Raw genomic sequence first — 130904 nt, 5'->3', positions numbered from 1 at the left:
GTATATTCACCTTCAGTGCCCTTTGCCAGGTGCCTATGTTGGTGGCTTACACAGAACAGTGAAAACTCCTTCCATCCTCTCCTAATCCAGCTGGCCCCGTAAAATCACCCTTCTAAAATGCACAGGTGCTGATCTGGCATGGTGGCTCACGCTTGTAATCCTAGCACTTTGGGAGGCCGAAGCAGGAGGATCATTTGAGCCCAGGAGTTGGAGACCAGCCTGGACAACATAGCAAGAGCCTGTCTCATTATAAAAATAAAAATAAGTGCACAGGTGTTCATAGGCTTTCAATGCATTCCACTGGCCTCAGGATGATGTTTTCCAGCTGGAAACTTTAGGTCTGAACCCTACCTATCTTCCTAAACTGGCCTCCTGCCACTGTCTTCTAGTCTGGCTGTGCCAAATCACAGCTAGTTCTGCAGGCCACTGTCTTTTATCCTTTCTGCCTTTGCACACGTTCCTACTGCCTGGAGAGCTGCCCTTTTTGCTGGACAAATAAGAATCCTTTGAAGCCCAGTTCAAATGACATCTCTGTGGTTGAGGCTTCCCTGATGACCCTGCCCATAAATTGGGGAATTCACCAGTTCTTTTTGCACAGGCCTCTGTTTCATAGCTATGATGTAGGTAGACTGATCTCTTCCAGGGCAGGGGTCCCAACCCCACCTCTGTTTTATTCCGTGTTTCAGAGCCCTGCATGGGGCTAGGCAAAGCAGGCTCGGTACATATTTGTTGAATAAATGAATGAATTCCTCATTTGACAGATAAGGAAACTGAGGCCTAATCCAATGTTGTGCTGAATCCCTATTTTTATTTTTATTTATTATTTTATTTATCTATTTTTGAGACGGAGTTTTGCTCTTGTTGCCAAGGCTGGAGTGCAATGATGCTATCTTGGCTCACTGCAACCTCTGCCTCCTGGGTTCAAGCGATTCTCCTGCCTCAGCCACCTGAGTAGCTGGACAGGCATGTACCACCACGCCCGGCTAATTTTGTATTTTTAGTAGAGATAGGGTTTCTCCATGTTGGTCAGGCTGGTGTCCAACTCCCGACCTCAGGTGATCCGCCCGCCTCAGCACTTTGGAAGGCTGAGGTGGGCGGATCACCTGAGGTCGGGAGTTGGAAGTACTGGGATTACAAGCATGAGTCTCCATGCCTGGCCAAAGTACGCTACCGCTGAATCCCTATTAACCTCAATAGGGAAGGCATCAGGTTCAAGAAACCAAAGAAGAGACCCAGAGCCAGCAAATGAGACATGAGTTTGTTTGTTTGTTTGAGATGGAGTCTCACTTTGTCGCCCAGGCTGGAGCGCAGTGGCATGATCCCGGCTCACTGCAACCTCTGCCGCCCGGGTTCAAGCGATTCTCCTGCCTCAGCCTCCCGAGTAGCTGGGATTACAGGCGCCTGACACTACGCCTGGCTAATTTTTGTAGTTTTTTAGTAGAGACGGGGTTTCACCATTTTGGTCAGGCTGGGGTTGAACTCCTGACCTCGTGATCCACCCACCTTGGCCTCCCAAATTGCTAGGATTACAGGCGTGAGCCACTGCGCCTGGCTTGTTTGTTTTTTGAGACAGGGTCTCACTTTGTCGCTCAGGCTGGAGTGCAGTGGTGGGATCACAGCTCATTGTACCCTCAACTTCCTGTTGGGCTCAAGGGATCACCCCACCTCAGCCTCCTGAGTAGCTGGGACCACAGGCATGCACCATCACACCTGGCTAATTTTTGTATTTTTTGTAGAGCCGGGGTTTCACCATGTTGCCCAGGCTGGTGTCGAACTCCTGAGCTCAAGCTATTCACCAGCCTCGGCCTTCCAAAGTGTTGAGATTACAGGCATGAGCCACTGTGCCTAGCCAACATAGGGTTTTATTAGGGGCGTAGAGGAGAGAGTCTAATGGTGGCGGGCTGGACCACATATCCTCCTTACATACACTCCAGTGGTGGTGTGCTGGATAGGAAAACTGCAGGTGGTTGCAGACAGCATGCAGTTTATACAGCATTTTCACTTAACACCTTCCCCTTAATGACCTCTCTCTGGTAGCCTTCATTTAACCCAAAACTTAGGACCTCAATCCCTGGTATAGTCTGTATTCCACAGGACTGGCTGGGGGCTCAGGTGTTCCTCATAGACAAGGAACCAGTCTTCGGGTTGGCCTTGCCCAGATTCCTTAGCTCGAACACACATGCAGGTGCATCTGCCATACAAGGTCATTCTAAGGGTATGCTTAAGTTATTGCTATTAGGTGCATTTACCCTACACCTAGTGAGCTATCTGTATGCTGGCAAGGCAGTTCAGGTCTACTGATGCTCTTTTCTTTCTTGACTGGAAAGGGAATTCTTGAGGGAGAATAGTTTGCCCAGGACCCTTAGTGGCACTTTTCTTTTGAACCTTCATTACAATTTTAAATTGTCTTATTTGGTCTGTGACAGTGGCCATCTTGTTCTCTATATTCCTGCAGCCTGGTGCAGGACCCGGCACAGAGCAGGCCTCCAGTAAGAATTTCTTCTTGCTCAGGATTCCAAAGCTCCTTTTCCGATAAGGGGATTATTGATCCCTGAGTCTAATGCCGTGAAAAACCAACCTGGAGTCAGATAGACTTGAGCTCTGTCCTTCACTAATTATGTGACTTTGTCAAGTTATTAACCTCTTGGCTGGAAGTTTAGTTTTCTATGTAAAAACGGGGCAATAGGCTGGGCGCGGTGGCTCACACCTGTAATCCCAGCACTTTGGGAGGCTGAGACGGGTGGATCACGAGGTCAGGAGATCAAGACCATCCTGAATAACACAGTGAAACCCTGTCTCTACTAAAAATACCAAAAATTAGCCGGGCCTGGTGGCGGGTGCCTGTAGTCCCAGATAGTTGGGAGGCTGAGGCAGGAGAATGGCATGAACCCGGGAGGCAGAGCTTGCAGTGAGCCGAGATAGTGCCACTGTGCGCCACTGCACTCCAGCCTGGGCGATAGAGCCAGACTCCGTATCGGAAAAAAAAAAGGGCGGGGGGCAATATGGGTAGGTTATAATCCTTTGTCTGCATCCTGAAATTTTTTTTTTTTTTTTTTTTTGAGATGGAGTTTTGCTTTTCTCACCCAGGCTGGAGTGCAATGGTGCAATCTTGGCTTACTGCAACCTCCATCTCCCAGGTTCAAGCAATTCTCTTGCCTCAGCCTCCCAAGTAGCTGCGATTACAGGCGCCCACCACCACCCCTGGCTAATTTTTGTATTTTTAGTAGAGACGGGGTTTCACCATGTTGGCCAGGCTGGTCTCGAACTCCTGATCTCAGGTGAACCACCCACCTTGGCCTCCCAAAGTGCTGGGATTACAGGCATGAGCCACCACGCCTGGTCTTGTTTTTTTTTTTTTTTTTTTTTTGAGACAGAATCCTGATTGGTCACCCAGGCTGGAGCACAATGGCACGATCTCGGCTCACTGCAACCTCTGCCTCCCGGATTCAAGCAATTCTCCTCCCTCGGCCTCCGGGGTAGCTGGGACTACAGGCGTGCACAACAACTGCTAATTTTTGTATTTTTAGGAGAAACGGGGTTTCACTGTGTTGGCCAGGCTGGTCTCAAGTTCCTGACCTCCAGTGATCCACCCTCCTCAGCCTCCCATAAGTGATGGGATTACAGGTGTGAGCCACCGTGCCTGGCCTGTATCCTGAAATTTTAAAAACCTTCTTAAATTATTTGGCAGCAAAAAGTAAACTGATGCATTTTTTGAGCAGCAAAGTCAGCCTTGAACTGATGTGAGTCTATTTATATTTGTCCCACTCCATGTGAATATTCATGTTTCCTTACGGAATATTGTTTTTCTTTAAAAAGTGCTGTATTACATAATATACAGTATGTGCACCATATTACCTTTCTAAAAATCAAAAAATGCTCAATTTTGAAACATATGTGGCCCCCAGGATTTCTAATAATGGATTGAAGATCTATCACTTATGTCCTTCGGGAATGGTGTGAGGATTGAGATAATTTTTTTTTTTTTGAGCTGGATTGCACTGGCGCAATCTCAGCTCACTGCAAACTCCGTCTCCCGGGTTCAAACGATTCTCCCGCCTCAGCCTCCCAAGTAGCTGGGATTACAGACGCACACCATCGTGCCCCGCTAATTTTTGTATTTTTAATAGAGACGGGGTTTCGCCATGTTGCCCAGGCTGGTTTCGAACTCCTGACCTCAGGTGATCCGCCCGCCTCGGTCTCCCAAAGTGTTGGGATTACAGGCGTGAGCCACCGCGCCTGGCCGAGAGAATGCTTTTCAAACGACGGTGGGAGCAAAGGCCAGGCCCAGAATTAAAGAAGATGACAGGGTGGGACAGAGGAAGCAGGTGATATGAGAGCGTGTGCTCTGGCGCAGCCATGAGGCTGAAGTAGACGGTTAGGGGAGCGTCTTTGGTGGCCGCTGAAGTTGATGCTTAATTCCGAGGAAACAACGAGGCGGCCATGGAAAGTAACGAGATACTTGATTCTTAGAAAGATTTGTAGGGGGCCAGGCGCGGTGGCTCACACCTGTAATCCCAGCACTTTGGGAGGCCGAGGCGGGCGGATCACGAGATCAGGAGTTCAAGACCAGCCTGGCCAACATGGTGAAACACCGTCTCCACTAAAAATACAAAAAAAAAAAAAAAAAAAATTAGCCAGGCATGGTGGCGCATTCCTGTAATCCCAGCTACTCGGGAGGCTGAGGCAGGAGAACTGCTTGAACTGGGAACCGGTAGGCGGAGCTTGCAGTGAGCTGAGATCGCGCCACTGCGACAGAGCGAGACTCCGTCTCAAAAAAGAGATTTGTAAGGGACCAGCCTGGAAGCAGGGAATCGGTCAGGATCCGAGTCACCCTGGAGCCTAGGCAGAGATCAGCGAAAGCCCTCGCTGATGCATAGGTCTGGAAGGCGTGGGGCTCCGGGAGGCTGAGCAGCTGGACTCGGCATGACCAGAGGTCGTGAGGCCGTTCCGCAGGCTTGGGACGCTCCTGACCCTCAGAATCAAGCGCGGGCCACTGCATTAGCATGGGAGAAATGGCAGAGATAGGGCTTGAGGGAGGGATGCCCGAGATTAAAGGTATTAAAGGTAAATTGGTGTCGCCGCAAAACCAGCGTGGGAGCCAGGAAACGAGAGTTTCAGTCTTTCTTCGCTAATTCCAGAGATAGCTGCATATCACAGGAGGAGAAGCGACGCAGCCATTTTTCTTCGTTATTATCAAATTTGGCTGCTGCCGGACGCCGTAGATTTGTGGCTCACCCACCCTTAGCCCACCTCTCCGCGGCTTTTCACTAAGTTTGAACCCGACCCCTCGCCGTAGAGTGTGTAATTTCTGTCTCCGAAGCTGACGTCAACTTCTGAACGAAAGCTAGGAGCGGAAGAGCGTGCGTGGAAATGGCGCTCGGTACGTGCCCCCGACCTGTCGTCTGCCGCGGGGGCGCGCTCGCACGCCGGAAGGGGCGGGGCCAGATTTGGCTTTATATAGCGGACCCGTAAGGCCGACCGGCCTCTACCGGCGGGATTTGATGGCGTGATGGTATGTGTTGTAATGGCGGCCGTTTCATTGTCACCGGCGTCGGCACGGCTGAATCCGCGACGCATCGCCGCCATCCCGTCTTGGCCGGCGCCGGGGGTTTGCTTTAGGGGCACGGGCGACCCAGCGGGGACTTCAGTCTGGCCTATTTTCTGGAAAGTCGAGAGGCTTGTGAAGAGCGCTTGGAGGACTGGCTTTGGGCCTGCAGGTCGGCCAGAGAGAGGCCGTAAGGGTGGGAGCAGGCTTGGAGGCCCGGCGTTTTTAAAGCCATGAGTCATTTCTAAGTTTCGACCTCACCAATTCTATCATTAGTTGGGATTAGGGCCCATAACCTGCTTGTCTGGGTAGAAGGACCTTGGGTGGAGGTTCTCGGCGCCGTTCTCATTGGGAGGTAAAGAAGCTTGGGGGAGGGGAGTGTTGTGGAGTCCTCCTGAATATCTGGGGCCGCTGGTGCACTCCGAAGGCCTCTGGAGCTCGCAGAAACCACAGATGATGAACTTATTGACGGGCGGACAGAAACTGTGTGCTGATTGTCACGTTCTGATTTGGCTCTGCGGAGTTCTTTGGCCTGTGTGTATCAGTGTAATTAGTGTCCGGGCACCGGAGGCAGCCTATAGCTTAACATTGCTAGCTGCTACCCAGCGTTTGTCCCGGGAGTCCCTTTCTTTAGCGGTCAAAACCTTGCTAATTGGCATATAAAGCTGCCTGTTAAGCAGTTTTTAGTGCCACTACTTAGTGTATTTTTGTGTGGTTAGATAAAAAAAATGGGTCGTTTTCTTACAGGTTGAGAGGATTTGAAATAAGATTCAGCTTAAATTTTGTCGAATACAAAAGCATTCTTGACACGTGCGAGCCTGGAAGAGATAATGACCTTTTTATTCGGCTTGCTGGGTGTCTGGTCAGGATTCTTCAGTATTGCTGAGATTTGGAACTTAAGCAGCTGGGAACTAGAGAAGGGGGCACTGCTTTGGTTTGGGTGCTGACGGTGATTTTTTTCCCACCTAGTCTCACAGAAAGTTCTCCGCTCCCAGACATGGGTCCCTCGGCTTCCTGCCTCGGAAGCGCAGCAGCAGGCATCGTGGGAAGGTGAAGAGCTTCCCTAAGGATGACCCGTCCAAGCCGGTCCACCTCACAGCCTTCCTGGGATACAAGGCTGGCATGACTCACATCGTGCGGGAAGTCGACAGGCCGGGATCCAGTATGTACAGACATCCTAAAAGTTGGGGGAATAGGAGTGGAGGGGGAGGGAAATTGTAGAGATGGAGTCAAGCTGTTAGCAGAGGGCAGACTTTTTTTTTTAAGCAGGAGTTACACGTTGTCAGAACTGCTGCGACAGCAGAATGGGAATGCTTAACTTGAAAACTAATATTCCAAGGCTACAGATGGTCAGCACTGTTTGCTTTAGGTGCGGTGTGGGGTATTGATTTCAGAGCATAGTAAATTTGCCAGGAACCTTAGCAAAGAGAAGTTAACACTAGTGTGGGGGGTTGGAGCTGCTGAGGCTGGCATAAGAACTGCCTCATTCATGTTTTTTTCACCTGAAAGCTTGAATAATGGCCACTTACCTGTGTGTGTTCTACTTAGAGATGTCTAACAGCACTGGTTGCTGAGCCATGGAGACATTAATGTTAGGCAGTTGATACTGACTAATCTCTGAGCTCAGAGCTATTGTTAGGGCACTGAATTTTCCAGATAAATAGCAATCTTGTCTGCCTCCAGAGGTTTCTGTAGAAGAGAATTGAAGCTGGACAGGTATTTGGCTGTCTAGGGTCCTGATATTTTTTGTTTGAATAACATAAATGTGCTTTGAATGAGAGATAGGCAGTAAGGACAGCCCTGTGAGTCCGTACTGCAGGTGTGGGGCCCAGTTGCCCTTCCGGCCTAAATGGGCACTTTGCATTTTCCTAGAAAACATTACACCCCTTGCTTGGGCTCCTGCCAAGTCTGACTACTGCTTTTTTTTTGCAGAGGTGAACAAGAAGGAGGTGGTGGAGGCTGTGACCATTGTAGAGACACCACCCATGGTGGTTGTGGGCATTGTGGGCTACGTGGAAACCCCTCGAGGCCTCCGGACCTTCAAGACTGTCTTTGCTGAGCACATCAGTGATGAATGCAAGAGGCGTTTCTATAAGAATTGGTAAGGGAGGAGGCCATGCAGTCCCTAGCTTGGGAGCTTGGGAGCTGGAGAGCAGGGAGCAGCGTGTGCATGGTTTCTCAGCTCTGTAGCAGGCAGGGAGCTGCTGTCTTGGGTTTAGTTTGCCTCTCGAACAGAAAAATACCTGGGATCAGACTTGGCCAGCCATCTGGTTTCAGCCGGAAGCTAACACCCTCATTCTGAGTCCAGGCTAGTGGGTGGTGGCTGAGGACCCAGTTGGTTGAGGAGTCCAACTAGAAACCAGGAGAGGTAGCAGAATAATTAAACCCCTATAGGGGTGGCAAGGGCCTCTGGCCCTGGGTGGAATGTCCCATTTCCTTCATCACTGAGTGGGCTTCCCCAGGGCAGAAAGGTTTGTCCCGGAGCAAGAATTTTGTTTGAATGCGTGTAACTTAAATTAACCTTGTGGACCTCTGCTCAGCTCCGCTCGGCTCTGCCCGATGAGCTCCATCCAGGCTCCGCTTGCTGGTGGAAAAGGCTCCTTAGAAGCCGGCAATGAGCTCCATCCCCACGCGGTGCCAGTGTGCCTTCCGCTCACCCCTCGGAGGGGTGATGAAGGCCTGCACCTGGTCCCCTCCCCAACTCTGCTCTGCTCCTGAAGGCATAAATCTAAGAAGAAGGCCTTTACCAAGTACTGCAAGAAATGGCAGGATGAGGATGGCAAGAAGCAGCTGGAGAAGGACTTCAGCAGCATGAAGAAGTACTGCCAAGTCATCCGTGTCATTGCCCACACCCAGGTGAGCCCAGTGCCCCGGGGTGGCTTGGCCTGCCACTTAGTAGAAGTGACCTATGTGATCATGGGGGTCCCGTGCCCGCACGCTTATGGGTAGGCTTCTCCCTTGCCAGCAGAGGGCACTGTGTCCTTACTGGCCCTTAGCAAGGGAACCATTCCCCTTTAAAATTCAACTGGTGACTCACCAGTAACACTGAAATGCCTGCCTGAAAGTCGGTTGTGAGGTACTGGCTGCTCTCCTGGAAACCTAGTTGATGAGCTGAGCAGGCTTTTTATTGACTTGGTTAGAGTGGGTGCCTCTTGCTGTCCTGTTACTGGTTATCCTGGCTGATCTCAAGTGCTGAGTGCAACCCCATGTGGTGAGGGCCACCACGGATGAGAGTGCATGTCCACCGTTGAAATTTTGTCAGGACATTGCCAGGCTGTCCTTGAGTGAAAGCTTTATGCTTAAATGCATTTTTTTTTTTTTAGAGACAGAATTTCGTTCTTGTTGCCCAGGCTAGAGTGCAATAGCCCTATCTCAGCTCACTGCAACCTCCACTTTCTAGGTTCAAGCTATTCTCCTGCCTCAGCCTCCTGAGTAGCTGGGATTACAGGCATGCGCCACCACGCCCTACTAATTTTGTATTTTTAGTAGAGACGGGGTTTCTCCATGTTGGTCAGGCTGGTTTTGAACTCCTGACCTCAGGTGATCCACCTGCCTCGGCCTCCCAAAGTGCTGGGATTACAGGTGTGAGCCACCGCTCCCGGTGATGCATTTTCTTACTTAGAGCTTGTGCTCTCTCAAAAGCAGGCTTGTCACTAGGGCAAGTGTAGGTGGCTGAGGTAAAACCACTGCAGTACCCCAAAAGGAACTGACCCAAAGGACAGCCACAGGAACATTGGGCTGGTAGGGGCTGGGATCTGGTTGTTTGCCTGTGGTGTGGGTCTTGTCCGCTCATCCTGACAGTAACTCAGGCACCAGTATCCAAAGTTAAGTTGTTGCTGTTGGCAAAAATGAAAGTTCCTTCCTCTTGGTGAGGTTCAGTGACTTGTTCAGAGTTACTGGCTTTTTGCCGTGTGCTTGACATCAATCAGGCCGCATGGAGCTGCAGTTCCTCTGCTGTGGGAGGAGCGCTGGCAGCTGGAGCTGAGCTGTGTCTACCTTCTCCTAGATGCGCCTGCTTCCTCTGCGCCAGAAGAAGGCCCACCTGATGGAGATCCAGGTGAACGGAGGCACTGTGGCCGAGAAGCTGGACTGGGCCCGCGAGAGGCTTGAGCAGCAGGTACCTGTGAACCAAGTGTTTGGGCAGGATGAGATGATCGACGTCATCGGGGTGACCAAGGGCAAAGGCTACAAAGGTGAGCTTTGCGGTGGCTTGAGTTGCTGTGCAAACCTGGGGGAGAAGTGGTTTCAGGCCCAGCTGTTCGTTGATGAGGCTCAGAGTGAGCGCTGGGTACAGCGCCCGAATCGGACAGTGTAGAACCATTCTCTACTGCCTTCCTTCTGAGAACAGCCTTGTGGTCAGAAGTGGCTGGGATAGCGGAGGGCCAGGGGACAACTTCTTAACACGTTCCTGGACCCTTTGCTCTTTGTAGCCTACTGATAACTGCAAAGGGGAGCTTGGAATTATGTTAGTCAGTCCCTGTGAATGGGGGAGCTTAAACTAATGGATGCCTTAAAAAGCACCCATTCAGAATTGAGTTCAGGGTGACACCCCCAGAGCCTATCCAGCTTGACAGGGGAGACCTGTGGGTAATGCACATGAAATAATCTTATCACTCCCTCAGATGACCCAGCCATGGTTGGTAATTGCTGAGTAGCAGGAAGGGGTCAGTGGGAGGTGCTGGGCGCTGAGGTGAAGTAATGTGTATCCATTCCAGGGGTCACCAGTCGTTGGCACACCAAGAAGCTGCCCCGCAAGACCCACCGAGGCCTGCGCAAGGTGGCCTGTATTGGGGCATGGCATCCTGCTCGTGTAGCCTTCTCTGTGGCACGCGCTGGGCAGAAAGGCTACCATCACCGCACTGAGATCAACAAGAAGGTGAGGTTCTGAGAGTGGCTCCCTGGGGGTGGGAAGAGGCCCCCGTGATGGGGAGTGGGGTTTCTGTGCCTGTCAGTGCTGCTTCACTGACTGTAGCTTATGCATCACGTGGACATCAGTGGCTTGCTTCTCATGGTCAGTTCTGGCCCATCTTGATGATTTGTAAGGTGCCATCCTGTAGAGTGGCTGTGGTGGGGCTGACTGGTGTGGCTGGGGATACTAGTCTTATTGGTCCCTGATGCCACCACCAGGGGGGTGACAGGCCTGTGTTGTACAGCAGGATCTTTAGTTTTAGCCCAGCCGCCTTACAGAAAGGAACCTGGAGGGCCAGCCAGCTTTTTGCTCTGACCTTGGGATACGCTGTGACTGGGACTGAGGCCTCAGCTGCCTTCTAGCGTGCTTTGCAGGTCAGCACACTGGCATGTCTGGGTTATTTGTCCCTAATGCCCCAGCCTTACACCCTTCTTGTTCATTCAGATTTATAAGATTGGCCAGGGCTACCTTATCAAGGACGGCAAGCTGATCAAGAACAATGCCTCCACTGACTATGACCTATCTGACAAGAGCATCAACCCTCTGGTAAGTAATGGGTGTTCTGCTCTGTGAGGCCATCCCAGGCCTCGTGCTTTTGGGGATAGGCTGCTTCCTAGGGGCTGCTAGCAGGATCGTTAACTGAAGCCAACACAACACCTAGCTGTGTCCCTTGTAAGTGGCATGTTGTCATCTGAGTCCACTCGTCGGGGTTGGCTGGTGAGAAGTGGGGTCTCAGGCTCAGCTGTTCAGTGATGAGGCCTGGAATGTGCGCTGGGCACAGCGCCCGAGACAGACTGCGGAACCGTTCCTTGTTGCCTTCCTTCTGAGAACAGCCCTGTGGTCAGGGAGGGCCTGAACCTGGAGGGGTCATCTGCACGACAATCCCCTCCTGGGCCTGTGCTGATCCGATGCTCGTTTTCCAGGGTGGCTTTGTCCACTATGGTGAAGTGACCAATGACTTTGTCATGCTGAAAGGCTGTGTGGTGGGAACCAAGAAGCGGGTGCTCACCCTCCGCAAGGTGAGGCAGGTCCTGACTTGTCATGGGGGGGCTCTTGTAGAGGGAGGATCCAAGGCCACAGACGCTGGTGGCCCTGTGGTGGGAGAGGAAAGGAAGGAGAGGGTGTTGGCAGTCCTTTCACACTGGCTTTGAAGTCCTGAGATGAGGAAATTCCCAGTCTGGCCTTGCTGGGCTGTTTGCTGCTTTGAGTGTGTCCTCATCTGCCGGATGGTGGGGGAGGCTGAATTGATCGTGTGGCTTCCCAGATGCAGGGGCGCTGTGAACAGTGCTGAGGAAAGCCTGGCTCCTCGTAATCCTAAATCCCTTCCCCTCTTGGCCCATAGTCCTTGCTGGTGCAGACGAAGCGGCGGGCTCTGGAGAAGATTGACCTTAAGTTCATTGACACCACCTCCAAGTTTGGCCATGGCCGCTTCCAGACCATGGAGGAGAAGAAAGCATTCATGGTGAGCACCTCTGCCTGCCCCCCTCGCTGGGTGTGGTGGCTTGGGCAGCCGCCTGCCTTTGGCTCCAGCCGGGGTAGGGGTGGTCTTGATGCCTTAGGCCTCTCTTGTGGCTGTGGAGACTGGCCCAGAGTCTTGGTCTCCTCTAGAGTGGGCATCTGCTGTCACCTGTCATCTTCTACCTCTGACCACTGCCTCTCTCCCCACAGGGACCACTGAAGAAAGACCGAATTGCAAAGGAAGAAGGAGCTTAATGCCAGGAACAGATTTTGCAGTTGGTGGGGTCTCAATAAAAGTTATTTTCCACTGACATCTTGCCTCTTTCTTCAGGAGAGAGGCTGGGACTGGGGAGGCAGATGGGGGCCCTTGAGGTGCCTTGTGCTCCCCAAGGCCACTGCCCTCCTTTCTGTAGCTTCGCTGGGTTTGCCTTCTGGCCTCCCACTCTGTCCCCCACCCTCAGTCCCTGGAGGGAGGTAAAAGCTGGGCCTGGTTCTGCAGCTGAGCTGTAGAAATCCAGCCTGGAGCAGTGGGCATTGTGCAAATGTTTGTCACCAGGGTGAGGCAGCTGGGTCTCTGCTGTTTGCACAGCTTGGGTGATGCCAGTGCTGTGGAGACGAGAAGGAGACAGGGAGGCCTGGATGTTCCCTGGCGCGTTTGATGCTGGTGTGCAGGCAGACCGTGGGTTTGTTACTTGTTTAAAAAGTTCATTTGGTTTTAAATTAATCCAGGGAAGGGTGGCTTCCAGTTAAGGCTTGTTCAGGTTCTTTTGTAATCTGCACCCCAAGTCTGGTACTGGGAGAACATGAACACAGGCACAGAGGTTAAGGGACTTCCCCGGCTCGGCAGCTGGAAGCCTAGTTGGAACATGTGGCAGAGGGCTGTGTCCCCTCTGGGCTGGGGTCTACCTTCTGGGACTTGGCTGGTGCAGTCCCTGTTCCCACTGGAGATGGCCCCTGTACCCCAGCCCCCTCGGGCATGGGACTTATGTGCTTTCTTGACTTGCACGTTGAGTGCCTGCTGCCCTCAGTCCCTGGAGCCCAGGATGCTGGGGTGCAGCTGCTGCTGTAAGCTGAAGGAAGCCCCCAGGCTCTGGACTGACCCCTGTGACCTGGCCTGGAGCCCGGTGATCTCGGTGAAGCCCAGCACAGACCCTGGTGCTTGGACCCACTTGCTGACTCCCCGTCTTTGCTCAAGCTGCACCTAGGCTCTACCAGGACGGGGTGTGGAATGCAGGTCCCCTGATGCTGTCGAAGCTGCTCCCTCAGACTCAAGGTGCTGTGGCTGTGAGCAGGCGCTGTGCTGTACTCCATCCCTCGCTGAGTTACTTGTGGATAGAGTCCCCAGCTGCGCCAGCTGACTGTCCACCCAGCAGTGTCTGGCAGGCCTGCTAGTCACCGGGACCCTAACTGTGTGTCTGAGTCTCTGTTTATTCGGATGGATTGGCAATAGCTGGGATCTGAGGATCAGCGTGCAGGGTGCACCTGTGGGCTCGGGGCGTGTGTGGGACTGCGGGAGAACAGTTGTGGAGATGCCCAAGTTGTCACTGTCTCCCTGTGGACCTGAGGGTGCAGGGTGAAGCACTAAAATATCTTGAAGTCGGTCGGGCGCGGTGGCTCACGCCTGTAATCCAGCACTTTGGGAGGCTGAGGTGGGCGGATCACGAGGTCAGGAGATTGAGACCACGGTGAAACACCGTCTCTACTGAAAATACAAAAAAATTAGCCTGGCGTGGTGGCAGGCGCCTGTAGTCCCAGCTACTTGGGAGGCTGAGGCAGGAGAATGGCGTGAATCCAGGAGGCGGAGCTTGCAGTGAGCCGAGATGGCGCCACTGCACTCCAGCCTGGATGACAGAGCGAGACTCCGTCTCAAAAAAAAAAAGTCATCCAGGTGCAGAGCGGATAAGTGCCATGTAGGTCCTGAGGCAGGGGCAGGTCAGAGTTGAGTTGTGTGCAGCGGGAACCTTCCCCACGTGTGTCTGTCCACCCTGCAAGTCTCCAGCTCCTTCTGAGCTTGGCTTGGGGCAGTTGGTCTCAAGGCAGAACCCTCCTTCCTGCAGCCCCTCCCATCTTTGGCTCTGCAGCCTGGGCCTAGGTGACTGGAGCTGCACTTCAGGTTGGAGCCACCAGGGGGTGAGTGCGGCACGTGCCCTGCAAGAGGGCCCTGCTAGGGGTTTTGGATTGGGCAGGGTTCCTTTCTGCATCAGGGTCTTCGGATGCCCCGCAGTCATGGGAGTCAAGTGCACAGCTGGAATGGGTCATGACCTATTGTCCCAAGGCCACCAGGCACCTTAGTGGCAGGGCCAGGTGTGAGACCTGGTTGCCTGGTCTCCTGGGTGCTGCCTCTTGTCAGTCTCCATGGTTAGATCTCGTCCTGGTGGGGATGCTGACTGGGCAGGGGTCCCAGCCTGTCCCCTCCCTTCCCCATCCCTTAGGCTGGGCCTGGAGCCCCGCTGCCTACCAGCCCAGAAAGGAAAGGGTTTGCTGGTCTGAGATGTCCTGGCCGAGCCTGGCTGCTTGTCCAGGGCTCTGTACCGAGTTCTGGGTATGGCCAGGATGACAGGACGCAAAGAACAAAGGCCCCTAGGGGTAGTCTGTCTGTCTTCCCCCAGGCTCAGGACACACACATAGGCACCCAGTACCACAGACACACCTGCAGGCTGCAAGTGGAGGCTGGCATCACACCCGTACCTATCCACATGTGCCCAAGTGCACAGAAAGCCTTTCTCACGGGCAGCCTGGCTTGACTGGGGGCTGAGCCTTTGCTGTTGACAGCCCCTCAGCCCTTCCTTGCCTGCCGTGTGTGGTGGCTCACGTCTGTAATCTCAGCACTTTGGGAGACTGATACGGGAGGATGGCTTGAGCCCAGGAGTTTGAGACAACCTAGTGAGACCTGTCTCTACAAAAGATTTAAAAGTTAGCTGGGTATGGTGGCGCGTGCCTATAGTCCCAGCTACTTGGGAGGCTGAGGTGGGAGGATCCGCTTGAGCCTGGGAGGTCAAGGCTGCAGTGAGCCATGCATGATTGCACCACTGCACTCCAGGCTGGGTGACAGAGCAAGATCCTGTCAAGAAAAAAGGCAGTTTAGAAGTGAAGACGGCTGTGAGGAAATAAAACAGGTCACTGGGATGGAGTCATGTGGGTGGGGTCGGGGAGGCCTCTCTGAGATTTGAAAGGTATCAAGGGTCCTGCCTGTGGAGCCCTGTGCTGGAACACTCACTCCCGCCAGGGAATGGTGAGTGCGAAGGCCCTGGGGTGGGACAAGGCTCCTGGGCTCCGGTATGAGCTCCTGAGGGAGGGGCTTCATGATATGGGCTCATTCCCAGCTGGATCTCCTGTCTCCCTAGCATGGAGAAGGTTTGTTGGGGGTCTCTGCATCTCTGGGCCTCGTCTGTATTGTGCGTGTGCCCCGCTGTCCCGAGCGGAGGCCTGTGGTGGGTGGGGCGGCTGCCGTGCCTGTGCATGTCACCAAGGGTACATCTCCAAGTGCCTGCTGGCATGCGCTTCCTGTCACGCTTTTCTCTCACCAGAACCCCTAGACAGGCCTCGCCGGAATCCTGCGGTGACAGAACAAGAAGTCCCATTCCATTCCTCCTGAAAAAAAGAAAAAATACCTGCTGGGAATTTCTGAGCAAGTGGGAACAGGGAGGTGGTGGCGGGAGCTGCCTTTGCCTTAAAAGGTGTGACGGAGCCAGGGACTTCGCTCAGCTCACCTGGGGATGGCCACGGGGTGTAGAGGGGTGAGTGGCTGGCCGCCACCTTGTGGGCTCACCCCAAATTGCTCTCTGCCTAGATCTTCGTTGACAGCCTTGCTGGCAGGGGCTGTGCTGCTCTGTCTCTGTCCCCCCACCCAGATGTAGCCCCATGCAGCTGGCAGCTCACCTTCCTCCCCTTGGTTCTCAACCTCGTAGCTGATAATGCAGCTACTTGCTGCAACTTCTGGGGGTCCCTCTGCCCTGCCTCCTGGGCAGTTCCCAGGAGCCCAAAGTCCCTTTCCCTTTCAGGAGCAGTCTCAGGAGCCCGGGCCAGGCCACCGACAGGAGACTGCCTGATGCAAACCTCACGGGAGGCAGGAAATTACAGTAGCCCCTACCCTCCGACACCCCCCGTGGATTCCTGAAACCGCGGATAGTACGGAACCCTCTGTGGATTAGGCTTTTTCTCTCTGATCACCAAGAGGGCTACAAAGTGACTCACGGGCGGGAACGCCTGCAGCGCGGAGACGCTGGACAGAGGAATGAGTCACGATCATCGCTGCATGATTTCATCACCCTGCTCAGAATGGCATGCAATGTCAAATTATGAATTATTTCTGAAATTTTCTCTTTAATATTTTCAGGCTGTGGCTGACTGCTGGAAACTGCAACTAAGGAAAGTGAAACCACAGATAATGGGGGCGCTGCGGTAACTCCACGGGCCTGAGAGTGAGGGAGGAAGGGAGCATCCAGGAACCATCCAGAGCCCAACCTCACCAGCCGCTCACCCACAATCAGCAGCACTCACAGGTCAAGGCAGTGCGCGGGACAGCAGGCGGCAATCATTGTGAGCATCTTGCTCTGTATTAGGCACTGAGCATTTCACACAGAGAAAAAGTCATCAGGCTCACTCCTTGAGGCAGGTTCTGTTATGATCACATTTTACAGTAAGAAACTGGGGCTTGTGGATGAATAACTTGCCCAGGGATGCTGTATGATTGGTGGGGTTGGGACGTGAGCCCAGGCATCTCTTCACCCTCACTCTAGGCTACCAGGGGTCGGTAAAGCCAATGAATGCTGCCTCAAGGGTGAAGGAGAGGGCTCATTTGTTGAGCACCTACGGTGTGCCAAGGTTTGTACTCAACTCTTTTCAGAGTTACCTTATTTTTATTTTTTGAGACAGGGTCTCACTGTGTCGCCTAGGGCTGGAGTGCGGTGGTGCGATCACGGCTCACTGCAGCCTTGACCTCCCAGGCTCGAGCAATCCTCCCACCTCAGCCTCCCGAGTAGCTGGGACTATAGGCACCCGCCACCACGCCCGGCTAATTTTTTTTTATTTTTTAGTAGAGACAGGGTTTCATCGTGTTAGCCAGGATGGTCTCGATCTCCTGACCTCGTGATCCACCTGTCTCGGCCTCCCAAAGTGCTGGGATTACAGGCATGAGCCACCGCGCCCGGCCTAATATTTGTATTTTTTGTAGAGAGTGGGTCTTGTCATGTTGCCCAGGCTGGTCTCGAACTCCTAGGCTTAAACAATCCTCCCCCCTCAGCCTCAGAAAGTGCTGGGATTAAAAGCGTTCAGCTACCTCGCCCAGCCCAGAGTTACCTTATTTATTTATTTACTTATTTTTGAGACAGAGTCTCACTCTGTTATCCAGGATGGAGTGCAGTGGCGCGATCTCAGCTCACTGCAACCTCCACCTCCCGAGTTCAAGCGATTCTTGTGCCTCAGCCTCCTGAGTAGCTGGGATTATAGGCACGCCACCACGCCTGGCTGATTTTTGTATTTTTAGTAGAGATGGGGTTTCACCATGTTGGCCAGGCTGGTCTTGAACTCCTGACCTCAGGTGATCCACCTGCCTCGGCCTCCCAAAGTGCTGGGATTACAGGTGTGAGCCACTGAGCCCCGGCATCACTTCTGTTTTCACAGGGAGGAAATTGAGGCTCAGCAAGGTTAAGTCACAGTCTCCGAGGTCAGACTCTTGGAGTGGCGAGGCGGGGATATAAAATCCAGGCTCCAGACACGAGCGCACAACCATCACACCACGCTGTCCTGGTGCAGGAGGGCTGCGAAAGCTCTGGGTGAGGACTGGAGGGACACTGTTTCCCAGCAGCCACTGCGACCCCCAATGCTCCTTGGCCCCCTACCCTCTCCCAGGCTCCTACAGTGGGCCCCTGCTTCTTTACGGATGAGGTCTCCTGGAGCCCGGTACCACAGCCAGCCCCACCCTTGCTGGGCCCTGAGCCTGCACAGCTGGTCTTCAGGTCACTGGGCTTCATGTGACTATGGAGAAGTGACCCCTCCCCACCCGGTCCCCACCAGAGTCCTGCTTAGCCCGGCAGAGGAAAACGGCTGTGAGGGAAGGCACTAAAGATAGCTGCCTCGCCAACTTCCCCATCCTACTGGCCGCTGTCTCCTCCCCAGTGGGCTTCTCCAGCAGACCTCCACCCCAGGCCATCCTTGAGCCTGGTCAGCCAGCCCGGGGCATAAGCAGGGACCCAGGCGATGGTCACCACCATGGCCGCTGTTACTGAAGACTCACGGGCCCCAGGCACTGGGCCAGGCAGGACTGTGTGCCTTACTGCACAGAAACCCCTCAACAGGGGGCAGCAAGGAGCTGCCTGTCACCCCCACTTGATAGATGGGGATCCAAGCACAGAGGAGGACCAGCTGGTGTGAAAGCCCCAGCTCATCCTCATGCCAGCAGCTGGGAACACACCTGGACATTGACACGCCACGCCATCTTCCCCCATGGCCCAGGGCCTATGGACACACTGGCTTGGCAACACCAGAGCCTATGATGAAGACACCATGTCATCCCCCATCCATCTGTGACACCATCTCCACCCGCAGCAGGAATATTTACATCAGGGAAACAGGCAGACACTAGAGATCAGGGCCATTCCTCCAGGGAGCTGCTTGTTAGACATTTACCAGCACAGCACTGACCCCAACCTTCTGTTCTGCTGGTGACACCAATGGCTGAACCCAGCTGGAAGTGGCAAGGGAGTTTAGTTGATATAGTCCCCAGAAGTCAGCATCCTGGGGCACAGAGAAGTGGGTGAAAGGGCGGCTTGAGGATCTGGAGTGACAGACACAAGATCCAGCCCAATGCCCAGTGCTTCCCTCTTGCTTCCTGGGAACCACTATTCCCAGCGTTTCTCATATACATTTAATCAGAGGCAGGACCTCCCGCCTCAGCAGCTTCCCTGGCTCCACATTGCACATTCATTTACAGCTGACCTGTGAACAATGTGGGGATCGAGGCAGTAACCCCCCATGCAGTAAAAAATCCAGGTGTAACTTTTGACTCCCCTAAAACTTAACTACTGGCCGGGCTCGGTGGCTCATGCCTATAATCCCAGCACTTTGAGAGGCCGAGGTGGGTGGATCACGAGGTCAGGAGATTGAGACCATCCTGGCTAACACAGTAAAACCCTGTCTATACTAAAAAAATACAAAAAAATTAGTTGGGTGTGGTGGTGCGTGCCTGTAGTCCCAGCTACTTGGGAGGCTGAGGCAGGAGAATGGCCTGAACCCAGGAGGTGGAGCTTGCAGTGAGCCGAGATCACGCCACTGCACTCCAGCCTGGGCGATGGAGCGAGACTCTGTCTCAAAAAAAAAAAAAAAATTTTAACACTCAGTAACTTTTTTTTTTTTTGAGACGGAGTCTCGCTCCGTCGCCCAGGGTGGAGTGTAGTGGCACCATCTCGGCTCACTGCAACCTCTGCCTCCTGGGTTCAAGAGATCCTCCTTCCTCAGCCTCCCGAGTAGCTGGGACTACAGGTGCCTGCCACCACACCCGGCTAATTTTGTATTTTTAGTAGAGACAGGGTTTCACCATGTTGGCCAGACTGGTCTCAAACTCCTGACCTCAAGTGATCCGCCCGCCTCAGCCTCCCAAAGTGCTGGGATTACAGGCATGCGACGCTGCACCCGGCCTTAACTACCAATAACTTACTGTTGACTGTGAAAACAGTTGATTAACACATATTTTGTGTGTTACGTGTATTATATACTATAGTCTTATAATAAAGTAAGGTAGAGAAAAGAAAATGTTATTAAGATAATCTGGCTGGGCATAGTGGCTCATGCCTGTAATCTCAGCACTTTGGGAGGCCAAGGCAGGCGGACCGTCTGAGGTCAGGAGTTCGAGACCAGCCTGGCCAACATGGTGAAACCCCGTCTCTACTAAAAATATAAAAATTAGCTGGGCATGGTGGCGCGCGCCTGTTATCCCAGCTACTCAGGAGGCTGAGGCATGAGAATCGCTTGAACCCAAGAGGTGGAGGTTGCAGTGAGCCGAGATCGCGCCATTGCACTCCAGCCTGGGGGACAAGAGTGAGACTCCATCTCAAAAAAAAAAAAAAAAAAAGAAGTGGAAACTCCAAGTCCAAATCCGTGTTGTTCGAGGGTCAGCTGTATTTTTTTTTTCTTGATCCAGGTTTTTGCTCTGTCGCCCAGGCTGGAGTGCAGTGGTGTAATCTCGGCTCACTGCAACCTCTGCCTCCCAGGTTCAAGAGATTCTCCTGCCTTACCCTCCCGAGTAGTTGGGATTACAGGCACAGACCACCACGCCCAGCTAATTTTAGTATTTTTAGTAGAGTTGGTGTTTCACCATGTTGGCCAGGCTGGTCTCAAACTCCTGACCTCAGGTGATCCACCCACCTTGGCCTCCCAAAGTGCTCAGATGGCAGGAGTGAGCCACTGCGCCCAGCCTTGAGGGTCAATTGTATTCATATGTCACCGTTACCAACCTTTATTAGGCACCAACAGGCATTCAAGGCTCTTCACTAGGCGGCTGCAGCCTGCCAGCTCATCCCAGGCTGCTGTGCCTCAGCCGTGCGAGACCACCAGAGTCGCCCTTCCACCTGTGCCTCGGTGTCCCTGTCTACAATCCTGGTGTGGTGCGTGGAAAAGAGCTGCCTGGGCTGGCAATTGGCAGCTCAAGGGCCAGCCCAGCTCGCAGTTATGCTTTGTTTGGTCCTCAGAGTTGCAAAAGAAAATTAAAGGGTACTGACCTTTGCTTTCACGCAGAACTCACATTTCCAGCTTCTTTAGGCAATAGGGTGATCTGGCGGCAACAGGCTGGAGCTGCAAAGCTGCTGCCCTCCCACCATGGCCCTCCCCAGCCTCTGTCTCAGGGTTACCTCTGCAGGCCTGGCAGCCAGCAGGGTCCAGCACACAGTAGGTGCTCAGTGAAGAACTGGGAGGTGGAAGAGACTGGGACAGAGGGACGAATGAAGCGCCTACCAGCCGCTCCTATGAAACCCCTGTTTGGGTGAGCTTGTTTTACACGAGGCCTTGAATTCAGGAGTTGGCAGACTTTGACCTTTTTTTATTTTTTATTTTTGAGACGGAGTCTTATTCTGTTGCCCAGGCTGGAGTGCAGTGATGCCATCCTGGCTCATCACAGCCTCGACCTTCTGGCACAAGTGATCCTCCTGCCCCAGCCTCCCAAGTAGCTGGGACTACAGGTGCATGCCACCACGCCTGGCAAATTTGTTTTTTTAGACGGAGTCTTGCTCTGTTGCCCAGGCTGGAGTGCAGTGGTGCAATCTCAGCTCACTGCAACCTCTGCCTCCTGGGTTCAAGCATTTCTTCTGCCTCAGCTTCTTGAGTAGCTGGGACTACAGGCGTGTGCCACCACGCCCAGCTAATTTTTGTATTTTTAGTAGAGACGGGTTTGACTATATTGGCCAGGCTGGTCTCCAACTCCTGACCTCGTGATCAGCCCGCCTCAGCCTCCCAAAGTTCTGAGATTACAGGCGTGAGCCACTGTGCCCAGCTCTATGCCTGGCTAATTTAAAAAAAATTATTTTGTAGAGACAGGGCCTCACTATGTCACCCAGGCTGGTTTTGAACTCCTGGGCTCAAGCAATTCTCCAGCCTCGGCCTTCCAAAGTGCTGGGATTACGGACGGACGCCACCACAACTGGCCACTACACTTTGATCTTTAAAAACCTGATCAATAGCATGAGCCTGGAAACCATCCAAAAGTCCACTGGCCCTGAGGCCATCATGCACAGCGTTGTCTCCTCGGCCTGGGAGCGTCACGTGGCAGTGCAGGTGGAGCTGGAGTCACAGACGCCCCTCACGGAGGGACCTCTCAGTGCAGAGCAAAAAGGGCAAGTTGCAGAGAAATTCCCATGTTGCAGAGAGATAGCTGTTCCCTTCTTTCGGCATGTGTGAAGGATTTTATAATTTATTAAAAACATGCAAATGGGGCCAGGCGCAGCGGCTCACGTCTGTAATCCCAGCACTTTGGGAGACTGAGGCAGGTGGATCACCTGAGGTCAGGAGTTTGAGACCAGCCTGGCCCACATGGCGAAACCCCGTTTCTACTAAAAATACAAAAATTAGCGGGGCCTGGTGGTGGGTGCCTGTAATCCCAGCTACTCAGGAGGCTGAGGCAGGAGAATCGCTTGAACCCGGGAGGTGGAGGTTGCAGTGAGCTGAGATCGCATTACTGCACTCCAGTCTGGGCGACAGAGTGATACTGTGTTTCAAAATAATAATAATAATAATACAATAAATAAATAAATAAATAAATAAATAATGAATGGCAAACCCAGTCTGCATTGGCTGCATGGCATAGTGGACAGTGACCGGGATGGGCACTGGGGTGGCCTCCTGTGCCAGCTCTCCTGAGAACTCATGGTGCAGGCTTGGTGAGGCCTGTCTGGGCCTCAGTTTCCTTGTCTGTGGCATGGGGGCTCAGGCTGAGGGAGGGCAGGGTTGCACAATTTCTCAGAGCCCTTTCAGCTGTGAGGCTGGGACTCCAAAGCTCAAAGGAAGTACAGAGTGAAAAGACTGACAGAGAGATGCTGTGGGCTCTAGCAATCAGGGAAGGCTTCCTGAAAGAGGGGGCTTGAGCTGAGCTGTGAAGGCTGAGCAATGCCCTGCCAGGGTTAACCTGAACAGGAAGGGTGGGCATTCATGATGCCAAGGAATTGATTGATGCAGGACAAGAAAGGGCTGGCCAAATTAGGGCTTAGCCTTGGAGGGTTCTTGGCTTCTCCCAGGAAAGAATTCAAGGGCGAGCAGATGGTGTTAAACAGCACCTTTCACTGAAGTGACAGTGTACAGTAGCAGCAGAGGTCTCGCTCTTCCTGGAGCAGGGGTACCCCATAGGCAGTGGGCCCAGACCAGCAGCTCAGAAGCAGGGTTGCCCTCATATTTATACCTACTTTAATTATATGCAAATGAAGGGGCGGGTTATGCAGAAATTTACAGGACAAGGGGGCAACTTCTGGGTTGTTAGGTCAATGCTATAGAAGAGGTTGGCAATTTCAGGGAGTTGCCATGGCAATGGTAAACTGATATGGCACACTGGTGGGCGTGTCTTAGGGGGAGGTGCTTCACCGACCTGTTTTAGCTAGTCCTCAATTTGGTCCAGTGTCTGAGCTGTGCCTCTGGAGTCAAGTCCGACCTCCTACCTCGGAATGAGTTTGTGAGAGAGACTTCAGGCACGCAGGCAGTGAGTTAGGGAGATATTTGCGGGTGGGCTGTGGGAGGCCTTCCCTGAGATCTTCCATTGGACCTCATCCCAGGGTACTCACTTCTCCATCCTGGATGGGTGGGTGGGCGTGGGAAGTGGATCTCATGGCTCGTTGTGCCCCATGAGCCAGGCATTGCACCTGCTCTTGTCGTGCATGGTCCATTTGCTCCTCACACCTGAGGAAGGGGGCGGCAGGCACAAAGGTCACCCCCGTTTCACAGGAGAAGAAACTGGGCTCCACAGCCAGGCTCCTCTGGGCTCGTCTACCTGGGGAGGTAGAGGAGAGGAAGCCCCTTGGGGAAGCAGGAGGCCAATGCTCAGAGCTCCTGTGTGGCCATTCTTCCTGCCCAGAATGCCATTCCCTCTTGTCTGTGGTGGGAACCCCAACTTGCCCTTCCGGGCTTGGCTCCAATGTCACCTCCTCCTGGAAGCCTTCCCTGACCCCCACCTGCATCGGGGTTGCCTGATGTTTGCTCTTTTGCACTCTCTGCTTCTCCCTCCCCACTTTGTGCTCCACGTCCATCTTCCCAGCCAAGCGGGGACCTCCTTGGGTCCCGGGTTGTGTCTGTCTTGCCTTTTTTGTACCCTCTGCACCCAGCACAGTGCTGAGCACATCGTAGGAGTTCAATGAACGTTTGTTGAAAGACCCATTGCCTGAAGGCACGCACGCATAAACTAAGAATGAATGAGGTGACTTGCCCAGGGTCACCCAGATGGTCAGGGCTGCATGGCCCTGGTGGAACAGCAGCACCCAATCCCCTCTGGCCTCCTGCCTGGTTTCCTGCTTCTGTTCTATTTTTTTTTTTTTTTGAGATGGTGTCTCCCTCTGTTGCCCAGGCTGGAGTGCAGTGGCACAATCTTGGCTCACTGCAACCTCAGTCTCCCGGGTTCGAGTGATTCTCCTGCCTCAGCCTCTGGAGTAGCTGCGATTACAGGCTCCTGCCACCACACTTGGCTAATTTTTTGTTGTTGTTGTATTTTTAGTAGAGATGGCATTTCACCATGTTGGCCAGGCTGGTCTCGAACTACTGACCTCAAATGATCCACCTGCCTCAGCCTTCCAAAGTGCTGGGATTACAGGCGTGAGCCACCGTGCCCAGCCCCACTTCTGTTCTTGATGCTCACATCTATCCTTTACCCGGCGGCCAGAGTCAAACAAACCCCTGTCAGATTGCACCCTGCCTCTGCTGCACACCCTCCATAGCTCTGCTGGATGCAGAGTGAGAGCTCAGGCCACCACAGTGCCCAGGACCCGCTCCTCCCAGGCCTCATGGCCACACAGGTCTCCTCTCTGTTCCTGCAATGCAGCAGGCTGGCCACCGCCTCGGGCGCCTTTGCACTGGCTCTCCCCGATTCTTGGAATGCTCGTCCCTGGAAATTTGCAGAGGCCACTTTCTCAGCTGCAACCTTGCTGCCCCAGGGCTCCTGACCCCGCACCCCACTCTGCCTCCTCTGTTCCAGGCACTGTCGCCTGCCACCGGCAGCAGGATGCACTTCTGTGTCATGGTCACTGCGTGTCTCCCCGAGTCCCACTAGGGCAGGGCCCTTTATTTGGGTCTCTGTTCTCCAGGCTTCCAGAGAAGGGAGGGCGGGGGAGATGTGGTCTGGAGCGCGTGAGAGACCGGGGAGAACTCCAAGGTGCAGCAACTTCCTCAAAGCAAATTTAGGAAAAGCTGAAGTGAAAAAGGCTCGGGCAGCTGCGTGCTTCCTGCAGCCGGTCCGGAGCCCAGGGCATGTGTCTGGGTCTGTGTGTGACTTGTGTGTCTGCATGTCTGTCTGTGTGAGTGTATATTGTGGGGTGGGGGGCAGTGGATTCTGGAACCAGGGACCTCTCAGAGCCTCAGGGGGCAGAGCTAGGTGGTCTCTGGCCCAGGGGCTCCAGACAGGGGTTCTGGTTCCGCAGAGCTGTGGGGCTGGGTGCTTCTGTCCTTTTCCCCTGGGGCAGAGTGACCTAAGAGGACAGGATGCGTGTAAACTCTGGAGCGGACTTTCAGGGTTCCATTCCCAGCTGCACCACTTCCTGCGTGACCTTGAGGAAGTGATTTAACCACACTGTGCCTCAGTCTCATCATCTGAGAAATGGACATGCTGAGGCTCCTGCCGCCATGCTTGGCTAATTTTAATTAACAGGCCACCTCCTGTTGTTGCCAGGATTTGATGAATGAAGGCGTGTGAGCGGCTGAGACCCACATTTGGCCGTCAGCTCACATTCACCACGGGCGTCAGTCTAAGATCCAGTGTGAGCGAGACCCAGGCCAGCCTCAGGGAGGGGGCGCCAGGCAGAGGGAGAGGCCGCCAGTGCTGTGCAGTGGTGTGAGGGCTGGGGAGGCAAGCTGGGGAGGCAAGCTGGGGAGGGGTCCCACCCCAGGCAGGGAGCCCGGAGGAAGGCGGTCTCAGGGGAGGCTGAACAGGCCAGGAAAGAGGAAGAAGAGAAAGTGGCCACAGGGACAGGGCAGCAAGGGTCAAGCCTGCAGGGGGAGAGATGGATGGGTGAGGGCTGCGAGAAACTCGGGGATACCCATGCCCAGTGGGACCAAGGGATGGGGCTGGAGTGCAGCCACATGTTCCACCTCCCCCAAGTGCCAGGCTGCATTGGACTTTGTCCTGGAGCCGTGCAGAGCCATGGGAGGTTTTTGAGCAGGGGCTCGGAGGCCTCAGCTCATGGTTTCCATCTGGTTCCAGGCTGATGGGGAGGCACCATCACAGCCCAGGTCAGGAAGGTGAGACACTCATACCAAACACTTAGAAAACAGGGCCAGAGGCCGGGCGCGGTGGCTCACGCCTGTAAACCCAGCACTTTGGGAGGCCGAGGCGGATGGATCACCTGAGGTCAGGAGTTCGAGACCAGCCTGGCCAACATGGTGAAACCCTGTGTCTACTAAAAATACAAAGAATTAGCCCGGCGTGGTGGCGGGTGCCTGTAATCCCAGCTACTCAGGAGGCTGAGGCAGAAGAATCGCTTGAACCCAGGAGGCGGAGGTTGCAGTGAGCCAAGATTACGCCATTGCACTCCAGCCTGGGCAATAAGAGCGAAACTCCATCTCAAAAAAAAAAAAAAAGCCAGAGCACCCGACTCGGTGGCTGAAAAAGTCTTAAGGGGCAAAGGGGCCTGTGAAGGTTTCCTGGCGGAGGCCCTGGAAGTGAGCCTCAGTGGAGCCAATAAGAGACCTCCTCAGCCTGCTGAGTGACTTCAGGCAAACCACTGCCCTCTCTGGTCTCAGCTCCCACCTGCCCTGGCAGGGACTCACCTGGCCCCACCCCTGTGTCTCTCTTGGGCTCTGACATTCCACGATCACAGATGGGCAAGAATGGAATCCGCCAGAGGCAGATTCAGATTCTTGATTTAGACGGAGAATCTGCCTCGGTCTCCCCCCTGCACTGTGTTGGGGGTCAGGCAGGGAGGACAATCGCGTTTGATTGTCAAAGACCTTGCAAGCCTCAGGGGCCAGCTGCCAAGGAGTGTTTTCCATTCCTGGGAGGGTGGGCCCTTCCTGCCAGGAGAAAATTCCAAACTCCCGCCAGGAAGGAGAGAGCTCCTGCCACCCCCGGTGACCACACACCCGCCGCCCAAACCCTGTGGCATCAACTGCGTTTTTTCTCTTCGTTTCCCCTCTCTTGGCCAAGGTGGAGGGAGCCTCCCTGGGCCTGGAGGAGAGGCCCTCAGCGCCTCCAGTTTGCTCAGAGGTGCCCTCTCTCTTCCCCTGTCCCTTCCTGCCTTCTCTGTTCCAGGCGCAGGCTCACAAGGTACAGGCCTTGTGAATGGCCCCCAACCAAAGCGCCTTGCTCTGCTCCTGGGTGTCTGTTAGTCTGGGTGGTGTGAAGAACATGGGGCTTCTATCCTCTGGGACAATGGGATTGTTACTTGAGAATTAAGAGCCCTCGCTCCTGAAATTAGAAGTCCTAGTTTCCATGGTCTGATCTTCGTTTGTAAGATACGCATTCCTGAAATTATTTAGTTCTACGAATTCTTGGGACTAGAATGGAAAATATCCCAGTAGTCGATGGTCCCGGAATTTTCTGGTTGTAAGAATGTGTTGTTCTAGGATTCTCTAGTTCAAAGGCACTGTGGTTCTGGAAGTCTGGATCCAGCTGTCCAGAGTTCAGATACCACACTGTGGGCCGAGGGCGCCGTAAGAGCTGGTGGGGCCCAGGGAGGAGCTGGGAAAGGGGTGGTGGCCGGGTGGCAGTGTGGCACAGGGCAGGCCAGGTGTGCCGGTGTGGGTGTTGGCGGCAGCTCCAGCGCTGACAGCTGGGGAGGGACTGCTGCCTGAGCCCATCGCACCTGGCCCTGACCCAGGAAGGGGAGGGGGCAGGGACAGGAAGAGGACTCAGAAGAGGCCTGGCTGAGAGCCTCCCGGGAGCTCTGCCCTCCCCTGCCCTCCCCTGCCCTCCCCTGAGACTCCTCTCCTGTTGCCCCACTGAACTCCCAGTGGCAGAACGTGCTGGGGCTGCCTTGGGCAAGTGGGGCGTCCAGGCCCTGCAGCCAGGGGCAGGGCCTCCTCCTGGTCTGACTGAGAGCTGGGGTAGCCCAGGACTCCCCACAGCCAGTCTGGGGCTCTTTCCATGGGTCTCCTGTTAATCGGCCCTCAGACGCCCCCGCTTCATCCCTGAATGTTTGGTCTCTGGTCACAGCCAACCCTCTCCCCATGCACTACTGGCCGCTTCAGGTCTTTGGCCTGGGAGGAGTCAGGAGCTCAGAGTTTGCTGTCAGGAGGCCTCAGTCTTCCCATCTGGGTGCTGGGAGTGGTGGGCCATCAGGCCGGCCCTCCCGCCCTGTCTCCACGCTGACTTCTTCCCTTGTCCTGCGGTAGGCTTCCCGTGCCCTCCTGGCTCCTGCGAGGAGGGGCTCCCTGCCCTTCCCCAGCCCTGCCTGGCGGGCTCCCAGCGGGCCCGTGGGAGCTGGAATTTGGAGCAGTCCCTGGCGTGTGTGCGCTGCCTCCCGCCTGCCTGCCGGGGCACCTCCTCTGACTCGGGGCCAGGAATTCCTCCCGCCTGTTCCCCACCAGCCCCAAGGGAAGGGGTTGCTGTGGGAAGGACCAAGCACATGCTGGAAGTCTGGACTGAGGGAGAGTTGGGGAGGGAGCCCCGGCCTGGGGCTGGCAGAACAGGCTGGGGTGGGCTGGGGGAGAACGGGGGATGGGTTCTGACCATGCCCCCAACACTTCTTTTCCTTGCATGGGCACAGATGATAGATAACAAGTTTAGAGTCCTGTGCCCTCCTATGGACTCATTCGCTCAAGTATTTACTGAGCATCTACTATATGCCAGGCACTGCCCTAGGTGCTGGAGAGACATCATGAGTGGGACAGAGAGAAGTCCTGCCCACACCACACAGGGCTTCCAGTCTAGCGTGAGGACAGACACAATCTGGAAGATTAGCGCAGAGAGGTTTGTGCAAAGACACAAATCCAGTGGGTGCTGGGTCAGCGAGTGGCTGGGCTGCTTCTACAGGGAGATGGGGGGTTGGGGAGATCTGGAGGGTCTCTTGGAGGAGCTGTCTTAGCGGAGGCTTGCGTAATGAGAGGCCAAGGAGAAGGGGAGAGGCTGGAACTGGCCTGGAGGAAGACAGATCAGCCAGGACCCCCTGTAGCTGCGGGATGGGAGAGGGCAGGACTTTGAAGCCAGGCGCAGCATCTTTGTTTTATTGTTTTGTGTCATTTATTCTTTTTTTTTTTTGAGGCGGAGTCTCGCTCTGTCGCCCAGGCTGGAGGGCAGTGGCGTGATCTCGGCTCACTGCAAGCTCTGCCTCCCAGGTTCACGCCATTCTCCTGCCTCAGCCTCCTGAGTAGCTGGGACTACAGGCACACGCCACCACGCCCGGCTAATTTTTTGTATTTTTAGTAGAGATGGGGTTTCACCATGTTAGCCAGGATGGTCTCGAACGCCTGACCTCAGGTGATCTGCCTGTCTTGGGCTCCCAAAGTGCTAGGATTACAGGCGTGAGCCACCACGCCCTTCCAGTTAATGTTTAACAACTGGCTCTCTGGGCAGGGTGGGGGCTGGCTTAGATCCCTAACTTGCCACATTTGCCAATTTCTGTGGTGTAAACATACCCACCACGGGTAAGTTCAAGTTAGAAACCTGAAGTCCCTGCATTGGGGTTGGGGAGAGGGGCACGTCTCCCAGCACAGATCCACAGATGTAAATAACCTCAAAAACATAGATACGTAGGAGAATGTGGTCAAGTAATTGGGGGGTGATGAGTTTTGAATGTTTATTGAAATTGTAAGTTTTTTTTTGTTGTTGTTCTTTTGTTTTTTTTGAGACAGAGTCTTGCCCTGTCACCCAGGCTGGAATGCAGTGGTGCGATATCAGCTCACTGCAACCTCTGCCTTCCAGGTTCAAGTGATTCTCCTGCCTCAGCCTCCTGAGTTGCTGTGATTACAAGTGTGCGCCACCACGCCTGGCTAGTTTTTTCTTTTTTCTTTTTTTTTTTTGTATTTTTAGTAGAGACTGGGTTCCACCATGTTGGCCAGGCTGGTCTTGAACTCCTGACCTCAAGTGATCCACCTGCCTCGGCCTCCCAAAGTGCTGGGATTACAGGCGTGAGCCACCATGCCTGGCCCTGAACTGTAAGTTTAAATACTTTGACGTCTAATTATGGCTGTGTTTTGAAGCCAGTTTGCAAAATTCCTGAAAATGCAGCAGTTGCTGAGGCGCCAGCTCCTGGGCCTGGTGAGGAGATAGGACTGTGGGAGGAGCGTGTTGGGGAGGAAGATGAGTTCTGAGTTGTGCTCCCTCCCCCTCCACCAGCCTGACTCCCTGAGGGCATGGACCATCCTCACAGCCTCAGGGGCCCCTTCTGAACACAGCCCCTGCCTTCTTCCACTTTCCCATCTCTTCCACCACCCCAGCCCAGCAGTGCGGGAGCAGAGTGGCCCTTGGCTGGGCGAGACAGAACTTGGAGGGTAGACAGAACACTGTTGGGAGGGAGGAGGCCTGGGCCCCTCTCCTGCATCCGCCCCTCACTTGCCGTGTAATCCTGGGATAGTCATGACCTGCCTCAGGCCTCAGTTCCTCTACCTGTAAAATGAGGCACTTGGACAGGAGGTGATGGGCTGCCTTCCCCACCCTGATGGCCTCTCGCTCTGGTTTCCAAGGCGTGTGAGGCCCAGCCATCTTCTAGAGGCCATTGGCCGCTGATGGGGGTTGGCCCCGAACTACCCACTTGGCCCCCGCCTCAGCTTGCCTGGTCCTCCAGCTGTATGCCCTGCGCATTCTGGCTTGCTAATGATGTCACTGCTGGGGAGACAGTGACTTCAGGTGGGGGTTACCCTGCCCCAGGCTCCTGTGACTCAGCGCCAGGCCTGCTTCCTCCGGGGAGCCTTCATGGGTTGCTCTTCTATTCTGAACACCTCCCAGCTCACCCAGACCCTCACGATAGGCTATGTCCTGATTTGGGTGTGAGCCCAGCCTCCCCATGCCAACCTGGCACACCCAGAAGGCAGTGCAGGGGTGTCCAGTGCGGAGCGAGGAGTCCTGGCCCAAACCTACCAGCCGAGTGACTTTGGGCCAGTCATTCTCCCTTGCTAAGCCTCAACTCTGCTTCTGAAATAGGGGTCTGTTTCCAAACCAGTCCTTCAAGCACCTCACAGCGGATAGGGGGGCAGAAGGCCTGACCTGTAGCATGTGGCTCTCAATTTTGCAGCAGCAAGAAACGATTCCATCAGTGGCACGGCCAGCTCAATAGTACTCAAATTCCACGGCTTGAAATGCTGTCGATGAGCTGACGTTGCCTGACTTTCACCTCCAACCCCAGTCCTGGGCCCAGCTGGTCCGCCACACCTCCCAGAACTCTGGATCCCCGCAGCTGTCACCAGCCCCACTGTCTACCTGCTGCTTAAGGTAAAAGCCCACTGGTCACCCTGGCTACAGGCAGCAGCAGGGGCGGAGCTCATGCCGAGTGCAGAAAGCCCACGCCTGCAAAAAATCACACGCTGGTCTCACTGACAGGAAGGTCCAGACCGGGTGGGCTCCTGGTGACGGGAGAGTGGTTACCCTTGGGGGCAGGGGTGGGTACTGACCAGAAGGAGAGCCAGGGCAGCTTCTCGGGGCTGGAAATATTCTCTGTCTTGATCTTGGAGCCGGTTTTACTGGTATGTTGAGTTGAAATAATCTTATCATCAGTCTTGATTCTTCCCTCATCTACTTCATACAGCAAAACAGATAAAAATCCCAGCTCTCATACACCTTCCATTCTAGTGGGGGTGATGGGAGGGCAGACATTAAACATGAAAAGCAAGTAAATAAGTGGGAAACCAGATCATGGGAAGAGCCAGAATAAGGGTGCAGGGTCAGGGGGAGATGCGTACTGCATGCGGGGGTGGGCGTGGAGTTGCTATTTTTATAGGGTGGTCTTGTTTGAACAGGGCCCTGAAGGAAGCGAGGGAGAAGCCCTGAGGCTCCCTGGGGAAGGGTGTCAGCAGTGGGAGGGAACAGCGCCTGCAAAACCTCTTAGCCGGGAAGTTCAGTAGAGTGACTCTCTACTGATGGGCATGGAAGTGGGTTAGAACCAGCCCCATGAGCGCTAAGGAGAGATGGAAACCAGGGGTAGGGAGTGGGAAGGAAGGGGGGCTTGATATTTTAGACTCAGCGGCTCCCTGTTTTTTTTTTTTTTTTTTTTTTTTTGAGATGGAGTCTCGCTCTGTCGCCAGGCTGGAGTGCAGTGGCGCGATCTCGGCTCACTGCAACCTCCTCCTCCACGGTTCAAGCAATTCTTCTGCCTCAGCCTCCCGAGTAGCTGGGACTATAGGCGCACGCCACCATGCTGGGCTAATTTTTATATTTGTAGTAGAGATGAGGTTTCACCATATTGGCCAGGCTGGTCTTGAACTCCTGACCTCGTGATCCACCCGCCTCAGCCTCCCAAAGTGTTGGGATTAAATGCGTGAGCCACCGAGCCCGCCGACCCCCTGGTTTTATCACCTGGGGAGTGCATATTATCTGACCCATCTGCCTGAAGTCAGGCTGTCCTGACTCCTCACCCTGTATCTCACCTGTATCCTAGCCCGGTGCCTCGTCTAGGGCTTGGATCCACATGCTGGGTGAATGAGCAAACAAAGGCCTACCCGGCTTCAGCAAACCAGCCCGCCTTTGTGGAGCAGGGCCCTTCCCCTCAAGGCTTTGTTTGGACACCACTTTCTCCCCTGGACACTCCCACAGTCCCTCCCACCCCAGCAGGCTCTGCCCTGTACTGTTCCCTGCAGGAGGTGGAAAGCGCGTGGGCCGGGCTGGATCTCGGCTCACTGGCTTCCTCGCTGGGTGGCCTTGGCAAACTCCTCCCCGCCCTGAGTCAGCTTCCTGGTCCTGTGTGATATTGGGGAAATTCACACCCAGCAGGGCTGCTGGGCCCCGTGAGGGAGGCAGGGTTGTAGGGGCCGGCACAGGGCCTGGCCCACAGCAGGTGCTCAGGAGGCAGGGTCTAAGCTGTTGAGCCAGGGTGCCCCGCAGCCCAGGGGTGTAGGGTTGGGAGGAGGAAGGGTTCTTAGGGAAGAGTAATTCACTGGGGGTCCAGGGATTTGGATTTGGATTTGGCCTGTGTGACTTGGGGCAAGTCACTTCCCTCCTCTAATCCTTCCTTGGTTCCAAGAAAAATGGCAGGTGCCCTTCAGGGCTGGGGACCAGGAGAGGGGTGCTTGGGCTTGTGGAGCCCCACCCGGGAAAGGGAGGCGTGGGGATGTGGCAGAGGCCGGGGGCGGCGGCAGCTCAAAGTGTCTGGGCAGACAATGGGCACTGTGTGCGGGGAGCGGGCGGGGCGGTGCGGGTGGCAGAGTGGCTCCCCGGCAGGAATGTGCCCGGGAATGTGCCCGTCTGGGAATGCACACGGCTCCCCTGTGGTGGGCTCCCTCGGCTGGCAGCCTGCCCACCCCGCCACACGGCAGCTCAGAGCCTGGAATGGCCCAGGGAGGCGCTGGCTGACCGAGCCTTCCTGGGTCCCCACCCCCTGCAAGCCTGAGCAACCTCTGTGGGGCCTTGGAAGAGTGATGGGGGCAGGCGTCGGTTCCCTGTGCCACCAACCGTCGGGGCCTCGTCTGTGTAAGGGGTCTCTGATCGCCCTGTAGGGTTTTCCTTGGATTAAAACATCTCTTGCTGCCCAATTCACCTCCTTCACTCTCCCTCTTTCTCTCCTCGTGGAATGGGGTCTTGGGCTGTCTTGCGCACCACTGTGTCCCCAGGGCCCAGGACGAAGCTTGGCCGTGGCTGTGCTCAGTAAGAGGTGGCTGTGAAGCCATTTTCATCAGGCCCCTCCCCGCGGGCTGTGCCCTGAACTGGGCTCTCTGGGCAGTGGGGTTGGCCAGGGGGAGGCGCTGCAGACAGGGGGGCCATGGGGAGAAGTGGGGTGACCCCTGCTCCCTCCTCATCCCAGCCGGCCCCTACAGCTGTAGCTCCTGTCTCTCAGCCCTCTTTCTGCCTCCAGCTCTCACTGGCTGTCAGAGCCCTCGGCTCCGGGTTGGAAATAGCTCCTGCCATTAGCACAGCTTGGATCTAGTCCCCTCAGCCAGGTCTCTAAGATCTTTTCCTTGCATACCCCTTGTCTGTTTCCTGCTGGGACACTGATTTTGTCCTCCCAGCCACCAGGCCAGGCAGCTGTCACCAGCTCCTTTGACAGATGAGAAAACTGAGGCCCAGAGAGGGGGCGTGAAGGGGTCCAGAGAGGGGGCGTGAAGGGGTCCAAGCCTCAAGGCTGGGGAAGGTCAGATTTGAGCCTGTGTCCCTGTTCCTCCAGTGTCTGGGGCCTTGGGTCCTGGGCAACACCATTTGTCGCCTTTCTGATGAGCACAGTGATGAAGCTTTGGCTGCTCAGGTGGGTGCCCCGCAGATCATACAAATGATCACAGTGTTCCCTGACTCCCTCTCCAGCCAAGCCCTGGGCCCTGCGCCAACACTGTGTTCGAGGTGTCTCCTTCACTCTTCTCCGTGGTGGGGCCACGAGGAAGGCGCTGGGCGGGCCTGGGGCCTGCTCCTCTGAGGCCTGCAGTTGGGGCCGACGGCATTGAGCCAAGGGCTGGGAGCCTCTGAGGTCATGCTCCATCCACACCGGCGGCTGCCTCTGTCCTGCAGCCAGGGGAGCAGACAGCTGGGGAACTCCCAGGCCGGTGAGACCAGAGGCCAGGACAGCCTCAGGAGGTGGCCCCGGCCGCTGGATGACTTCACGGGTCTTTCCCGCCCTGAGTCACAGGGGCTCACTGACCCCTTGGGCACCTTTGGAGGGAGGGGCGATGGCCGGCTCAGCTGGGTGGGCTGGTGGGAGGTGGGGCTGGGCTCTGTTACCTAACAGTGGAGGAGCAGCTGGGGAAAGGAGCAGGGTCATGGCTCCCTGCCCGTGGTGTTGCCTCTGAGGTGCTGTGTGAGGGCAGGCATCTTCGCCCCTCTCTGGGCCTCGGGACCATATCACCCCTTCTGGGGGTATTGGTTCATCTTGAATCCCTCCCCCTTCCAGCTCAGGCCTGCTGGAATGGGCTGCCCCAGAGCGAAGGGAGGAATAGTCTCTGTCTCCTCCCCACCCGCACTCCACACAGGTGTGAATCAGCCCAGGTGAGGAAGCTGACTCACCTTCCCCACCTGGCCCTGGAGAAAGGGACCCTTTCCCTTGCCTGGGGGTTAGAATGAACTTGACTATTATTCTCAGAGGAGAGTGGCTCTGACACGAGGGGGCACAACGCGAAGACTTGGGGTGTCGAGTCTCTGGGAGGAAGTCCTGAGCACCTACTGTGCGCTGAGCTCGTGGACAGTGTGGACGTCCTCTCTTCCCATCTGCAACCACCTGCTGTGAGTGCCCTCCTCTGAAACGAGGTTCAGAGTGGGCAGTGACTCGCCTAAGGCCACACAGCCCAGCCAGTGCCTGTGGAGGGAAGCCCAACTGCGGCTGGTTCTTGCTCCTGGAACTTTCTGGCCCCATCTTATACGCCTCAAGCCCCTCACTGTGAGCTCAGAACCCCCCTCCTTGGGGACCAGGAGAGGCTGGGGATGGTGGGCAGACAGGAAGGAAGGGGTGGGGGTGCAGAGCCAGCCTCCATACCCCCTAACTCATATCACAGAGTCCAGGGGTCGACAGGGACAGGGAAAGCTCCCCTTCCGTGCCCCTATCATGAGTTAAGCCATTCTCCCACCGTCCTGCTGTTAATCTTTAAACGGCCCAATGATTAATTAATTACCCAAGACCCACAGGGACTCGGTTGAGTGCCCCTGGTATCTGCGACCAGGGCACCCTCTCTGCAGTACCCCGGTCTCCCAGCCCCTGATGAGAGCAAGGAGAAACACAGACGAGGCCCGCCAAACTCACAGACACAGGCAAGGATGCGACTGTCACCGGTCCAGCAAACCCTGCTCTGTCCTGGGCCCTGGGCCACAGCACAGCCTGCAGGAGACAGGCAAGGCACGGTCAGGAAAGAAGACAGAACCCCAGAGGCCAGGCGGGGCTAGGAGGGCTCCTCCCAGCCCCAGTGGACCCTGCCGCGGCACACTGGGGGGTCTGGTGTCTCTGTGTCCTTGGGGCACTGGCGGGGGGATCTGAGCCCAGTGTCTGCTGACTGGTTCTGACCCCCTCTGCCCCTCTGCCAGTCTGAGTCTCAGTTTCCCTCATCTGTGCACAGGGCTGGTCATTTCCCGCTCTCCTCTCAGGGTGAGCTGGGGAGAATGAAGAGCCACTCTGGCAGAGGCACTGGGGCTGCCCTAACAGGTGTGGAGGAGGCTGGGGAGGTTCTTGCTGAGCAGCAGTGGGACAGGCCACATGGTTCCTAATTCAGGAGGTGACCCTGGCCAAGCCCTTTCTTCTCTGTCAGCCTCGGTTTCCCTATTGATAAAAAAAGGGGTTGGAGACCCAGTGTGGTGGCTCATGCCTGTAATCCCAGCACTTTGAGAGGCCGAGGTAGGTGGATCACTTGAGGTCAGGAGTTTGAGACCAGCCTGGCCAACATGGTGAAACCCCGTCTCTACTAAAAGTACAAAAATTAGCCGGGCGTCGTGGCGGGCGCCTGTAATCCCAGCTACTCAGGAGGCTGAGGCAGGAGGATCACTTGATTCCAGGAGGCAGAGGTTGCAGTGAGACGAGATTGTGCCACTGCATTCCAGCCTGGACAACAGAGCAAGCCTCTGTCTCAAAAACAAAACAAAACCCCAAAATGAGGGGTTGGGATCTGTGACTGCCCAGGACCCTTGAGGAGCCTGTCATGGGCAAGTGGGCCGCTGGTACCAGGCAGAGCTCCCAGTCCACTGTCCCCCACTCCCTAGCCCTGCCATGCTCCAAGGTGCCCAGCTCCTACCCGGAGCAAGTGCTGGGCTGGGAACGTCGGCCATCACCTCGCCATTGACTCAGGGAGGCTCACCATCTGGAGGCCTGAGGATGCCACAGCAACTTCCAGCCTGGTCAGCAGGGCAGGTATCAGAGGCGTCCACCCTGCCATGCTGACGATTTCCACCTCATTGCCGAGGGGCCCCCTGGGCCTCCCAGAAAACTGGAGTCATTGACCCTGGGAGGCAGAGGATCTTTGAAGACAACTTGTCTTCTGGGATTTTAGAACTTTTTGAAAGTTAAAATGAGGTCAGACACAGTGACTCATGCCTGTAATCCCAGCACTTTGGGAGGCTGAGGTGGGAGGATCGCTTGAGGCCAGGAGTTCCAGACTAGAATGGGCAACATAGTGAGACCCTGTCTCTAAAATAATTTTAAAAATTAGCCAAGCGTGGTGGTGCATACCTGAAATCCTAGCTACTTGGGAGGCTGAAGAGGGAGGATCGCTTGAGCCCAGGAGTTTGAGACCAGCCTGGGCAACAGAGTGAGACTCCATCACTACAAAAAATAAATTAAAGAAAATTAGCCGAGTGTGGTGGCGAATGTCTATAGTTTCAGCTACTCAGCAGGGCTGCGGTGGGAGGATCATTTGAACCCAGGAGGCCAAGGCTGCAGTGAGCCATGACTGTGCCACTGCACTCCAGCCTGGGTAACAGACACCCTGTCTCAAAAAAAAAAAAAAAAAAAATTAACCCATTTATGCCTTAAGTTGCAATTTTTAAAACTTTTGCAATCAGACCTTGGCAATGACCTTGAGAAGGAGGACAGAAATAATTCCCAATAATGGAACACTAGGCATAAATGAAATGATACACAAATAATACACAGGTCCAGAAACACACCCTCCTTGCAGCAGGACCAAATGATGGAGAAGACACATTGGCCTTCCACATTGTTGTGGGTTGAAAAGGATCTCCCCAAAATTCATGTCTATTCTGCACCTCAGAACGTGACCTTATTTGGAATAAGGATTTTTGCAGATGTAATTAGAGTATGGATCTCAGAATGAGGTCACCCTGGGTTGGGGTGGATCCTAAATCCAGTTAGAGTGTTCTTACAAGAGAAAGGGATGGGAGATTTGCAAACAGAGACTCAGGAGAGGAAAGGGCCCTGTGAAGTCAGAGGCAGGGATTGAACAGTGCGGTCACAGGCCAAGGAACCCGGGAGTCCCCAGAAGCTGAAAGATTGCCCCCTGGAGCTGTGGAGGCAGCATGGCCCTGTAGACACCTTGATTTTGGACTTCTAGCCTCCAGAGCTATGAGAATAAATGCCTGTTATTTCCACCACCAAGTGTATGGTAATTTATTACAGGAAACCAGTAGACACCTGCCCCACGGCCCTGCTCCGTCTGCAGCTCCTCCCTCCAGGGTTCCTCTCTGCTCTCCACACATGACTGTGGCATGCTGAATGCAGAAGTTTTGTTTTGAAATGTGGTGTTTTGAATGCAGAAGTTTTGTCTGTTGAATGCAGAAGTTTCATAGGCACATACCAGACGCGGTGTTCCGTAAACGTTCCATAAATTGCTCTGGCCATTGGTGCAGATGGGGGCAGCTCCCAGTTTTCCTTGGTTACACAAGAAGCCACTGTGAACACTTTTGCCTTGTCTCTTCTGCACATGCTTGATGACTTCTGGAGGCTGGAAGATTCCTTAGAAGGAGAATTGCTGGGTCAAAGGGTAAGCCCGTTTGCAATTTGACTGATGCTGTCAAATAGAGTCAAAACAGAAACTCAGAATCTTAAGAAGGAGAGAAGGTTTGGTGCAGTGGCTCATGCCTGTAATCCTTGCACTTCGGGAGGCCAAGGTGCAAGGATCGCTTGAGCCCAGGAGTTTAAGGCCAGTCTGGGCAACACAGGGAGACCTCGTCTCTATAAAAAATACAAAAGTTAGCCAGGTGTGGTGGCGCATGCCTGTAGTCCCAGCTACTTGGGAGGCCGAGGTGGGAAGATCACTTGAGCTCAGGAGTTCACAGCTGCAGTGAGCCATGGTTGCACCACTGCTATTCAGCCTTGGTGACACAGTGAGACCCTATCTCAAAATAAATAAATAAATAAGAAAAAGAGAAGCAGGGAAACAGACTTTTGGATTTTACAGCATGGGACACTTCCAACCCCAGAATTATAAAACTTCAGGAGAGGGGACCTCAGGAGAACATCTATTCTGGGGTCTCACTTCAGGACCCAGGAGTGACATCTTCCAAGCCCTGTCTGGGTTTCTGTTTCCCTGGAATGGGCTTGGAGAAAGCAGAGGAGATAGGACCCAGGAGCCTGGAACTCTGGGGCTCCAAGGGAGCTCTGGCAGGGGGTGAGTGAAATGCCTTCCCCACCTGGGCACCCAGCTCTTCTACCCAGAGGCTGCCCCTTTCCAGCCGAGGTGCCAGGCCAGCTGGGCCTCTGTAGCTGCACACAGTGGCCCCTCTGTGCTTGGCACACACACACAAAAATGTGAACAGAGCCTGTAATCCCAGCACTTTGGGAGGCCGAGGCAGGTGGATCCCTTGAGACCAGGAGTTCAAGACCAGCCTGGAGAACATGGTTAAACTCCGTCTCTACAAAAAATACGTGAAAAAAGAAATTAGCTGGGTGTGGTGGTGCATGTCTATGGTTCCAGCTACTGGGGAGGCTGAGGTAGGAGGATTGCTTGAGCTGGGGTGGTTGAGGCTGCCATGAGCCAAGATTGTGCCTCTGCCCTCCAGCTTGGGTGACAGAGTGAGACCATCTCAAAAAAAAAGAAAGAAGAAAGAAAGAAGAAGAAAGAAAGAGAGAGAGAGAAAAAAAGAAAGAAAGAAAGAAAAAAGGAAAGAAAAGGAAAAGAAAAGAAAAAAGCCAGGTACGGCAGCTCACGCCTGTAATTACAGCATTTTGGGAGGCCGAGGTGGGCAGATCACAAGGTCAGGAGTTCAAGACCAGCCTGGCCAACATAGTGAAATCCCATCTCTACTAAAAATACAAAAAAAAAAAAAAAAAAAAAAATTAGCCGGGTTTGGTGGTGGACACCTGTAATCCCAGCTACTGGGGAGGCTAAGGCAGGAGAATCACTTGAACCTGGAAGGCAGAGGTTGCAATGAGCCGAGATAGTGCCACTGCACTCCAGCTCGGACAACAGTGTGAGACTGTCTCAAAAAAAAAAAAAAAAAAAAAAAGAAAGAAAGAAAAAAATGTAAAGGAAATGAGCAGGGGTGGGTGGGGTGGTCTATGGTCTGCACTAGGCTGACTTGTGGCCCTGGCTGGAGTTCTGAGGTCTGGAACAGGGCAGGAGGCTCTGCATTAGATACTGGTCGCCTGCCTTGGAGTCCCCTCCATTCTTATTCTGGTGGTTTTAGAACATGCTCTTCCCCCAATTATTTGACACTCCTCTTCTTGAAAGATGGGAGTCTATGTCCTTTTTCCTTGAATCTGGGCTCCGTGGATGCTTGATCAATATGTTGCCAGTGAGGCTGTGTCAGTTTCTGGACCCAGGCCATAAAAAACTGCAACTTCTACTTCCCACCTCTTGGGACTCAGCCACCATGCTGTGAGGAAGCTCAACAGCCCCATGGAAAGGCCGGTGTGGGAAGGAACAGAGGACCCTCTACCCCTGCCAGCTGTCAGCCCCAGTAGAGCCAATGGGACCTCCAGCTCCCACTCAAGTTGCCCCAGCTGATGCCTCATAGAGCAGTGCTGTGCCTTCTTGCGGCATCTGGCTTGACTTGCAGATCTGTGAGAGAAACAAATGATTGCTCTTGTTTTAAGCCACTAAATTTTGGGATCATTTGCAGCATAGCAATGGATAACTGGAACACCCTCCATGACCAACAAAGTCGCCACCAGTGCCTGCAGGCTGGGTTAAGAACACGGGCTTTGGGATCAGACTCACCAGCCATATGTCAAGGCCCGTCTTTGCCTCAAGGGCTTCATCTGCACATGGTGACCGTAGTAGGACTCGCCTCATAAGGTTGTCATGAGGATGAAATGAGATGACACACATGGAGTCTGGTGCCGAGGAAGTGTGTGGTAAATAGGAGCGTGACAAGGGTTTACCGCCATGGTTGTTATTTCCCTAAGCAGAGAAAATTACTCAGTCTAGGCTGGGTTCATTCAAACAGGCATGTCCTTCCCTGCTTGCTCCTTCGAAGACCCCCTCCTCCAGGAAGCCTTCCCTGACCACCCTACACTGGGCCGCCACTCCTCTGTGCACCTCCAGCCCTCTGTGCTACACCTGAAAGAACAAGAGTCCCATTGTGCTCGTTGCCTGTTTACAGCTGCCAGAATGGGACATCCCTGAGGGCATCATTAGCAGAGCCAGCAAGGAATGGAATTCTCTAAAGCTGGCACTCGATGTGTGCACACATAGGCCGGGACCCGGGGCTGCTTATGTTGCTGAGTGACGCTCAGCCAGCTGGTGTCCCCGAAGTGTACACCTGGGTGGGCCTTATATGCAGGCCTCTGTGTATGTTGGCGTGCCTGTGGGAGGTGGGTGTGCACATGTTTGTACACATGTGAATAGCAGTTGGTGTGTCTGCGTAAAGGCAGGTGGAGTGAGCGTGTCTCTGTACACAGATGTAGGCACATGCTCATGTGCACACCACTGCACATTCACGCTCATGTGTATGCTCGTGCAGTTGTAGGAGTGTTCTTGTGCATGGGTGTGTCCACATGTGTGTGCCTTCATACTGGTGCGTGCCCTGTGTGCCAGGCTGGGCTGTATGGTAGGAATGTAGGGTACCAGCTGCTACATCTGGGGCCCACTCGGGAACTAAGAATAGCCCATGCCCAGCCCTGTCCCGCCGGGCAGGGGGCCGCGGGCAAGCTCCACGGGGGCACCCCAGCCAGGCTGTTGGCCTCATCCCTTCTTGGGCCGACGCGCTGCCTGCCCTGCCCTGCCCTGCCCTGCCTGGGGCTCCCATGAGCTCATGCACACCCTGCCCAACCAGGTCAGGGAGGGGGTTGGGAGGTCCAGAGTCGTGCCTGCTAGGCCGAGGCCCTGCCCACGTTCCAGCGGCTGGACACCAGCAAGGCCTGATAAGGTCAAGTGTGGAGTAGGGTCCGCCCCCTCCCTCCGGCCAGGGACAGCCGGGCGGACATGAGTCAGCACAGGGGGCATCAGGCAGCCCGGGCCTGACCACTGGCTGGTGATGGGGCAGGCCTGGGGGTGGGACCGCCTCCCTGGACAGGCCAGGGGCTGGCCAGGAGGAATCACCTGCCGGGTCGGCCAAGCCCTGACCTCATTCTCCACCTTGAGGAACCCCACCTCCACTTCCGCCCAGAAAGCCCCTCTGGAGTCCCCTGGCTGGCTTCCTGCCCTGGCCTGGTCATTGCTGGGCCTCAGGAGGGCTGATGGCCACCCCTGCAGAAGGGCATTTCCAGGCTTAGCTACACGGCCCCAAGGGTTCCATATGCCCCTTCCTCGGGAAGTCCTCCCTGCTTCCCCAGGCTGGATGGAGTGGGGGTGGGGCTCTGAGATCCCAGCTCCCTCTTGGAGCCCCTCTCTCTACAAAGTCAAAGCCTGTTTACTCGTGTCCAGACCTGAGCTTCTTAAGGGCCAGGAAGTGTGTCATTTCCATCTCTGTTTACATCTTGCTCCCTCGCTGGGTCCCCAGCACAGCCCAGGAGGGGTCATTGTTGTCTTCCTTTACAGGGGAGGACTCTGAGGCCTGGCATGGATGGTGACTGGCTCACAGTCCCCAGCCAAGGGGTGGCCAGTGTGGAGGCTGTTCCCGGATGTCCTGCTTTCCCCATCACTGTGCCACTGTGATCCTTCCTCCTGGAGCCCCTGACCTCAGAGGCTCTGATGACCCAGCCCAAGCACCCATGACTGATTTTTCATTCTGTGAGCCTGGTGCGTGTGCAGCTTGGGCTGGGCCTTCCCTGGAGCTCAGCTCCACAGGGCAAGCCAGGCAGGGCCTGACACGCTGATCACAGCTGAGCGTCAGGGTGGAGTCTCCCGCTGTGTCCTTTGCCCCCCTGCAGGGCCCTGCCAAGAGGAGAGGAGAGGGCACCAGCTTGGCATAGGGAGAGCGCGTTGTGAGGGAGGGACCATCAGATGCTCCATTTAACAGATGAGGACACTGAGGCTCAGAGAGGGGATGTGATGTCCCCGAGGTCCCACAGTGAGGAACGGCCTAGGCAGGTCTTAGGAAACACCCCCTCGTGCTCATGGACACGCTCGTGGCACTGTGTGTCATAGTGAAAGAGGAAAAATGGCCCTGGACGCCTGCCAGTACTCTGTGAGCACCCTCCGCACAAAGGGACACGCAAGAGGGGGCTGGATCCGTGCTGACCAGGTGGGGCTCCATACCAATGAAGAAGCACACTTTCCAACACTTCAACACGGTCGGGCACGGGGGCTCACACCTGTCATCCCAGCACTTTGGGAGGATGAGGCAGGCGGATCATCTAAGGTCAGGAGTTTGAGATCAGCCTGGCTAACATAGTGAAAGCCTGTCTCTACTAAAAATACAACAAGTAGCCAGGTGTGGTGGTGCACACCTGTAGTCCCAGCTACTTGGGAGGCTGAGGCAGGAGAATCGCTTGAACCTAGGAGGTGGAGGTTGCAGTAAGCCGAGATCACGCCATCGCACTCCAACCTGGGTGACAAGAGCAAAATTCCATCTCAAAAAAAAAAAAAAGTAGCCAGGCGTGATGGTGCACGCCTGTGGTCCCAGCACTCAGGAAGCTGGGGTGGAAGGATCGCTTGAGCCTGGGAGGTCAAGGCTGCAATGAGCCGTGATTGTGTCACTGCACTCCAGCCTGGGTGACAGAGTGAGACTCAGTTCAAAACAAAACAAATGTACATTCAGAGGAAAGTGTTTTTGAGCCCACACTGTAACTGCGTTAGTTTCCTATCAGTTTCCTATTGCTGCTGTGAGGAATGACCACAAATGTAGCGGTTTAAAATAACAGGGATGTGAGCTCTTACAGCTCTGGAGGTCGGAAGTCTGAAGTGGGTCTTGTGGGCTAAAGTCAAGGTGCGGGCAGGGCCTGTGCCTTCATGGGCCCTCCTTTGGCTTTGCAGCTCCTAGAGGCCGCTCGCATTCCTTGGCCTGCAGTTCCTTCCTCCCCTCAAAGCCAGCAGCACAGCGTCTTCCACTCCCTCTGACCCTGACACTTGCTCTTCCGCCTCCCTCTTGCACATCCAGGGATTCTTGTGATTGTGCTGGGCCCACCCAAATCATCCAGGATGATCTCCTTATTTTATGTTCAAGGTGCTGGGAACACAACACAGTGGGTAACACAACAGACACAGTCCTTGTCTCGTGGGAGACAGACAGTAATTCACATGTAGCCCTGTGACACGTCTGGAAGGGTAGATGCTGGGGAGCAAAGTGAAGCAGAGGAGGGGGATGGAGAGCAGTGGGGAGCCTCATCTGCATAGTATGACTCCTTTCCAATGAGAATGGATTTGCCATATTTGCATATTTCTTTTTCTTTTTTTTTTTTTTTGATATCGCTTTGTCACCCGGGCTGGAGTGCAGTGGTGTGATCTCTGCTCACTGTCTCCTAGGTTCAAGAGATTCTCTTGCCTCAACCTCCTGAGTAGCTGGGATTACAGGCCTGCGCCACCACGCCCAGCTAATTTTCTGTATTTTTATTTTTTATTTATGTATTTATTTTAATTTTTTTTTTCCAAGACGGAATCTTGCTCTGTCACCCAGGCTGAAGTGCAGTGGCACGATCTCGGCTCACTGCAACCTCTGCCTCCCAAGTTCAAGCAATTCTCCTGCCTCAGCCTCCCAAGTAGCTGGGATTACAGGCACCTGCCACCACGCCCAGCTAATTTTTTGTAATTTTAGTAGAGATGGGGTTTCACCATGTTGGCCAGGCTGGTCTCAAACTCCTGACTTCAGGTGATCTGCCCATCTCGGCCTCCCAAAGTGCTGGGATTCAGGTGCGAGCCACCACGCCTGGCCCTATTGGCATATTTCTTCTATAACCCAAAGCAGGTCTAGGTGACTCTGAATAACAGCACAGTTTATCTTCCTGCCCATTGGCTGCGTGACTTTAACCTAATGGTCTAATCTCTCTGGTCTCTTCACAGGAGGAGTCAATGGGGTGCCAAACTCTTCCTGGCGATGCTGTGAGATGCCCAAGGGGACACCTTGTGTTCTCTGGGTATCCTGCCTGCGAATCTTACCTTGGGCAGGAAGTACCGAGGGACTCCCAGGCACAGGCTCCATGGGGCGGGCGGGGGTGTATGTGTAGCCCCCAGCTGCACCGGAGGTTCAGGGGTGGAAATGACTCTGGATGGAGCCCAGATGGTCTTTGGACCTGGGATGGGACCATTCCCAGAAGGAATCCAGCTGCTCCAAGCCCAGCTGGGTAGGCAGGAGTGTGGTGGTGCCATTGGGGCCAGAACCGCCCCACTAGCTCACCAGAGGGAACTGGAGAATGAGCCTGGGGCCTGGGGCCTGGGTTGGGCTGTGACAGATCCCAGGCTGTGGATCCTCAGCTGAGAAACGGGAGGGCCTGGGGAGGAGCAGGGGTGGGCCTAGGACCTGACCCCCAAGCTCCAAACAGGCTTCCATAACTTCTGGTTGTGTGACTCAGTTTCCTCATGTGTAGACAGGGATTGTAACTTTTTCCCATTCTGGGGTGGTTGTGAGGACCAAGTGTACTTGTGCACACAGGGGTGGGTGGGGATTTGCAGGGTGGTTGGCACACGGGGGGTCCCATCCAGGCTTAATTCCCCTCCCCAATTCTCTCCAGCTCCCAGGGAGTTGGCTCTGGGCCCCAGAGACACCTGGAAATGCCCCTTCCTGTCCCAGGCTCAGAATGAATTGAGGGAACAATGAAAAACAAACAAAACAACCATTTACTTGCTGAAGAGCGAATATGTTCACATGTCCAAATCATCAAAATACTCAAAGGATATGCAGTGAGAGAGAAGTCCTCCTCCCACCCCGTTCCCCCACCGTTTCTTGAGTATTTGAGTATATTTTCCCAGAGATGCCCTAGGCGGGTACGCGGGGAGATGCATTTGTATTCTCTTCTCCGCCTTAAACACACCCTGTGAATGGCGGAGTTTTTTCTTGGAGAATGGCAGGCATCAGCACAGAAACAGCTTCCTTGAGCTGCGGTGTATGGGTGGGTGTTCCATTGTTATTTGACGAGGCTGTAAAGGGAAGGTTGTTTTTTTTTCAAAGCAAAGGAATAGCTTCATGGAAGCGTCCTTCCTGGAATCTGGAATTCGGAGACGGGCTTGAGTCTGAGCTGGGCTACTTGCCTCTCGGGGACTGCACGTGTTGCTTCCCCTGAGCCTCAGTGTTCTCATCTGCAAGATGCTGCTTGTGGCTGGGCACGGTGGCCTATGCCTGTAATTTCAGCACTTTGAGCTGTCGATGCACGAGGATCGCTTGAGGGCAGGAGTTCAAGACCAGCCTGGGGCCAGGCGCAGTGGCTCACGCCTGTAATCCTAGCACTTTAGGAGACTGAGGCAGGAGGATCACCTGAGGTCAGGAGTTCGGGAGCAGCCTTGGCAACATGGTAAAACCTTGTCTCTACTAAAAACACAAAAATTAGCTGGCATGGTGGCACGTGCCTGTAATCCCAGCTACTCGGAAGGCTGAGGCAGGAGAATCGCTTGAACCCAGAGGTGGCAGTGAGCCAAGATCACACCATTGTGCTTCAGCCTGGGTGACAGAACGTGACTCCATCTCAAAAAAAAAAAAAAAGCCAGCCTGGGAGACATAGTGAGGCCCCATCTCTACCCCTGACCATCCCCCCCAACACCCAAAAAAACAAACTTAGCTGGCCATGGTGCTGTGTGCCTGTAGTCCCAGCTACTCGGGAAGCTGAGGCAGGAGGATTCCTTGAGCCCAGGGGGTCGGAGCTGCAGTAAGCTATGATCACACCACCATACTCCAGCCTGGGTGACACAGCAAGACCCTGTCTCTACCAAAAATAAAAAAAAGTAAAAGATAAAAATAAAAAAGGCAGTGGTTGTACCCATCCAGGAGATAATGTTGCCCGTGGGTAGCCTGCGGGCTGTGCCCCGTTTGTGGATGTGTTTTGCTCATAAAACTTTTCCAAACTCTGGAGATTTCAAATTATAACCCAGATTTCTGGCTTCTCTTGAAAAATCAAAAGTCTGGCCATTGCAGGCTGGAGCCAAGTAGCCACTGCCCGCTTTGGAAGGGCCAGGGGTGCTCCATTTGGCCTCAGGCCTCACCGCGTCCTGTTGCTCACGGACATCCCCCAACCTGGTAGTCCTCCTCCGCAGAAGGGAGTGCTGGGGTTAAATTCATGCAAACAGAATGGGCAGGGTCCCCAGCGCTCGGCACAGGCCCAGCCTCACTCTCTTGCTGGATACTTGGGGTATCTGGGACTCAGTAGCCACAGCCATGGATGATCCAGTCTTGGAAACCCAAGCCCTGAGCAAGCGGCTCCAGAGTGTCTCCTCCACCAGAAGGGAAGCTGAGATGCCGGCACCGTGTCCGGGAAGAGCTCTGGGCTGCAAGCCAGGCGGTTTCATCCCGGGAGGCGGCGGCCGAGGCTTCTTCCCTAGGATGGAGCCGGAAGCCAGGCTCCAGGCACCTGGAGTTCCCATCTCCGGGTCCCCAGGATGTAGATTCCTGCGCACAGCCCCCCACGCCTTCCTTTTCCCTACCTACCTTTGGCAGCCACATCCTGCCTTTCAGGGGTGGACCAGGACTGAAGGGGAGGCAGGGAGGTGGGTGGGATCCCAGGAGGACCTTGGGGACATCCTCTCTTCAGGGTGGTTGCAAACTCTTCTTGGCCCCAGGGTGCCTTGGAGCACAGTTTGAAAACCACTGATGGAGCCCTTTTGCTAGATGGGAAAACAGAGGCCTGCAGTTGGGGGGGTAGGAGGGTCAGAGGCCTGGAGACCTTAGAGTCCCCCCTCCCCAAGTCTACTACAGAGCCCCGGCATGTGGAATTGAAGCTCACTGAGCCCCCAGCCAGTCTCACCCTGCTGTTGTCTGTCCAGAAGACCAGGGAAGTAGTGGGTCTCCTCCTTCTCCAAAACTTGAATTGCCTCCTCTGCCAAGTGCCCACCTTACAGGGTGGTTGTGAGGAGTCAAAGAGATGAGAGTGCAGATAGCAAGAATAAGATCCACGGTAGCTCCTGCCTCCTGGGCTTGAACTGCAGGCTGTCCAGCCTGGACTTGGACGAGCCCATTTTTTACAGCACTTTCTTGGGAGATAATTTACATACCCTAAAATTTACCCACTTAAAGTATATGAGTCAGTGGTTTTGAGTATATTTACAGAGTTGTACAACCATGACCACAATCTAATTCTAGAACATTTACATCATCCCGCAAAGAAACGCAACACCCATCAGCAGCCACTCCCTGTTCCCCTCCTCCAGCCCCTGGAACGCTCCTCTGCTTTCTGTCTCTAGAGAGTTCTCTGTTCTGGACATTTCGTATAAATGGAATCCTACAATGTGTAGCCTTTTGTGACTGGCTTCTTTCAGTGAGCATCATGTTGTGGCATGTGTCACTCCTCCATTCCTTGTTGTTTGTTGCTAGTTCTTCCACTAGAGCAGCTGGAAAGAACATTCCTTTTCATGGCCAAGTAATATTCCATTGTAAGGACATACCACAATTTGTGTGTCCACTTATCCGTTGATGTACATTTGGGTTGTTTTCACCTTTTGACTATTAAAAATAATATTTCCGTGAGCATTCTTGTACATGCCTTTGTGTGGACGTATGTTTTCATTTCTCCTTTGTAAATATCTAGGAGGAAAATTGCTGGGTCATGTGGCAGCTCCATGTTTAACATTTTGAGGAACTGCCAAACTGGTTTCCAGAGCGGCTGAATCATTTTGCATTCCCACCAGCAACCTGGGAGGACTCCAGTTTCCCCACATCCTCACCAACGCTGGACCCTGTCTTTTTGATCACAGCGATGCTAGTGGGTGTGACATGGTCCCACCACTGAAGGGACAGGTTTCCATTTTCATTTCCGTAATCAGCAGTCATGTTGAGCATCTTTTCATGCACTTATTAGCCATTTGTAGATCTCTTTTGGAGAAATGTCTATGCAAATGACAGCCTGTCATTGAATCCTCACAACCACACGGTTGGAGGAAACTGGAACTATGGTCAGTCACACCGATGATGAGGAAACTGGGGTTCCGAGGAACTCTTGAGAGATAGTGGAGACAGGAGCCCCGTGCTGGGACACTGCGCCTGGGGGGCGGGGTGTGGGTGATGGGGGAAACAAGGAGATATGAGGACCCCCTCAGCACTGCAGGCTGGAAGAACTGAGCCCTGATTCCTATTCCTCTCTGCCTCTGTCTTACTCTGGGACCTTGGGCAAGACACTTCCTACCCTGAGCCTCAGTTTCCCCAGCTAACAATGCCTTCATCCTGCCATGGGAATCAGATTTGGTGCTACATGTGAATGTACTGAAGGCCAGAGCAGGGCCCTGGTGGTTCCAGACCTGGGAATCACTCACCCTCCAGTCGCTGGCCCTCCAGGGCTGGCTGTGGGTGAGGCCTCTGCTCTGGGTCTCAGGCCAGCCAGCACTCTTGGCCACCAAGCACTAAGAGTTCTGGGCCTGCAAGGAAGGCTTGCTCAGGCTGGGGCTGGGCAGACAACACGCAGGCAGTGTCTGGGCTGCTAGTCTGTGGGAAGCAGCACATTTGTCCCTGAGCAAGAGCCTCTTCTGCACTGGCCACCTGCAGCCCCGGCCACCTGCTGCTTCTACCTGGGGCCAGGGTGGGTGCGGGGCATAGAGCTATCAAGGGAGCAGAGGCGGGGGAGGGCTAGGAGGAAACTAGGCTGAGAGCGCCTCCACTGGGGAGAAACTGGGCAGATGGATTCATTCACTCATTCATTCACTCACTCACTCACTCATTCATCCAGCCGTGTGTGCTGGCCTCTCGTGGCCCCCATGCTTTCCTGATGGAAGCGCTGACTGCAATGCAGCCATTCCTCAGGAAACTTGCTGAAGGAGTGGACACCATGAGCGTGGGACCCGTGTTGAGAGTCAAATACCTCCAGCCCCTGCCTTCACCGCATTCTTGGCGGAGGAGGAGGGACAGATGGAGTAACAACGGCAGCGCCTTAGAGTCTCTGCTAGGGACCAGCCACTCCCCCAAGTCCCTTAATCAAATTAAGTCGTTTAATCCACTATGCAACTCTTATGGTAAAACCATTCTTGTTTTTTTGTTTTTTATTTGAGACAGAGTCTTGCTCTGTTGCCCAGACTGGAGTGCAATGGTGCAATCTCGGCTCACTGCAACCTCTGCCTCCAGGGTTCATGCCATTCTCCTACCTCAGCCTCCTGAGTAGCTGGGATTACAGATGCCCACCACCACGCCCTGCTAATTTTTGTATTTTTAGTAGAGACAGAGTTTCACCATATTGGCCAGGTTGGTCTCAAACTCCTGACCTCGTGATCTGCCTGCCTTGGCCTCCCAAAGTGCTGGGATTAGAGGCGTGAGCTACCGTGCCTGGTGATAAAACCATTCTTTTTTTTTTTTTTTTTTTTGAGACGGAGTCTCGCTCTGTTGCCCAAGCTCTGGACTGCAGTGGCGCAAACTCGGCTCACTGCAAGCTCCGCCTCCCGGGTTCACGCCATTCTCCTGCCTCAGCCTCCCAAGTAGCTGGGACTACAGGTGCCTGCCACCACGCCCGGCTAATCTTTTTGTATTTTTAGTAGCGACAGGGTTTCACTGTGTTAGCCAGGATGGGATAAAACCATTCTTATCTCCTTTTCATATATTGGGAAACTGAGGCTCAGAGAGGAGCAGAGACTGGGTCAAGGTGTCACGGTGGGTTAGTTGCAGAGCTGGAGACAGAAACCTGCTGTCTGGTTCCCAGCTCCAGACTCTCCACATGATTCTGCCTCTTTCTCTGCACTCCCCAACCCACCCCTCTGGAGTTTAGACCTAGTGCTTTCCAGCCCCCTGCCCCCTTCTCTTAATATTTGAGCCGTATTTGAGAACAGCAGTCTGGTGTGTTCCCTGCAGCAGCCAGGAGATGTGGGTTCAAGTCCTCCCTCAGCCATCAAAATGCTGTGTGACTTGGGCAAGACCCCCAGCCTCTCTGTTTTCAGCTTCTTCATTGGTCAGCAAGAGGGCTGGACCGGGCGCTTTTGAAGGCAGCTAGGCTGAGGCCATGTCTTAGGGCAGCTCTGGGGAGCATGGGGCAGGTGATGGTGGGCTCCCCGGGGCAGGTTCGGGTGGCACCAGGCTTGCGGAAGGGGCAGTTGCAGCCTGCAGGCCTTTTTCCAGGGGATGCTGACTGGCCCAGCTTATCACCTGCCTGTCTTGGGCCACTCTTCCGAGCGGTTCCTCGGGTTTCAGCCTGGAGTCTGCGATAGCAGGGACTGTGGGAGACCTGGGGGGCAGGTGGGTGGCCCTATTGCTCACAGGGCTCCAGGCACCCCGTCTCCTCCAGGTTATCTCTGCTCTGGGACAGGCTGGGAAAGTGAGAAGCTGTGCTATCTCCTCCACTTCCCTCCGGAGATAGGGCTGCCTCAAAGCCCTCTTGTTCTGCACCCTACAGTCCCCTCACATCCACTGGCCCCAGAGGAAGGGGGGCACAGCCTGTAGTGCTGAGGTGCCATTCCCTCATGGGGTCTGCGGTGGGGAGCAAAGAGTGAGGCTGAGTCATCACTTTTCCAGCCCGCTATGCCCACTGAGTGCCTACTGTGGGCCAGAACAGGGGAGAGCATTTTCCACCCAGCAGGGCTGGTGCTGACCAATCGGGTGGCCTGGGGAGCCCCTGTTGCCACAAGCACTGACCACTAGTTACTGGTTCATGAGGAGGCCTGGGGGCTCTGGAGGGTCCGGGCAGTGCGAGGGGCATTTGGGAGGCCTGAAGCAGAGACTAGTTACCATTGGTTTAGGTGTATTTCAGGATTTCTTTTTTTTTTCTTCTTTTTTTGAGACAGGGTCTAATTCTGTTGTCCAGGCTAGAGTGCAGTGGTGCCATCTTGTCTCACTGCAGCCTCTGTTTCCCTGGTTCCAGCGATTCTCGTGTCTCAGCCTCCTGAGTATCTGGGACTACAGGTGTCCGCCACCATGCCTGGCTAGTTTTGTATTTTTAGTAGAGACGGGGTTTCGCCATGTTGGCCAGGCTGGTCTTGAACTCCTGACCTCAGGTGATCCACTCTCCTCAGCCTCCCAAAGTGCTGGGATTACAGGTGTGAACCACCATGCCTGGTCTGTATTTCAGGATTTCAACAGCAAATCCTGAAATGGCTTCCTGGTGACTCCCACCTTGGGGCAGGGACACCTACGTGCAAATGTAGGTGTGACTATGGGGACTTCATTCACCTATCCGGGCCTTGGTTTCTTGTCTGTAAAGTGGGTTTGAGGGTGGCTTGTTCTGCACAGACTGTTGTTCGGAGGGGCGAGGTCCTCTGGGTAAGCTTCTGCGTGGTGTGCCTCATGCAAGTTAGGGCGGACCCGATGAAATGGAGGTTTGACCATTTTTCACAAGAATGGCTGTTTCCCATGCCCAAGTTAGAGTAAGTGCTAATGCATGTTGGAATTCAGGTGTCTCAGGCCTTGTTCTAGGCACTGGGGACATAGCAGGGATGGAGGCGGGCCTAGCCCTGCCCTTGGGGAGCCCAGATCCAACAGGGACACAGGTGATTGTGGGCGTGAGGTGGCTGGTGGCTTGAAGGAAGGTAGACAGAATAACAGCCCCCTAAAGACACCCACGTCCCAATTCCCAGAATCGGTGACTATGCCATCTCACATGGCAAAAGCAATTCTGCAGATGTGATTCAGGTGCAGGCCTGGATTATCCAGGCAGGCCTGCTGTGATCACAAGGTCTTTCTAAGAGGAAAGCAAACTGAACTGTAACTTAAAAATGGTAAAATAGGCCGGATGTGGTAGTTCATGCCTGTAATCCCAGCACTTTGGGAGGCTGAGGCGGGTGGATTGCTTGAGGTCAGGAGTTCCTGACCAGCCTGGCCAACATGGTGAAACCCCATCTCTACTAAAAATACAAAAATTAGCCAGGCGTAGTGGCAAGCACCTGTAATCCCAGCAACTTGGGAGGCCGAGGCAGGAGGATCGCCTGAATCTGGGAGGTGGACGTTGCAGTGAGCCGAGATCATGCCATTGCACTCCAGCCTGGGCAACAAGAGTGAAACTCCATCTCAAAAAAAAAAAAAAAAAAGGTAAAATAATAAGGGTTACATTACATATACTTTACCATAATTTAACAGGTTAATAATGTAATAAACCAAACCTACTGAATTCTACACTTTAAATGGATAAATTATGTGGTATATGATTTATATCTCAATAAAGCTGTTTTTAAAAATCCAAAAGGGGCTGGACATAGTGGCTCATGCCTGTAATCCCAGCACTTTGGGAGGCCGAGGTGGGTAGATCACCTGAGGTCAAGAGTTGGAGGCCAGCCTGGCCAACATGGCGGACCCCCGTCTCCATTAAAAATACAAAAATTAGCTGGGCGTGGTGGTGTGCGCTTGTAGTCCCAGCTGTCCAGCTATTCAGGAGGCTGAGGCATGAGAATTGCCTGAACCTGGGAGGTGGAGGTTTCAGTGAGCTGAGATAGTGCCACTACACTCTAGTCTGGGCAACAGAGTGAGACTCTGTCTAAAAAAAATAAAATAAAATAAAAAATCCTAAAGGAGGGACCTTCTACCAAATACCCAACCACCAACCACCACTCCTGAAAATATCAGGATCAGGAGAGTCTGAGGAGCCATCACGTTTGGGAGGGGACTAAGACTTGATGACCTGATGCCATGTGGGATCCTGGCCAATCCCGGAACAGAGACAGGACATCAGTGGGGAAGCTGGTGATGTCTGAATACAGTCTGTATCTCAATGCTAACTCCCGCACTTTGATAAAGGCACCATGGTGATGTAAGATGTTAACATTAGGGGAAACTGGGAGGCAGGTACATGAGAAATTTCTGAATTATTGTCACAACTCTTCTATAAATCTAAGATGATTTCAAAACGAAAAATTAAAAAAAAAAATAGAAGGTGGCTGGGCGCAGTGGCTCACACCTGTAATCCCAGCACTTTGGGAGGCCTGGGTGGATCACCTGAGGTCAGGAGTCCGAGACCAGCCTGACCAACATGGTAAAACCCCGTCTCTACTAAAAATACAAAAATTAATCGGGCATGGTGGTGAGTGCCTGTAATCCCAGCTACTCAGGAGGCTGAGGCAGGAGGATCACCTGAATCGGGAAGTGGAAGTTGCAGTGAGCTGAGATTGCTCCAGTGCACTCCAGCCTGGGTGACAGAGTGAGACTTCGTCTCAAAAAAAGAAAAAATAGGAGGGGAGAGAGTCAAAGTCAGAGAGGAAATGTGGCAGAAGGAGAGATCAGATGAGAGTTTGCAGACGCTATGCTGCTGGCTTTGAAGACAGAGGAAGGGGCCACAAGCCAAGGAGTCCAGGCAGCCTGTAGAAGCCGGAGAAGGCAAGGAAACGGTTCTCCCCTGGAGCCTGCAAAAGGAACTCAGCCCTGCCGAGACCTGGGCCTCCAGATCTGTGAGAGAAAAACTTTGGGTTGTTGTAAGTCACCATGTGAATGGTAGTTAGTTACAGCAGCAATAAGAAACTCGCAGAAGGCAAGGAGGCGATACTGATGACGATGGCCACAGTGATGGGTACTTTGAGTGCTTAGGAAGGGCCCAGACATGTTCTTCAAGCACTTTACATAGGTTAACTCAGTTAGTTTTCAGATATTGTTCTGCGGGATGATTATTATCCCTGTTTTATAGACAAGGACACAAAAGCACAGAGAGGTTAAGTAACTTACCGAAGGCCACACAGCTGCAAACACAGAGGGGGATTCTCACCCAGGCAGGTGGTGGCTGAGTCTGTGCCTGTGACCACCGCCCCCCACTGCCCGGCAGCAGCGTGTTTGTGAACTCTGACCCCGTTTGCTCAGGACTAGGCCCTTTACAGAAAGGATTTGGTTTAACGTCACCACCATCCTATGGGGTAGATGTTCCTGTCATTCTCCATTTTACAGGTGGGGAAACAGGCCCAGGAAGATGGAGCCCCTTGCTCAGGGTCACAAGGCCAGAGAGTGTTCCCCAATGCTGCTGCCTCCTTGCTGGGGCTGGAGAAGGGGACTCATGTTACCTGCAGTGGGTTCCCACTCTGCAGCCCCCTTGCACCCCTGCCCTCTCCGGTCCCCATCTCCACATTCCCTGTGCTCCCTGATTGGAATGACGTCCCATCAGATGTCCCCACACTACTGCATGCCAGAGGCTACAGGAGGCTTCATGCCTCTTGGCCCCATTGTTTAGGCCAGGAAGCCACCCCCTCCCTCCTTGGCCAGAAGAGACAGTCTCTGGGGAGAGGGTTCCTTCCCAGAGAAGCAAATGGCCAGGAAGCAGGCCGTGGCTGGGCCCAGGACAGAGATACATGCTGGCCCTTTAAGGGGAAGGGGCCGGGGTGGGGGCTGCATCACTGGGTCCCTTCTTTTATTGTTGTTGTTGTTTTTTTGTTTCGTTTTGTTTTTTTTTTTTTGAGATAGTCTTGCTTTGTTGGTCCGGCTGGAGTGCAGTGGCACTATCTTGGCTCACTTCAACCTCCACCTCCTGGGTTAAAGCGATTACCCTGCCTCAGCCTCCAGAGTAGCTGGGATTACAGGTGTCCGCCACCACACCTGGCTACTTTTTGTATTTTTAGTAGAGACAGGGAGTGGGGTTCTCACCATGTTGGCCAGGCTGGTCTCGAATTCCTGGCCTCCAGTGATCCGCCCCTGCTTGGCCTCCCAAAGTGCTGGGATTACAGGTGAGAGCCACTGCACCCGGCCCTGGGTCCCTTCTTATCAGGAACCCTTAGAGGGGGTGGACCAGGGCTAAGGGCAGCTGGCGGCAGCAACTGGAGTTAGGGTCAGGGGCTCCCTCTGGAGTTAGGGTCAGGGGCTCCCTCTGGAGTTAGGGTCAGGGCCTCTTGCTGAAGCCATGGCTTCCTCCCTCCCTGGGCTTAGTCTCCTCAGCTATAAAATGAGACGGTGGGGCTGGGGGCTCTAGGCTCCCCGCATTCTGTGAGCCCATGACCCCGGGGGTGGGTGCTCCCCTGTTCATTAATAATAAGATGACCACTTACTGGGGTGTCCACCAGGGGCTCTTCCCGTGAAGGCTCACAGTGACCGGGAGGGAGGAACTCCACTACAGTCTGTTTTAGAGGTGAGGAAGCCAAGGCGCAGGGTGGTTAGGAAATGCCTCAGGTCATGCAGCCAGTGTAGGGTGAAGCTGGGGTTTTCTGGGCCACCCTAGGCCAGCAGCCGTCCTACTGTCCTGCAGTCACTGCTGTTTCTTCCTTTCTCTCTTAATCCACATGGAGCTGAGGGGGTGGGAGGTGGCTGGGGTTTGGAGTGCGAGCGGGGGGTCTCCCGTGGGAGGCAGTGGAAACTTGGGAATGTGTAAGTCACTGGTGCTGGTGCTCTAGTCTCTCCCATCCAGTCAGGGCCACACCTCCCTCTGGGCTGGACCGGAGCTCTGAAGCTAGCTGTAAACCCTCCCTGGGGTCAGGGAGGGCTCCCTGGAGGAGGTGGCGTCTCAGCTGAGCAAGAGTAAGCATGAAGCAGGTAAAGGCAGGAGGAGAGGGTGTTCTGGGCAGAGGGAGGCTCTCCTCAAATAGGAAACCTCCAACCTGACTTTTGAGCTCTGGCTCTCAGGCCCATGTCCACAGTGGTCTTAGACCTCTGCTGCCCTGGGGACCCTCTGAGCTGCCCCTGGCTGCGGTGGGGCAGTCTGTCCCCCTGCCAGGGTCTCCCAGGACCTGACAGTTTTCCCACTGGACTGTCAGGCAGGCGTGGCCAAAAGCCTGGACTCAGGATCCGAGTCGCTCTGGTTCAAATCCTGCCCCTGTCCCTTGTAGCTCTGTCACCTCAGCCAAGTGACTTCATCTTCTTGTGACTTGTCTCTGGATTACAATCATTAACATCCCTCCAGCCGAGTCAGGAATGGCCAGGACCCAATGAATGTGTGCAGAAAGGACGGCCAAGAAGCTCAGTGTGGTGTGTGTCAAGGTAGCCAGGTCGGGCCTGGGCAGAGGGGGTGCCACGACTGAGCTCCAATCCCTGGGGGCCCTCTGGGACCTGGGCCCAGTGTGGCCAGGCCTACAGAGTGTTCAGAAGAAGTCAGAAATCCAGACTCTTGTGAAATCTCCCAAGTTTTAAGGGAAGGCCAAATGTTAGAAAACAGTTTGGGGCTGAGGAAAACCAGGACCCTGCCCTTAGAGCTGATAGATGTCACCCTCTGCCGGCCCACCTGTCCCCAGGTGGGATGCAAATGAGAAGCCATGCAAACGAACACCTCACATTGCATATAACCAAATGCGGAGGTGGGTGAGGATATACCCTTCTTCCCATCATGCCTTGTGGTAGAAACGCCTGGAGGGCACAGGCTTTGACTGTCCATTGCCGGGTCTCTGGAGCCCGGACCTGCGCCTGGCACACAGTGGGTTCACCTTCTCTGTTGAATCGAATGAATGAATGAAAATGATTAGATGGAAGCATGATGACAGAGATAGGCGAGAGACAGAGGAAGGAGCGTGGGCATGGCTAACCGGCTGAGTGGCCATGAGCAGTGTATGTCACCTCCTGGGGCTTCTCTGCTCCTCTGTAGACCAGGCATGGCTCAGGTCCTTAGAAAAGCAACTGGGTTGAGTCAGAAGCATATCACACATGGCTTGCTGACCCAGGAATTCCATGCCAGCCAAGGAGCAACCCCTAAATATGGAAAAAGGAAAGCTATCTGTAGAAAGATATTAATCGAAATATATTATTTATAGCTTCGAAAAACTGGAAATAACTGAGATTTCCAACAATGAGGGAATGGCAAAATAAACCATGGAATATGGTTTGACAAAATATTAGGCAGCCAATAAAAATGAGGTTCAGAGAAGAGGAAAAAGAAACGAGATTACAGAGAGTGAAAGAACTAGAAAAGTGGCCATGATATAATGGCAGGTCAAAAAGGCAGGATACCACCTTTTTTTTTTCTTTTAATATACAGTATGACCTCAGCCCCATTTTTTTTTTAAAGTCCTCAAACAAAAAACTATGGAAGGAAATACATCAAACCTTAACAATGATTGTCTCTGGGTGGTGGGGCTGTGGGTGGTGATTTTTCTTCCTTATTTTGACTTTTCTGCAATTTTTAGATTTTCATAAATGAACATGTATTGTTGCTTTTATGGTAAAGATATTAAAAATGATTTTTTTTTGACGGAGTCTTGCTCTGTCGCCCAGGCTGGAGTGCAGTGGCATGATCTTGGCTCACTGCAACCTCCGCCTCATAGGTTCAAGTGATTCTCCTGCCTCAGCCTCCCGAGTAGCTGGGACTACAGGCGTCCGCCACCACTCCTGACTATTTTTTTTTTGCATTTTTAGTAGAGACAGGGTTTCACCATATTGGCCAGACTGGTCTCGAACTCCTGACCTTGTGATCCGCCCACCTCGGCCTCCCAAAGTGCTGGGATTACAGGCATGAGCCACTGTGCCCGGCCAAGACATTAAAAATGAAAAAAAAAAATCAAAGGAATTCGGGGTGGGGATGGGGTGGATGCTGTCTGTGCTCTGCCCTCGAGTCTCTGAGAGGGAGTTGGCATCAGGGAAGGTTCTAGGCTTGGAGGTGGCAGCCAGGTGTCAGGGGCTGCCTGTGTGATCCTGGGCAGATCCCTTTAGGCCTCAGTGGCACATCCTGTCAGATGGGGCCTGGTCACCTACTTTTCTTTTTTCTTTTGGAGAAAGGGTCTCATTCCTGTTGCCCAGACTGGTGTGCAGTGGCATGCCATCATGGCTCACTGCACTCTTGACTTCCCGGCTCAGGTGATCCTCCCACCTCAGCCTCCTGAGTAGCTGGAACTACAGGTTTGTGCCACCACACCCGGCTAATTTTTTGTATTTTTAGTAGAGACAGGGTTTCACCATGTTGCCCAAGCTGGTCTTTAAACTCCTGGCCTCAAGTGATCCGCCCACCAGCCTCCCAGAGTGCTGGGATTACTGACGTGAGCCACTGCATCTGCACCCGGGCCTCTGGCCACCTATTTGACAGAGCGTGTAGCAAGAACAGGAAGGGAACGTGGCTGAAAACAGTATCGTTGTTAGTTCTTAGGAAGGCCAGTTCTGTTTTCAGACACCCGGAAAGATGTCAGCGTTCTTACTGGGGTGTCCCTGGGAGTATTTTTAGTCCCAGAGGTACAGATGTTCCTGACTCATTTTGGAAAGTAGAACTGGGGTGATCTCTAGACACGCATCACTCTGTGTGGGAGGGGCATGGCCAGGAAGTCAGAGTCCTGGGTTCTAGGGCTGGCTCTTCCCATACTGCTGTGTGATCTTAGACGAGTCACTCAGGCTTCCTGGGCCTCAGCTTCCCCTGTGCAATGGGCTTTGGACACAGAGATCACTAAGATGAATAAACTCTCTGTTTAAACGAGGCCTTCTCCCCCAGGCCCTAAGGGGCAGGAACCCAGGAGTCTGAGAGTGAGCCCCTTACCGGCTGTGGTCCCCAGAAACTTTTTTTTTTTTTTTTCTTGAGACGGAGTTTCACTCTTGTTACTCCAGGCTGGAGTGCAGTGGCACAATCTCGGCTCATTGCAACCTCTGCCTCCCGGGTTCAAGCGATTCTCCTGCCTCAGCCTCCCGAGTAGCTGGGACTACAGGCGCGTGCCATCACGCCCTGCTAATTTTTGTATTTTATTAGAGATGGGGTTTCATGATGTTGGCCAGGATGGTCTTGATCTCTTGACCTCATGATCCACCCGCCTCGGCCTCCCAAAGTGCTGGGATTACAGGTGTGAGCCACTGTGCCCAGCCTCCCAGAACCTTCATATGTGTCCTGTTACCTTATTTCCAGCCACCCTTCCCTAGGGGAGTATGTATGTGTGTAAGGGTATGTGTGTGTGGGTCTATGGAAACTCAGTTCACCATGATGGGATCACCTTGTTTCCCTGGACCTCCTCAATGGTATTCCACTGCTCGGAGTGTCTAGTGGTGGGGGAGGATGGAGGCTGCCTCGGAGCAGGTGGTGTGTCCAGGAAGAGAGTGCCTGTGATGGACCGGACGCCCGTCCGTGTGGTGTGCACACACATCCCCAGCCCGCGCGAGCAGGGAGCTGTGATGGGGCCCGGGGAGTTTCTGGCTACCCTTGTCCTTGGTGCCATGAGGAACCTCAGAAAGGACTCAGTCCTGAGCACTCCCAGGCTCCCACTCTGACACATGTAGTAGATGTGTGCGACAAGCACATCACGTCCCTGTAGACGCAGCTCAAAGCCTAATCATGGTGCATGCACTTTCTGTGCTTTCTACAGGCCCAGCTTTCCACAGAACCAGCGCCAGGAACCTTCAGAACGATTCTGTGAGACAGGCACTGATTCTCTTCAGCATTTACTGATGGGGAAACAGAGGCTCAGAGAAGTTAAGAAACTCACCCAAGGTCACACAGCAGCAAGTGGCAGGCAGGATTCAAACCCAGGCTGTCTGGATCAGGCCCACACCGTGACTCACGCATAGACTCTTCCAGCTGCTGCTCTGGCGATAAGGAGAAGCCCAGCAGAGACCGGTGGCTTTCCACGGTCACGTCGCAGATTAGTGCAGAGCCCAGGCACACTCCAGGACCCTGGACTTGGGAATGGGTTCTTTGCCCATGAACGTGAGTGGAGCCATCTGTCAGAGTCCTGGCTTCTATGCCCAGCACGGGCCAGGCAAGCAGGCCAGTGGAGAATGTGTCAATTGGACCTGAATAGCTTTCCATTTATCACCAGTCTATCCTTGTGCCAAGCCCTGTACCAGGCCCTGGGGTACAGAGACGAGCAAGACTCATTTTCTGCTCATAACCCAGGGACTTCCAGAAGGAGGTGACGTTGAGATTTGGTCAGATGGAGGAGGGCAGACAGGGCGTTCCGGGCTGGGGAAATGTCTGATGCATCTGGGGAATCTCCATGGTTTCTGGGAGGGTTGGGGAAAGCAAAGGAGAGGAGTTTTTGAGGGTCTGACGCTGCTGGGGGCAGGTGGGTGGGTCAGGGAGTGGGGACAGCTGCTGAGTCCACTGAGGCTCTGGAAGTTTCAGGCCCACCCTGGGGACGGAGATGTAGTCTAGGGAAGGACGTGCCCTCCACTTCTGGGTCACAGCTGGAAGGGGAAGTGGGGGCTGGGCACAGGGTCTGAGGTCACAAGGCAGGGACAGGGAGATGGTAGATCAGTACCCCAGCTGGTCCCTCAGAGGCGGGGAGGGGAGAGGGAAGCAGACCCAGCACCCGGCTTCTCTGACCACAGCTCCTGCGGCGCCTCCTCACTCACTTCCCCAATGCGACAAGCTCGTCCCCACCACAGGGCCTTTGCACCTGCTGTTCCTCCTGCCTGAAAATGCTCTCTCCTTTCAGCCACTTGCCTCCCCAGAGCAGGCTCCAATTTGCTCATTTGTTCACTGTCTGTTCCCCTCTTGGGACATGGGCTCCATGATGGCAGGCTTGGTCTGTCTTTGCCACTGACTCCCGGCTCCAAGCACCGTGCCCAGCACACAGTGGGCCCTCAGCAACAGCACTGAGCACTTGCTATGTGCCAGGCACGCCTCATGGGCAGTAACTCATTTAATTCTCAAAACAACCCTCTGGGTAGGGGACTAGGGGCCTGAAGCTGAGTCAGTCTCGAGATCTTCTTCCAGGAAAACACATGATTGTGGGTATGAGAGAGGCAGGGTGCCTTGGAAGGGGCCATGCACATGAGGCATGCCAGAGCTTAGGAGTCAGGAGCCAAAGGGCAAATATGCCCCTGCCTCTGGGGTGGGGGGTAGCCCCATGGTAGATGTGAGGAAACTGAGGCACAGAGAGATTAAGTAAGTTGCCCCTTTGGCTCGCAAGTGGCAGCCCTGGGATTTGATCCCAGGAGGTGTGGGTTCAAAGATCCCAGGAGATTTGGATGCTATATATAGCTTTAACTCAATCAATATTTGTTGACTATGTGAGCGACTGGTTAGGCCTTGACAAATGATTCACCTTCTCTAAGCATCAGTTTCAACATCTGAAGTATGGGGTGTATCTTAAATAGGCAGGAGAGCAACCCATCTTGAGAGGCTCGACGCCCCTTCTCTTACTCTCTCACCCACTGGGTGCTATGGTTTGAATATTTGTTCCGTCCAAAACTCACGTTTTAAGGAAACTTAATCCCCAGTGTGGCAATGTTGAGAGGTGGGCCCTTTAAGAGGTGATGGGGTCAGGAGGGCTCCGTTCTCAAGAATAGATTAATCCATTTGTGGACTAATGGGATAATGGGTTATCATGGGAGGGGAAGGAAGAGAGGCCTGAGCATGTTAGCCCGCCCAGCTCCCTCACCATGGGATGCCCTGCGCCATCTTGGGAACCTGCAGAGAGTCCCCACCAGCAAGAAGTCCCTCACCAGCTGTGGCCCCTCAACCTTGGCCCTCTCAGGCTTCACACCTGTAGGAAATAAATTCCTTTTCTTTATAAAGCATCCAGTTTCAAGGCCGGGCGCGGTGGCTCACGCCGGTAATCCCAACACTTTGGGAGGCCAAGGCGGGCAGATTACAAGGTCAAGAGATTGAGACCGTCCTGGCCAACATGCTGAAACCTGTCTCTACTAAAAATACAAAAATTAGCTGGGTGTGGTGGCGGGCGCCTGTAGTCCCAGCTACTCAGGAGGCTGAGGCAGGAGAACTGCTTGAATGTGGGAGGCAGACGTTGCAGTGAGCTGAGGTCGCAACACTGCATTCCGGCCTGGCAACAGAGCGAGACTCTGTTTCCAAAAAATAAATAAATAAACAAAGTATCCAGTTTCAGGTATTCTGTTATAAGCAACAGAAAGCAGACTAAGCAAGGGTTTCAACTGGGCGGAAAGGTTCTGGTGTCCTTCATTCATTCAACAGACATTTGAAGGTCTATTTTGTGCAGGGCCTGCTCTATGCACTGAGGATAAAGCAGTAAAAACAAAGTCCCTGTTGGCAAGGGCTCATATAATGATGGGAAGAGGTAGACAACAGACAATTGAGATCTAACTTATCACCACCATGAGGAGGCGGGGCATTCAACAGAGAGAAATCAAGCAGAGGAGACTAGGGACTTTGGTGGAGGGGAAGTGGGGGTGGGGAGGCCTCCCCAGGGAGGTGATGTTTTAGCTGAGAGCTGAAGGGCTGAGGGATGGAGCCAGCCAGACACCTGGGGGAAAAGAACTAGGTAGAGGGAACGGCGCTGTCAATGGCTCTGAGGAAGGGAAGTGCTTGGTGAGTTTGGGGACACAGCCAAGAGGCCCGAGGGGCTGCAGCAGAGAGAGGTGGGGCGGGTGGGCCAAACTGAGGTCAGATAGGTCCTGGGGCAGGTCTTGTTGGGCCTGTGGGTCACTGTCAGGACTTGAGTGCCATGGGAGCCACTGGAGGGCTCTGAGCAGGGTCATCTCTGCCCTGTAGCCCCACTTGGGCTGCTGTGCAGGGGACAGACTGCAGGGTCGGGGCAGAAGTCAGGAGGCTACCACAGCCATCCAGGCAGGAGGTGACAGTGGCTTGGATTTGGGTAGTGGGTAGAGATGTGAGATGGGTTGGCTTCTAGGTTATTCTGAACTTCAGTCCAACAGGATTTGCAATGGGTCATGATCTAACTAGCTACTGCTGCATAACAAACCAACCCCAAATGTAGTAGCTTAAAACAACAAGAATCACTGGATCATTTCTCATAGTTTCTGTGGGTCAGGAATTTGGGAAGGGCTTAGCTGGGTGGGCTTGCTTGGGGTCTCCATGCAGTTGCAATTGCAGTTGCACTTCGTAGCTAGAGCAGGTGCAGTGGGCACTGGCCGGGCCTCTCTCTCCTCCCCTTGTACTCTCTGGGTCCCTCTGTTGGGTCTCTCCGTGTGGGCTGATTGAGCTTCCTCACAGCATGGCAGCTCAGGACTCCTGAGGCAAGCGTCCCAGGAAAACCAAGCAGAAACAATATTGCTTTTGATGACCCAGCCTCAGAGGCCACAGAGCTTTGGTTCTGTGGATTCCAGTTTATCTGGATTCAAGGAAAGGGAATGCAGACCTCACCTCTCCACAGGAGGAACATCAATATGGCATTGCAAGAGGAGCATGTGGGATATCAGGCATTGTTGTGGTCCCTGCTGGAAAATGCAGCCTGCCAGAGATTGACGAAGCTGAATTTTTATCCTGTCACTGTGTGTCCATGGGCAAGCTGCTCAGCCCCTTGATATCTCTGTTTCCTCATTTATAAAAGAGAGCAGAGACCAGCTGCCTCCTCAGATTGGGATTCCATATGGGCCATGCCTCTTGTGGGGATGAGCTCAGACAGGCTCAGCCATGAGCTGCCATGCTGTGAGGAAGCTCAACCAGCCCACACGGAGAGACACAACAGAGTGGCCCCCAGAGTACAAGGGGAGTAGAGAGAGGCCTGGCCAGTGCCCACTGCACCTGCTCTAGCTACGAAGTGCAACTGCAATTGCAACTGCATGGAGAGCCCAAGCAAGCCCACCCAGCTAAGCCCTTCCCAAATTCCTGGCCCACAGAAACTATGAGAAATGATCCAATGATTCTTGTGAACTTCCCTTCCCTACTTCCTGCCACCCACGCCTGCTCCACTCTGTGCAGCCTGGAGAAGGTCCTCCACAGGGAAGATGGAAACAAACGTGAGTGGAGTGGCTGTGCCTTGTGGGGGCATCGACTCTGCGCCATCTGCCTGGGTCTGGACTGCTTGCTCCACGAGTGCTTGTGTGTGCCTTTGCATGTGCGGGTGTGTGCACACTCGTGCGCTCATGGGCCTGTGAGCGCATCTTTCTCTTGCCCACACCAGAAGTTTCTCCGGTCCTCTTCTCTGGGAGGCACACCTTAGGCTCTGAACAGCAGCCTTGGCAGGCAGCCCCGCTTAATCCTCACCTGGGCCTGAGGGCTCCTCCTGGATCTTTTTTTTTTTCTTTTTTTAGACAGAGTCTCGCTCTGTTGCCCAGGCTGGAGTGCAGTGGCGCGATCTCGGCTCACTGCAAGTTCCACCTCCCGGGTTCATGCCATTCTCCTGCCTCAGCCTCCCAAGTAGCTGGGACTACAGGCACCTGCCACCACGCCTGGCTAATTTTGTTTTTGTATTTTTAGCAGAGACGAGGTTTCACCGTGTTAGCCAGGATGGTCTCGATCTCCTGACCTCGTGATCCGCCCACCTCGGCCTCCTAAAGTGCTGGGATTACAGACGTGGGCCACTGCGCCCGGCCTCCTCCTTGATCATTTTTGATGCGGCCCCTCCTTTCCCTTCCTGGGCCAGGCTCACCATGGTCACCTGTCCCCTGTGACCTCACCCTGAAGGGTTCCTCGCTCCTCCTTGGCCCTCGCCAACACGGCCCTGTTGGAGGCCCACTGGACAGCCAGAGCAGCCTATGCAGATGCAGGTATGAGAGCATCACTCTCCTGCTTATGTGAAATTCTAGAAAAGGCAAAATTCAGGCCAGGTTTGGTGGCTCACACCTGTAATCCCAGCACTTTGCGGGGCCAAGGCTGGGGCAGATCGCTTGAGGCCAGGAGTTTGAGACCAGCCTGGCCAACATGGTGAAACCCTGTCTCTACTAAAAATACAAAAGTTAGCTGGGCATGGTGGTGGGGCCCTGTAATCCCAGCTACTCAGGAGGCTGAAGTGGGAGCACTCCGGCTTGGGTGACAGAGCTGAAAAAAAATAAAAGAAAAAGAAAAGGCAGAATTCTAGTGCTGGAAGGCAGGTCAGTGGTGCCCAGGGCAATTGGGAAGGGAAGGACCTGCCTGGGAAGGGAAGGACCTGCCTGGAAAGGAGCAGAGGGGACCTGGAGTGGTGGTCACGTGCTCTAAAGGTTCTCCATTCTGATTGAGGTGGTGGCTACTCAACTGTGTCCCAGAGTTTGGACAATGGGTGAGTTGTATTGTGTGGAAATTACACCTTGCAAAGCTGACAACAGCAAATCCCTCCCAGGCTCCTCATTCATTCCAGGACCTGTTAAATGTCTCCTGTGTGCCTGGCCTTGTTCCAGGCTCCGGGGTGCAGTGTAGACAAAACACACAGAACCTCTGTTTTCACAGGCCAGGGAGTCGGCCAAGAATATAATGACATGGGACATTACAGCAGGGATGCTAAGGACGCCAAGGGGACCATTAGAGCAGCCCAGGAGACAGGAGAGACCAAGCCCTGAGGCCTTTGACCACTTGGACCCTCTCCACGCACCTCCCACCCACCCTGATGTCTCTCTTTGAGGCTGGGTCCCTTAGTGGTCTGGGGTGGGCCAGGCTGTGGGAGAGAGGGGCCCCGGTGACCTGTGCCCACCATCCAGCAGGAGGAGATGCCAGTGAGGTAGAGACACAAGGACATGCTCCTGCCGGGCATGGTGGCTCATGCCTGTAATCCCAGCACTTTGGGAGGCCGAGGCGGGTGGATCACCTGAGGTCAGGAGTTCAAGACCAGCCTGGCCAACATGGTGAAACCCTGTCTACTAAAAATACAAACATTAGCCAGGCATAGTGGTGCATGTCTGTAATCCCAGCTCCTCGGGAGGCCGAGGCAGGAGAATCGTTTGAACCCGGGAGGTGGAAGTTGCAGTGAGCGGAGACTGCGCCACTGCACTCCAGCCTGGGCGACAGAGAGAGACTCCACCTCAAAAAAAAAAAAAAAACCCAAAAAACAACAATGACAAAAAATATATACTCCTGCTCCCCGATCAATGGCAGGGGCGAGGGGACAAGCTGCCTCAGGTCCTGTGTGCGTCTCCTGGGCGCTCACACGAGGTCAGTGGTATGCACTTACCAGGCCTGGCACACACGTCTCACTCGGACACTGGTGCACAAACACCTGGGCTGGGCCCATGAGCAAATCCGCGCCACTTATTTGGTGCCTGATCTCTTTCATGCACATCCAATGGCTTCCACACCCTGGGAGCACCACCTCTGGGCACAAACACACACAGGCTGGTGCACACACACACACGTACACACACGCATACTTGTGCACATGGTAAGAGCTCATGTTTATTGAGCACTTACTCTTACGTATTTTATTTCTTATTTATTTATTTATTTATTTTTGAGACAGGGTCTTGCTCTGTTGCCCAGACTGGAGGGCAGTGGCACGATCATAGCTCACTGAAGACTCGAATGCCTGGGCTCAAGGGATCCTCCCGCCTCAACCTCCCAAGTAGCTGGGATTAAAAGTGCACTACCACACCCAGGTAAGTTATTGATTTGTGAAGATGGGGTCTTGCTTCGCCGCCCAGGCTTTTATGTATTTCATCTCAATCTTCCCAGCAGTCCTGTGAGGCAGGTACTATCTTAGCCCATTTTACGGATGAGGAAACCAAGCCACTGAGGGTTTGTTATCTTCCTCAAAGTCTGAGACTGATAGTGGCAGAGATGGGATGAGAAGTCAGGCTTTCTGGCTCCGGGCTCTGGTGTTTGTGGCTGTCCGTAGAGACCACCAGGTGTGGGGGACCCCCATGTCCAGTGTCTCCTGCCCCGCCCCATTGGAAGCCCTGTGCCCTACACGTGCACAGCACCTCGCAGCTTGCAAAGCCTCCTCCCGCCCCGTGAATGGGGGATAGGGGTGTTAATCATCCCCGTTGTTCAGAAGCAGAAACCAAGGGACAAAGGACAGTTGTTCAAGGTTGCTCGGGGGTTGATGACAGAACCAGGACCAGATCCCGCTTCCCGGCTGCTTGTCCGTGGGTCTGGCTCTGCTCCTGGGGAGGGAATGTGGCCTCAGGGACCTCCAGGTGCACTGCCCTCCTGCTGCATAGACTCAGGAATGTTCTGGACAGCCAGGAGCAAGTGGAATCTGAAGAGGGATGGTGCAGCCCACGCTGGGTTGGAGGGGCCTTCTAGAGAGGCGGGATGTCCAACCTGGTCTTGGAGGGGCTGTGAGGGATGGAGGGCGTCTGAGCCGGCCCCTCTGAGGGGCCCCACCAGCCATTCTTGAGACCGGCCCCTGGGTGCCTGAGCACAGCAGGTGTGTCTCATCTATGTCTGATGGGGCCTGTCCCAGCCAGGGGACAGGGACTACTGAGGATTCTGGAATCCGGACCCTCCGAGGGAGAGAAGGGCTGAGGCTGGGGGCGAGAGGAACCTGAGCAGGCTCCGTGCCTCTGTCAGATGGAGGGCAGAGCCCTTGGCACCTGTCTGGGGGTGAGGAATGCTGGCCCAGGAAGTGTGGGGCCCCTCCTCTCCCAGCTCTCCATCCTCTGCTCTGTGGCGAGGCTATGCCTGGCCAGGCATTGTTCAAAGGTTTGAAAATAAAGGCTTCTTGGCCTGGCCCTGCTGGCAGAGGGAAGGGGGCAGCTCTGGCCCAGGCCTGAAGGATAACTGGCTGAAAAGGGAGGTCCCACCCAGCTCCACCTCCAGTACGGCTGGGAGCATTGGGGTCCTCGGAGTGTCCTGGCACCCCGGCTTCTGCTGCCTAGTGAGGCTGGGTCTGGGGCCTTCTCCTCCTCCAGGGGCTCAAGCTGCCCCTTCCCCACCAGAAGCTTCCAACAATCTGGGGCTGGTGGGGGACAGGTGCTCCCCTCATGCCTTCTTTCACCTACTAGCAGATAACTTAACAGTAATGATGTCTCCATTACCCCAGTGGGGTAGGCACCACTGTCATTACTGTTAGACACATGAGGAAACCAAGGCTCAGAGAGGTTGAGTAACTTGTCCAAGGCCACACAGCTGGCCAGCAGAGGAGCCATGGCTCAAGCAGAGGTCTGCCTGGCTCCTGAGTCAGAGCCTAACCATGTACCCCACCACCCCTCGCCTCCCCACTATTCCACCTCCCCTGGGCTCCCCTTCCAGGCCCTCCCTCTGGCCGGCAGAGCCAAGAAGCTTTCTGCTTCCCCTGAGTGGCCAGGGCTTGGGGATACCATGTAGGGTGCTGGGGGAGGGAGGGAGCCAGCAGAGAAGGGCTTGTGGTGGGGTGTCCATGTCAGCTTGTTAAATTCTCACACCCAGCTCTCACGCAGGGGCTCTGTCTGTTTTGTAGATGAGCAAACTGAGGCCCAGAAGAGATGGGATTTGAACCTAGATCCGTTTCTGTCTAAAGCCTTTCCTCACACTCAGTGTCTGAAGGGCTAATAGGAATCCCCAACACAGAACACTACCCAGCCTCTACAAGGTCCATGTGTGAACCAAGAGGCACCAAAGGGTGGGCTGGGGGCACTGTTGCTTGGGCACAGGACGGACGGCAGGTAGAAAGAGCAGGTCAGGAGCCAGGGAGCCCGGGCAGCTCCGACACCCGGATGTCCCCCATCCGACTCAGCAGGCAGGGCCCTGCCTTCCTCCGGTGGCACATGGCTGCCAGCCTCCCCTTCCAGACGAGATCCGGTGATCCCCTGTCCACCCCCGGGGCCTCTGCTGAGGCTGGCACGCTGGTGCTGGCACCGGAAAGCGACATTCCAGAGTCCCCCCCCAATTCCCTGCCAAACCTGGATTCTTGGCAGAGCAGGAGAGCAGGGGCTTCTGGGAGATGCTCAAGGCAGGAGTGTGGGGAGAGGGCTGTGGCTGGGGAGGATTGTGGGTGGGACCAGAGCGGGCACACCTGCCCGCAGGACGTAGGAGGGACCAGGGAAGGGACAGGGCAGACCGCCCCCACCCCCCAGGAACTAGGCATCTCTGGGCTGCCCCACCCCAACAGAAGCCTGGATGGGGCGACAGCACAGCCTCCAGACTGGGGGGAGCTAGGCCGAGGACAGCATCTCAGACGTGGTGTTCCTAAAAAGATACATCCTTCTCAGGTGGTCAGGTACCCCTCACTCCCTCCGGTCGAAGGTTTTCCAGGCAGAGCTCTGACTCACTGTGTGACCTTGGGCAAGACACATGCCCTCTCTGGGCCTCAGAGACTCATGACAGGGCTGAAACAGGCAAATCTTGAAGGCGCCTTCGAGCAAACGACTTAGGACACTTGGTTTTTATTGTTCCAAGATCTTGTGACTTTAGCCTCCTCCCTGGCCTCCCCTGTCCCATCTCTACACAGCGGCAACGGCTCTTTGTAAAACTGAGTCAGGGGGCTCCCCTGCTCAGCACCCTGGGGGAGGGAGTGCCTCTGGCTTCGTCCCCCTGCCCCTGTGCCTGCCCCGTCCCCTGCCTCCAGTGCACGGGCCCCTCCTGGACAACTTTCTTCTCTCCTGGGGCATCTGCCACTCACCCCTCCTCTGGCCCCACCCAGATCTTTCAATAGTTCTTTCTGGTCATCCAAGGCTCAGCTCAAATGTCAGAGAGGCCTTCCCTGACCCGTTTCCTAAACTTGTACCCTTCACCCACCCAGGGTTTGTGATCACATTTCTCTGATTTATTTGCTTTATAACATTTTCTCACAACCGGGGTCTTCTTGTTCATTTACTATTTACTTGCCGATTGTCCTTTTTGCCTCTGGACTGTCAACTCTGAGAGGGCAGGGACGCGTCTCCGGTACCCAGCTCTCGGCAGGCTCTCTCAGTCTTTCTGAATGAGTGACTCTGACACTGTGCGTTTCTCAGAACAAGCCCGAACTCCTGGTCCCTCAGCTCGAGATTCCTCCCTGGGGGCTCACTGCTCCCTCCCTCCGTGGCCTCCCCCATCCCAGGCTGGTGGCATGTTCCTGGGTCCTCAGCGCTGGGACAGGGTTGCCTCAGGCCCTGACCATGGGGCCCAGCAGCCCGGGGGCCTGGCAAGGCAGCACAGGGTGGGAAGGAGGGAAGGCCCATGTCCCCTGGTCCCCATGAAACCCCGTTCCCCAAGAGCAGGAGAGCAGTCCTGGGCCTGGAAACCCCCTTGGTCTGGCTGCTGGGGCAGGCAGTTCCGGGGTGACCTCATCGCCTTGAAAGGAGGGCAGCAGGGGCAGGAAACGGAGGACACATCAGAGAGACTAAATTTAGAGCGTTTGATTCAGCCCGGGCGGGACAATATTCCTGGAGTCCCCATTGTTTGTGAGGGGCCAGAGGGCAGGCTGCCCGTTGAATGCTGGGTCTGAGCCATGCCAAGCTGTCTGGGCATGCAGGGGTCGCGGGCGGTGGGTGCGGTGAACCCCCCACCTGGAGAGAAAGCTGGGCCAAGGGTCAGGGCAGATGAGGTGGGGTGCGAGCTCTGGGGGTGCTGCCCTTCTGATAAGGCCAAAGGTGTAGAGGGCGATGCCTCAAAGAGGAAGAGGGGTCTTTGCTCTCCTGATAACACGCCCTCTGCAGCGTGCCCCTCATAATAGCCAGGACAGGCGTTATCCTCCCCCTCCTCTGCCATTGCCCAGGCAGGGGTCTGAGGTTCGGCTGGGAGACTAAGTTGCTGAAGGCCACGTGGAGGATAATGCCCCAGCTCCCAGCCCAGGTCAGCAGCACCAGCTGTGCCCCCCGCCCTTTGTCCTACGACCAGGACAGGCCCTGCCCCCACACATCGCCCTGCTGCCCCCCACCAGGCCTAGCAGCTGCGGGTGGACAGGAGAGGGTGACTTGCCCTGCACAGACTCCAGAACCCATTGCCATGGCAACCTGGGGTCCAGGCTTGTGATGCTCTGGAGATGAGCCCGGAGCCGAGGACGTGGGTGAGGATGCAGGGGCGCTGGCTTTTGCCCCCTGGCCTGCGAGCACCAGAGATGGGCCAGCAGCCCGGCCAAGCTGCCTGGGCTGGTCACACTGGCTTGGCCGGAGGTCTTCCAGGGTGTCCTGTTTCTGTGCCCACGCTTCAGGCCACACTGCAGCGGGCGCCAGAGGAGGCTGCAGATTGTCCTGGATTCAGGGCCACCCTGGTGGGTGAAGGCTCTGCAGTCCCTGTGCTCAGGACCCTCCTGCTCCTGTCCAAGCCCCCTTCCTCCCTTCCCGCAAGTCCCACTGAGGCTCAGGGAACCCCTTGGGCCATCTGCCCTGGAAATGGGGAGAGGGGACTGGAAGTTCCAGTGGGCTGGTTCTGTCCACCACTGTGTGTCAGGCACAGGCAAAGGCCCCAGGGATGTTCAGAGCTCACCCCCGCCCTCCTTTCCTCTCTCCAGCTGCAGGAGGACCTGGGGAAGGAAGGCAGCCCCCACCCCGTGTATGCCAGATGAGTAAACCAAGGGTCTGAGCTGGGAAGAGGCCTGCCTGGGACCAGGCACAGGGCAGCAGCTTCACCCATCAGCCTGGGCCCTGCCCACTGCAGTCCCGGCCCCTCGCGGTCGCTCCCTGCAGCCCACTGCCCTGCCGGGGCGGCGGCCCGGGCGCTCGCTGCTCCTGTTGATTTCACGTCATGACTCATGTTATCATGTTCTCAGGAGCTGAGTAACCACCTGGGTTATTTATACCCTGGCTTGGCAGGCTTCCTTCCCTCCTCCCAGAACTCGGGCAGGGAGGACGGGGTGGGGGTGGGGAGGAACCTGGGAGGGGGACGTGGACTAGAAGAAGGCAGCTGAGCACCCCCACGTCCCCTCCCCTGGGGCACCACCCCCGTAAGGCACCCCAAAATAACCATGCCTATTTCAGCATAACAGGATGGGCCTGCCTCGATGGCATGGACCTATAGGTGTTATGATGGTCTGGGGAGGGGGGAGTTCCTTTCCCGAGCGAGTCACCCGTCTGGAAAAATAAAGAAGGAAAAAGCTGAAAAATTTTCCTTCCATCAAAACAGGAAGGAGCTGGGGAGGGGGATGGACAGGGAGATGAGGCTTGGAGGCTGAGGTGCATCCTCCCCTCCCCCACTGGTGGTCTTTAGGGAAGGGAAGCCCCGGCGCCTGGGGTCTCTAGCCTGCTCGGCTGGGGCCGGCGCCCTGGGTGTCTCCCGAGTGGGACATTGCTGGCTGCCAGGGGGTGTTTTCATCCTCCCTTCCTCCCGGGCCAGTGTACATTGGTTTACACCCACAATGCCTGTGTGCACGCAGGCCCCCCAGTCGCCCTTCACACCGCATCACACAGGCACGCTCACCCTCCCTGCACGCCCCCACCAGATCCCACATGGGAAAATATCTCACTCACACTGGTGGGTGGGATGGGGGGATCTGTCTTTCTGGCTTAATTCATTCTTCCCTCCCTTTGAGCACTTTCCTGGGAGTGCTGTGACTTCAGTTCAAACCCAGCTCCACCTCTAACCAACAGGGTGATGTTAGAGAAGTCACTTTCCCTCTCTGAGCCTCAGTTTTCCCATCTGTAAGAGGGGTATGATCCTTCCCATGCCGCTTGCTTCCCTTTGAGGCAGATTGTGCGACTGAATGAGGTTTGTGCCTCAGGTGCCTCAGCCAAGTGGGAGGAAGGTAACCACAGCTCCCATGTATGGAGTGCTCCGTTTGTGCCAACCCCCTTCATTCATTTGCTAGCTTAACCCCATTACCAAATGGGACAGGTTCCAGAATCACACTCACCCAGGGTCCCACAGCTGGGAGGGGGCGTGGTGAGCACTGTCGTTATCCAAGGAAGAACAGGGAGGTCCCCTGGTGCCCCAAGGGGGAAGGGGCAGAGGAAAGCCCATCCTCCATGGAACACCCCTTCCACCTGGGACCATCGATGATAACTCTGTGGCTTCAGCAGGGACGTGCCCCATGGCCAGAGCACATCTGTGCCCGGGGAGCACGTACTATGCCCATGGCTGCGGTGGTTCCTATTAAGACTCTTAGTCACTCATGCCGGCTGCCCTCTGTTTGCTTATTGACTTATATAACCACGGCCCCAGGGTGTTTATACAGTCGTCTGGGTCTTTCCGACTGTCTACCTGCCTGCCTGCTTTGGCCTGTAAGCCCCCCCTAGGGCAGGGGGCTCCAGAGAGGTGAGCTGGTGGTGGAATGGCCAATTCTTCCCGAGGATAACTCCGGAGGCGTGCCATGCACGTCCGCACACACTCCCCACAATCAGATCGTGTCTGGATACCCATTCTACAGACGACGACACCGAGGCTGCGGACGTTGTTCCTCCAGGCCCAGGACTCAGTTTTCATGCCTGTAAAATGGGGATAACGTATTTTTCTCTCCCTGGATTGTTGGGTGGTTCAGTGAGTTAATGTATGAGTTTGAAACATATAAAATCACAGTGTTTAACTTTTTAAAAAGTACTTTTTTTTAGTACAGTTTTCAATTCACGGCAGCAGTGAGAGGAAGGCACAGAGATAGCCCATGGGAATCTATGGGTGAGTGAGGGTGAGGCCCCAGTGAACTGGGCGGGTGTGTTTTCATCTTTGCCTGCCTGGCAGATGGGTAGAGAAGTGCAGGGCAGGGATGTTGGCACTGAGCTGCCTGGGTTCAAGTCCTGGCTCTGCCCTCAGCCATCCCTGACTTTGGCAGAGCTGTTGTGGACCTTGGTTTCCCCATTTGTGAAATGGGGGTGGCAAGAGCTCCTCTCATGCCCACGTGTCGTGCAGCTCAAATGAGTTATTGCACCTACAGGTGCAGAGCCGGCTGCCCAACTGCACGGCCAAGGCTACACAGAGTTTGCTCTTATGAATACTGGTGGAAAGTTTGTGACTTTTAGTTTTTTTTGAAGCAGAGTCTCACTCTGTTGCCCAGACTGGAGTGCAGTGGTGTGATCATGGCTCGCTGCATCCTCGACCTCCTTGGCTCAGGCGATCCTCCCGCCTCAGCCTCCTGAGTAGCTGGGACTACAGATGCACGCTACCACACCAGGCTGATTTTTGTATTATTACTATTTTTTTTGTAGCGATGGGGTTTTGCTGTGTTGCCCATGCTGGACTCCAACTCCTGGGCTCCAGTGATCCGCCTGCTTTGGTCCCCCAAAGTGCTGGGATTATGGGTGTGAGCCACTGCTCCTGCCTAAGTTTGTGACTTTTATACTGTGGCTGGCTTCCCATTCTTTTGATAGGCTCACCATGCTTCCTGCAGTTACAAGCAGTCTCCTCTAGCAAGCTGGGATCCCCACCAAGAGGGGTGCCCGCTCACTGCCTGTCCGTCTCTGCTTCCCAGCTCCATCCCTTCCAGAATCCTCAGTCAAACTCTTAGAAAGCGACTGAAAGGATGCCCTGATTTGGAAAGGGCTGGCTAACCCATACCTATTCCATCGTTTCCCACCTGTGGACCCACCACAAGCAAATGGCTTCTGTCTCTGGGGTGGGGGTGGACCCGGGGCCCCCCCGAATCCTTGGGCCCACTGCCTCCAGCCCTGCATAGCCTCTCCATGTAGTCCGTATAATTTTGTATGTATGCATCATGGCATGAAGAAGGCTAGGCAGCTGCCATCTAGGCACACAGGGAGGCATCGTGTGGCTGGGAGGTGGCAAAGCTGTGGGCTTCGGCATCACAGCCTTGGATCAAATCCCGACACTGCTGCTTCCTTGCTGGGTGGCGGTGGGAAAGCCAGCAGGCTTCTCGGAGCCTCAGTCTCCTCTCCTCCCCCGGATGAACAGATCAGAGCACCAGGAGTGGGTCAGGGCTCAGCCAGGCTCTCTTTCTTTGCTGGTCAAATGGTAATCACTGTCCTACCGCCTTCCTCAGGCTGTCAGCTCAAGAGCACGATTGGCCCAGGGTGAATGCTCTGCAAGGGAGGCTGTCCTGATGACGGGCTCACTCCAGGCCCAAGAGGCAGGCAGCAAAGGACGCTGTCAGGATGGGCCTTCTCTGGGGAGAGCCAGACTTCAAGCATCAAGGTGGGGAGGGGGGGCCCAGACCCCCGATAGGGTCATCCTCCAGCCCATCTGGCCCAGCTCCCCTCACCCCAGGACGGTTTCACTCGAATTCCAGCCAGCTTGCAGGGCAGATAGGTCCAAGCTGCCCCGTCCAAACATCCTCTTCCTTGTCTGGAGCCTGGAGGAGCTAAAAATGCATCAGCTTTGGGAAAACAAACACTGCGCTTCCCTCGCCTTTGTATACAGGACAAGGCCCAAGGCCGCAGGGTGGGCTCCTCCAGGCTGGCTTAGGCCTGGGGGTCCATCTGTCTGCCTTCCTGGGGGTCTCCTCTCCTGCCTCCCTGGCACTCACAGGCCAGTGGCCAGAGCCTCATTAGGGTGAGAAGGTCTGAGAGAAGTGGCGGGAGTTCTATGTAAGAACAACCTCCACCCTCTCCAGGTGAAGACCTGTGGCCCCTCTCCTAGCGCTGGCTCTGGAGCTCAGAGGTGAATTTGCAAGTGAGGTAGGGGTGTGTGTGTGTGTGTGTGTGTGTGTGTGTGTGTGTGTGCGCGCGCGCGCAGAGCCTGCAGTAATAACCATCACTGTGATGACCAACATCTGTGGGGTGCTCACTCCAGGCTTTATCACTTCAGGTGAATTAACTCATTTAACCCAGTGAGGTAGGGACTATTGTCCCTACGACTTACAGAGGAGGAACGTGAGGCTCAGGAAGGTTAAGGAATTTGCTTAAGGTCACAGAGTTAGTAGATGGTAGGGCAGGGCTTTGAACCCAGGTGGTCTTTGACGGGAAGCCTAGTCCCTTGCCCTCTCTCAGCCTCACTTTCCTCATCTGTACAATGGGCATATACGATGGCAATGCCTTCTCCCTGGGCGACTGTGAGGGTGAGGCAGGCAGAGGGGAAGGAAGTGCTTTGTGGACAGCCAAAGGCCCTGTAGACAGGGAGGCAGGGGATGGGGCAGCAAGGGGCATGGGGGAGCTGATGAGGGCCACGCGGAGTGGGGTAGGGCTTGGAGTTTCAGACCATTTGTGGCATGGTCTTGGACGGTCTCCAGCTTAGAGCCTCACTTCCTCTCCATCAAGTATGGAGAAGCAGAGCTGCCTGGCCCAGGTGTTGCTGGCCCCTCTCAGTGGCGGGGAGGCTCCCAGTGATCATCGCTCTCACCTTTCTGGACTTGAGGGCGTGAGTTTGCCCCCGGGATGGAACCCAACTCCTTCCTTGGTATTTCTTCACCCCAGCCAGTGTCCTGGACCCCCACGCCCAGGGTGTAAGATGCTCTTCATGGATGAGGGCTTGGATAGCTCTGAGCACACAGTCTAAAAAGCCCCCAACCTTGGGCAGCACCCCCATCCCCCACGGCTGTGGCCACTCTTTTTCCCTTTGGCTCAGATCTGTCCTGGAGTGGAGGGTGGAGAGTTACGGGGGTGTGGGCGCCCCCATCCCTAGCTCTGCTGGAGAACCTTATTTCCCAGTGGCCTGAACGCGAAGATGGGCGGGGGCCTTCCCAGTTCTCTCATTCAAGTGCTCCTCAGACCCAGCCCTGATGAAGTTCCGAGGTCAGATGAGACCACGTGCATTCAGGGTGGTGTGGCTTCAGACCCTTCCCAGTTCTGATACCTCCAGAAGGGGTGCCCTTCAGGGGCCCTGTGCTTCCAAGCTTAGAGGCTCATGCTACAAGCCCCTCCCCAACTCTTTCCACCCTTTAGGAAGGGCCTGGCATCTCTGCAATAACTGGTCAGGACTCAGAAAGAGAAATTGGCAGGATTTTAATCATTTATTCATTCCTTCAGCGAGCGGCACTTCCTGAGCAGCCACTGTATGCTAGGAGCTGGCAGGAGGCCCTTGAACACTCTGGACTCAGTCTAGTGCTAGATTGATGATCAGGCCATGACGATGCCAGGTGTGCATGCTGTGGAGCCTGGAACAAGTGCCAAGCCTGGTGGGCCTTCTGGAGGAGGTGCCTGCTACACCCAGCCTGGCAGGAGGCAGACGATCAGGTGTTATTAAAAAAAAATTTTTAGGCTGGGTGTGGTGGTTCATGCCTGTAATCCCAGCACTTCGGGAGGCTGAGTGGGGCAGATCACTTGAGGTCAGGAGATCGAGAGCACCCTGGTCAACATGGTGAAACCGTCTCTACTAAAAATACAAAAATTAGCTGGGCATGGTGGCAGGCGCCTGTGGTCTCAGCTACTCGGGAGGCTGAGGCAGGAGAATCGCTTGAACCTGGGAGGCAGAGGTTGCAGTGAGAAGAGATCGCACCACGGCACTCCAGCCTCGGCGACAGACCGAGACCCCGTCTCTGAGATGGCTCACTGCAGTCTTGAACTCCTGGGCTCAGGGGATTCTCCCTCCTGACTCAGCCTCCTGAGTAGCTGGGGCCACACTCAGATATATATATATATATATATATATATATATATATATATATATATATATATTTTTTTTTTTTTTTTTTTTTTTTTTTGGTAATTTTTTTTAAGAGATGGGATCTCGCTATGTTGCTGAGGCTGGTCTCGAACTCCTGGCTGCACATGATCCTCTGGCCTCAGCCTCCCAAATTGCTGGGAATACAGGGGTGAGCCACCGTGCCTGGGGAGGTGTTCTTTACAGACTGTTCCTCTGCACAGAGAAGGTACAAGAAAGGAGCCCTTAGCACAACATTCAGGCCCAGGTGTCACGCAGGTGTCACGTAGCATTCAGGCCCAGGTGTCTGCTGGGCCCTCTTCTGCCACTTCTAACCCATGTACTGGCACCTGCACTGCAATGATTTGGGTCTATCTCACTGAGAGCATGGGAAGTCCCTGAGTGCCGAGGCTGGGACTCCTTCCTCATTCCATTTCTCAGCGCTTCACACAGGGTCTGCAAACAGTAGGCGTTCTACGATGCTGCTCTGAGTAGCCTTCCCTCTCCCTCAACTTGTACCTAAGTCAGAGTTCATATGGGTCCATCACTTTTTAGCTGGCAGAGCAGGTTCCCACATATTAATGCATGTGGCGCTCACCAAAGCGCTGTGTCAAAAGTGTCATCATTGTCATCAGCATCACCTGCCAGAAAATTGCACAGCACGGTGGTCTCAGCATGTGGGCTCTGTAGCTGGACTGCTCAGATTCAAGTCCTGGCCTTACCACTTACGGGCTGTGTGACCTTGAACAAGTGTATTGGCCTCTCTGTGCTTCCATTTCCCCATCTGTAAGATAGGAATAACACATCTCACAGGAGCATGGAGAGGCTACAGGTAGAGTAAGAAAAACACTAGCTACCACATAGTCAGCTCACTAATCATGGTAGTTGTTACCATTCTATTTATAGAAGACACAGAAGGTCAAGGTCAAATGACCCAGCTGTCCGGTGGAAGAGGGTTTTTATCTCTGAGTCGTTAGACTTCAAATCTAGTGTTTGGGGGTTATCTCCTCGTCCCGCTGCCCCATCTCCCTTGTCACCCTGTCTCCTAATTTATCTGTTTATACATCTGGTTGTCCTTCTCAATGGGGCTCTTCAAAGGCAGGGGCCTGCATTAGGCTGGTTCACACCTGTCTCCCCAGTGCCTGGAGCAGTGCGGGGCCACCAGTGAACTTGAAGGCTGCATGGAAGGTTCCAGGCGCTTGCTTCCTGCTAAGGTGTTTTGCTGAGCGCCTCCACATGGAGGACCTCATGGGAGCCTCCAGACCACTCCAGGAGCAGGGTAAAAATTCTCTACAACTGCACTGAGGTACAACAAACTGCACACATTTTGTTGTGATGTACGTATACACCCATAAGCCCATCACCACAATCAAAAATGACAAACATTTCCATCACCACTAAAATTTTGCCATGCCTCTCTGTTCTCTCTCACTCCTTCCCATTATAGATTTATTTTTATTTCTTTAGAGATAGGGTCTTGCTCTGTTGCCCAGGCTGGAGTGCAGTGGCACAGTCACAACTCACTGCAGCCTCAAACTCCTGGGCTCAAAACGATCCACAGTCTCCTGAGTAGCTGGGACTACAGGAGCTTGTTACCACACCCAGCTCCAGTTTATAAATTCATCTCCAGTTTATAAAGGAGGAAACCGAGGTACTGAGAGGTTAAAAAACCTTCCTGCAGACACTTGTCCAGCAAGTGGCCACTCCAGGATTTGGACCAAGGTGATGTGTCTTCAGGCTGTGTCTCTGCCACTGTGCCACGCTGCTGGGTGGTAGGCAGCAGTGGGTGGGTGCCTGCAGTGGTCTGTAAAGACCACCTGAGATGTCCTTCCTCCTCTGTTCCACCCTGTCCAGGTCCAAGAAGACAGTCTATGAAGAGAGAGCAGGTGTGACTCTCTCAGTGTGCTCCTCTGTGAGAAGCAGGCTGACATCCCAAAGGGAAGGGCGGATAACAGAGACAGTGCAAGCGGAGGAGATGAGGGTGCCTCAAAGCCGGGAGGCTGGGTGATGCAGGAGCCTGCGTGTCCCGAGGGGGGTGCTGGGCCCAGTGTGAGTACGTGTGACTGTGACTGAGACAGTGTGACTGCTGAAGGCAGGGACACAGCAGCTCCCTGACTGGGGGCAGAAGGCGTTAACTGTGTGAAGGCTGGTTGTGGGTGGGTGGGCTCTGGGCCTCGAACCCGGGGGCTGAGGGAGATAGTAAACAGCAGGGTGACTGACGGGAAGATCATGTTGGTAGCCCTGCGAAGATGCTGCAGGGCTGTGGGGGTTTGTGTGACTTTGCAGTTCAACAAATTCAAATTCAGCCAACGCTGGCAGGGCCTGTTGTGCCAGGCAACCAGCTAGGAGGAGGAGACTCGGACCCAGCTTGCAGCTGAAGGGCGCTGGCTGCCGGGTTCTGTGGGTTCACCTTGCGGTGTCTTCCCTTGCTAACACTGAGTCCTTACAATAGCCCCATCTCCAGGTTGAGGCTAGATGGAGGGGACAGAGGGAAGTGACTTGCCCAAGGTGACCCAAGCTCCCGAGTGCCAGGGCAGGATCTGAATTCAGGCTCTCAGACTGCAGAGCCTGAGTCCCTCCCTGCCATGCCTGTGCCAGGGTGGAAATGTCTGGTCCTGGAGGGGAGCGTGGACTCCTGGCCTTGGCTCTGGAGACATCCCCCTAGACCACGTGGGCTCCTAACCTGTCCATGGTCACTGTGCTGAGGGGCGGGACGGTGGGTCACCCCTAGTTCTTTTTTCCCCAGGGCCAGATTCATGGACTGAAGGGTTGCTCGGCTCTCAGAGACCCCCTAAGCGCCCCGCCCTGGCCCCAAGCCCTCCCCCAGCTCCCGCGTCCCCCCCCTCCTGGCGCTGACTCCGGGCCAGAAGAGGAAAGGCTGTCTCCACCCACCTCTCGCACTCTCCCTTCTCCTTTATAAAGGCCGGAACAGCTGAAAGGGTGGCAACTTCTCCTCCTGCAGCCGGGAGCGGCCTGCCTGCCTCCCTGCGCACCCGCAGCCTCCCCCGCTGCCTCCCTAGGGCTCCCCTCCGGCCGCCAGCGCCCATTTTTCATTCCCTAGATAGAGATACTTTGCGCGCACACACATACATACGCGCGCAAAAAGGAAAAAAAAAAAAAAAAGCCCACCCTCCAGCCTCGCTGCAAAGAGAAAACCGGAGCAGCCGCAGCTCGCAGCTCGCAGCTCGCAGCCCGCAGCCCGCAGAGGACGCCCAGAGCGGCGAGCGGGCGGGCAGACGGACCGACGGACTCGCGCCGCGTCCACCTGTCGGCCGGGCCCAGCCGAGCGCGCAGCGGGCACGCCGCGCGCGCGGAGCAGCCGTGCCCGCCGCCCGGGCCCCGCGCCAGGGCGCACACGCTCCCGCCCCCCTACCCGGCCCGGGCGGGAGTTTGCACCTCTCCCTGCCCGGGTGCTCGAGCTGCCGTTGCAAAGCCAACTTTGGAAAAAGTTTTTTGGGGGAGACTTGGGCCTTGAGGTGCCCAGCTCCGCGCTTTCCGATTTTGGGGGCCTTTCCAGAAAATGTTGCAAAAAAGCTAAGCCGGCGGGCAGAGGAAAACGCCTGTAGCCGGCGAGTGAAGACGAACCATCGACTGCCGTGTTCCTTTTCCTCTTGGAGGTTGGAGTCCCCTGGGCGCCCCCACACGGCTAGACGCCTCGGCTGGTTCGCGACGCAGCCCCCCGGCCGTGGATGCTCACTCGGGCTCGGGATCCGCCCAGGTAGCGGCCTCGGACCCAGGTCCTGCGCCCAGGTCCTCCCCTGCCCCCCAGCGACGGAGCCGGGGCCGGGGGCGGCGGCGCCCGGGGGCCATGCGGGTGAGCCGCGGCTGCAGAGGCCTGAGCGCCTGATCGCCGCGGACCCGAGCCGAGCCCACCCCCCTCCCCAGCCCCCCACCCTGGCCGCGGGGGCGGCGCGCTCGATCTACGCGTCCGGGGCCCCGCGGGGCCGGGCCCGGAGTCGGCATGAATCGCTGCTGGGCGCTCTTCCTGTCTCTCTGCTGCTACCTGCGTCTGGTCAGCGCCGAGGTGAGTTGCCACGGCGGCTGGGGCTGGTTCTTCATTCATTACCTTCGCCCCCCCCTTCTGACCGCCCCCTCCTCTCCCTGCAGTGAACTTTGGACCCTTGCAGCCCGCGAGCCTGACGCCGGGCGCTGGGTGACCTCTTCGGGCTGGGAGCGAGGTCCGGGGGTGACAGGCTCTAAGGGAAGGCAACAGCGGTGGCTTTCTTTCCAACCGGCGGGCGAATCTGGCTCCCTAAGCCGTTCCGTGTCGGGGGAGGGTGTGTGTGGCCCTGTCCCCCACCCTTTGGGAACCCGAGAACAAGCCCCTTCCCGGCCGGGGGAGAGGGGGTGGGGTGGTGCCCAGGGTGCAGAAGGCAGCGCGTCCTCCCGAGCCCACTTCGGCGCCAGCCTCGGCTTAGGCTCTGTCCTGCCATCGGCTTGCCCAGGAGGTGCAAGCTTGCGCACCGGTGCCATCCACGCCGACCTTTGACGGGGCTCGGGTCCCACCCTGGCTCCCGGTCGGGGTCCGGGTGGACGCCCTCCGGCACGCGCAGGGCATGCCCGGCCCCAGAGCACGGTCTGGAAGCAGCTTGTGTCTCGGGCGCGGGGTTTGGGGTGGGAGTAACAGGGAGAGAGAGAGAGAGAGAGAGAAAGAGAGAGAGAGAGAGAGAGACGGAGAGAGAGACGGAGAGAGAGAGGGAGAGAAAGATAGAGACGCAGGTAGGTTTCGGGCACTCGGGTAGGGGGAGGACTAGGGGCTCTGAAGGAATCCAGCCCCCGGGGCGCTGTGTGCCTGAGGCCTTGCCGTACCTGTGCCCGCGCCCTGCAGGAGGAAGCACCTCTCTCCCCCGCATGCAGGGTGCGGAGCGCGCCGCCTGCAAAAGCCTAGCTGCACGGGAGATGGGGTATAAAAACATCTGAGGGAGCGCTGGGGTCGGAGCCGTCCCCACCCCTCCCAGCCTCACGTAGCCGTGAGTTGGCAAGTCTACCCGGAATCCAGGTGGGAAAGGGGGCGGGGCAGGACGACGCGCGCGGTGGAGGGGAGGAGAGGGCAGCCGGGAGCGCGGCGTGACTGGGTACCGTCCCACCTCCGCCCGGCTGCGGCCGGGAGTCCGCACCTCGCCCGCACCTCGCCGGCTCCCGGGGAGGGTCGGCCCCTGCGGCCTCCAGCCAGGCGCAGGAAGGAGGCAGCGGCGGCGAAGGGGTTAAGGCGGAGGGCTCGGAGGCCGCGGCCCGGCCTTGGGCTGCCGCCAGCGCAGGTTGTTTTGACCACGGAGGAGCCGTCGCCGTCTCCTTTTGTTCTCGGGGCTCCTCGAGGGCCGCAGGCCGCCCGCCCGGGGGCCCCGCCCTTCCGCGGCCGCCCCCCGCGGCCCGCACCCGGGAGGGAGGACGCGGGGCTCGGCCGGGCCGCCTTCAGGCCCCTCCCGACGCCCCCTCTCCGCCTCTCCCGCAGCCCCCCGGGCCGCGGCCAGCTGTTGGGGAGGGGGTGGCCGGCCGGCCCCAGCTGCCGCCTCGCCTCGCCGTGGGACCTGGGGGCTGGGCCCGGTGCCAGGGCGTCCTGGGAACGGCGGCGCCCCGTGGCTGCTCTCCGCAGCCCACCCCGCCCGGGCCCCCGACTCGCTCACTCACCCCACGCATGCACACTCCTGGCCGGAGGCGATGCTGCGCTCCGGCGGGCGGGCGCGCAGAGCGACGGGCACGCACTACCGCGGCCAGGTCGCGCGCCCGCCTCTGCCACGCCCGTGCACACGCGGGACACACGCGCGCGCACCGCACACAAACGCACGCACGGCCCCTGCACGCGCGGCCTGAGCACACGTGCGCGCACACCCACGCACGTACACAGGCACGCACGGGCCCCCGTGCACCCAGCGCCTGGTGCTCGCCCCCGCGCAACAGGTGGGCCCTCCGTGGGCCCTGGCACCTCACCACCTCTGTAGCGGCCCCATTTCCTTCCTGGCGTCCTGTGAGGGAGGGAGAACCTCCCATCAGCACCACAGCACCTACTTTTTTTTTTGCCTCGTCAGCCCGACGCCCCTCAAACCTTACCCATCTGTGACTCCTTTTTTTCAACCACCTCCGCGTGGTGGAAAATGGTGGTGATGTGACTCTGAGGGGCACTGAGCTGTCCAGAGCGATTCCCCCTTCACATAAGCCTTCATTTGAACCTGCAAGACTGGAGGGACCTGGCGTGTGCAACCGCGGAGGGGGCTCCCACCCCTGGCTGTTGCATTCTCTTGGCTGATCCCAGCGTGCCCCGGGGAGGCCGCTGACAGCTGGATGTTTCCCCAGCCTCCCCTTACCATTTCCAGCTTCGTCCAGCACCTCCTCCTTCTTTCCCACAGCTCCACGGGCTCGTGTATCTGGGGTGGAGGCTGTGGCACAGAAACTGCCTTTCTCCTCACTTTAGTCACAGCATTCTTGAACACATGGCCACAGGCGCGATGTATGTGGCACTTTGCAGTTTATGAAGCACTTTGCTGCTAAGCCTGAGTGAGCCTCAGGCTGGCCCTGGGGGAGGGGACCTGCATGGGGATGGAACCACGCAGGGGTCAGTCCAGGAAGGAGCTGTAATGGCCAGTGCTGGGAGAGTCAGGGCAGGCCTGCTGGTGGAGGTGGCCTTGGAGCTGTCCACGTCCTGGTCGTGCTCGGACTAATCTTTCAGCAGACGGCAGGCAGCCGTGAGGCAGGGCTGGGTGGAGGGCCTGCCGAGGCCTCTGAGGTGCCATCTCCACCAGCTGAGCTGGCTTCCAGGAGGGCGAGTCCCACTGTCACGTGACGCGTCTGGCCTCAGCACACTTCTTCCGGGAAAGAGTGAAGGGCCCCACTGCCCTTTGCCATCCAGCTTCCTCTGGCTTTGCTAATGGCCCTAGGGGGCAGGAGACCAACTGCTGGAATCCCAGAGCCCTGGAGGTGTGCAAGGGCAGGTCAAACAGAATTTGGAGGATCTGGTGCAAGAGCCAGGAAGAGAGAGAGAGAGAGAGTGTGTGTGTGTGTGTGTGTGCGCATCTGAGAGAGAGAGAGAGAGAGACTGACTGAGCAGGAATGGTGAGATGTTTATCATGGGCCTCGTAAGTACCTCTCCACGTCTTGTCTTCCCCTCCCCACATTGAGGAGCCTCTTCTGTGACAACTCTTCCTATGTTCTGGTTTATTTCATTGTTTATTACCTGCTTTCTCTACTGGAGTGTCAACCCCATTAGAGAGCTTTCCTCCTGGTCCCCACTTTTAGAACAGTGCCCAGAGCCCTGTGGACAATCAGTAACTATTAGTGCAAAGAACAGTTAGTGCTGGGTTGGTGGGGAGGGCAGGACCTGGCCCCCTGTTGCTCCATGGCCCCACTGAGTCCTCGCTTTGCTCTGCTCCGAGGGCAGCCCCCCTTTTCAGCCCTCTGGTAGGCATCAGTCTTTCAAAGCCCCCCATCTTGAGAGAGAAGCATGTCTGTCTCTCCTCTGTCTTGGGACTTGGGCTACCAGGATTAGACAGGACAGAGGAGAAGAAACAGAAAGAAAATCAGACTGCAAAGGTTCTGTGTATCTTTAGCTGGGGCTAAGTTTCTGCCACCTAAAAAAAAAAAGAGAGAGAGAAGATTGGATTAGTGCAGAGTTCCCAAAGAATGGCAGAATCCCCTGGCCCCGTCCCCTGGCTGGGATGGGGATGGGCAGTGATTGCCGTGGTTGCCAGTATTATAAATGGCTGGACTGGTTCCTCTCTTCCTGCTTTAATTTTCCTCTGCTCCTGCAAGAGGTGGGGAGGCCAGGGTTCTGGGCCCACGTGAAGGAGCAGAGGCTGAGCGGGAGGGTCCCAAGAGCAATAAAGAAGGGGAATGCTAGGTGGGAAACACTGGTTCTAATGGCTTCTGTGGTTTGCCCCGAGAGGGCTTCTTCAAAGGGGTTGGTTGGCTTTGGCATTCGATCTAAATAAGGCCTGCGACTCTCAGGCAGGCAGGCTCTGGGAGGCCTCATCAGCTTCTTCCTCTGCCAGCCACAGACAACGCCCCTGGTTGCTTGGGCCTGTGTGTCCCTTGGTGGGAATGGCAGGCGGGCCGGGGAGTGTGTATCTGTGTGTGTGTGCTGGGCCCAGGAGGAGGGTGGGGTTCAAGCCCCTTTGATCTGCCAGCCTGGTTGGGAGCAGATCACTCACCTGGCCTCACGCTCGCTCGTGCCCTTCCTACCTGCTGCAGCTGGCGCTGGGGGCGGGGTCGGAGGAGGCTGTTTACCTTGGCTCCCACGGCTGGCTTTGCCCCAGCTGCCTCCTCGCCACGCCCTCACTCTGCCAGAAACCCCGGGCCTGAGATCTTGGGACAGCTTCTTCAGGGTGCCAGGCCTCCTTTCCCATCTCTGAAGTGAGCTGTCCACCTGGAGGCCTGCGGAACCTGTGCCCAGGAAAACCAGGCTCCGGGCGGCTCACCTTCCCATACCAAGAAGAGCCTGTGACTCCCAACAGGTGCTCATGCTCGTCATCCCCAGAGCATTGCATCCTGGAGCTGAGCACGTGCTGAGTGTCCCCCCACCCTCACCCACCCCCAGCCCCGGAAGGGCCTTGTAAGCCCACACGGCCCAGGCTCTGCCAGTGTGGAGGTAGGGTACCATTTCCTGTGGCCCAGCACAAGGGATAATGCAAAGTCACGCACTCTTTCATGGGCAGGCAGCTCTCCACCCACTCCTTGTCATCCTCAAAAATGTCCTGTGCTGCTGGCCCTGAGCACGTGTGCCACTCGCTGCTGCCCACAAAGGAGCCATCCGGAAAGAATTAATGATGATGACAGTGACAACTCATTAAGCTCCCATTATCTGCTGGCAGCTCTGCTCTGTGCAATTATGCCTCCCAGTAACCCCGGGCGAGGTATTATTAGCCCCATTTAAAAGATGCAGAAGCCGAGGTTTTAGATTGTGACAAGATTCCAAGAATCCAGGTTGCCCTGGCATCTGGAGCCCTTGCTCTTTCCTCCGCTACAGGGTTTCTCAGCCTCTGCACTCCTGATGTTTGGGAAGGCCGTCCTGTGCCCTGAAGGGTGGTGAGCGGCATCCCCGGCCTCCCCCAACTTAAGATGCAGTGCACACCCCAAGTTGTGGCCACCAGCGATGCCTTCATACATTGCCACTGTCCCCTGGGGGCCCACTGGGCCCTGGTTGAGAGCCTCTGACGTGGGACATGCTGCAGAGTAAAGAGCCAACACGAACCTTGTGTGATGCTGAGGGCCAGTGGCCTTAGAACACAGGAGAGGGAGGCTGAGACGCCCCATGGTGGGCTGGAACAGGTGGGCAGTCTGGAGCCTGGGAACGACCCAGCTCTGCCACTTGCTAATTGTCTGGACCTGTTGCTGCTTGTTTAATTTTTTCTAAGCTTCAGTGTTCTCATCTGGAGGATGGGGATACAAATACTGCCAGCCTCTTAGGATTGGTAGTTTATACGGTGTTTTTCTCAGCGTGTGGCTTGTAGCTGGCATTCATAGATGTTAGTTGTGGTATTATTACCAAATCCGGGGGCTTATGGGTAGTTCTGGGCATCTAGTGGCCACATTACCAAAAGCATCTTCAGGGACGGTCTCCCTGCTCAGATTAAAAGGGACTCTAGTTGCTCATTTGCCTAGGGTTGGGGAAGAATATCCCAGGTGGCCCTCCTGGTGGAGGAGGCAGAAGAATCATACTGGACAGAACCTGGAAAATGGTAGACTCCTTCATGCATTTGACCAGTATTTACCGAGGACCTACTATGTGCCTCTCTCTCCTCCTCAGACCCTATCCTGGGCTCTTTCACACTCAGCCTTGGAGGGGCATCTCCTATGTGTCGTGGGCCTGGATCTGGGGTGTCCACTCGGCCTGTTCAGGGGTCTGCCTCCTCTGCCGTGGCTGGCAGCTGCAGCCGGCTCTCCAGTGGGCAGGGAGATCTTGGCACAAGCACTAAATGCCATTTGCTACTAGGCCTTTGGGCCCCTCCCCTGGGGGGTTAATTGAATCTTTACTCCACAAACGCTTCTTGTTCTCCTTCTGCCAGTGATCCAGGGAGGCCTGGCTAGGCACCCGGCTTTGGCGTTTTCTCTGCCCCTTCTAACGCCTCCTGGCAGAATTAGAATTGAATCGAATGTTCTTCAAGCCCCTCGATTCACAGATGAGAGCCAGGACCATAGGGGCAGTGACCAGCCGAGGTCACACGGCAGTTGGTCCAAAGGCGTGGGATTCAGCTCTCTGGCCTGCCAGTTCTGGGTTTGACAGAACTCTCAGGGGAAGCGGCTTTCGCTGGTGTTCACTGGAGACCAAGCCCTCTGTTCTGTGGGTTGGGTACTTTGTCAACATTTGGAGAGCACCGGAGGCGTGGTCTCTCTTCTGAGGTGGAAAGAATGAACTTGCTTGAGGGCGGGAGGAGGCAGAGCCCGGAGGAGATGGGGCCGAAAGTGAGGGGCAGCGGGGCCCATACCCTCCTCTGTCTTGCACGTGCAGCCCCTGGCTGCCCGGATATTGAAGGAAAGACCCTAGTTCTCAGCCAAGCCCTGCCACCTTTTTTTCCTCAAGTTGCCCAGCAGCCCTTAGACATTGGGCGGAGTTGTAAGCTCCATGTTCAAACAAAGACATGGAGACTCAGGGGTTTCAGGGAATGATGTAGCTTTAAAAGTGGTCACCCCCACCCCCCGCCCTGAGTCTTCTGGCTCCTGGATCGATGTGGGTGGCCAGAGTTGGTCATGGATGAACCCCTGGAGGTGTTGCTAGACCTCATGATAAGCTGGAGGAAACAGAGCTTTCGGGGAGAGCCCCCTGAGGCTGGCCACAGGGCTGAGACGACCTCTTCTCCTCTCCCTCGCTCCCCCTCCGCCGTCAGGCAGCGAGAAAGCAGCATCCCTTTTGTGAAGGTAGCCTGCACCGACCCCCTCTGAGCCCCCCGACCTTCGGCTCCGGGAATGTGGAGCGAACCAAGAAGGGAAGTCCTCCCTTCTTAATCCAGGGAAACTGAGGCAGAAAATAGTTTAACCCAAGGTTCTATAGTAATGTGCCAAGCCTATTGATGCCCTCTCCAGGACTGTCTGTCCAGACCGTGCAGCCCGAGTGCCTGTGCCTGCACGTGTGTGTTTGCACACGTGGAAGTCCGGTTCCAGCCTTTGAACGTGCAGCGACATCTTAGGAATTTTCTTTGCTTCTCAGTGGCTGGTGGTCTGGATTGTGATTCTCAGTCTCCCATCTGCCCTCGCCTCTTTCTTGGGATCTCTGGCATCCGCCCCTTGGGTCTCCTGGGACTGTGGGGGACGTGGCTGTGACCTTCCTACGGGGCTGCTCTTGTGTCATTGTGGGACCTGCGGTTTCCCTGGAGGAAGCCCAGCTCCGAATGAGGCCTGTTGAAGTGTTATCAGGTTTCGAGTATGTTTGGCAACAGGCCAAAGGGGCTCTAAAAATAGGGTTTGGTTGGGCACAGGGCACGGGTAAGCTTTCAGGTTTCCCGGCCGTGTCCGAGGATTCCCTTTTCGCCTCTTTCGAGTGAGAGACTTCATAGATACCGCTAGGACCTGGGGCCTCCTGAGGCCATCGCACTCTGCACGCGTTTATTAAGCACCTCTTGTACCCAGGAGCCTGGGAGTACAGGCTCTGTCATCCCAAAGGCATGGGTTTGAATGCAGCTTTTGCCAATAATTGAGCCTCTCTTTGAACGTTTGTTTTCCCCTCTGTAAAATGGGGGTTAGATTGGCCATGGGAGATGCTGGCTGTCTTCAGCTGTCAGGTGTGTTGTGAGACTCAGGGAGAAATCAGATTTTGGTGCATTCCCAGAACATGTAGTTTGGTGGGGGAGACAGACATAGAGACAAGCAGGTCCAACTCAAAGCAAGCTGGGGTTCCTGTTGGGGGTTGAGGGTGCAGGGACTGAGCTGGGTCTCAGAGGCTTCGGCAGGTCCAGGCCCCGAGGCCTTTGTGCTCCTGATCATCAGGCCTGGATCCTGCCTGTCCGTCTCCCTGTGACCTTGGAGCTTTCCACAGGAGAAAGCGAGAAAGCGTGTGGTGGGGGAGACAGCCATGCTGGAAAGCCCCCACTCCCAGCTCACTCAGCCTTTTGGTGTCTGCCCGGCAGGGGGACCCCATTCCCGAGGAGCTTTATGAGATGCTGAGTGACCACTCGATCCGCTCCTTTGATGATCTCCAACGCCTGCTGCACGGAGACCCCGGAGGTAAATGGAATCCTCGCCCCGCGCTCCGGCCCTCCGAGGAGACTTTAAGAGATCTGGGAGGGGCAGGACAGGAGGCATCCCTCCTTCTTGACGTCTGGAGAACTAGAGGCCCATGGCAGCCCAGAGAGAGCGTGGCCACACCCATCCAGGGCAGGGCCGAGTCAGCAGGCGGGTTGGTACCTGGGACTTGGGGTGTGGCAGGAGAAGCACCCACGTGTGGCTCCGGCTTGGTGCCAAGGGTGGGGTGCCAGGAGGAGGGAGGGCGGGGAGAAGGTGCCCAGGGCATCTGCCGAGTATGTCTCCAGGTGTGGGCCCAGCCAGGGAGGGTGGCACTGGAGGAGTCATCTCCCCGCCCCTCTGGCTAGGGGCCCGGTCTGTGAGGTCCCCTGGGGACACCTGGCCTCGACCAGCAGGCAGCCCTGCCCGTGCCCCAGAGCTCACTCAGCGAATGGGCACGTGCTCGGTGGCACACACGTGGCGGGGCTGGCGGGCTGGATTGACAATGTATTTATAAACGCTGTCTTCAGAGCAAATTCCATTCTATTCTAACCTCTGGCCTGTTCCCTGGAGCCCTGGTCAGCAGCCCCCCTGCACCCCCAGGTCCCCTTCCCTCTGGGGTTCTGTCTCTTTGTCACTTTGTAATCCTTGCCCAGACGCTATCTACGGGGGAACAGCATTTCCTGCCTTTGTTTCCTCTCCCCGTTGGGCCCCTGGCTCCCTCTCAAAAGCATTCCCGGGCCCTTTCAATCCCGCCTGTGCTGGGGGGCGGTGAGGCAGGCAGGAGGGGGCCCCAGCTGGGCCCACCTATTGTTCGCCAGGGCCCCCACCCGATGTCTCCCACAACCCCCACCCTATGCCCGACTGGCCGCCCCTGGCCACACACAATGGGGCAACTTCCAAATTTAGCCTTTCTACCATTTCTTTCCAAGCCTTTACACCCCCACCCTCAGACGGCCCCTCCACACCCCTGGTGGGGGTCGGGATCTTGGAGATGAGGTTTCAATAGCAGGCCTGTTTCAAGGCAACCATGTGGCTATTTTTTCCTAATCAACTTAACCTTTCCACAAAGCGCATCTTTTCCCCATCTCCTCCCCACCAGGGACATTCCAGAGATGGCAGGGAGAAAGGAAAGGAGCCAGAGGGACAGATAGGCTCGTTGACGTAGGGGCTGTCAGGCTGGACGGAAGCGGACTAGTCATCAGACTCCCTGCAGTACCCGGGACGGACAGGCGGCAGGCGCCTTTGTCTTGGATGGGGCCAGTGGGTCGGTGCCAGAACTGGAGCCATGGGGTGCTGTGTGGAGGTGGCAGGAGCGTGTTCCCAATGCCCCTTAGTTTATTTGTGGCTCCTCACCCATGAGAGAGACAGAAGGGTCTGTCCACGCCTTAACATCCAGCTCAGAGGCCTCCCTCAGCCCTCACTTCCCAGCAGCCAACCTCTGGCCATGGGCTCTGGAAAGGACCGATGTCTCCAAGGAGGGCTGATGGGACTGAGATGGTGCCCAGGCTAGAAAAGGGAGCTGTCATTTGTGACCAGAGGAATCAACAGACGGCTGGGGGCAGAGGTGGGGCAACAGTTTAGAGAAGGGGAGGGAGACAGACACAGATACAGATACGGTGTGAGGGCCCCGGAGCTAGAGAGACCAGGCCCTAGAAGGGTGTGTGGCAGGGACTCCCCACCCCCAGCAGGCCCAACTCCCACCCCTCTTCTCCTCTTCTCTGTCTTCAGCTCCCACCCCCATCCCTCTCCCTCCCTCCCTCCCTCCGTGGCTCCCGCCTGCCCAGCGCGGCCATTGTCCGGGGCTCCAGAGGGGCTGTGTTCAGGGCATGCGGTCCCCCTGGGGCTTCTGGGAATTTCTCCATTCAGCACTTCCTATGGGAACGCTGGGTGGAGGGGCACTGGAAACTGGCCTTCAGTGCCCTAGGTCCCGGCCCCGCCCTGGAGGCCGAGGAGGGTTCACTTACAGTAGCAAAGGGGAAGGGTTATTTTTAACTCCACTGACATGGGTTCTGGCCAAAAATGTTGGCTAAAGAGCCAGGGATGCAGTCAGGATCCTGGGCCTGCAGCTGTCCTGGGGGCTGCTTGGAGGGTCCCTGCTCAGGGCCAGGACCCGTGCATTTATGGGGGCTGGAAGGAGGGACTGTTCTCTGGAGTGGGGGAGAGGCAAACCTCCCGCCTGCCCAGACACCCCGGCGGAGGGAGCCCCTGCCCAAGGTGGGGCCGCCTGGTGTCTGACTGTGACTTCTCCTGCAGAGGAAGATGGGGCCGAGTTGGACCTGAACATGACCCGCTCCCACTCTGGAGGCGAGCTGGAGAGCTTGGCTCGTGGAAGAAGGAGCCTGGGTAAGACTGAGACACCCAACAAGGGTCCTTCAAATTAGCATGGGGGCCAGGGAAAGAGAACGGGGGCGGGCAGCCAGTCGGAGGGCCCCGAGGGTCCTCTTACAACTCCCGTTCCCCCCACATTCAGGACTGAGCGAACTGAGAGAGTAAAACCATCCTTAAATGCCTGTGTTCAGTCATCACAGCCCCTCGCCCCCACACTCTCTGGTTTCTAAATATAGTGCTGCAAAGCTCATTCGTTCCTTATTTCAATCCTGGAGGTAGATATTATTAACCCCATTTCACAGAGTTGGAAACTGGGGCCCAGAGAGGGTAAAGAACTAGGCGAGGTCACACTGCTAGGGAGCGGTAGGGCTGAGATCCCAACCTGCTCCCCTCACTTGAACCCAGCGTGGTCCCTGATGGGCTATGGGTATCTCCTGTGGCAAAGGGCCGCGGCCTAGGCTGGTAGACCTCGAGCAAAGCCTGGAACTTCCTCCTGCTCCCTTGCAGAGACCTAAAGGAGACCGTAGATCATTAGGTCCCAGAGAAACCCTCCCAGGTGAGGCAAATGTCCACTCAAACCCCTCCTCCTCTTTGACACCTGGAGTCCCCAAAACACTGCAGTTAGAGGCTGGGGGAACGATGAATAAGAGTCAGGTGGCCTGGGCCGGGCATGGTGGCTCACGCCTGTAATCCTAGCACTTTGGGAGGCTGAGGCAGGCAGATCACGAGGTCAAGAGATGGAGATCATCCTGACCGACATGGTGAAACCCTGTCTCTATTAAAAATACAAAAATTAGCTGGGCGTGGTGGCAGGTTCCTGTAGTCCATGCTACTTGGGAGGCTGAGGCAGGAGAATTGCTTGAACCAGGGAGGCGGAGGTTGCAGTTAGCCGAGACCACGCCACTGCACTCCAGCCTGGCGACAGAGCAAGACTCCGTCTCAAAAAAAAAGAAAAAAGTCAGGTGGCCTGAGTTCCACCCCCAATCTATGAATGTGGGCGGACGGGATATTCAGCTCTCAGAGCCTCCTGTCCTCTGTACATGGATAGCATCGGTAACCTCAGTGCTTGCTGTAGGCAAGGCTTACTCACTTTACACCTTAGATCCACATGGGAGGGAGGTGCTGTTATTATCCCATTTCATAGAGGAGGAAGCTGAGGCTTTGAAAGCAGCAGTGATGCAGGAATCCAAGGCACCGTGAGACAGCAGTGCACGCGTGGTTTCGAGCTAATATGGTACCTGCATAAAAACCACATGTTGGGCAAGCCCATAAATGTGTAAAATCATAAAGAAGAATAAAATAGTCATGTGCCAGCAGAGGGAAGCGGACATTTACTAAGCATTTACAACATGCCCCACACTCTGAATTTTCTCACTTGAAACTACAGTGGTTCTTGGGTGTAGATCTCATGGTCCCATTTTCAGATGGGGAAACACAGGCTTAGAGTGGCTCAGCCATCTGCCCAAGTCCCATGGCTAATGACAGCCAGGACTTGAAACCTGAACCCTGGGGTTGAAGGGCGTGAGAAAGAGCAGTCCCGGAGGCACCCGCTGAGCTCCCCTGCCAAGTGGGGGGACTCTGGACAGGCCTACGCTCCTGACCCAGGTTTCGTCTCCTCCCAGGTTCCCTGACCATTGCTGAGCCGGCCATGATCGCCGAGTGCAAGACGCGCACCGAGGTGTTCGAGATCTCCCGGCGCCTCATAGACCGCACCAACGCCAACTTCCTGGTGTGGCCGCCCTGTGTGGAGGTGCAGCGCTGCTCCGGCTGCTGCAACAACCGCAACGTGCAGTGCCGCCCCACCCAGGTGCAGCTGCGACCTGTCCAGGTGCGTAGGCTCCGCGGCCCCCCGAGGCTGGTCCCGGTGGTGGGTGGAGACCACCCTTCTGGGGCTCATACCTGACCAGGCTTCCTTGACTGGGCAGAGTGGTGTGTCGAAGGACATTCCTGATTTGTTCCTGGGCTCTGTCCAGAGAGGCCCACTCTTGGGAAGCTCTTCCTAGGCAGGTGGACTGAGGCCGACCATGAGTCCTCTGAGGTGGCTCAGGCCACTGTAGCCAAAAGCCACAGACAGACCCCCCGGGCTGGGCGAGGTGTGGAGCCAACGTGAAGTAGGGATGTCACCTCCTTTACAAGGACAAAATCGCAAAACGTCCCTTGAAGAGCCGTATCCGCAAACATTTATCTGACACTCAGAATGTTTTGGGGAGCTACTCAGGTTCCCCCAAAGCTCTCCCTATTCAGGGCTGTCTTGAGAAAGGCTCAGATGGGTGGCCCTGCATCTTTGACACCTGCTTGTCTCTCTTTGACAAGCTGTGTCTTTAATAAAGAGAGTGCAGAGAGGCCCACCAGGTGATAGACACTGCGGAGCTGGGGCAGGTCCCCTGACAACAGTGGAATGCTGATCCTGCTTTTCTTCGGAGGGACGGGGGATACATACACTGGACTCAGGGAAAATTCTAGAGTAGAGGCTGTCTCAGGGAGCACCCTGGTCTCACCCTAGTCGGGGCAGAGTCAGAGAAGCTGCTGCTTCTGCTTCTTGTGGAAAGATTCCTGCACGCCCCAGGCCAGCCTCGCCCACAGGCTGGGCAGTGCGCATTTCTCTAGCTCAGCACCGGCCCTTGCCCGATGCTCTGCCTGCTTAGCCGCACTTCCTTCTCCTGCCACCAGCCCGTGGCCTCTCCTCCTGCCCACCTTCCCTCCCTGGCTTGGGCCCCACGCCTGAGACTACGAATGTCACTCCACCCCACTGCCCACTCTCGTGGTATCTCCTGTCCTCGATGCTTCCAGCTCTATGGATGGACACCTGACATCTGACCTCCCCGTTCCCACCTCCCTCCTAGATGAAGCCTCCCCCCACTTCCTTCCAGACAACCATCTCCCGCCTCTGCCGCAGCCCTGACCTTGGCTGGCGCTCCGGGAATGAGGATACCGCAGGCCCCAGCTCAACCCGGAAATGCCTTTCTGGCTGTCCCTCTCTGGGGGCACTGAGGGGGGCCCCAGGTCGGGAGGGCTTGTTTTGATGGAAAAGCTACGAGAAGGGCAGAGGTCAAGGTCCTGCTATTGTTTGGGCCAAAGCTTTTGCCCCACAGCCTGCTCTCCGGGCTTTCGAGGAAAGATTGCTGCAGGGGACACCGGGGTGGGAAGCGCAAGCCATTCGGGCTTCCCGGGCTCCTGGCTGTGTGGTCTCTACAGAGGCATTTTGTGGCTCTGTCCTCCAGGTGAGAAAGATCGAGATTGTGCGGAAGAAGCCAATCTTTAAGAAGGCCACGGTGACGCTGGAAGACCACCTGGCATGCAAGTGTGAGACAGTGGCAGCTGCACGGCCTGTGACCCGAAGCCCGGGGGGTTCCCAGGAGCAGCGAGGTAACCACCTTTCCAGGCTCAGCCCTCAGCCCCCTTCCCCTGCAGCAGCTGGGGGCAGGGGCCGGTCTTAAAAATGGAAATGGGATCAGGCCCGCCCCCGGTTAAATTCACGGGAGGCTTTCTTTTCATCTTGCTGAGACACAAGCCAGGTTCCTCCCTGGCCTGAGAGCCCTACATGAGGATTAGCCCCTGGCTGGCTCTCTGGTCTCTGCCAACCAGTACCCTTCACCTGTGCCACCCCCGCCGGGCAGGCCTCTTTCAGTAACTAATGGAGTTTCTGCCTCAAGGCTTTAGCACACACTGCTGTGGCTGAAGAACACTTCTCCCAGCTCTCCACAAGCCTAGCTCCTTCTCTTCATTAGAGTCTCAGCTCAGAAGTCACCTCCTCCTAGAAGTCTGCCCTGACCACCCCATCCAGAGCAGCGCCATTTCCAGTCTTGCTACCATAGCCCCCTGCTTTGTTGGATGTGGGGATGGGATGGTGGAAGGAATCTGGGCCTGGATGAGAGAAAGCTCCGCGCACATCAACTTCCGATAGTGAGCAGCTTGTCCTGGGGATGAGAAATCAAACGAATTTCTCGTATCCTTGAGCGGGGGAACCAGGACCAGTGGGGAGAAGCCACTGGAGAGAGATTTCAGCTCCATATGCAGAACAGCTAGCTGGTGATCAGTCAGGGGTGCAAGGTGGAATTGGCAGCATTGTGAGGCATCTCTACAAAAAATACAAAAATTAGCCAGGCATAGCGGCACACGCCTGTAGTCTCAGCTACTTAGGAGGCTGAGGTGGGAGGATCGCTTGAGGCTGGGATGTCGAGGCTACAGTGAGCCGTGATGGCACCACTGCACTCCAGCCTGGGCAACAGAGCAAGACCCTGCCTCAAAAAAAAAATGATTAATACGATTAGATGAGCGTTTAAAAAAATCACGTAAGTGATAGTTCTTTTTCAGTAACTTTCTATTGTTAGGGACAGGACAATCTTTTCATTCTCATTTCTTATTAACAAGACCCTGAAGACGGAGCCATTTCTTGGCATCTGTGTCTTATTCCCAGAGCTGAGCTGAGTCGCTGGATGCCATGGAAAGGCTGATCATATGACAGCTTCAAACTGACATGTTGTAAATTATTGAGTTAATATGGAGGGTGATTTCTCTATTAAGGGAAAATTATATATATCTATATATATATATATTTTTTTTGAGGCAGTCTCACCCTGTCACGCAGTCTGGAGTACAGTGGCACAATCTTGGCTCACTGCAACCTCTACCTCCTGGGTTCAAGCAATTCTCCCGCCTTAGCCTCCCGAGTAGCTGGAATTACAGACACATGCCACTACACCCGGCTAATTTTTGTATTTTTAGTAGAAACGGGGTTTCACCATGTTGGCCAGGCTGGTCTTGAACTCCTGACCTCAAGTGATCCACCTGCCTCGGCCTCCCAAAGTGCTGGGATTACAGGCGTGAGCCACCACGCCCAGCCTCTTTCTTTTTTAAGAGACAGGGTCTCTCTCCATCACCCAGGCTGGAGTGCAATGGCATGATCATAGCTCACTGCAGCCTTGAACTCCTTCCTGGGCTCAAGCGAGCCTCCCTCCTCAGCCTCCTGAGTAGCTGGGATTACAGGCATGTGCCACCACGTCCAGCTAATATTTTAAGTTTTTGTAGAGATGAGGTCTTGATTCGTTGCTCAGGCTGGTCTCTAACTCCTGGGTTCAAGTGATCCTCCCACCTCAGCCTCCCAAGGTGCTGGGATTACAGGCATTGAGCCACCACGCCTGGCCTTCTTTATGTTTAGAGTGAGTTACTTCATGTATTTGTTTGACGTAATTTTCTAAACCAGTTTCTTGGGAGGCGCATTATACCAGTGAAACGTAGATGATGTAAAGTCCCATCATTTTAGTTCCGGTATTTTGGTTGAGTATGACGGTGTTTCTGTCACCTGTCCATGGGCCTGGCTAAGGCTTGGTAGTGTGGCTCTCTGTGATAATGTGGTCAGTGTCAGACCTCCTGGGCTCAGATCTGCGTGTTGTCACTTGAGCTGTGTGGTGACCTTGTGCTTGCCTGGGCTTGGTATAGCCCAGTGTCCTGCTGATGGCCCAGGCTCTGGGGAAGAAACTCCCTGGGCCCTTCAGTGGCCCTCCTGGTGTCTTCTGTCTGAGGGGATCTGAAGCCCATTCAAGTCCCTGAACTGCTAGAAAATCTGCGCAATTGCAGAGATGGGAGAGCTGCCTCGTGGGAGCTGGTGTCTGTAAGGTGGGAGGTCAGGTGTCAGATCCCGGTAGGCTGGGAGAGCTCAAAAGGCTCCCAGGAAATGGCTGGCCTTGAGCTCAGCAGACACAGCTGTCCCTGCCAGGGTGGCCACCTGGGAATCCAGGACGGAGAGAAGTGTATAAGAGCTCCCCTTGACTGAGGCTCACAGGCACTGTCGTTTGTGCTGAGTGGTTGGAGGTGTGCACTCTAGAGGCAGATCCCTGAGTTCAAATCCCAGTCTCTCTGCTTCAGTTTCCTCATCTGTAAAGTGTGGGTAACAGCATCTGCCGGTAACAGCACCTGCCGTGAAGGGAAATGAGCATAGAACAGCACCAGGTACATGGTAAACACTAGCTGGGGGGTTTCTGGCCATTTCCATGTATTGTCTCCTAACGCTAGGAGGCCAGGGCTGCTGTCTTCTCTGCTTTAAAGATGTGGAAATCGGCTGGGCGTGGTGGCTCACGCCTGTAATCCCAGCACTTTGGGAGGCCAAGGCAGGTGGATCACTTGAGGTCAGGAGTTCAAGACCAGCCTGGCCAACATGGTGAAACCCCATCTCTACTAAAAATACAAAAATTAACCAGGTGTCATGGCGTATGCCTGTAATCCCAGCACTTTGGGAGGCCAAGGCAGGTGGATCACTTGAGGTCAGGAGTTCAAGACCAGCCTGGCCAACATGGTGAAACCCCATCTCTACTAAAAATACAAAAATTAACCAGGTGTCATGGTGCATGCCTGTAATCCCAGCTACTCGGGAGGCTGAGGCAGGAGAATCACTTGAACCTGCGAGGTGGAGGTTGCAGTGAGCTGAGATCGCGCCACTGCACTCCAACCTGGGCAACAGAGTGAGCCTCCATCTTAAAAACAAATAAATAAAGATGCGGAAATCGAGGCACAGGGCAGTTAAGTGACTTGCTCCAATGTCCACGATACGTGGGAGAGCCCAGATTTGAGCCCAGGTGGGTCAGATCCTCAGCCTGAGTTGTGGCCCATCCCACTCTACCATTTCTCAGAGTGGCAAGGGGCAGGTAGGTGACAGGCACAACTGACCCGAAGGCCCAGCTTCATGGTGGGAGTATGATTCTGGCCCAGAGCCCAGTGGCCTCCACACCACGTGATCGGACGGGGCTGAGAGGTTGGGAGGAAACCTCAATAGTAGGTCAAGCTAAGGAAAATAAGAAAAAAAAGTGAGTCGTAGCAGCTGCCATGTGCTGACCACTTCATACTTGGAGCTTTTTATTATCTTTCCCAGGTCTGGGGGTTGACTGGGCTCAGCTGGGCAGTTCTATTGGCCCCTCTATTGGTTGCAGTCAGCTGGTGGCCTGGGCTGTGGTCATCTGGAGACTCAACGGGGACAGCTGGGCCTCTTTTCCTCTCCCTGTAGTCCAGGGCCTCTGGCTCTACGGGGAGAGCCAGTCCCCACCAGGCCTCTCCATGTGGCCTCTCCAGCAAGGTAGCCAGACCTGTTATGTGGCAGCCCAGGGTCCCCCAAAGCATGAAGGTGAGAACTGCCAGCCCTTCTTAAGACCTCTGCCTGGAACTGGCACGGCACCACGTCTGCCTCTTGTTGGTTAACCAGATCCAACTCCAGGCCAGATTCAAGGGGCAGGGAAATAAACTCTATTGGTCAGTGGGCAATGACAAAGAACTTGAAGCCATATTTAATCTACCCGGCTCTGTGTCCAGTACTGTGCAAAGAGCTTTGCCAGCATACTGTCATTTATTCCTCCCACCAGTTCTATGAGGTGGGCAGTCTTATTACCCCCATTCCACAGATGGAGGCGCCAAGGCTCAGAGAGTTTCAGTCATTGTCCCCAAGGCACATACAGCTGGTGAGCAGTGGAGTTGGGATCCAAACCCAGGACCCTGGTCCAGATTCCCCTCCTGTCCCTTTCCTGAGCCCAGAAGGTCCATGGCAGGCCTTGGTCAGTGGGGAGAGACCTCCCCAATGGTCCACATGCTGACGAGGTCTTTCTTTTTCTTGTGCAGCCAAAACGCCCCAAACTCGGGTGACCATTCGGACGGTGCGAGTCCGCCGGCCCCCCAAGGGCAAGCACCGGAAATTCAAGCACACGCATGACAAGACGGCACTGAAGGAGACCCTTGGAGCCTAGGGGCATCGGCAGGAGAGTGTGTGGGCAGGTGAGGGCCAGGCGGGGCAACTGAGGCCCAGAATCCTGTGTTTTCTTCTCTGTGGTCTGTGGATGGGGTCAGGGGAAAGGATTTTTCCATAGAAAATCCAGCCTCTGAGCCTTGGTCCTCCCTGTCCAGTTATCAGCTGGGGCAGGGTGGGTGGTGGGCTTTGGAGACCCCAGCCCAGCTGTGTCCCAGCATGCCCTAAGAGGATGGGAGGTCTAAATCTCAATCTTCCCAGCCCCTCAATGCCCCCAGCCCTGAGCATTGCTGGAAATCAGGGGTGGCTAGTTGACCCCAGCTCCCTGCCCCTGGCATCGGGGACATATGAACATGGGATGGACCCTCTAGGCTGTCTCTGACCCCTGTGTCTCTCTGCTTGGCCTGCAGGGTTATTTAATATGGTATTTGCTGTATTGCCCCCATGGGGTCCTTGGAGTGATAATATTGTTTCCCTCGTCCGTCTGTCTCGATGCCTGATTCGGACGGCCAATGGTGCTTCCCCCACCCCTCCACGTGTCCGTCCACCCTTCCATCAGCGGGTCTCCTCCCAGCGGCCTCCGGCGTCTTGCCCAGCAGCTCAAGAAGAAAAAGAAGGACTGAACTCCATCGCCATCTTCTTCCCTTAACTCCAAGAACTTGGGATAAGAGTGTGAGAGAGACTGATGGGGTCGCTCTTTGGGGGAAACGGGCTCCTTCCCCTGCACCTGGCCTGGGCCACACCTGAGCGCTGTGGACTGTCCTGAGGAGCCCTGAGGACCTCTCAGCATAGCCTGCCTGATCCCTGAACCCCTGGCCAGCTCTGAGGGGAGGCACCTCCAGGCAGGCCAGGCTGCCTCGGACTCCATGGCTAAGACCACAGACGGGCACACAGACTGGAGAAAACCCCTCCCACGGTGCCCAAACACCAGTCACCTCGTCTCCCTGGTGCCTCTGTGCACAGTGGCTTCTTTTCGTTTTCGTTTTGAAGACGTGGACTCCTCTTGGTGGGTGTGGCCAGCACACCAAGTGGCTGGGTGCCCTCTCAGGTGGGTTAGAGATGGAGTTTGCTGTTGAGGTGGCTGTAGATGGTGACCTGGGTATCCCCTGCCTCCTGCCACCCCTTCCTCCCCACACTCCACTCTGATTCACCTCTTCCTCTGGTTCCTTTCATCTCTCTACCTCCACCCTGCATTTTCCTCTTGTCCTGGCCCTTCAGTCTGCTCCACCAAGGGGCTCTTGAACCCCTTATTAAGGCCCCAGATGATCCCAGTCACTCCTCTCTAGGGCAGAAGACTAGAGGCCAGGGCAGCAAGGGACCTGCTCATCATATTCCAACCCAGCCACGACTGCCATGTAAGGTTGTGCAGGGTGTGTACTGCACAAGGACATTGTATGCAGGGAGCACTGTTCACATCATAGATAAAGCTGATTTGTATATTTATTATGACAATTTCTGGCAGATGTAGGTAAAGAGGAAAAGGATCCTTTTCCTAATTCACACAAAGACTCCTTGTGGACTGGCTGTGCCCCTGATGCAGCCTGTGGCTTGGAGTGGCCAAATAGGAGGGAGACTGTGGTAGGGGCAGGGAGGCAACACTGCTGTCCACATGACCTCCATTTCCCAAAGTCCTCTGCTCCAGCAACTGCCCTTCCAGGTGGGTGTGGGACACCTGGGAGAAGGTCTCCAAGGGAGGGTGCAGCCCTCTTGCCCGCACCCCTCCCTGCTTGCACACTTCCCCATCTTTGATCCTTCTGAGCTCCACCTCTGGTGGCTCCTCCTAGGAAACCAGCTCGTGGGCTGGGAATGGGGGAGAGAAGGGAAAAGATCCCCAAGACCCCCTGGGGTGGGATCTGAGCTCCCACCTCCCTTCCCACCTACTGCACTTTCCCCCTTCCCGCCTTCCAAAACCTGCTTCCTTCAGTTTGTAAAGTCGGTGATTATATTTTTGGGGGCTTTCCTTTTATTTTTTAAATGTAAAATTTATTTATATTCCGTATTTAAAGTTGTAAAAAAAAATAACCACAAAACAAAACCAAATGAATCCGCCGGAGGTCTGTCTGTTGGCATCGTGCGTGACAATTAACCTTTCTGCCTTGGCAGGATGTGCCGACAGCTTGCGGCGTGTTCCTCTCACTCTGGGAGCCTCAGGCGTGATCTCACACACTGGCGTGCACATACACACACACACACATACATGCTCACACATGCGTGCACATACACGCAGGCCTGCAACTTGGGGGAGGCCTCTGTCTGGCGGGAAGAAGAGACACACAGGCTACTCTGTTGGTCTTGGTCCTGGCACAGCTCCTGACACGTGGACTTGTGCGTGTCTCTGGCAGTGACGAGAGATGGGTTTCTGCAGCCTGAGGGTCTCCATAGAGGAAGTGGATCCTCAGCATCGTGGGGTGGGCTGGATGTGGGGAGGGAGTGCCCACTGTGGGGAACACTGAAGGAAGTCCCAGAGGGGATGTGGGATTTAGAAGGAAACAGTGGAAAGCCGGGTCTGCGGTCTGGTCTTGGCTTAGCCCTTAGCCAGCTGTGTGGCCTTGGGCAAGTCACAGACCCACTCTGGCCAGAGAGGATGAGGAAAGGTGCGTGGGCTCCAAGCTCCTGTGTTCTGCGCTTTCTCTTGCTCATGAAGACTTGGGTACCAGCCCATAAAAAAGAGGCTAAATGTATTCTAGGTCCCACCTGCAGCGTGGACTGGGGCTGAGAGGGACCCAGAAGCTAAAGATCTGGCTCATAAGGGCAATCTAAAACTAAAACCATTTTGCCACCTGAAGTAGTGAGCTCCCTGTCACTGGAAGTGTGTAAGCGAAAACTGGGGAACAATGTGGCTGAGGTTAGACTGAATAACATTTGGGCTCCCAGCAATTGATTGATCAATGGACTGATTCATTCCTTCACTCACTCACTTTCTTGAACCTCTGACATGTGCCTGTCACGGCCAGGAGATTTTATAGTCATTTGATTTGAATTCATCCTGGGGTTCCTAGCCCTGCCCTTGAGGAAGTAGAGTCTACCCATGGTGGTAGTGGGCCGTGCACATCAGAGGGATCTGTTTACCTGGCAGCTCCTACCCCTGCCTGCCCAATCGTGACTGGGGCCTTCCCTTCTCCCCTAAATCCCCAGTGTTCTCAGTTTCCAGGGCACAGGAGAAGGATCTGGCTGGGAGGAGGAAGAGACAACTCCACCAGGAGACGGACATCAGAAGTCAGCTGGAGAGCCCAGTGCGTGCAGCATCCTGGCAGCTACCAACAGCTGGTCTGTGCCATGGATTGCTGCAGGCACTTCCGAGGCCTGGGTGCCCATTTCCTGGGTGCCATCCCATACAGCAGCGCAGCAGAGTCCGTGGGCCTTCCAGGGGCCCGGTGGGCTTTTTCAAGGTCTTAATGTTGCCAGGCTAAAATGGCATTCTTCCAGAAACCCCTTTGCTGGAGAGAAAGCATTCTTTTCTTCATGCCTTTCCACTGCACTGTTGGCTGTAATACAGATGTGATGTCTGGTGCTCAAGCAGCCATGTTGAGCCATGAGGTGAAAGCCACATGCTGAGGATTATGGAGCAAGATGGAAGGCAGGGTCCCCAATACCTGGGCTGCCTTGTTCAGGAGCTTTCACGGAAGAAAGAAACTTCTTTCTGTTTGAGCTACTCTGGTTTTGGGTTTTCTGTCCCTTGCAACTGAACCTAATCCTAATAGCCCCGTTTACTTTGGGAGAGAGAGAACATGGCTGCTGGGCTGGTCCTTTTCTCTCCTACCCTCCTCAGGCACTCAGCTTCACCTTGCGAACTCTTAGGAACTCTCCTCTGTTCACTCAGATCCTCATTTCCCCAAGGTGTCTTCTTGGTCCCGGCCCTCAGCCTTCAACCAGAGCGTGGAGCTGTAGCTTTCTTTGGACAGCAATTTTTGCTTTTGTAAAATAATAAAATGTGAAACATTTACTGCTACTAAAGTAAACTATCCGTGAGCTCCTAGTACACATAAGACCGTTTTTGAGGGATGAAGGAGATAACAGACAGGACAGGGACAGCACGCAGGCTTAGGGAGGGCACGCAGGCTTAGGGAGAGCATGCAGCTGCTGGTGGCTAGGTCCAAGCTCCACCCTTTCCTCCTCTGCTGACACCATGTCTGGTGTGTTTCCAGTATTTTAAAGTGTCAGCTCAGGAACCCCAGAACCCCAACACCTGTCCATGTACTTGGGTGACAGCCTTGACCCGGCCACATTGTTACTGATGATCCTGGGGAAGTCCCTGCTTCTCCCCAATCTCAGAGGAGCTGTGACTCACCCCTATGCTGCCTTCAGGCATCCATGCAAGTGACACCCATCCTGTCCCACCTGCCCCTGCCCCAAGCCCCCCTTTCTCACTCTGCTCTGTTGATCTCTGTAGCATCTGGCCTCATCTGGCTCACTCCACGTGTATATCTCTCCTCATCTCCCTTCTCCACTCCCCATGGAAACTCCACCTGGAGTTACCTTGTTCACTACTCTGTCCTCAGAGCCTAGAACAGTGCCTCGTACCTAGTAGGCACTCGACCAGCCTGTCAAATGAAGCAACATACAAATCTGTTATTGGAGCAATCAAGTATGTTGGCTCCAAGTCACAGCCTGCCTGGCTGGTCTTCATCACACACACTATGGTGTGGCTGGAAAATGCAAGACTCTGAGTGTGTCACTACAGATAAAATATTTCAACTTCTTGGCAAGCTCCACACTTAGCACACCCTCTTCCTTGATTGGGAAATCCTGGAGGGTTGGGATCATGTTTAATTCACCTTCTAAGTCTATCTAGCCATTGTCTCTCTCCATGTCTATACTTCTTCATCTACCCACCTGTCCATTCACCTACCCGCCCACCCACCCATCTGCGTATTTATCCATCCATCCATCCATCCATCCATCCATCCATCCATCCACCTGTCCATCCATCCACCCATCCACCCGCCCATCCACCCACCCATCTACCTATCCGTCCGTCCAACCATCCGTCTACCTGCCTACCTGTCCATCCATCCATCCGTCTACCTGTCCACCTGTCCATCCATCCATCCGTCCATCCATCCGTGCATCCATCCATCCATCCATCCATCTACCTGTCCATCCATCCATCCATCTGTCCATCCCTCTGTCCGTCTACCTGTCCACCTGTCCATCCATCCATCCATCCACCTGTCCACCTGCCCATCCATCCATCCATCCATCCATCCACCTGTCCATCCATCCATCCATCTATCCATCCATCCATCCATCCATCCATCCATCCATCTACCTGTCCATCCATCCATCCATCCGTCCATCCATCTGTCCATCCACCTGTCCATCCATCCATCCATCCATCCATCCATCCATCTACCTGTCCATCCATCCATCCATCCATCCATCCATCCATCCATCCTCTTTCTTCCTCCCTTTTCTATTTTTCACCCTCACTTACTCCCAGGCTCTGTTGTTGTCACCTTGTTCTATTACCTCTGAGGAGGTTGGTGCCACAGAGGAGACAACACATCAGACCCCCATTGCTCACTCCTTCTGTGTGACCTTACGGAACTGTTGCACAGGTTAGAGACATGAGGATTGAGCACTGCCCCTGGCACATATTTGGCCTTTGGTCAATGGTAGGAGTTGTCATCTTTTTCCTCTCAGCATCCTGAAACTGGCTGATCACAGCATGGTGGACTAAAGATGGAAACAATGGAAAGAATGAACACAAAATCACAGAGGATTAAGAGCTCAGCTGCAGTCAGTGTGTGCATGCATACTCAGGCACCGTCCCGTTATTCTGCTCAATTAAGTTGATGATACTTGTCATGTGGGGCAAGTGAGCCCCAGATTGGGGCTTACCCCAGGAAGGTTCTTGGCTTTGCTCAGGAAAGAATCCAAGAGTGAGCTGATAGGGGAAGAAAACATCTCTATTGAAGTGGAAGTGTTAACAGTTCTGAGACTGCTCCTGCAGAGCAGGGCTACTCCAAGGTCAGTATGCTGAGGGTAGCAGCTCAGGAGCAATTATGCAGTCATATTTATACCCACTTAATTATATGCAAATTACGGGGAAAATTATGCAGAAATTTCTAGATAAAGGGCAGTAACTTCCGGGTCATGGGTCGTTGCCATGGAAAGAGGCATTAATGTCTGGATGTTGCCATGGCAATGGTAAAGTGACAAGGCACACTGATGGGTGTGTCTTATGGAAAGGTGCTTTTGCCTCTTCCTTGTTTTAGCTAGTCCTCAATCTGGTCCAGTGTCGAGTCTTGCCTCCTGCCTCACTTCCAGTCCTCCTGTTACAGATGAAGAAACAAGGGAAACAAGGGCTCAGCAAGGTTCACCCCCACCACCGGCTTCCCGTTACACAGTTATTTCTCCTGTAAATGTGGTAAACGACCAAGTCCACAGTCCCCCTGTGGGGAGATTCACGGCGCAGACTCCAGGTGTAACGTCAGGTCTTCCTTCATTGAGGGAGGTCTGGGTTTGCAAACTAACTCGGGTCTGGGACTGGGGGAGGGAATGCGTGCCTCTGTCCGGGGGACAGTGGGGGAGGGGGTCTCAAGTCGGACCCCTGTTTACCAAACCCAGGCCTTTCTGGTTGTAAAAGCCACAGGTCCTTGTAGGGTCCCATCCATTTTTGCCCTTGGGAACTTGTGATCCATTAGATCCACGAATCCCTTAGATCCACGAATCCCTTAGATCCACGAATCCCTGTTGGTCAGTCTGTTGGGACAGCGACCTGGTCCTGTGCCTGTTTTTTCTTTTTAAATTATTATTATTTTTTTTATTACACTTTAAGTTCTAGGGTACATGTGCACAACGTGCAGGTTTGTTACATAGGTACACATGTGCCATGTTGGTTTGCTGCACCCATCAACTCATCATTTACATTATGTATTTCTCCTAATGCTATCCCTCCCTCAGCCCCCAACCCCACGGCAGGTCCTGGTGAGTGATGTTCCCCACCCTGTGTCAAAGTGTTCTCATTGTTCAATTCCCACCTATGAGTGAGAACATGCGGTGTTTGGTTTTCTGTCCTTGTGATAGTTTGCTGAGAATGACGGTTTCCAGCTTCATCCATGTCCCTGCAAAGGACATGAACTCATCCTTTTTTATGGCTGCATAGTATTCCATAGTATATATGTGCCACATTTTCTTAACCAGTCTAACATTGATGGACATTTGGGTTGGTTCCAAGTCTTTGCTATTGTGAATAGTGCCACAATAAACGTACGTGTGCACGTGTCTTTATAGTAGCATGATTTATAATCCTTTGGGTATATACCAGTAATGGGATCACTGGGTAAAATGGTATTTCTAGTTTTGGATCCTTGAGGAATTGCCACACAGTCTTCCACAATGGTTGAACTAATTTACACTCCCACCAACCATGTAAAAGTGTTCCTATTTCTCCACATCCTCTCCAGCATCTGTTGTTTCCTGACTTTTTAATGATCACCATTCTAACTGGTGTGAGATGGTATCTCATTGTGATTTTGATTTGCAATTCTCTGATGACCAGTGATGATGAGCATTTTTTCATGTATCTGTGGGCTGTATAAATGTCTTCTTTGGAGAAGTGTGTGTTCATATCCTTTACCCATTTTTTGATGGAGTTGTTTGTTTTTTTTTCCTGTAAATTTGCTTAAGTTCTTTGTAGATTCTGGATATTAGCCCTTTGTCAGATGGGTAGATTGCAAAAATTTTTTCCCATTCTGTAGTTTGCCTGTTCACTCTGATGGTAGTTTCTTTTGCTGTGCAGAAGCTCTTTAGTTTAATTAGATCCCATTTGTCTATTTTGGCTTTTGTTGCCGTTGCTTTTGGTGTTTTAGTCGTGAAGTCCTTGCCCATGCTTATGTCCTGAATGGTATTGCCTAGGTTTTCTTCTAGGGTTTTTAATGGTTTTAGGTTTAACATTTAAGACTATAATCCACCTTGAATTAATTTTTGTAAAAGGTGTAAGGAAGGGATCCAGTTTCAGCTTTCTACATATGGCTAGCCAGTTTTCCCAGCACCATTTATTAAATAGGGAATCCTTCCCCCTTTTCTTGTTTTTGTCAGGTTTGTCAAAGATCAGATGGTTGTAGATGTGTGGTGTTATTTCTGAGGCCTCTGTTCTGTTCCATTGGTCTATATCTCTGTTTTGGTACCAGTACCATGCTGTTTTGATTACTGTAGCCTTGTAGTATAGTTTGAAGTCAGGTAGCATGATGCCTCCAGCTTTGTTCTTTTGGCTTAGGATTGTCTTGGCAATGTGGGCTCTTTTTTGGTTCCATATGAACTTTAAAGTAGTTTTTTCCAATACTGTGAAGAAAGTCATTTGTAGCTTGATGGAGATGACACTGAATCTATAAATTACCTTGGGCAGTATGGCCATTTTCACGATAATGATTCTTCCTATCCATGAGCATGGAATGTTCTTCCATTTGTTTGTGTCCTCTTTTATTTCGTTGAGCAGTGGTTTCTAGTTCTCCTTGAAGATGTCCTTCACATCCCTTGTAAGTTGGATTCCTAGGGAATTGTGAATGGGAGTTCACTCATGATTTGGCTCTCTGTTTGTCTGTTATTAGTATATAGGAATGCTTGTGATTTTTGCACATTGATTTTGTATCCTGAGACTTTGCTGAAGTTGCTTATCAGCTTAAGGAGATTTTGGGCTAAGACAATGGGGTTTTCTAAATATACAATTATGTCATCTGCAAACAGGGACAATTTGACTTCCTCTTTTCCTAGTTGAATACCCTTTATTTCTTTCTCTTGCCTGATTGCCCTGGCCAGAACTTTCAACACTATGTTGAATAGGAGTGGTGAGAGAGGGCATCCCTGTCTCGTGCCAGTTTTCAAAGGGAATGCTTCCAGTTTTTGCCCATTCAGTATGATATTGGCTGTGGGTTTGTCATAAATAGCTCTTACTATTTATTATTCATATTCTTATTATTTATATTTCACTAATCCCTGTTGGTCAGGCTGTTGGGACAGTGACCTGGTCCTGTGCCTGTTTTTATTTTTTTTATTTTTTTTATTTTTTATTTTTTAGACAGAGTTCCGTTCTTGTCACCCAGACTGGAGTGCAATGGTGCAATCTCAGCTCACTGCAACTTCTACCTCCTCGGTTCAAGCAATTCTCCTGTCTCAGCCTCCCAAAGTAGCTGGCGCCTGCCACCATGCCCAGCTAATTTTTTGTATGTTTAGTTGAGACAGGGTGTCACCATGTTGGTCAGGCTAGTCTCGAACTCCTAACCTCAGGTGATCACCCTCCTCGGGCTCCCAAAGTGCTAGGATTAAAGGCGTGTGCCACAGCACCCGGCCCTGTGCCTGTGACAGTGATGCACCCCCACCACCCCTGGCAGTCACTGCTGCCTCGGGCTTCTGTCATCTCAGGTCTTGGTTTCCACTCCAGAAATCCAGAGGCAGGCCACTGGCCAGACACCTTCCCTGGACACTAACACATTCCGAAGGGTGTTGGGCCCTCTGCAAGGTGGCTCGCCGTGTGGGTGTAGGGCCGGTACTTTGGGTCCTTGGGCATTGTGGTAAAGGGTCATCCATGCTCAGTCCATTCCTCTGGCTCTGTCATGCCTTGGTGTCTCTGTCATCTCCAGGTTGGGGGGGGGGGGGGCAACCTCTGCGTTGGCCTTCACCTCACCTGCCAGCCGACAAAGCAGTGGTAGAAACAATCAGGGCCGCCCCCCGCTGATGAAGTTGGCACCTTGGATGCAGGGCCCCCTGTTGGTGGAGCAGCATGGATACATTCAGCCCCATCCAAAGCTGCATTCGCTCCTCCTTGACGTATGTCCTCAGAACCCACTCACACATCTCCCCCAGATGTCTGATGATAGGAAATGACATTCTACACAGGTTTTGGTTTGAGATTGCTATTTAATCTCGCCCCTCAGGGCCTCCTGCCACCTGACTCCAGCTGAAGACTCTGAGGATGGGGGCCACATGAGGGTGATTACAGGGTCCCTTCTTCGGCAGGACCAGCCGCATCAGACAGCGAAGAGGAGCTGCTCAGCTGGCAAGGGGACTTGGCGGGGAGTGAGGGTTCAGGGTGTTCCAATCAGCCAGAATCCTCCTTAGAGCTGGTGAGGCCATGGCATCGCTCATGATGTAATTCACCATTCTGTAGGCTCGAATTTTGAGTTTCATTTTTGGCTGTCTCAGTCTTACCACAGTGAGAATTAGGAAACATTTTTACTGCAGTTATAGAAGTCCTTCGTTTTCTTTCTTCCCTTATTTTTTATTTTTTAGTTTTTTTGTTTTTAAGACAGGTTCTTGCTCTGTCACTCAGGCTGGAGTGCAGTGGTGTGATCAAAGCTCACTGCAGTCTCGATTTCCCCGACTCAAGCCATTCTCCCGCCTCAGCCTCCCAAGTAGCTAGGACTACAGGTGCACACACCATGCCTGGCTGATATATATATTTTTAAACTTTTTAGTAGAAAAAAGTAAAAACAGGGTCTTTACTTAGTAGAGATGGGGGTCTCACTATGTTGCCCAGGTTGGTCTCGAACTCCTGAGCAAAAGTGATCCTCCTGCCTCGGCCTCGCAAAGTACCGGGATTACAGGCATGAGGTACTGCACCTGGCCCAGAAGTCCTCAGTTTTTGATCTGGGTCTTGAGCCAAGAATTTAGGAATTTAGGAGACGGGCTTCTGCATCTTTAACAGTGCAGTGCTGTAGAGCCCATTCAGTCTAATTCCTCATTCCTTTCATTCTTTTCTAAGGCAATGAATTCTCAATGAAGCTTTGTTTTCAACGGGCTCTTCCTTCCCGGTGACTCCAGGTGGCAAATCTGACATTCTGCTTCCCCTGCATGCCATGGCTTCCAGATCTGAGCCCTTATGATGTGCTGAATTTTTACTGACTTCAGCCCCAAGCAGTCCAGATAACCAATTCCAGCTTCTCCGAGCTTCCTCCAACATCCACTGCCTGTAACCACTCCTGACACCAACTTCTATATAAGGCAAGGTTCTTAGTTGCAGGTAACATAAACCAGCTCCGGTTAACTTATAAAGAAACGGATGTTCAAAGAATGGATATTGAAAAGGATATTCAAAGAATTCCAGGTGACTCATGCATTGCTGAGCAGGCTTGGAGACCTGGTTTTGTGGTATGCAAACAGGATCAGTCCTCTCCAATGCAGCCTGAGGTCAGTGCTCTGAACACCTGTTTGACACTGCAGCCCCTGTGACTGGCACCTTCCAACTGAATACCCAGCACTGGGCACTGTGGCTCCACGGCTCAGCCAGGGAGACGCTCTGCTTCTTTGCAGCACTAATTTTGTTGTTCAGTCTTGAGTTGGTGTGCCTGACTGGTGAGCCTCACAGACTTCAGCTGTGTCTGAGAAAGGGCGTAGTGGGGATTTTTAGTTTCTAGGCGGGCGGGCGGGGGGTGGTCCCTGGGTCCACAGCCTACAAGGTGCGGTTCAGACGGTGTGTGGTCAAAACAACGAAACGTAAGTGGAATGTCTGTTTCATTCTGTACCACGTTTCTTCCATTTCTTCCAGCTGAGCACAGGATGAGGCTGCCTGCCCAGATAGCTGTCCCTTCTGACTTAGGATCTCTTTGGCTGTACATTGAAGGATGAAGAAGTGTGTAGCTGTTTTACCTATGACTGGATTCCCAGATCCTAGCTCAGCTGCGGACACACCATGGGCACTCACTTCATGTTGTTAGGTGATGGAACATGTCTTGTGGGGACAGGACTAAGGGTGAGACACCTGCCCCAGGTGCAAAGGTTAAAGGGGCACCAAAAATTCTCAGTGATCAAAATAAGTCATCATTTCATGCAATATGTATATATTTTTTGAGGCAGAGTCGTGCTCTGTCACCCAAGCTGGAGTGCAGTAGCGTGATCTCAGCTCACTGCAACCTTCGCCTCCTGGGTTCAAGTGATTCTTGTGCTTCAGCTGCCTGCGTAGCTGGGACCACAGGCACATGCCACCACACCTGGCTAATTTTTGTATTTTTAGGACAGACAGGGTTTTGCCATGTTGGCCAGGCTGGTCTCAAACTCCTGACCTCAATGATCTGCCTGCTTCAGCCCCCTGAAGTGCTGGAATTACAGGCGTGAGCCACCACGCTCAGCCTCATGCAGTATTTTAAGAAATCAAAATTAATGCAAACAAGTTCACCACGAGCCAGTCCGGGAGTGGTGGCTCATGCCTGTAATCCCAGCACTTTGGGAGGCCGAGGTGGGCAGATACTTGAGGTCAGGAATTTGAGACCAGTCTGGCCAACATGGTGAAACCCCGTCTCTACTAAAAACACAAAAATTAGCCAGACATGGTGGCGGGCGCTTGTAATCCCAGCTACTTGAGAGGCTGAGGCAGGAGAATCGCTTGAACCTGGGAGGCGGAGGTTGTAGTGAGCTAAGATTGCACCACTGCACTCAAGCCTGGGTGAGCGAGACTCCAACTCAAAAAAAAAAAAAAAAAAAAAAAAAAGAAAGAAAGAAAAAAAATTTACCATGAGCCAAAATTTCAAAATTTCACTTCAAGACAGGAGTTGAAACGAGCACTTACACAATGCCTCGCTCGCCTCACTCTAATCTTGGCTTTGTCAGATCCTGTCTTGTTTTAAAATGTTGTGCTCCGGGTGTGTGCCTGGCTTGCCTCACCGCAGCCCGGGCCCTGCTGACCCAGCTCCATGTTCACTGTCCTTTCTTCTTCCTTCTGTGGCCTTGGTTTTGGGTCCTCACTCTCTTTTGACCCAACCATTGAGAAACTCCTCTGGGGTTCCTTCTCCTCACCCCGGACTATCCCACCATGAGCCACGTCACTCTCTGCTGCCCCCTTAGGCTTCTTGACACAGAGTAGTCAAGCCACTCCCTTGCTCATAACCTTCTATGACTTCTGACCCCAGGCGAGGCTCACACTCACCAACAAGGCATGCAGAACCCTCTGTGGTCAGCCCAGGGAGGCTTCTTCCTCCCAAGCCTCCCCGCCTGTCACCTGCCCTCCTCCTCCATATCCAGGCCGTGCCTTTCTCCACATCTGTACTTCACTGACTATCTTCAAAGTCAACCTCAAATTCACTAGAAAACCGCCCCTGGAGGAATGTAAAATGGTATAGCCACTGTGGAAAACAGCAGGGTGGTTCCCCAGAAACATTCACACAGAATTACGATATGACCCAGCAATCCCACTTCTGGGTAGATACCCCAAAGAACTTAAAACAGGGTCTCGAAGAAATATTTGCACACCCAGGTTCACAGTGGAATGATTCACAATAGCCAAAAGGTGGAAGCATGGCCGGGCACGGTGGTTCACGCCTGTGCTCCCAGCACTTTGGGAGGTTGAGGCAGGCGGATCACCTGAGGTCAGGAGTTCGAGAGTTGGCCAGCCAACTCTCTGTTGTTCAGCCTGGCCAACAGAGTGAAACCCTGTCTCCACTAAAAATACAAAAATTAGCCGGGCGTGGTGGCGGCCACCTGTAATTCCAGCTACTCGACAGGCTGAGGCAGGAGAACCACTTGAACTTGGGAGGTGGAGGTTGCAGCGAGCCAAGATCGCGCCACTGCACTCCAGCCTGGGTGACAGAGCGATATTCCATTTTGGTATTGCTAGAAAGAAATACCAGAGGCTGGGCAATTTATAAAGATGAGGTTTCATTGGCTCACAGTTCTGCAGGCTGTACCAGCATGGCGCCAGTGTCTGCTCCTGGTGAGGCCTTACGGACGTTACAATAACGGCGGAAGGCAAAGGCGGAGCAGGCATGTCGCATGGTGAGAGCAGAAGCACGAGAGAGTGGGGGGCAGGGGTGCCACAGACTTTTTTTTTTTTTTTTTTTTTTTTGAGACGGAGTCTCGCTCTGTCGCCCAGGCCGGACTGCGGACTGCAGTGGCGCAATCTTGGCTCACTGCAAGCTCCGCTTCCCGGGTTCACGCCATTCTCCTGCCTCAGCCTCCCGAGTAGCTGGGACTACAGGCGCCCGCCACCGCGCCCGGCTAATTTTTTGTATTTTTAGTAGAGACGGGTTTCACCTTGTTAGCCAGGATGGTCTCGATCTCCTGACCTCGTGATCCACCCGCCTCGGCCTCCCAAAGTGCTGGGATTACAGGCGTGAGCCACCGCGCCCGGCCGCCACAGACTTTTTTAAAATTTTTTTTTCTTTTGAGAAGGAGGCTTGCTCTGTTGCCCAGTCTTGCTGTGTCGCCCAGGCTGGAGTGCAGTGGCGCGATCTCGGCTCACTGTAATCTCCACCTCCTGGGTTCACACCATTCTCCTGCCTCAGCCTCCCTAGTAGCTGGGACTACAGGCGCCTGCCACTGTGTCCGGCTACTTTCTTGTGTATTTTTAGTAGAGACAGGGTTTCACCATGTTGGCCAGGCAGGTCTCGAACTCCTGACCTCAAGTGATCCGCCTGCCTCGGCCTCCCAAAGTGCTGGGATTAAAGGCATGAGCCACCACACCCAGCCTACATTTCCACATGATTTTAGAGGGAACAAACATCCAAACTATATCAACGTACAATGGAATATTATTTAACCTTCAAAAGGAAGGAAATCCTGGGATATGCTGCAACATGGAAGAACCTTAAGGACATTCTGCTAAGTGAAAGAAGCCATTCACAAAAGTGCCAGTGCTGTATGATTCCATCATATGATATAATTAGATTAGTCAAAATTATAGAGACAAAAAGTAGAATGGTGGTTGCCAGAGGCTGGGAGGGGGGATTGCGGAGTTAGCGTTTAATGGATACAGAGTTTCAGTTTTACAAAATGAAAATAGTTCTGGAGACAATGGGGGCGATGGTCACGCAACATTATGAATGTACTTAATACTACGAACTGTACACTTAAAACAGTTACAATGGCACATTTTTTTTTTTTTTTAGACAGAGTCTCCCTCTGTCGCCCAGGCTGGAGTGCAGTGGCCCAATCTCGACTCACTGTAACCTCCATCTCCCGGGTTCAAGCAATATTTCTGCCTCAGCCTCCCGAGTAGCTGGGACTACAGGCACACGCCACCACCCGTCTAATTTTTGTATTTTTCATAGAGACAAGGTTTCACCATATTGGCTAGGCTGGTCTCGAACTCCTGACCTTGTGATCTGCCTGCCTCAGCCTCCCAAAGTGCTGGGATTACAGGCATGAGTCACTGCACCTGGCTTACAATGGTAAATTTTTTGTTATGTGTATTTTAACACAGTAAGTGCAGGCGCAGTGGCTCACGTCTGTAATCCCTGCATTTTGGGAGGCCGAGGCAGGCAGATCACTTGAGTTCAGGAGTTCAAGACCAGCCAGGGAAACGTGGCGAAACCCTGTCTCTACTAAAAATACAAAAATGAGCCGGGCATGGTGGTGGGCACCTGTAGTCCCAGCTACTCGGGAGGCTGAGGCAGGAGAACTGCTTGAACCTGGAAGGTGGAGGTTGCAGTGAGCCGAGATCATGTCACTGCACTCCAGCCTGGGCAATAGAGTGAGACGCTATCTCAAACAAACAAACAAACAAAAATACAATAAAAAGTTGGGGAAAGAAATAAGAAAAAAAAAAACCTGCTCCTGCAGCTCTCTGGCCAGAAGTGAGGTTTTTCTTCTCTGAATGCATTCAAACATTCTACCCAAGATCTCCTTGAATTAGGAAGGCACTGGGTGCCAAAGTCTGTCTTTGAGGTCAGGATCTGCGCCTGTGCCTCCTAAGGCCTGCCTTGGTGCCTGGGGCCTGCAGACGCTGGACGGATGAAGGAACCAATGGCAGGGGCTCAGCCCATAGCTCTGGGCAAAGCTCTCCAGTGCACAGCGGCCACATGGAGCTCTGCATGGTGCAGTCACCTGTCAGTACCTGGGCACTCAAGTACCCTGACCTGCACACTCAGAGCCAAGAGACGGCAGGTGCAGGTGAGGCGGATGTAACTGACACCCGGCAGCAGCCCCGTGCATTTGAGGCCTCTGGTGACCTGCAGGCGGCAGAGTGGTGAGGAACCCAGGTTTGGGTCTAGGTGCCAGCTCTGCTGTTTGCTAGCTTTGTCTCCTTGTCTGCTAAATTGGCAGAGAATCGTCTCAGCTTTATGAGATTGTGTGAGGATCAAATGGGACTATGCCTGGGAACTGCTTCCTGTGGCAATTTTTGGGAGGGCAGACCCTGCCCAGCAGCCATCCCTCCTTATTTCTCTTGCTAAACAGAGCCCTGGTCTGCTTATGGAACCAGCTGAAATGCTGCGATCTCAGTGCCAGAGGCTGGTCTCATCAGTCCTGGGCATCTGATTCTCCTGGACCGATGGTGGGTCTGAGTGTGGCCATATAACGGCACTCTGGCTAATGAGACATGAGAGGAAGTCTGTGGGGTGTGCAGGGAGGGTGACAGTGGGGACTCATCCTCATCAGAAGACAGAGACTTCCAGGGAGACTGCCCTTTCCTTGTTTCCCTTCTTCCTGCCTTGAATGCAGATGTGACAGTTGGCGGGTCAGCAGCCATTCTGTAGTAATGAGATGATAAGGATGACAAAGAGATTGCAGGAAATCCAGCCCTGCCATCATCAAGGCAAGCGTTACTGCCTCCTGATTTCTTGTTATGGAAGAAAGATTAACGCCTATTTTTCTTCCCTAAACCACTATAAATTGGATTTTTCTTTGACCTGACACCAAACACATTCCTATAGAATTCACTGCCACACAGCCGAGTAAATGTTTGCTTTTACCTGGCTTTTACAACTCTCTGAGCTTCCCACCATCTAGAAGATGAAAGTAGGGTGGGTGAGGTGGCTCACGCCTGTAATCCCAGCACTTTGGGAGGCTGAGGCAGGTGGATCATTTGAGACCAGGAGTTCGAGACCAGCCTGGCCAACATGGTGAAACCCCGTCTCTACTAAAAATACAAAAATTAGCCAGGCATGGTGGCACACGCTTGTAATCCCAGCTACTCAGGAGGCTGAAGCAGGAGAATCACTTGAACCCGGGAGGTGGAGGTTGCAGTGAGCCAAGATTGCACCACTGCACTCCAGCCTGGGCCAGAGAGTGAGACTCTTGTCTCAAAAAAAAAAAAAAAAGAAAGAAAGAAAGAAAGAAAATGAAGGCAGAGACATCTGTCCCCATAGACTATTGTGAGGATTAAAGGAGCTAGGGGCTGTGAAATTACTCTGTGGACTGTGAAGGCTTCAGCTGAGGAGGACTAATGTGGCCTTTCTCCCGGAGACCAGGGCTTCCTTGAGTGAGGATGAAATAAACTGTAGCCAGAGAGAAGAAAGCAACAGGCATGTTTCGGAGCAGAGTCCCGGGCCCAGCTGTCGAGCAGGCCTCACTGCTCCCTCACCTGTTTCTGGGACAGGAGACATGGTTTGAGGGCAGCATGATGGTTGGTCAAGTGCTTGAATTCTGGAGCCCAGCTGTCTCTGCTCCTCCTTAAGCAAGGCCACAGACTGCGTATCCCCTCCTCGGACCCCCACAGCTGCCCACGTGCCCTCATCCCCTCATCAGAGCCCTTGTCCCCACCCTAGGTTGTCATTGCCTGTTTGCCTTGTGCTCCCTGAGACAGGGACTGAGGGTGTCCTCTTCACCCTCACACCTGGCACAGTGAACTTGACCTTGAGGCTGGCCAGACTGCGGCAGGGAAGTGAGTATGGCCAGGGCAGGAGGCAGGACAGGCAGGACCATGTCCTGGGAGAAGGGCGGGGCAGGCTGGGGACATGAGGGTGCAGGGGTGAGGGGTCAGATAGTGGTGACTTTGAGTGCGTGAGAGAGGAGGGGCTCGGTGCCCTGGGTTCTGGCAGGATGGCAAGACCACCTCTCCTCTCCTGAAGAATCAGGCAGTGACTTGGAAGCTGGTTTGGGAGATTGGAGGAGTGACAGCAGGACCATGATCCTGTGGGATGGTACCTGCTACGTACCAAGTCTTGTGTTCGTTCTGGGGATGCAGCTGTGCCCCAGACAAGGATCCTGTCCATGGAAACTCACAGCCTAGCGGCGGAAGAGGGCAACGGAGTGGATGGAGGAATATACCCCTCACACTGAGGTTCAAAGCTGGTAGGTGCCGAAGGGCACTCACTGCAGACCTACTGTGCACCAGCACTACTGAGTCAGGATCTCCGTTCTCTGGGAGCTCAGCTGCAGGGAACAACACTGTGTGTGCATGTTTGCACCCCCTCTCTGTGGGTCTGTGGTGAGTGGCCAGTGTGTGTTCGTGTGTGTACAGCTGTCTGTGGGTGTGGCTGGGAGCTTTTGCACCTGTGAGTATGTCTGTGTTTTGCTGGTAGTATTGTGTGTGTGTGTGTGTGTGTGTGTGTGTAGGAAGGGAGCAGGCATCTGCAGCAGAAGCTGAGGTCTCAGGTCTTGGGGGTTTCTCCCACACACCTGCCCCTTGGCCATGGGGTGGGGTGGGGTGCCCCGAACGCCCTGATACTTTGTGGGAAGAAGGCTGGGCACAGCGGGAATGTTTGGTTTCCTGGGTGAAGGCGGAGCTGGCCGTCTTCCCATGACAGATGTAGGAATGTTTCTGCTATTCAAGGCGGAAGCAGGGGTGTGGGGGCCGCCTGAGGCCTGCCCCAGCCCTGCTCCAGGCCACCTGTCTATGGCCTGGGAAGCAGCTGGGCACTGCTAGGGAGAAGCTTCTAGACCCAGGGCTGACCCTACTCTCCAAGCCCCATCTCCCCAGGAGGCTCAGGTCAGGCCCAATTCACCTCCCTCCCAGCCCCCCAGGACAGGAGAGGAGAATGGAGTCCAGGGTTCAGCCCAGAGGAGGACTCCCATGAGGAGGGGGCTTTGAGGAAATGGGGATATTGGGCGTCTTTCCCTGGCAGCTGAGTTGGGGGCAGCAACAGGGGAACAGCGGGGAAGCATCCTTAGAGGTCCCCCCATCAGTCAGCCCAGCTGCAGACAGCCTCAGGGTACCCTCATTTTCTTTTCTGAGTCCTGGTATAATAGAGCTTCAGAAGAGTCAGCAATGGCAAATTCCTCAAATGGGGAAACTGAGGCAGGGGTGGGGTGCTGACTTGGCCAGGTCGCCCCACCCCCAGCAGTCCTGACCCCAGACCCCCAGCTCTCCCAGCGCACCTGCCGCTCACTCCATGGAGGTTATGGCCCGGGTGGGGTACAGGTAACATGACCACCAAAATCAGCGGTGACCTGGCCTCCACCCTCTGGAAGCTAGCGCTCCAGAACCCCCAGCCCCTCCCTGGGTTTCAAATCCTGCCTTGCCCCTTCCAGGCTTCCGTCTGTGAAGCCAAGTGACTCTTCCCACTCTGTCTACACAGCCTTCCCAGGGATTGCATGTAAAGAACCAGGTGAAGGTTGGGCACAGTGGCTCATCCTTCAGTCCCAGCACTTTGGGAGGCCAAGGCTGGTGGATTGCTTGAGGCCAGGAGTCTGAGACAAGCCTGAGCAACATGGAGAAACCCCATCTCTACAACCGAAAAAAAAAAAAAAAAAAAAAGAGCGTGGTGGTACATTCCTGTAATTCTAGCTACTTGGGAGGCTGAGGCAGGAGGATCACTCAAGCCCAGGTGATTGAAGCTGAAAAAAAAAAAGCGTAGGTTGGGCGCGGTGGCTCATGCCTGTAATCCCAACACTTTGGGAGACTGAGGTGGGCAGATCACCTTAGGTCGGGAGTTCGAGACCAGCCTGACCAACATGGAGAAACCCCATCTCTACTAAAAATACAAAATTAGCTAGGTGTGGTGGCACATGCCTGTAATCCAGCTACTCGGGAGGCTGAGGCAGGAGAATTGCTTGAACCAGGGAGGCAGAAGTTGCGGTTAGCCAAGATCGCGCCACTGCATTCCAGCCTGGGCAACAAGAGCGAAACTCTGTCTGAAAAAAAAAAAAAGGCCTGGGTATTTGAAGACTTTGTGTCTAGGCCAGGGATGTGTTGGGGCCAGGTGGTTATTGGTGATTGCTGGCTGCAGTCTGAACAACCCACATCCCCCACGAAGCCACTGGGAGGCTGTGGGTGGTGACTGGGGGGTGTCCCGGGGTGTGGTGTCGTGGTATTATGTTTGTGAGGGCATCACTTTCCCCCACTGCATCTTAGTGGCTTCCTCCCCTCCAGCTGGAACCTGGGTCCAGCAGGCGGGGAAAGAGCCCACAGGGAGGGGAGCTTGTGAGAGAAGGAGGGCCTTGGTGACTTGGTGCTGATGTGCCTTGTTTTCCGGGCTGGCACAGGCAGGACACCCTGGATCCCCAGCCCTGACCCTGATTGTCCCTCAGGCCCCAGCTGGACCCAAAGTCACTTTCTTAGGTTTGGCTTTGAGACATCTCTTCTCCCTCTCCCTTTTACTGTCTCTCCCCTACCCTGAAGATCAGAGAGGAGGGAGGTGCCTGTGAGTCACCTTGTGACTCACAGGAGGGCACAGCCAGGGTCTGGGGCGGGAGTGTGTGCAGTTGTCCAGTGTGCATGTGCATGTGTGTGTGCACGGTCAGCATGTGTGCATAGGCAAATGTTCATGCATGTATGCTTGTGTGCACCTGTGCATGTTTTGTGAGGGGGCTGAGCTGGGGGAGGGGGAGAAGACATGCCTTGGCTTTCTCACCTTTAAAATGCATGAGCTCTGGCCGGGCGCAGTGGCTCAGGCCTGTAATCCCAACGCTTTGGGAGGCCAAGGTGGGTGGATGACCTGAGGTCAGGAGTTCCAGACCAGCCTGGCCAAAATGGTGAAACCCCATCTCTACTAAAAATAGAAAAAAATTAGCCGGGTGTGGTGGCAGGTGCCTGTAATCCCAGCTACTCGGGAGGCTGAGGCAGGAAAATCACTTGAACCCAGGAGGCGGCCGTGTCAGTGAGCCGAGATCATACCACTGCACTCCAGCCTGGGCGACAGTCTCAAAAAATAAAAATGAAAAAATAAATAAAATAAAATGCATGAGCTCATGGAAGCTGCCCCAACCCGAGGGGGCCACTAAGTCACAGCCAGGACAGGGTGCTTACCTGGAGCAGGTGCATAAGGCTTGGTTATATTGAAAGCGTGAAGAAATATCAAATAGGGGTAGCAAAGCCATTCTGCATTCTAAATAGTTTACATTGATCAAACTAACACTTCTGACACAACTACCATGCAACGGCCATTTGTAGACCCGTGTTTGGGTCTACAAAATCTTGAAAGTTGAAGTAGATCTTTCCTGAATATGAGGCCCAAACTCACAGACCTCCTGGCCTCCGGAGGTTAATAGGACCCTCTGTGTGCAACCAGGAGACCACAGAGGCCGTGGATGAGGGGAAGGCAGGGCGGGGCACTGGCTGCTCAAGCTGGGCTAGGAGCACTGTGGCAAGGACCTCTGTGTCTGTTGCGTTCGTCCCTCTTCCCTCGCCATCTAGAACAGTAGGCTGTTCTAGATGCACAGTAGGCTCCCAACACAGATGGCTGGATCAGTGATGACTGACTGCATGTCCCAGGTATGGAAGATCTCAACTGGGCCATGGCTGCGGGGATGGTGGGAGGGCGCTGGACAGGGAAGCCTGGTTATCATTCCCTCCTGGTGCTGCTGAAGGCCCCCTTTCCTCCAACTTTGACCAAGTGAAGATGGGTGGAGAGCTGACGCCTGGGTTCTAATAGGACAGGTCACTTCCCTTCCCTAAGAATCAGTCCCCTCCCTTGTCTGTAAAACAGGGATGCACCATGTTCCACCTTTGTGGTTTCTGGGCAGCATCAGACCATTCTCTGAGGTCTTCTCTAGCTTCAGGATCCAGAGAAATGGCTTGGGAGGGCTGGGCGCGGTGGCTCATGCCTGTAATCCCAGCGCTTTGGGAGGCCGAGGCGGGTGGATCACTTCAGGTCAGGAGTTTGAGACCAACCTGACCAACATGGTGAAACCCCACCTCTACTAAAAATACAAAAATTAGCTGGGCATGATGGCAGTTGCCTGTAATCCCAGCTACACAGGAGGCGGAGTTTGCAGTGAGTTGAGATTGTGCCGTTGCACTCCAGCCTGGGCGACAGAGCGAGACTCCGTCTCAAAAAAAAGAAAGAAAGAAAAGAAAAGAAAAGAAAAAAGAAAAGGCTTGGGAGAAGGGACTTCTGGAGTAACAGGGGACTTGGAGACAAAAGGAACAGAGGAACAGTTTGTGCCACGAAGACAAAGCATTTCCCAGACGCAGGGGTTTTACAGTAAGAACCCACAGGGTGCGTCTGTGCAATCCCACGTGGATCAACACACGTGGCCCATCCTGACAGTTTTCAAGCCAACCCCACATTTTGGTCTGTGTATTCAATCAGCTATACCTCCCCTCCAGCAAGCTAGGCTGCCGGTCAGCCCCGATTTTTTATCTGAGCACAAGAATGTCCAAGAGTGATGTTCAAATGCCGTAGCAACATTTACATCCAGGGTTCCTGGCTTTTCCCTGTGTTTCCCAGCCAGGTGGCCCTGTAGAGACCCAAACGTTCAGCCACCACAACTGCTTCTTAGAGAACCATGTGGGCTCCTGGTGACTTAGGTACCCACCCTGGTCCTCTCCGGCCATCTGTGTCCTCCTCCACCCTGGAAGTCGGCCAGGATTTGATGTCAGGCTCACCAGTTTACATTTTCTGTTATCAACAACAGTTCCTCCTTTTCAACCTTTCTTTCTTTCTTTCTCTCCTTCCTTCCTTCCTTCCTTCCTTCTCTCTCTCTCTCGCCCGCTCTCTCTCTCTCTTTCTCTCTTTCTTTCTCTCTTTCTTTCTCTCTTTCTTTCCTTGAGACAGAGTCTCATTCTGTGGCCCAGGCTGGAATGCAATGGTGCAATCTCGGCTCACTGCAAGCTCCGCCTCCCAGGTTCAAGTGATTCTCCTGCCTCAGCCTTCCTAGTAGCTGGGATTACAGGCGCCTGCTACAACGCCTGGCTAATTTTTGTATTTTTAGTAGAGACGGGGTTTCACCATGTTGGCCAGGGTGGTCTCAAACTCCTGACTACAGGTGATCTGCCCGCCTTGGCCTCCCAAAGTGCTGGGAGTGAGCCACTGCGCCCGGCCCCTTTTCAACATTTCAAACATTTGCCTGCCTTTGGCGTCTGGCTCCAGTTCCCATTCTCTGAGTTTCCTCCAAGATGATGGCAGTGGTTCCTGGCTCCCTGGCTGCGTCTGGATGCTCTCGGCAGCAACTCGGTCTGTGGAAGCTGGGCATCCTCCGTAGCTTTCAGGGAGTGAAGGCTAAAGGGAGGGGAAGAAGAAGGTGATTCTGACTGAACATTGTTTATTTTGATTGCAGATATTTATTAAAATGGAAAGGCATTGTTTAATCTTCTGTGCCAATGAGAATCCTTCAAGCTGCCTACAACAAAGACCGCTGGGAAGCTGAGGCCAGGAACGTCTGAGCCTAGGAGTTCAAGGCTGCAGTGAGCTGTGATTAGGCCACTGCACTCCACACTGGGTGACAGAGGGAGACCCTGTCTCAAAAAAAGAGAGACTCTTAGCCACATTTCCACATTCCAATTTTTTTTGAGACAGAATCTCACTCTGTCACCCAGGCTGGAGTGCAGTAGCGTGACCTCGGCTCACTGCAACCTCTGCCTCCCGGTTTCAAGCAGTCCTCCTGCCTCAGCCTCCCAAGTAGCTGGGAGTAGAGGCTAATCTTTGTATTTTTAGTAGAGACACGGTTTCACCATGTTGGCCATGGCTGGTCTCAAACTTCTGGCCTCAAGCAATTTGCCCACCTCACCTCTCAAAGTGCTGGAATTATAGGTGTGAGCCACCGTGCCCAGCCTTTTAGATTTCAATTTATTTATTTATTAATTATTATTATTATTTTTTGAGATGGAGTCTCACTCTTGTTGTCCAGGCTGGAGTGCAGTGGCGTGATCTTGGCTCACTGCAACCGCCATCTCCCAGGTTCAAGTGATTCTCCTGCCTCAGCCTCCCGAGTAGCTGGGATTACAGGCGCCCACCGCCACACTCGGCTAAGTTTTGTATTTTTTAGTAGAGACGGAGTTTTGTCATGTTGGCCAGGCTGGTCTCAAACTCCTGACCTCAGGTGATCCACCCGCCTTGGCCTCTCAAATTGCTGGAATTACAGGCGTGAGCCACCGCACCTGGCCAGATTTCAGTTTAAATTCTACTGTGGATATAGAATATCAGATCTTGTCATCGAGAAACTTTTTTAAATTAAACTTTTTATTTTGAGATAATTGTGGATTCACATGCAGTTGTAAGAAATAACACAGAGTGATCTTGTGTATCCTTTACCCAGTTTCCTGCAATGGTAAATAACATCTTGCAAACCTATAATAAGATGTCATAACCAGATTAACATCGACTCGGAACATTTCCGTCACCATGAGGATCCCTCCAGGCATCCTTTTATGGCCACGCCCACTTCCCTCCAAGCCCAGCTCCTCCTCAGCACCTGGCAACCCACGGCTCTGTTCTCCATTTCTGTAATTGTGTCATTTCAAGAATGTTATATAGGCCGGGAGCGGTGGCTCAAGCCTGTAATCCCAGCACTTTGGGAGGCCGAGGCGGGTGGATCATGTGGGGTCAGGAGTTCCAGACCAGCATGGCCAACATGGTGAAACCCCGTTTCTACTAAAAATACAAATATTAGCCGGACATGGTGGTGGGCGCCTGTAATCCCAGCTACTCAGGAAGCTGAGGCAGGAGAATCCCTTGAACCTGGGAGGCGGAAGTTGCAGTGAGCCGAGATCGCGCCACTGCACTCCAGCCTGGGTGACAGAGACAGACTTTGTCTCTAAATAAATACATAGAATGTTGTGTAAATGGAAGCATACAGCGTGTAAACTTTTGGGATTGGCTTTTCTCACTCAGCGCAGTTCTCTGGAGGGTCATCCGGGAGTCGTGTGTATCAACAGTTCATTCTTTTTTATTGCTGAGTAGTTTTCCATCGCCTGAATGTTCTACAGTTTGTTTAACTCTTCATTTGTTGAAGGACATCTGGGTTGCTTCCAGTTTTGAGCTATTATGACTAAAGCTGCTATAAACATTCCCGTACAGGTTTTTGTGTGAACATAAGTTTTCATTTCCCTGGGATAAATGCCCAGGAGTGCAACTGCTGGGTTGTATGCATGGTTCTTGCACGTTTAATTTTTAAAGAAATTGGCAAACTGTGGCCGGGCATGGTGGCTCACGCCTGTAATCCCAGTGCTTTGGGAGGCCGAGGCAGGTGGATCACGAAGTCAGGAGATCGAGACTATCCTGGCTAACATGGTGAAACCCCGTCTCTACTAAAAATACAAAAAATTAACCGGGCGTGGTGGCGGGCGCCTGTGGTTCCAGCTACTCCGGAGGCTGAGGCAGGAGAATGGCGTGAGCCTGCGAGGCGGAGCTTGCAGTGAGCCAAGAACGCGCCACTGCACTCCAGCCTGGGCCACAGAGTGAGACTCTGTCTCAAAAAAAAAAAAAAAAAAAAAGGAAATTGGCAAACTGTTTTCCAGAGTGGCTGTACCATTTTACACTCCCACTAGCAATGTATAAGTGATCCAATGTGCCAACATTGGGTGGTGTCACGGTTTTTTCTTTCAGCCATTCTGATAGGTGTATAATGCTGTCTCATTGTGGTTTTCATTTGCGTTTCACTAATGGTTAATGATGTTGAACATATTTTCATGTGCTTATCTGTCATTTGTATACCCTCTTTGATGAAATGTACCTTCGTGTCTTTTGCCCATTTTCTAATTGGATTTTTTTCTTTTTTTTTACTGTTGAGGTTTGAGAGTTCTTTATATGTTCTAGGCTCTTTGTCAGACAGCGGTTTGCAAATATTGTCTCCCAGTCTGTAGTTTGTCTTTTCATCCTCTTAGCAGAGTCTTTCACAGAAAGAAAGTTTTAAATTTTAATGAAGTCCATTGTATCAGTCTTTCCTTTTATGGGTCATAATTTTGGTGTCAAGTGTGAGAACCGTATGCGTAGCCCTAGATTTTAAATATTTTCTCCTGAAAGTTTTATATTTTTACATTTTACATTTAAGTTCATGATCCATTTGAGTTTGTTTTGTGTAAAGTGTGAGACTTAGTTTGAGGTTCCTTTTGTTTTTCTTTTTGCCTATGGTTGTCCAATTGCTCCAACAATCTTGGTTAAAACATCTGTCTTTCATCCACTGAATTGATTTATACTATTATAAAAACAAAAAATCAGCCAGGCATATCTTTGTGGAGTCTTTTCTGAGTCTTCTATTCTGTTGCCCTGATCTATGTGTCTCTCCCTCTGCCAATACCACAGTCATGATTATTGTAAATATATTACATAATAAGTCTTATATATCTCATATATAATAAATCAGGAAGACTGATCTCTCCCACTTTGTTCTTCTTTTTAAAATTTGTTCCAATGATTCTAGTTCCTTTGTTTTTCCATGTAAGTCTTGAAATATGCTTGTCTCTATCTACAAAAAATCTTGCTGGAATTTTTATAGGTAGCACATTAAATCTGTATGTCAATTTGGGAAGAATTAAAATCTTTACTATGTTTTGGAAAATGTATTAATGTGATGTGTCTCTCCATTTATTTATTTTTTCTTTCTTTCATCAGTATTGTGTAGTTTTCAGCACACAAACCTTGTGTACATTTTTTATAAGATTTATACCTAAGCAGTTCTTTTTTTTTTTTTGAGACAGAGTCTTGCTCTGTTGCCCAGACTGGAGTGCAGTGGTGTGATCTCGGCTCACTGCAAGCTCCGCCTCCTGCTTCACGCCATTCTTCTGCCTCAGCCTCCTGAGTAGCTGGGACTACAGGCATCCGCCACCACGCCTGGCTAATTTTTTGTATTTTTAGTAGGAGACGGGGTTTCACCGTGTTAGCCAGGGTGGTCGTGATCTCCTGACCTCGTGATCTGCCCGCCTCGGCCTCCCAAAGTGCTGGGATTACAGGTGTGAGCCACCGCGCCCGGCCAATTCCTTGGGATTTTCTATGTGGACAATCATATCATCTATAAATAGGGACAGTTTCTCCCTTTTTGATCTGTATGTCTCTCATTTCTTTTTCTTGCTTTATTGCACAGGCTAGAACTTCTAGCAGTATGTTGAATAAGAGTGTGAGAAGCACTAAGTCTTTCATCATTGAGTTTAATGTTAGCCGTAGGTTTCTTATAGATACTCTTCATCAAGTTAGGGAGGTTCACTTTCTATTCCTATTTTCTTCCCAAGAGTTTTTACCATGAGTGAATGTTTGATTTTGTGTAGAATTGGTATTAATTCTTTATTAAATGTTTGGCAGTGTTCTGAGCCTGGAGATTTTTTTTTTTTTTTTTTTTGAGATGGAGTCTCACTCTGTCTCCCAGGCTGGAGTGCAGTGGTGCGATCTTGGCTCACTGCAACATCCGCCTCCCAGGTTCAAGCGATTCTCCTGCCTCAGCCTCCTGAGCAGCTAGGATTACAGGCGCCAGCCAAAACGCCTGGTTAATGTCTTCTATTTTCAGTAGAGATGGGGTTTCACCATGTTGGCCAGGCTGGTCTTGAACTCCTGACCTCAGGTGATCCACCCACCTTGGCCTCCCAAAGTGCTGGGATTACAGATGTGAGCCACCATGCCTGGCCACCTGAAGACTTCTTTTGGGGGAGTTTTAAAATTGCAAAGTAGCTGGACATGGTGGCATAGGCCTATAGTCCCCACTACTTGAGAAGCTGAAGTGAGAGGATGGCTTGAGGCCAGGAGTTCAAGACTGCAGTGTGCCATGATAGCACTTGTGCATAGCCACTGTACTCCAGCTTGGACAACATAATGAGGACGCTGTCTTTTAAAAATAATGTAATATAAAATAAAATATTACAAAGTCATTTTCCTTAATAGTATCGGGCTATTTAAATTATCTGTTTCATATTGGGTAAGTTGTAACTGTATTTTTCTAAAAAGTGATACATTTCATCTAAGTTGTCAAATTTATGTATATAGTGTTGTTCATCGTATTTTCCTGTTATACTTTTGTTAAGGGTCTACAGGGGTATTCCAAGTTTCATTCCTAATATCGGTAATCTGTGTCTTCTTTCCCTTTTTCTTTGTCAGTGTTGCTAGAGGCTTGTCAATCTTATTAATCTTTTCAAAGAACAAACCTTTTGTTTCACTTATTTTCTCTACTGTTTTTCTGCTTTCAATTTCTGTTCTTATCTCTATTAGTTCCTTGTTTTGAGTTTATTTTGTTCTTCTTCTAGGACTTTTTTTTTTTTTTTGAGACAGAGTCTCCCTCTGTTGCCCAGGCTGGGGTGCAATGGCACGATCTCGGCTTACTACAACCTCTGGCTCCTGGGTTGAAGCAATTTTCCTGCCCCGGCCTCCCGAGTAGCTGGGATTGCAGGTGCCTGCCACCAAGCCCTGCTAATTTTTGTATTTTTAGTGGAGATGGGGTTTCACCATGTTGGTAAGGCTGATCTCGAACTCCTGACCTCGTGATGTGCCTGCCTCGTCTTCGCAAAGTTTTGGGATTACAGGCGTGAACCACCGTGCCCAGCCTTATTCTAGGATTTTAAGATGGAATACTTTTCCTCTTTTTTAATATATGCATTTAGTGCTATATTTTCCTATCAGCGCTGCTTTAGTTGTGTTCTAAAATTTTTGCTATGTTGTATTTTTATTTTCATTCAGTTCCATGTATTTCTGGATTTCCTTTGAAAATTCCTCTTTGATCTGTGGATTATTTAGAAATGTTTTGTTTAATTTCCAGGTGTTAGGAGGTTTTTCTGTCACCTTTTCGTTGCTGATTCCTTAATTCCATTGTGGCTTAAGAACATAGTCTATGTGATGTCAATTATTTTAAATTTACTGAGTTTTGTTTTATGGTCCAAGTCTATCTTGATATATATTCCAAAGACACTTGAAAAGAATGTATATTCTGCTACTGTTGGGTGGAGCAGTCTATAAATGTTGATCAGCTCCTGTTAGTTGATACGCTGTTCTATATTCTTGCTGATCTTATGTCTCGTTTTTCAACAATATAGGGAAGATCAAAACATTCTTGGATAAAGAAAAACTAGGAGAATTTGTCACCAGCAAAGTGACCCCAAGGAAACTAAAGGGAGGGCCAGGCACGGTGGCTCACGTCTGTAATCCCAGCACTTTGAGAGGCCAAGGTGGGCGGATCACGAGGTCAAGAGATTGAGACCATCCTGGCCAACATGGTGAAACCCCGTCTCTACTAAAAATAAAAAAGTTATTTTTATTAATTTTTAAATTAATTACAGGGTGTGATGGCACACGCTTGTAGTCCCAGCTACTTGGGAGGCTGAGGCAGGAGACTCACTTGAACCCGGAGGCAGAGGTTGAAGTGAGCTGAGATCACGCCACTGCACTCCAGCCTGGGTCACAGAGTGAGACTCCATCAAAAAAAAGAAAGAAACTAAAGGAAGTTCTCTAAACAGAAAACAAATGACAAAAGAAGGAATCTTGGAACATATGAAAGAAAGAACATGGCATGAAAAGTTTGGGTAAATACAGTAGACTTTTCTTCCCATGTTTGCTAGTTTAATAAAAAATTATAACACTGTCTGACATGGCTCTCAAATGTAAGTAGAGGCAATGTTTAAGACAATTATGTTATAAACAGGAGAGAGTAAAATGATTTAAAGGGAGGTAGGATTTGTACACCTCCCTTTAAGAGAGGCTGTTGAAGCCTTCGACTATAATTGAGGATTTGTCTATTTCTCCTTTTAGTTCCATCAGTTGTTGCTTCACATATTTTACAGTCCTATTGTTTGGTGCATACATTAGTGTTACTGTCTTCTGGGTGGTTTGACTTTATATCATTATATCATGTTTCTGTCTGCCACTGGTAATTGTCTTTGCTTTGAAGCCTACTTTATCTGATATTAATATAGTAACTTCTGCTTTCTTTTGATTAATACTTGCATATCTTTTTTTTTTTTTTTTGGCAGGGTCTTGCTCTGTCACCCAGGTGGGAGTGCAGTGGCACAATCCCAGCTCACTGCAGCCTGGACCTCCTAGGCTCAAGAGATCCTCCCACCTCATTTTTAAATTTTTTATAGAGACGAGGTCTCACTATGTTGCCCAGGCTGGTCTCCAACTCTTGGGCTCAAGCAATGATACATATTTTTCTATCTCCTCCCTCCCTCCCTCCCTTCTTTCCTTCCTTCCTTCCTTCCTTCCTTCCTTCCTTCCTTCCTTCCTTCCATCCTTCTTTCTTTTTCTCTTTTTCCAGTTCTCACCATTGCCCAGGGTGGAGTGCAGTGATGCGATCTCAGCTCACTACAACCTCTGCCTCCTGAGCTCGGGTGACCCTCCCACCTCAGCCTCCCAAGTAGCTGGCTGGGACCACAGGCTGGCACCATCACACCTGACTAATTCTTTTGTAATTTTTGTAGAGAGAGGGTTTGGTTATGTTGCCTCGGCTGGTCTCAAACTCCTGGGCTCACGATCCACCCACCTCGGCCTCCCAAAGTGCCAGGATTACAGGCGTGAGCTACCGTGTCTGATGATCCTTTTACTTTCAACCTGCCTGTATTGTTATACTTAAAGTGAATTTCTAGCTGGGCATGGTGGTTCACACCTGTAATCCCAGCACTTTGGGAGGCCGAGGCAGGCAGATCACCTGAGGTCAGGAGTTTAAGACCAGCCTGACCAACATGGTGAAACCCCATCTCTACTAAAAATACAAAAATTAGCTGGACGTGGTGGCAGGTGCCTGTAATACTAGCTCCTCAGGAGGCTGAGGCAGGAGAATCCCTTGAATCTGGGAGGTGGGGCTTGCAATGAACCGTGGTCACACCATTGCACTCCAGCCTGGAGGAGAGAGAGAGACTCTGTCTCCAAAAAACAAAACATAACATAAATAAAGTTAATTTCTTACAAGCAGCATCTAATTGGGTCATGTTTTAAAATCTGCTCTGTTAATTTCTGTCTTTAATTAGCATATTAAGACCATTAACACTTAATATAATTAGGATATGTTAGGGCTGAATTCTTTTTTGTTGGCTTGTTCTCTCTTTTTCTCTTCTATCTGTTTCCATTGTCTGGCCTTCCTGTGGAGTACTTTAACATTCTTTAGAATTTTATTTTGGTTTATCAGTGGTGTTTTTAAGTGTATATTTTAATGTAGCTTTTTAGTAGTTTCTCTAGTTATTACATTATATATACGTAACTTATCGCAATATACTGATGTTGTCATTTTACCAGTTTCAGTGAGTTGTATAAACCTTATCTCCCTTTAAGTTCTTTTATCTCTTCCATTTATAATTGTCTTAAATGTTTCCTCCACATACATTGACAGCCATATCAGAAGGTGTTATCATCTTTGCTTCCACTATCAAACATGAAGGGAGAAGTCTCATGGCTACCCAAACCTTTTCATGCTATGTTCTTCCTTCTTCCTTCCTTTCTGTTTCCAGATTGATGTCTTCTTTTATCATTCTATTTCTGTTTCGAGAACTTCCTTTAGTTTTTTAGAGTGTGTTTGCTGATGATAAATTCTCTTAGATTTGTTTTTTAATCCAAGAATACTTTGATTTGCCTTTTATTCTTGAAGGATAAATTTTCTCTGGACATAGGATTCTGCATTGACATTTTTTTCCCCCAGCACTTTAAAAATGCTATACCACTTCCCTCTGAACACCATAGTTTCAGAAGAGCAATCCACCGTTTTTCTTTATTTTTTTTATCCTATAGGTAAAATGTTTCTCTCTTGCTGCCTTCCAGATTTTTTTGTTTTGTTTTGTTTTGTTTTTAGTTTCCAGGAAAATTTGACTAT

The 130904-nt window shown here is 53.7% G+C and overlaps 2 protein-coding genes, 1 long non-coding RNA gene and 4 other non-coding genes across 12 annotated transcripts, besides 44 other annotated features; 6 read left to right on the top strand and 1 right to left on the bottom strand.

The window, feature by feature from the left end:
* Positions 3827–4715: an enhancer, noted in NCBI's record as "NANOG-H3K27ac-H3K4me1 hESC enhancer chr22:39716397-39717285 (GRCh37/hg19 assembly coordinates)". NCBI's record gives its function as "activates a minimal SCP1, AML or CMV promoter by ChIP-STARR-seq in naive and primed H9 embryonic stem cells {active_cell/tissue: H9 hESC(naive and primed)}" and the evidence as "EXISTENCE:reporter gene assay evidence [ECO:0000049][PMID:30033119]".
* Positions 4716–5605: an enhancer, noted in NCBI's record as "NANOG-H3K27ac-H3K4me1 hESC enhancer chr22:39715507-39716396 (GRCh37/hg19 assembly coordinates)". NCBI's record gives its function as "activates a minimal SCP1, AML or CMV promoter by ChIP-STARR-seq in naive and primed H9 embryonic stem cells {active_cell/tissue: H9 hESC(naive and primed)}" and the evidence as "EXISTENCE:reporter gene assay evidence [ECO:0000049][PMID:30033119]".
* Positions 4880–5299: an enhancer, noted in NCBI's record as "active region_19044". NCBI's record gives its function as "activates an Ori minimal core promoter by ATAC-STARR-seq in GM12878 lymphoblastoid cells {active_cell/tissue: GM12878}" and the evidence as "EXISTENCE:reporter gene assay evidence [ECO:0000049][PMID:35858748]".
* RPL3 (ribosomal protein L3) lies at positions 5484–12225 on the top strand. Of its 2 annotated transcripts, none has more exons than NM_001033853.2 (10): positions 5484–5512; positions 6515–6707; positions 7478–7646; positions 8266–8284; positions 9582–9738; positions 10261–10421; positions 10899–11000; positions 11378–11473; positions 11797–11916; positions 12123–12225. In NM_001033853.2, the coding sequence occupies exons 1-10, from the start codon at positions 5510–5512 to the stop codon at positions 12165–12167; spliced, it is 1065 nt and encodes a 354-aa protein (NP_001029025.1). In that variant the 5' UTR covers positions 5484–5509; the 3' UTR covers positions 12168–12225. The 2 variants fall into 2 exon arrangements, with proteins under 2 accessions (NP_001029025.1, NP_000958.1); NM_000967.4 differs by having other exon boundaries at positions 8266–8401; positions 9552–9738.
* Positions 5606–6495: an enhancer, noted in NCBI's record as "NANOG-H3K27ac-H3K4me1 hESC enhancer chr22:39714617-39715506 (GRCh37/hg19 assembly coordinates)". NCBI's record gives its function as "activates a minimal SCP1, AML or CMV promoter by ChIP-STARR-seq in primed H9 embryonic stem cells {active_cell/tissue: H9 hESC(primed)}" and the evidence as "EXISTENCE:reporter gene assay evidence [ECO:0000049][PMID:30033119]".
* Positions 5690–5739: an enhancer, noted in NCBI's record as "active region_19043". NCBI's record gives its function as "activates an Ori minimal core promoter by ATAC-STARR-seq in GM12878 lymphoblastoid cells {active_cell/tissue: GM12878}" and the evidence as "EXISTENCE:reporter gene assay evidence [ECO:0000049][PMID:35858748]".
* SNORD43 (small nucleolar RNA, C/D box 43) lies at positions 5994–6055 on the top strand. Its single transcript, NR_002439.1, has one exon. It is a non-coding gene; the product is annotated as a small nucleolar RNA, C/D box 43 (small nucleolar RNA).
* Positions 7386–8274: an enhancer, noted in NCBI's record as "H3K27ac-H3K4me1 hESC enhancer chr22:39712838-39713726 (GRCh37/hg19 assembly coordinates)". NCBI's record gives its function as "activates a minimal SCP1, AML or CMV promoter by ChIP-STARR-seq in primed H9 embryonic stem cells {active_cell/tissue: H9 hESC(primed)}" and the evidence as "EXISTENCE:reporter gene assay evidence [ECO:0000049][PMID:30033119]".
* Positions 7479–7568: an enhancer, noted in NCBI's record as "active region_19042". NCBI's record gives its function as "activates an Ori minimal core promoter by ATAC-STARR-seq in GM12878 lymphoblastoid cells {active_cell/tissue: GM12878}" and the evidence as "EXISTENCE:reporter gene assay evidence [ECO:0000049][PMID:35858748]".
* Positions 7679–7758: an enhancer, noted in NCBI's record as "active region_19041". NCBI's record gives its function as "activates an Ori minimal core promoter by ATAC-STARR-seq in GM12878 lymphoblastoid cells {active_cell/tissue: GM12878}" and the evidence as "EXISTENCE:reporter gene assay evidence [ECO:0000049][PMID:35858748]".
* On the top strand, positions 8211–8265 carry SNORD139 (small nucleolar RNA, C/D box 139). The gene has a single exon (NR_000026.1). It is a non-coding gene; the product is annotated as a small nucleolar RNA, C/D box 139 (small nucleolar RNA).
* Positions 8669–8718: an enhancer, noted in NCBI's record as "active region_19040". NCBI's record gives its function as "activates an Ori minimal core promoter by ATAC-STARR-seq in GM12878 lymphoblastoid cells {active_cell/tissue: GM12878}" and the evidence as "EXISTENCE:reporter gene assay evidence [ECO:0000049][PMID:35858748]".
* On the top strand, positions 9800–9894 carry SNORD83A (small nucleolar RNA, C/D box 83A). Its single transcript, NR_000027.1, has one exon. It is a non-coding gene; the product is annotated as a small nucleolar RNA, C/D box 83A (small nucleolar RNA).
* SNORD83B (small nucleolar RNA, C/D box 83B) lies at positions 11196–11288 on the top strand. The gene has a single exon (NR_000028.1). It is a non-coding gene; the product is annotated as a small nucleolar RNA, C/D box 83B (small nucleolar RNA).
* Positions 13609–14070: a silencer, noted in NCBI's record as "fragment chr22:39707042-39707503 (GRCh37/hg19 assembly coordinates)". NCBI's record gives its function as "represses an EF-1alpha promoter that drives an FKBP-Casp9 reporter gene in an ReSE screen in phorbol 12-myristate 13-acetate-treated (for megakaryocytic differentiation) K562 erythroleukemia cells {active_cell/tissue: K562(+PMA)}" and the evidence as "EXISTENCE:reporter gene assay evidence [ECO:0000049][PMID:32094911]".
* Positions 13609–14415: a biological region, named in NCBI's record as "H3K27ac-H3K4me1 hESC enhancer GRCh37_chr22:39706697-39707237".
* Positions 13875–14415: an enhancer, noted in NCBI's record as "H3K27ac-H3K4me1 hESC enhancer chr22:39706697-39707237 (GRCh37/hg19 assembly coordinates)". NCBI's record gives its function as "activates a minimal SCP1, AML or CMV promoter by ChIP-STARR-seq in primed H9 embryonic stem cells {active_cell/tissue: H9 hESC(primed)}" and the evidence as "EXISTENCE:reporter gene assay evidence [ECO:0000049][PMID:30033119]".
* Positions 14805–15014: a silencer, noted in NCBI's record as "silent region_13749". NCBI's record gives its function as "represses an Ori minimal core promoter by ATAC-STARR-seq in GM12878 lymphoblastoid cells {active_cell/tissue: GM12878}" and the evidence as "EXISTENCE:reporter gene assay evidence [ECO:0000049][PMID:35858748]".
* Positions 15334–16533: an enhancer, noted in NCBI's record as "BRD4-independent group 4 enhancer chr22:39704579-39705778 (GRCh37/hg19 assembly coordinates)". NCBI's record gives its function as "activates an origin of replication core promoter dependent on BRD2, P300/CBP, MED14 and CDK7 cofactors, and independent of BRD4, by STARR-seq in HCT116 cells {active_cell/tissue: HCT116}" and the evidence as "EXISTENCE:reporter gene assay evidence [ECO:0000049][PMID:35650434]".
* Positions 27106–27769: an enhancer, noted in NCBI's record as "H3K27ac-H3K4me1 hESC enhancer chr22:39693343-39694006 (GRCh37/hg19 assembly coordinates)". NCBI's record gives its function as "activates a minimal SCP1, AML or CMV promoter by ChIP-STARR-seq in naive H9 embryonic stem cells {active_cell/tissue: H9 hESC(naive)}" and the evidence as "EXISTENCE:reporter gene assay evidence [ECO:0000049][PMID:30033119]".
* Positions 27189–27483: a silencer, noted in NCBI's record as "tiled region #2181; K562 Repressive non-DNase unmatched - State 7:EnhWF". NCBI's record gives its function as "represses a minimal TATA promoter and a strong SV40 promoter by Sharpr-MPRA in K562 cells {active_cell/tissue: K562}" and the evidence as "EXISTENCE:reporter gene assay evidence [ECO:0000049][PMID:27701403]".
* Positions 27189–27483: an enhancer, noted in NCBI's record as "tiled region #2181; HepG2 Activating DNase matched - State 4:PromP". NCBI's record gives its function as "activates a minimal TATA promoter and a strong SV40 promoter by Sharpr-MPRA in HepG2 cells {active_cell/tissue: HepG2}" and the evidence as "EXISTENCE:reporter gene assay evidence [ECO:0000049][PMID:27701403]".
* Positions 27770–28435: an enhancer, noted in NCBI's record as "H3K27ac-H3K4me1 hESC enhancer chr22:39692677-39693342 (GRCh37/hg19 assembly coordinates)". NCBI's record gives its function as "activates a minimal SCP1, AML or CMV promoter by ChIP-STARR-seq in primed H9 embryonic stem cells {active_cell/tissue: H9 hESC(primed)}" and the evidence as "EXISTENCE:reporter gene assay evidence [ECO:0000049][PMID:30033119]".
* On the bottom strand, positions 29296–32226 carry LOC124905119 (uncharacterized). Of its 2 annotated transcripts, XR_007068105.1 has the most exons (3): positions 32103–32216; positions 31131–31304; positions 30942–31026 (listed from the first exon to the last, which is right to left on the bottom strand). It is a non-coding gene; the product is annotated as an uncharacterized LOC124905119 (long non-coding RNA). The 2 variants fall into 2 exon arrangements; XR_007068104.1 differs by having other exon boundaries at positions 29296–31304; positions 32103–32226.
* Positions 29737–30597: an enhancer, noted in NCBI's record as "H3K4me1 hESC enhancer chr22:39690515-39691375 (GRCh37/hg19 assembly coordinates)". NCBI's record gives its function as "activates a minimal SCP1, AML or CMV promoter by ChIP-STARR-seq in primed H9 embryonic stem cells {active_cell/tissue: H9 hESC(primed)}" and the evidence as "EXISTENCE:reporter gene assay evidence [ECO:0000049][PMID:30033119]".
* Positions 42904–43403: an enhancer, noted in NCBI's record as "H3K4me1 hESC enhancer chr22:39677709-39678208 (GRCh37/hg19 assembly coordinates)". NCBI's record gives its function as "activates a minimal SCP1, AML or CMV promoter by ChIP-STARR-seq in naive H9 embryonic stem cells {active_cell/tissue: H9 hESC(naive)}" and the evidence as "EXISTENCE:reporter gene assay evidence [ECO:0000049][PMID:30033119]".
* Positions 46478–47237: an enhancer, noted in NCBI's record as "H3K4me1 hESC enhancer chr22:39673875-39674634 (GRCh37/hg19 assembly coordinates)". NCBI's record gives its function as "activates a minimal SCP1, AML or CMV promoter by ChIP-STARR-seq in primed H9 embryonic stem cells {active_cell/tissue: H9 hESC(primed)}" and the evidence as "EXISTENCE:reporter gene assay evidence [ECO:0000049][PMID:30033119]".
* Positions 47222–47396: a silencer, noted in NCBI's record as "fragment chr22:39673716-39673890 (GRCh37/hg19 assembly coordinates)". NCBI's record gives its function as "represses an EF-1alpha promoter that drives an FKBP-Casp9 reporter gene in an ReSE screen in K562 erythroleukemia cells {active_cell/tissue: K562}" and the evidence as "EXISTENCE:reporter gene assay evidence [ECO:0000049][PMID:32094911]".
* Positions 55736–56268: an enhancer, noted in NCBI's record as "H3K4me1 hESC enhancer chr22:39664844-39665376 (GRCh37/hg19 assembly coordinates)". NCBI's record gives its function as "activates a minimal SCP1, AML or CMV promoter by ChIP-STARR-seq in naive H9 embryonic stem cells {active_cell/tissue: H9 hESC(naive)}" and the evidence as "EXISTENCE:reporter gene assay evidence [ECO:0000049][PMID:30033119]".
* Positions 58037–58306: an enhancer, noted in NCBI's record as "active region_19039". NCBI's record gives its function as "activates an Ori minimal core promoter by ATAC-STARR-seq in GM12878 lymphoblastoid cells {active_cell/tissue: GM12878}" and the evidence as "EXISTENCE:reporter gene assay evidence [ECO:0000049][PMID:35858748]".
* Positions 58487–58566: an enhancer, noted in NCBI's record as "active region_19038". NCBI's record gives its function as "activates an Ori minimal core promoter by ATAC-STARR-seq in GM12878 lymphoblastoid cells {active_cell/tissue: GM12878}" and the evidence as "EXISTENCE:reporter gene assay evidence [ECO:0000049][PMID:35858748]".
* Positions 62188–62687: an enhancer, noted in NCBI's record as "H3K4me1 hESC enhancer chr22:39658425-39658924 (GRCh37/hg19 assembly coordinates)". NCBI's record gives its function as "activates a minimal SCP1, AML or CMV promoter by ChIP-STARR-seq in primed H9 embryonic stem cells {active_cell/tissue: H9 hESC(primed)}" and the evidence as "EXISTENCE:reporter gene assay evidence [ECO:0000049][PMID:30033119]".
* Positions 69401–70179: an enhancer, noted in NCBI's record as "H3K4me1 hESC enhancer chr22:39650933-39651711 (GRCh37/hg19 assembly coordinates)". NCBI's record gives its function as "activates a minimal SCP1, AML or CMV promoter by ChIP-STARR-seq in naive H9 embryonic stem cells {active_cell/tissue: H9 hESC(naive)}" and the evidence as "EXISTENCE:reporter gene assay evidence [ECO:0000049][PMID:30033119]".
* Positions 69401–70958: a biological region, named in NCBI's record as "H3K4me1 hESC enhancers GRCh37_chr22:39650154-39650932 and GRCh37_chr22:39650933-39651711".
* Positions 69963–70212: an enhancer, noted in NCBI's record as "active region_19037". NCBI's record gives its function as "activates an Ori minimal core promoter by ATAC-STARR-seq in GM12878 lymphoblastoid cells {active_cell/tissue: GM12878}" and the evidence as "EXISTENCE:reporter gene assay evidence [ECO:0000049][PMID:35858748]".
* Positions 69969–70263: an enhancer, noted in NCBI's record as "tiled region #6675; HepG2 Activating non-DNase unmatched - State 4:PromP, and K562 Activating non-DNase unmatched - State 7:EnhWF". NCBI's record gives its function as "activates a minimal TATA promoter and a strong SV40 promoter by Sharpr-MPRA in HepG2 cells, with weaker activation in K562 cells {active_cell/tissue: HepG2 | K562}" and the evidence as "EXISTENCE:reporter gene assay evidence [ECO:0000049][PMID:27701403]".
* Positions 70180–70958: an enhancer, noted in NCBI's record as "H3K4me1 hESC enhancer chr22:39650154-39650932 (GRCh37/hg19 assembly coordinates)". NCBI's record gives its function as "activates a minimal SCP1, AML or CMV promoter by ChIP-STARR-seq in naive H9 embryonic stem cells {active_cell/tissue: H9 hESC(naive)}" and the evidence as "EXISTENCE:reporter gene assay evidence [ECO:0000049][PMID:30033119]".
* Positions 71434–71483: a silencer, noted in NCBI's record as "silent region_13748". NCBI's record gives its function as "represses an Ori minimal core promoter by ATAC-STARR-seq in GM12878 lymphoblastoid cells {active_cell/tissue: GM12878}" and the evidence as "EXISTENCE:reporter gene assay evidence [ECO:0000049][PMID:35858748]".
* On the top strand, positions 80125–101748 carry PDGFB (platelet derived growth factor subunit B). Of its 4 annotated transcripts, none has more exons than NM_002608.4 (7): positions 80125–81206; positions 89233–89329; positions 91583–91672; positions 93280–93485; positions 94879–95023; positions 99260–99412; positions 99794–101748. In NM_002608.4, the coding sequence occupies exons 1-6, from the start codon at positions 81144–81146 to the stop codon at positions 99382–99384; spliced, it is 726 nt and encodes a 241-aa protein (NP_002599.1). In that variant the 5' UTR covers positions 80125–81143; the 3' UTR covers positions 99385–99412; positions 99794–101748. The 4 variants fall into 4 exon arrangements, with proteins under 4 accessions (NP_002599.1, XP_047297350.1, XP_047297349.1 ...); XM_047441394.1 differs by having other exon boundaries at positions 81172–82181; XM_047441393.1 differs by lacking the exon at positions 80125–81206 and adding an exon at positions 83980–84094.
* Positions 81991–82070: a silencer, noted in NCBI's record as "silent region_13747". NCBI's record gives its function as "represses an Ori minimal core promoter by ATAC-STARR-seq in GM12878 lymphoblastoid cells {active_cell/tissue: GM12878}" and the evidence as "EXISTENCE:reporter gene assay evidence [ECO:0000049][PMID:35858748]".
* Positions 83936–84195: an enhancer, noted in NCBI's record as "active region_19036". NCBI's record gives its function as "activates an Ori minimal core promoter by ATAC-STARR-seq in GM12878 lymphoblastoid cells {active_cell/tissue: GM12878}" and the evidence as "EXISTENCE:reporter gene assay evidence [ECO:0000049][PMID:35858748]".
* Positions 86993–87887: an enhancer, noted in NCBI's record as "H3K4me1 hESC enhancer chr22:39633225-39634119 (GRCh37/hg19 assembly coordinates)". NCBI's record gives its function as "activates a minimal SCP1, AML or CMV promoter by ChIP-STARR-seq in naive H9 embryonic stem cells {active_cell/tissue: H9 hESC(naive)}" and the evidence as "EXISTENCE:reporter gene assay evidence [ECO:0000049][PMID:30033119]".
* Positions 87888–88782: an enhancer, noted in NCBI's record as "H3K4me1 hESC enhancer chr22:39632330-39633224 (GRCh37/hg19 assembly coordinates)". NCBI's record gives its function as "activates a minimal SCP1, AML or CMV promoter by ChIP-STARR-seq in naive H9 embryonic stem cells {active_cell/tissue: H9 hESC(naive)}" and the evidence as "EXISTENCE:reporter gene assay evidence [ECO:0000049][PMID:30033119]".
* Positions 108330–108947: an enhancer, noted in NCBI's record as "H3K27ac-H3K4me1 hESC enhancer chr22:39612165-39612782 (GRCh37/hg19 assembly coordinates)". NCBI's record gives its function as "activates a minimal SCP1, AML or CMV promoter by ChIP-STARR-seq in naive H9 embryonic stem cells {active_cell/tissue: H9 hESC(naive)}" and the evidence as "EXISTENCE:reporter gene assay evidence [ECO:0000049][PMID:30033119]".
* Positions 109591–110790: an enhancer, noted in NCBI's record as "MED14-independent group 3 enhancer chr22:39610322-39611521 (GRCh37/hg19 assembly coordinates)". NCBI's record gives its function as "activates an origin of replication core promoter dependent on BRD2, BRD4, P300/CBP and CDK7 cofactors, and independent of MED14, by STARR-seq in HCT116 cells {active_cell/tissue: HCT116}" and the evidence as "EXISTENCE:reporter gene assay evidence [ECO:0000049][PMID:35650434]".
* Positions 110807–111425: an enhancer, noted in NCBI's record as "NANOG-H3K27ac-H3K4me1 hESC enhancer chr22:39609687-39610305 (GRCh37/hg19 assembly coordinates)". NCBI's record gives its function as "activates a minimal SCP1, AML or CMV promoter by ChIP-STARR-seq in primed H9 embryonic stem cells {active_cell/tissue: H9 hESC(primed)}" and the evidence as "EXISTENCE:reporter gene assay evidence [ECO:0000049][PMID:30033119]".
* Positions 111426–112045: an enhancer, noted in NCBI's record as "H3K27ac-H3K4me1 hESC enhancer chr22:39609067-39609686 (GRCh37/hg19 assembly coordinates)". NCBI's record gives its function as "activates a minimal SCP1, AML or CMV promoter by ChIP-STARR-seq in primed H9 embryonic stem cells {active_cell/tissue: H9 hESC(primed)}" and the evidence as "EXISTENCE:reporter gene assay evidence [ECO:0000049][PMID:30033119]".
* Positions 115228–115728: an enhancer, noted in NCBI's record as "H3K27ac hESC enhancer chr22:39605384-39605884 (GRCh37/hg19 assembly coordinates)". NCBI's record gives its function as "activates a minimal SCP1, AML or CMV promoter by ChIP-STARR-seq in naive H9 embryonic stem cells {active_cell/tissue: H9 hESC(naive)}" and the evidence as "EXISTENCE:reporter gene assay evidence [ECO:0000049][PMID:30033119]".
* Positions 119151–119200: an enhancer, noted in NCBI's record as "active region_19035". NCBI's record gives its function as "activates an Ori minimal core promoter by ATAC-STARR-seq in GM12878 lymphoblastoid cells {active_cell/tissue: GM12878}" and the evidence as "EXISTENCE:reporter gene assay evidence [ECO:0000049][PMID:35858748]".
* Positions 119151–120112: a biological region, named in NCBI's record as "H3K27ac-H3K4me1 hESC enhancer GRCh37_chr22:39601000-39601939".
* Positions 119173–120112: an enhancer, noted in NCBI's record as "H3K27ac-H3K4me1 hESC enhancer chr22:39601000-39601939 (GRCh37/hg19 assembly coordinates)". NCBI's record gives its function as "activates a minimal SCP1, AML or CMV promoter by ChIP-STARR-seq in primed H9 embryonic stem cells {active_cell/tissue: H9 hESC(primed)}" and the evidence as "EXISTENCE:reporter gene assay evidence [ECO:0000049][PMID:30033119]".

This window comes from Homo sapiens, chromosome 22, assembly GCF_000001405.40.
Source record: "Homo sapiens chromosome 22, GRCh38.p14 Primary Assembly".
NCBI classification, from domain to species: domain Eukaryota; kingdom Metazoa; phylum Chordata; class Mammalia; order Primates; family Hominidae; genus Homo; species Homo sapiens.
The sequence above is the reverse complement of the archived record's forward strand: the minus strand, read 5'-3'. Positions and strand labels throughout refer to the sequence as shown.

Coding starts and splice junctions, on each gene's coding strand:
- RPL3 (NM_000967.4), top strand. Junction 8,402..9,551: donor GTGTCATTGCCCACACCCAG/GTGAGCCCAGTG, acceptor ACCTTCTCCTAG/ATGCGCCTGCTTCCTCTGCG. Junction 11,474..11,796: donor GGGTGCTCACCCTCCGCAAG/GTGAGGCAGGTC, acceptor CTTGGCCCATAG/TCCTTGCTGGTGCAGACGAA.
- PDGFB (NM_002608.4), top strand. CDS start 81,144: ATGAATCGCTGCTGGGCGCTCTTCCTGTCTCTCTGCTGCTACCTGCGT. Junction 89,330..91,582: donor GCTGCACGGAGACCCCGGAG/GTAAATGGAATC, acceptor CTTCTCCTGCAG/AGGAAGATGGGGCCGAGTTG. Junction 95,024..99,259: donor GGGTTCCCAGGAGCAGCGAG/GTAACCACCTTT, acceptor TTTCTTGTGCAG/CCAAAACGCCCCAAACTCGG.